At 40.2% G+C, this 144,179-nt stretch overlaps 3 protein-coding genes across 4 annotated transcripts; all 3 read left to right on the top strand.

Annotated features, from left to right (window-relative positions):
- Nucleotides 1–9,375: 9,375 nt before the first annotated feature.
- Nucleotides 9,376–11,782, top strand: LOC137186857 (uncharacterized). The gene is made up of 2 exons (XM_067595890.1): nt 9,376–9,531; nt 9,626–11,782. The coding sequence occupies exons 1-2, from the start codon at nt 9,376–9,378 to the stop codon at nt 10,958–10,960; spliced, it is 1,491 nt and encodes a 496-aa protein (XP_067451991.1). The 3' UTR covers nt 10,961–11,782.
- A 6,108-nt stretch (nt 11,783–17,890) lies between these two features.
- Nucleotides 17,891–23,754, top strand: slitrk3a (SLIT and NTRK-like family, member 3a). The gene is made up of 3 exons (XM_067594429.1): nt 17,891–18,224; nt 18,886–18,973; nt 20,872–23,754. The coding sequence occupies exon 3, from the start codon at nt 20,930–20,932 to the stop codon at nt 23,642–23,644; it is 2,715 nt and encodes a 904-aa protein (XP_067450530.1). The 5' UTR covers nt 17,891–18,224; nt 18,886–18,973; nt 20,872–20,929; the 3' UTR covers nt 23,645–23,754.
- A 24,795-nt stretch (nt 23,755–48,549) lies between these two features.
- si (sucrase-isomaltase) lies at nt 48,550–123,355 on the top strand. Of its 2 annotated transcripts, none has more exons than XM_067594427.1 (48): nt 48,550–48,677; nt 50,198–50,321; nt 51,932–52,017; nt 52,393–52,513; nt 53,734–53,843; nt 54,142–54,293; nt 57,611–57,782; nt 58,468–58,567; nt 59,244–59,356; nt 59,501–59,626; nt 62,065–62,196; nt 62,722–62,841; nt 66,291–66,404; nt 66,863–66,947; nt 67,637–67,754; nt 70,586–70,757; nt 73,074–73,190; nt 75,482–75,636; nt 76,336–76,420; nt 79,999–80,052; nt 83,622–83,746; nt 84,926–85,014; nt 85,706–85,755; nt 86,280–86,462; nt 88,081–88,230; nt 88,352–88,558; nt 88,744–88,898; nt 89,708–89,876; nt 94,875–94,971; nt 95,725–95,837; nt 96,162–96,287; nt 97,814–97,942; nt 98,142–98,258; nt 98,416–98,478; nt 98,618–98,734; nt 98,840–98,930; nt 99,030–99,168; nt 99,921–100,054; nt 100,245–100,279; nt 100,920–101,036; nt 106,778–106,926; nt 107,741–107,825; nt 107,973–108,029; nt 108,881–109,005; nt 109,328–109,416; nt 115,709–115,758; nt 118,166–118,336; nt 121,365–123,355. In XM_067594427.1, the coding sequence occupies exons 2-48, from the start codon at nt 50,198–50,200 to the stop codon at nt 121,440–121,442; spliced, it is 5,466 nt and encodes a 1,821-aa protein (XP_067450528.1). In that variant the 5' UTR covers nt 48,550–48,677; the 3' UTR covers nt 121,443–123,355. The 2 variants fall into 2 exon arrangements, with proteins under 2 accessions (XP_067450528.1, XP_067450529.1); XM_067594428.1 differs by lacking the exon at nt 48,550–48,677 and adding an exon at nt 49,492–49,515.
- The last annotated feature ends 20,824 nt before the right edge of the window (nt 123,356–144,179 follow it).

The raw sequence follows: 144,179 nt of genomic DNA, 5'->3' as shown, positions 1-144,179 counted from the left end.
ATAAAAACATTGGGTTAAAAATAATGTATGACTCATTTCATCACCTTACGACTTTAATAATGGTGGTTAGAGTTTGTGCCTGCAGCACAGTGACCCAGCAGAGTATTCTGAAAAAGCTATGTAGGGTGATGCAGCAAGGCATGCAACCCTGTTCATGTACTCAATAGAGCAATGTGTAATACAGCAGTGTGAATGTGAATTAAATATATGGAATAATAGGTTATCTGGGGGGGGGGCTTCTGCCACAGAACACTGCGCATGTTCTATCTATGCACTCTTAGGAACATCAAACAACCACATGTCACTCACTTTATATTTAGAAGACTTATGGAACTTTGAGGCTATTGTAGTGCATGTTTCAGACATACTTGAAGGGGTTCCAACTATTATCTGTCATGTGTTTCAAATGGTACCACAGACATTCATTTGGTTTATGATTATCATAGCTGTCACAGCTTACATCTGTATCAGTGTAGCCTCTCTATCTCGGTCAAACTGACAAAAACTGGCCAAAACCCAGAGCTAATCTTGTCAAAGAGATGTCAGAGATGACCCAGTTCTTCCTGTTACTGGGTTCATTCCCTCTGTCAAAAACTAGGATGCAGGGGAAAACGTGTCAGAGAGACACTCACAGAGAGAAAAACAATGAGCAATATCAAAGCCTTATATCTCTTTCTGACGCCAACAATCTGATCACTGTGTGTAAATGTGACATCAAACGAAGTACAAAAGAGAATTACCACCCTGTTATTTAGTTTCATGACACCCCAAAATGGCTGCTGTAGCTCTGATTCATCTGGATTTAAGCCACTTTAATCCATGTTCATACAGGGACCACCAGAATACTTGCAAAAATAAGCTTAGTGGCTGTCTCGCTACCAACCTACAGAATCCCTTCTCCTCTGAGCATCACTTGATATTCCATTTATGCAGTTTTACTCCTCAGTTCATAGTGAAGAAAGTCAAAAATCATAACTACCTTGATATTTATATTTATACTTAAGTTTTAAGCATATAGCTGACTTGCATCAGTGTCTTTTCACAGCTGCTGAAGGACACTTACTGCTTGAATATCAAACCCTTTGGTTATGGGACAGACTCTGCAGGCACTTGACCATCCAGAAAAGATGACTAACTGAATGATTTAAACCTTGAACTCTGCTAGTGTTTGCTGCTTCGTCCTGCCTTGCCTTCTGTCTAAGACATGGAACTCTAAAGAAAGATGTTCAAGGTAAATGAAAATGAATGAAAACAGAAATAAAAAGTTGAAATAGTAGTTCTTATGAATTCCAATGACAGCTCCCTGCAAGCCTCCAACAAGTTCTCAGTATCTCACACAGGCTCTGCTCATTACTAGACTCTAGGGGTAATAGTCTCATGCATGCAATCGCCCACTGAAATTTACATGTACGTAGCTAGACAATCAGGGCGCCCCTATCGAATATGTGTGTCTCACATTATAAGGCAGCGCTTCGCTACCACTCTCATCCTTCTAACTTCTGCGACTGCAAACCTGCTCACTGCTCTTACCTCTCCACGGATGGAGTCGCCACTCCAGCAAGCTTGTTTGTGCCTGTTGTGCCCTGGCTTCATTACCACCGTCGCTGGAGGAAATCTCTTCTGCTTTGCCTTTGTCGTGACCACACAGAGAGCGGCATGATGGTGCCACCGCCCTGCATTTACTGCTGAGGACTTCCTCCATTCCAATGCCGGCAATGGTGGGACTATTTTTGGCTGTGTGACATCTCGCTCCGCTGTGAAGAGAGCGACCCAGAGCTCGAGCTAGATCTTCGGTGCCCCCCTGCCACCGCCAGATGCCTCGGCTGAGACTGTCCCAGTGGCTTCACAGATAGATGATGACATCATCCCTCCTTTGTGCCTGCAACATCACTGACCTTTGGAAATTCACCTCCGAATTCAGTTTGCCGTTATTTCACGGAGGGTATGGCCATGGCAGCGGAGCATGTAGGGCTCACACTGCCCCCGCCTTGCCTACCCAAACTGGTTAGCTGGCTACATGAAGGCTTTTATGGCCCGGCACATCCAGCTCAACCAGCCTTTGTTTCGCTCACTCTCCTAGACATTTGGCAGTGTGCTGCAGCGCCTGAGAAGGAGCCACTGAAAACAAAGTAACCAGTTGCAGGATTGATTTCCTTCATGAGAGTGCAGAGCCACACGGAGACAGGCTGTCCCAGTGTGCCCCCCTGGAAGAGGGCAGGATAAGCAGGATGGTCAGCGAGCAGGAAGGTTCAACCTCCACTGATGCAGGATAGGTAGATAATGGAATATTTCGAGAAAAATTTCCAACTGGGTGTGCAGCTGGCCATGGCAACTAATAACCTGGGTGTGTCGGGCGTCACTGCGGCTAATACTAAATGCTGCCTTCCCCCACAGCAGAATAGGTCGAATTCCTGGGTTGCACCATCGACCAGATGGATAACCTTATTCAGGGAGTTGGTACTGCTGTGGGGCAGGGCGTGTGATGTTGCATGCCACAGTGGGCTCACGTCACATGTGGCTGTAACTCACTGCCCTTCAGGTCCATTTCCTCTGTCACTCAGTGCTTTAAGAGGCTGGAAGAGGAGAAGGTGCAGCTGAGCCACCATCTGCCACTTGCCATCAGCTATGGTACACCTGACCCCCCCCTCTGGGCAATATATGTCTGCATTCTCCTCTGATCCATGATGACTTGGGGAATGAGGTATGCAGGGTGCCAGTTGTATGATGAGGCCATGGTTACATCCATTGGGCCCCCTACTACTCAGCTGAAGTGGCTTGGATATAAAGTAATAGGTGGGCTGTGGCAACTAACCTATAGCCAGTTGGGCTCAGTGAGGCAGTCTGATGACATGTTGCGGCATGGCGAACAATCATCGGGCTAATGTACCCATAGATTCCGTTCCGAGGGCAGAGCCTGTGTGAGATAGAACGAGAGTTACGATATTGTAGCCCTCATTATATAAGCACAGGTGGAGCCCTCTACCTATGGACTCTGCCACTTCTACGCTGTCTGCTGAAATGGTTTCAGGATGAGAGCAGGAGCAAAGGGATGCCTCATATACTGTGTGACACATATGTAATTGGTAGGCGTGTCCTGATTGGCAGGCTATGTACATGCAAATATCAGCAGGTGATTGCATACATGTGATTGAAGAGAGTATTACCCATAGAGTCCAGTAGAGGGCCAGTGCTTAGAGATTACGGTTACAATATTGTTACCTTCGTTTTGCCTTCTCCTCACATTTATCCCCTGATTGTCCCATTTCCCTCTGCTTTCTTTTCATAGACAAAATCTGTGTTGGGAGTTGGAATCCTACACTGATGAGGTGGTTGACATTTACACTTGCAAGGTAACATTTTAAAGCATAAGTCTCTTCCTCATTATTGTGTTTATGTATGTGTATGAGATTTTTTTTGTCCAGATTTCACCCCATCCTCAGTAGACCACTTTCCATCATTCTCTTTCTCCTTTTGCCATTGTAATTTACCCCCCAAAACACGTTGAGGCTGCAACTAATGTTCCCTCTCTCTGTCTGTCTCTCTCTCTCTCTCTCTCTTCAGCTCTCCAGAGAGAGAGCAGTGTGTGAGAATTAGGTCTCTCAGCAGACGTGTTGTGGGTATTTTTGCTTCGACAGTTTGAGGCTAGAGAAAGCAGAGAGAGATAGTAGATGGGATGGTAGGCTCATAGACTATATGAGTGTGTGTGTGTGTGTGCAACAGAGAGAAAGAGAGAGAGAGAGTGCGCCATGCCACACGGCTTTTGGCGAGGACACCATCTGGCCACAGGCACAAAACTCATCCAGCATGACTGCTAGGAGATAAACAAAACATGCATGCATGGAAGGTGCATATACAGACACACACATGCAATAATCATTGCTGATTGTCTGAGGATATCAATGATCTGATTGAGGTCATGACTCATTGGAGGTTTGTGCAAGATGTTGTAGCGTTCTCATAAGGTTTTTATACAGAAATAAATTGAGAATCTGTTTAATGCAATTAATTTTGTATTGTTAGTCTGCGAAATATTTAATTGAAGTGTCTGCAAAACAAAATTCACAACACAGTTGGGAGAGACTGTGGCATAGCTCCTTGATCCTGCTATTTAAGGCATGGTAAGGAGGTACAATGTAAGGTACATTGGTAAATGTTAAAGGTTAGATCTCTAGTAGTCCAGTATCCATAGGTATTTCATCCATATTGGACAATTCTGCACTTCATGATTTATATCACGTGTCAACATTCAGTGCTAGTGCAGGAAGTAGTGTACTTCTTGAGGAGGAGGAGGAGGAGGAAATCAGCATGTGGAGGTTGGGGTGGTGAATCAGCAAGTCACAAGTCTAACTTTTTAGTAACCATAGCTATAATATTTCTCTAACATTAACCAAGTGTTTTATTTGCCTAGCCCTAACCATACTTTCAGCCATGTTTTATCAGCCATAATCATGTGTCAGCCATAAACACATCAATTGAATTGAATGAAGACAAAGAAATTCTAAAATGCTGACATGAAAAAGTTGTCACTGAATGTATCACCTGAGCATTCTCCAAAAATGAAAACTCTTAGTAAATGTTAGAACAAATCATGTGATCCATTACTTTAACTTAATGTCTCATTTGTTTGTACAAATTTATACTCAAGCTCGCAAGAAACCAGGTTCTAAATAGATGATAGTCAAAGAATTGGCTACCTTGGCTTGGGTTTGGTACCATTCAGCACAGCGTTCAAAGATGTATACTTTGTATACTATTTATACCTTTTTACATGATCTTGTCTAGGTAACCATTATAACTGCCTTGGCAATTAGTAAAAATATCAATTCCTTTCAATGTTTTAACAAGACTGAGGGCCCTATTTTACATATACCTATATACATTCAGTATGCCCCAAATGTTAGTATACATCAGTCCAGATGTGCTGACAATAGTAGAATGAAAATAAAGCTGATGTGTTCTCATGTGTGCTGTAGCTGCTGGCATACCGGTGCTGCTGCCTATTTTGTGCAAACAATTAATATAGGACAATTAATACATTTAAATTCCACTGTCCTACTTCTCCTCTGCATATTTGAAAATATGTATGCTTTCAAGTATATCCTTAAATAAACAGATACAAAATCGGGTTTGGAAATTTGCTGATTAGTGTTTGAAAAGTGTGCAAACTGTTTCGTCGAAATATTTAAAGGATGAATGAAGGTATCCAAGTTGTGCCGGCTATGCGTAAAGTAAGCAGGGCTGTGTTTAAACCTGTTTTAAAATGTTTGAAACACGGAATCTGTGAGTAACAGCTTTCCAATCTGATGTTTGGAAAATGTAGAACAATAATTACCATAGATCCTGACCGATCACGTCGCCACGTCGGAAGATTAAATATTTAATGAGGTTTCCTCTGCTGTGCCATCCCTGCATAAAATGGTACACAGTCCTTCTATCAATTCAGAGACTGTAGATGAAACGCACGTATCATTCCTGCTGCTGTGTGATGACTACAGCTCTTTAATAAACATTGAAAAGATCCGACATTCTACTCAAAATCCGACAGAATGTATTTCTGAATACTGTGTCACTGGATTACACTCACGTAGATAAAATATTGATACTCATGTGAATCTGCAGTAAATGAAAAAACATGTAGCAAACTGGAAGGGGCAAAACTTAACATAAATGAAAGATGTTTTCAGATTTTGGAGACGTCTGTGTGCATGCGTCTCTGCCAAATGAAGCCATGAAAACTGCCCTGCGTCTGCGCATGCAAAGAGGTGGTCTGAGCAATTTCGTGCCAAAATGAGCACCAGAATTGCACTGCGCCAGCCAGCTGCGCCTCTCCTCCCATGTCGGCGCAAGTGCATTCCATTCGTGCCTGGAAATAACAAAAAGTAGACTTGTGCTTCAGGAAAATTGCATAAAGACTGCATTTTGACCAACACTGGCCTTGCACCTGCAAGAAAATAAGGCCCTAAGTGTGTATACAGCCATGCTAGGAGCTCTGAGAGTGTAATGCTCATCGTAAAGAAAACCAAACTGTTAGACAGATAAACCAGGCTTGTTTTGTTTTTTTTTTAAACTAGGCTGTTTGGTGCAAATACTCTTGGCTTCCATAATGCTATTCATCACATTGACAACAGACGCAGTGTTCTCGAAAATTACGTTGTGGTCACATTTCAAGTATCCTGATGTAACCTGTCCTAGTATGGTCCTCATTTAACTTCCAATTTGATCTGTAAAAGAACTACAGTATCTAAATAGGCTGTCTGTGTGTGTGTGTGTGTGTGTGTGTATCTAAGGACACAGATGATGTCGAGGCAGAGATAGATGAAATGCAGTGACAGGGCAGGCGTGACAGAGTGTGCCCCATTAAATCACTATATTTAATTCTCCAATTATGTAAGAAGCTAACGAAAATCACTACATTAGCATCGGTGTGCTTCTCCTGGTCTTTTGTGGTAAACTCTATAAAACAGTATCAGAAGCTTCTATGACAGTATCGCTCCTGAGTTTTATGATGAGAAGCTCTATAAGGTCAACAGAAAGACACTATCATGCTGTCCTTACAATGCGATGTTAAGGCGCACACACACACAGACTCTTTCTCACGAACACAGAGTTCATAAACTTGGAAAAAATTCACCAAAGCCAACCCCCGTGTGACATTTAACTTATTCTGTGGCCCAGTATATCCAGTATATTTGCCGTGACTAATACTGCAAGAATATTCTTCTACAATAGAAATTCTTGTGAAATTATAATTCTTAGGTTGATATTAAAAGGAGCACATGGGGTTTAACTTAATTAAGCAATAAGGCACAAGAGGCTATGATTTAGCTACAGTGATTTTTGAACAGGTAAGGGGCGTTGTTTGGCATGATGCAGAGCGGAGTGCCTAAAACCTCCTTAGCCACTCTAAAATCACTGTAAACCACAGCCTTGCAGCTGGCACAGGCTTGTTGTTTTTATAAAACACTTACTACATATACCTGGCAAGTTTTGATAAAATAAACACACCACAACAAAAAATTCAATAATTTATTGGTAACAAATAATCATTCTTCTACCAATGTAGTTCTTCATTGATATTTAGCAGAATGGTTGCCAAGAAACACACAGATGTAGTGGAAGGCATGCTAATCAGGCTAGGCAAGCGATCGGGGTGATTATTAACATTTATCTGGATATCGCCATTAACTGTGCGATCATTGAAGTAGTGTTCAAGTGTGTTAGGTGTTTGACTCTGGACAAGTGCATTCTAAGTGCACGGTCACTGACATGATTTCTCTTGCCTCTAGGCCAGCATCGGAGAGTTTTTGTACAGTGGTGCTTCATAAGCAGTGGTTGATGTAGATTGTCTCGGTGCTGGCTGCTTTACAAATCTGTGGCAACATCAAGCCAAGTTCACCCCCATGGGCTCTCTAGTAAACCCAGTGTTAGGAGAAGGAAAAAAAAATCTCCTCATGTTGCAGTTACATTATAACCACATATATGTCTACCATTGGCAACTATTATGCTCACTTTCCCCTTGCTATTGTCACATGCCAGCGATATCATTTTTGTTACAGTGTTGCTCAGTTACTTGCCAAAATGATATTGCTAACAATTGACAACATAACTCGAGAAAAGTGAGCATAATAGGCTACAAATAAAAGCATGCAAGTTAGCTAAAGTTACATCATAACATAGATTGCTGGAGTTGTTTGTCCACTTTGAATGGAGATAAAACTTTGGTGCAGAGGGTGGCAGTAACGAGAGGTATTTCTGCAACGAAGCAAAAGGACACAGTAGGTTCCCTGGCTGCTCAAACATAAATCCCTGTAGACTCTCTTTGTTTCTTTAGCTGGCATCTTTGTGCTTTTTTGTGCATTCATTAAATGACAGTGTTACGTACTTCTGACCATTCTCATCATGAAGTTATTATAATAACTAAGTTCAGGAACAAGACCACGCCCCGCTCCTTCTCACCAATTCACAACACCTGCGCCTCGTTAACCCAAATCACCTGTGCCTCCCGGCCACATACCTGTGCGCGTATATAAGCACGCCTAGCCTCCACTTCTCCTGTTCGTCTCAGTTCTCTCGTTCGTTCAATTGCACTCTGATCAACTACCACTTTAAAAGAAAAAACAAGTAAGTTAAGATTGCTCACTGACCATGGATTACAAGTTGATCCTCGATGCTTCGGATAGTGACTTGTTCGATGACCATTCCTTGGTCACCGAATCTCCTCCACCTCTGGTCAACCTCGTCCGGACGCAGCCAACCACCCAACCATCTCGTCCGCGCTCCATAGTCCGCATTCTGCGGCACAACATGTCCACTACTCATCCAGAAGCTCCGACCGGTCACCATCTCCACTTCCACCTCCACCTCCGCCCCAGCATTGAGGCCGCAGTAGACATCGCTGCCGTTCCGGAGACAGCCGCTTGTTGAGACGGAGCTTGCCCGACCGACCCGTCTCCCAGCCCTCGACCCGCTGCTGCAGCCCAGACCCCACACACGTCCCGACTCCGGCTCCTACCCGTCCTACCATCTCAGATTGGACAGTTGCCCGTCTCCAGCCCGCCCTCAAGGACAGGCACATCCCGTTTCGCCGGACCGACAACAAGGCAAGGCTTTTCCAACTACTTTCTGCCTACACTTCCACCACTGCTCCGGATGGCCGCTCACTTCCAGGTTCCCTGCTCGGCGTCACCTGTACACAGCACGAAGATGACGTCATGATGCAGCCGACTGCTCCAGCCCTCTCGCAGGGCCAGATCGTATCTCCCCCTGTGCCTGCTCCCTCTGTGTCTGATCTATCTTGTGTATTTTCGTCCTTTCTTTCATCCCTGTGTCCGCAGGCTGCACATTCGACCCTCGCACACGCATCCCCTCATCCCCGCATCCTTTCCTCTTCCCTTTCTTCAGCTGCAGCTTCAGCCCCACCCGCTTCAGCAGCTCTTTCCTCTCTCTCTCTCTCTCTCCACAACCACCTCTGGTCCTGCCGTTAACTCGGCCACAGTTGTACAGAGCCACGATGCTCTCTCTCTCCCAGTCAGTTTACCACTGTGCTATCCCTGTTCCCCTCCCTCCCCCTCCCCCTCTCTTCCCCAACACCCAAATGCTTTTCTGTGTCCTCAGCTCCCCCCGTCACCGGTCTCCTCGCTCCGCCTGTCTCTAATACAGCACCCGCAAGCACTTTCACTCTGGCCTCCGCCATTCTGCCTGTCCATCCCCCTCCACTGGCACGCCCCTCCCCCGTTTCACCCTCCCTCCGTCAACAGATAATGTCAGATAAATACGTTGACCTCGCTCAGCTCCTTCAGCCTTCTGCTATCCTGCCCTCACAACCCCACTTCGCACGCTTCCTGACTATATCTCAAAACTCCCATACACATTCACATGCTAGAGTCCGCCCTGAAGGACCACCCCGACCGCCAGGTCGTCCACTTCCTCATCCATGGTCTCACTTTCGGCTTCCACCCTGGCATGGAAGCCCTCCCTGAATCATCCTTCACTTGCCGCACCCGCCAGTCCGCCATTGCAGAACCCGCCACAGTTGACATGCTCTTAGCCAAAGAAATCACAGACGGCTTCATGATTGGTCCATTTTCCAGCCCTCCTTTTCCGATCCACCGCATTAGCCCCCTAGGTATCACCACAAGAAAATACTCCGGAAAAAAGAGACTCATCATTGATCTCTCTTCTCCCCACGGCACCGCTACCCCCAGTATCAACAGCCTCATCCCCAGTCCGGACTTTTCCATGCACTACTCAACCATTACACACGCCACCAACCAGGCACCACCACGCCAGCTGCGGTGCCTGGTTGGCCAAGGCCGACATCACCAGTACCTTCAAGGTTCTACCCATCCGGCCAGATTACTGGGGATTCTTCGGAGTTCAATGGAAAGGCCACTACTACCTTGCTGTCCGCCTCACTTTCGGGTGCAAGAGCAGCCCTAAAATATTCGATTCCCTTTCCGAGGCACTCTGCTGGATCCTGCTAAACAACCATAAACCCCCTTACGTCATTCACCTTCTGGACGACTTCCTCACAGTTACCTCACCAGCCTCACCCCCGTCACACAGTCTCTCCACCCTCAAGTCAGCCTTCCTCCAGCTTGGTGTCCCCCTTTCCCCAGAAAAAACAGCAGAATCCAGCACATCTCTCCACTTTCTCTGTATCACATTGGATTCACTCACCTTTCAAGCCACCCTACCAACAGAGAAACTCCACTGTATCTCCCTATACATCTCCAACTACCTTCTAGCCTCCCGCTGTACAAAGCGCCAGCTTCTTTCCCTCCTGGGCCACCTTAACTTCGCCATTCGCATCATTCCCCAAGGACGCTCCTTCCTCTCCCACCTATTATCCATATCTGCCACCATTCCTTCTCTCCACAATTTTGTCACCCTGGACACCGCCTGTAAGATGGAGCTCCGCGTGTGGCGGGACTTCCTCTCCTCTTTGAACAGCGTGTCCTTTTTCTACGACGACCACCTGACACAGCCCGAAGACATCCAGCTGTACACAGATGCTGCTCCCTCCATCGGTTTTGACGGTTACTACGGCGGCAGATGGTTCGCCTCCGAGTGGCCGCCGGAAATGTCCTCTCTCTCTCCCTCTTCAGCCCTCTATGAGCTGTACCCCATCATCATCGCAGCACTTCTTTGGGGGCATGAGTGGTCTTCTAAGGTCATCCTCATCCACTCAGACAACCTCCGCACCATTCACATCATAAACAAAGGCTGCTCCCAATCTCTGGATATCATGAAATTCATACGCAGACTGACCCTAATCTCTGCTCAACATCAATTTATCATCCGCACCGCCCACGTTCCCGGCTACAAAAACACCATCGCTGGCTCCCTTTCTTGTTTCTCTTTCAGAAAGAAAATAAAATATCAGCTTCGCCATCTGGTCAATATGTCACAACAAGTAATCCTAAATAGCCTAGCCCCCAGTACTCTCTCGTCATACTAGTCAGGATGGAGCTGCTTCAAAACTTTCCATACCGCACACAGGCTACCATTTCCATCCATCAACGTCGTAAGCCTAACCAGCTTCATTACTTACTCCCATTCTGTTCTCAAAATCAGAGCATCCACCATCCAAACATACCTGAGTGGTATAAACTTTTTTGTTAAACTAATTTCCGGAGCTCAAGCCCCTTCAATTTCCCACACCCACGTCAATATGTTAATAAAATGCTTAAAAAAGGCAGAACCTCCATTAGCACCAAAACATCTGCCCCTGACCGCAGACCTCCTCACCCAGTGCATCCAAATCCTTCGCACAGGTTATTTATCCCCATCCATCGACTCAACCCTTGAAGCTATGTTCCTCCTTGCCTTTTTTGGTTTTCTACGCCGCTCCGAATTCACCACCTCCACGTCCAATTACGACCCTTCACAGCATGCCAGCCTCTCTTCCTTTCACTCAACAAACATCCTCAAATTCAACCTCAAATGAAGCAAAAGCGACCAGCTCGGTCTTTCTCACCCCATCTTTCTATTCCGATTAAACTCATACCTGAGCCCTTTTGAACCCATCCAAACATACGTTAACCATAGATTAGCTCACCATGCCTCACCCCAAGACCCACTCTTCATCACAGAATCCGGCCGAGTTGCCACATGCTTCTGGTTTCACTACCATCTCCGTCAAGTCCTCTCTAAGTCAGGCATTTCACCCGATCTATACTCCGGTCACTCCTTCCATGTGGGAGCCGCTTCAACCGCATCCAGTCAAGGAATCCCGGACCATACCACCTCGGCCGCTGGTCTTCTCAAGCATACCAGAGTTACATCCATAGCCACCTCCACGATATCCACAGAGCCCATTCACGTTTAGTCCAATGAAGCACCACATGGCGTGGTCTAAGTTAGTGAAATGAAGTTATTATAATAACTAAGTTCAGGAACAAGACCACGCCCCGCTCCTTCTCACCAATTCACAACACCTGCACCTTGTTAACCCAAATCACCTGTGCCTCCCGGCCACATACCTGCGCACATATATAAGCATGCCTAGCCTCCACCTCTCCTGTTTGTCTCAGTTCTCTCAAACCCCCCCCCCCAAAATCCCATTCTCCTCTCTCCTCTCAGCGGGCGACACAGTGGCTCAGTGGTTAGCACTGTAGCCTCACAGCAAGGTCCTGGGTTACGAACTCAAGCCGTCCCAGGGCCTTTCTGTGGTGAGTTTGCATGTTCTCCCCATGTTTGCGTGGGTTTCCACTGGGCACTCCAGTTTCCTCCCACCATAAAGACATGCACGCCAGGGCCTATACTTTCATCCCAGTAATTCTACTCTCCTCTTTCATCATAGGAACCACCGGGGGATGATGAAGCAAAAATTGCTCATCGAGACGTGCCCCCACCCTGAGTCTCCATACCCGGGTTCCTAGACGCTCCAGCCTCAACTCAACTCCAACTGGTCACTATCCATCCAGTTCAACTCCTTCATGACAGCAACCCACATCCGGCGTCCATCGCCTCCCCTCAACCCTAACATCCATCACCCCTCATCTTATTCCTCCCCAAATCATCTTGCTGATCAAATAAACTATTTAAACTATACACAAATGGTGTGGTCTAAGTTAGTGAACTGGCGGATGATAAATGATTCAGGCTTCAGTTGGCGGTGGCCCTCTTTAGCTCTGCGTCGCATATGCAGCTGCACATCGAACCAGACGTTGTTGACAAGACCTTCAGTTATGTTTGGATTCAGTACCTGAGAGTGCTTGATTTTCAGAGAGTCTGCCTTCGTTAACGCTTGGTGGTGGGATGTTTTGTCGTGTCCTTCTCAACAAAGTTTCTTCACTACTCCAACTGAATGTTGTTGCTGGTGATAGACTCGGGATCTTTCAAAAGACAGCTGGATCGGCTAATCAGTGGATCACTGATGTACCAGTTAAGCCCCGCCCATCGGCACTGCTGAAACCATAGGGTTTACTTTTCTTGTTTTTCACAGTCACAGTTTTTCACCTCTATCCTGTCCATCTCTTCCCACCACTCATACTGCTTAGCCCACCCAGTAATTCAAAATTCACAACAAAATCTGACACTATATATGACTAATTGGAGCAGTAATTTGTAATGTGGTCACAGGTGTGTGTTTATAGAGTACTTTAAAATGGCCTCAACTTTTGTTTTATAATTAACACTAAGTTAGGCTTCCATGGAAAAATACTCATCAGTAGTGCTACAAATGTGAGCATTGTTCAGATTGAAAACAAACCTAAAATTGATTGTCTCAAAGAATCTTTTTCAGTTCTGTTTTCCAATTCAAAGTTTTCCCCAGCCACTGACTCTTAAAGCCTAGGCCAGACTAGCTCTTGAAACACATTGAAATTTTGAGGCCATGCCCTGAACTACAAAGAAAACCTTTAAACATATGCAGCAACAGATTTCTTATTTTCACACAATGCTCTTTAGAGCCTTATCTATAGCTTCTTGTGGCTGTCAGTCAGCACCCTTTATACATTCCTCTTAATGAAGCCAATGCACAGTAGCCTGACTGAATATATTAAAAAAGGTGGGAAAAAAATAAAAGAAACACTAAGAATTTGATAGTGTGTCGGTTTCCTTTGTGATGTTGCAGCTTTGATTAATGCCATATGCATGATTAAATACTATTTTTGGGGGTGTTTGTTCTTCAAGCATTGATAAACAACATGTTGATTTTGTTTTGATATCTGTGGTTTTTCTGTTCGGTGGGTTCTGCAAACATTCTCTAGGCTTCCTGTAAAATCTCTTTATCTCAAACATCAACAAATTGAATCTCTCTTTGTTAGTCTGTGTAGAATATAAGACAACTAAGACCAAGTCACATCCTATAGGAGGCCTAAAAGAACTTTTTCAGACAAGCAGTACAAGCATACAGACAGGTAGGTATGGTGGCACAGACATGAAAGCCGGCAGCCAGTCAGCCAAATAGGCAGACCATCAGGCAAAGAGACTGGCAGGTAGGTGGTCTGGTCGGCAAGCAGCCAGGCGGGGATATAAGTGGACAACAAGAAAGGCAGACCAGCATTCAGACGTATTGACTCACAAGTAGTAAGGCAGACTGACAGAGAGAGTGGCAGATAGATAGACAGACAGATAGATGGGGAATTATTTGACTGAGCATTCTGACATCCCTTTTGCTCCCCAAAGGACTTAAACAGGTAACATGAGGTATGTCACTAAAACCCCTGATGACAAGCAAAGAAGGGTTAATGGAAAGTTTCAAAAGGTGATAGATAAAAAGGGAGAAAAGAGGCCAAACCTTTTCCCCTTTAACTTTTTTACTGGCTAAATCCTATACTTTTTATGAACAAGTTTAGCTATTAAATTATATGAGTATACCTGTAATTTATATGGATGAAGAAGTACTGATTGTGGCTTTAAATTAAAGTGATAGTCTTCTCATAGTCATTTCTATTCCACCATTGTAGCTGTCAGTAATTCTGCACATTGACCTTTTGAGTGGAATGTTATATAACCACTATATTAATGAAAATATGAAACCCTCATCCTTATCAAAAACAGTTTGTCCTTATTTCTTGCACAAAGTTTCTGAATGATGACCGTGTTTGTAGTTGTACCACATAAGTTTGTGTAAATGAGTGACATCCCTCTGCTGAAGGTACTATATGGGTGCATCTCCTGTCTCTTTTCATTTCAGTGTGCGGCTGTAGTTGAGCAGTATTGGCAGCCATTTCCTCCCTCACTGCTTGCAATGCTGTTTGCTGTCCGTGATGACAGAGTTGTCACTGATGTCCCCTCATCATGTCATTCCAGAGATGACCTTGAAATGTCAGCGATGACTGAGCTGACTTTAATGCCCGCTGCCATGTCCAGACATCTCAGTCAAACATTTTGACAGTGCTTTTCTTTTTGTTATCAATGTTACAATTTAATGGTGCATTTGAAAAATGTTCAGTTTTGCAGCTATCAAATGCCAAACAGTGGGGTTCTTTCTTTGGGGGCTTTTTTAAGGTTTAACCCATTCCCGTTCCTCCAAATCCTTGTTTGGAATTTATCTTGTCCTCCTTGAGGGTCTCACTTTGGTGGGTGTTGTTTTCCAACAAGTCTTCCAACCTAAATGACAAAACAGATATTTGTTATTCCTTTCTAAATTGTTAATCATAATCATATGAGTGTTATCTAATGTTGCAACACTATTGGCAGGACATCAGTGTTTTTCAGTATCTTCCAAAATGACGGTTACAAAAACTACTAATATGAGCTTCTACCACATCTATGGCTACGGCTTACATACCTGAACCAACACGATTGACATCACAGAAAGATTATGCTCATGACTAAGAGAAACCAATGTTGATTTTTGGTAGGATAGGAGATGCATCCCATTGACTCAAAGTCACATACATTGTATGTCCAACTGCCTCCTCCCTTGGAGGTTTTGTGGTATCATAACAACATCACACTACTCCCATCTTGGCTTTTGAGAGACAACTGTAATCATTTCCACACAAGAAATCACTTATCAGGAAAGCCTACATTACATTGGCCGGTGATGTTTTGCTAGTAGAGACTGAGTCTCTTGTTTTCATTTATTATTTTACTATAATAATTGGTGTTGGTGCAAAGCCCGACAAAACAAACAGTATTGTTATATACTGCACAAATAAACTCCTCTTACTGCTTTTACTTTTTTCGTCACTTACTCCCAAGATTCATGTTAGAGCAAGGGCATTTGGCATGATATTTGTCAAACCCAATCTGATCAATGTCCAGTTTTTGTCAATCAAAGTGCAAATTCTGACTGGTGACCTCATTAGCCCCAATCTGTAATCTTTAGGTTACCACTGCCTCAATGTGACAAACGCTGGCCCATCCATGTCCTCTGAGCTGAATGAAGGGTTTGCAGTGGCCTTATGTCAGTCTCTCTGACATTAGCTGACAGGCTGACGGAGTGAATGATGGGTTTTCATAAAGAAGAATGGCAGTTTTACAGACCACCAGCTGGTTCCAAACACTCTTCTCTAACCTCCCATCCACTGCTTGGCTATGTGCGTGTGTTTGTTTGTGTGTATGGGTGTATATGGGATAAGACTTGAGTGTATTTGCCTTATTTGTATAAGGTGGGGGCTGATTAAAATACTCTGAGAAGGCAAATTATTTGCATCATATCATTTTGTTGTTGTGGCTGCAAATTATTTGCTTATAAATTAACTAATTTATCAATTTTAATTTTTGGTGTACTAACGCCTATTTTGGCGTAGGACATGACCTGGGGCACATGCAGTGTCACTGATTCATCACCAGCAAGAGCAAGTGTAAAATTAATTTTAAAAGAGGTCACCTGACCTCCATTTAGGACTCAAACAACAGGGCATATTTATTTATTTCCTATTTGCTGAGATGATGGGAATCTCCCCAGAGGTCAGTCATTTAGCCTATTTTAATCTCCCGTCACATGTAAAGTGATAAATCTCAACAAGGGTTACAAATGGGATTAAGGTTTACGCTCGTAATCCTAAAACAGGATAGTTTTAGAATGAATCCTAAAGGTCAGTGGATTCTCTGTAGGGACTCACATGGGCCCCCCTAGGTGGAAAGATGTATATCAAATGTGGTCACGCAGAGAACACATTATAGGCCACCCTTTCCCCACACATAACATCTCATCTAAAACTATTTAAAAACAAAACTTTCTTATAAAAGCTTAGTTTACTGTGATTTTGTTGCCTACTCCTGCCCAATTAAGTACAACTGATCTCCTGAGAAATGTGAAAATTGTAAAAATGATTGATTGTAAAAATTATTAAACAGTAGGCAGGTATCCTCTGTATGAAAGTGCCCTGTCAGAGTGTAAATATGAAAATGATATCAAATCATTATATGTTTCCTTTTGGTAATGATGGCTCATGGAGGCAAAATTTCATGCTGCGTGTTATAACAAGAGACATGTGAGGAGATTTCAACTTTTCACTGCAATCAGCCCCCTCCTTGCAGAGCTGCAAGAACTGGAAATCGTGATGGTGTCTCAGTCGTGCTTGTGAGCTCTGGCTCGGCTTGCTGCTCACAACACGGGCTTGTGTTGCCCGCTGGAGGCGAGGCGGGGGAAGACACGCAAACGGAAGGGAAAGATGAAGCGCTCCGTATTTCCCTGTCTCTCCCCCGCTCGCTGTAGATAGTCGCGGCCACCCTCTTCGTCTCCACAGCAGAGAGGAGAGGTGTTGGCAGGGTGAGGGGGTGCCAACTCCACATTTGACCCGCCCTACTGCAGCCTAGTAAATTACCCACAATAAAAGGATTGAGAGTCATTGTCTTCATTATTAGATAAATCTCAACAATAAAGAAAAAAATGAGGATAATGTAGAGAGAGAGCGAGAGTCATCTTCCGTCCTGATTGTCATCCACAGGTCTGGCAGTCTCACCCACCCCGCACGGCGCGCTCCCTAATTTATTTATTTATTTATTTATTTATTTTTCCTTGATGCACGCTCCCGCTGCGAAAGCCAGAGCGCACCCCACTCTTTCCTCTCTTCACTTCGCTTCCCTTCTTCCTCTCGACACCATCCAGAACTATAGCGCAACCGTCCCCATCACTCTTTTTCCTCCCCTCCTCCTCTTTCTCTCGCCGCCAGATCTCTCTCCTCTGCGTCTCTCACCCAGTCGCTCCCCCCCTCCACCTCCCCAGCTTCGTCCCTCACTCCTCTGACGCACGACAGGGATACGGACCCGAGGAAAGAAAGGTGGAGAAAAAAAGCAGCATCTGACCCAACCGTCGATATTGTTCACAGACTCCTGCTATTGCTGCACCGGCCAGAGACGCTGTCCTGAAGCCGAGAGGAGAACACGCTCACCCGGTTACACTGTTGTTGAGCGCTCGCCGGGGAGGCGGCGGCGGCGGAGGAGGAGGAGGAGGAGGGGGAGAGGGGAGGAAGAGGAAGCGGACGGGCTCAAGTCGAGGACTTGCATTTTAAGCAAACTGCTTAGGGAAAAAAAGAAGACAAGAAAGAAGGGGAGAGAGTCAGAGTCACCGGAGAGCGAGGAGAGTGGGAGAGATTGCATTCCTATCACGTCTTCATTTCTCCTCTCTCCTCTCTTTTGCCTCAGCCACTGAGAGAGGGTGAGAGGGGAGAGAGAGAGAGGGAAAGAGAGAGAGAGAGAGAGAGAGAGAGAGAGAGAGAGAGAGAGAGAAGAGGGAGCGAGCAAGCAAGAGAGAGATCTAACAAGATCCAAACTAGTGGTCTTTTTTTCCCGATGCTTTCCAATCGCAGTACGAAACTAAGGTGAGTTGTCATGGACGTTTGCCTGTGCATGAGTGTATCATAAGGAGTATCTTATGCAGATGTGTATGTCTCTGTGTGTTTATGCTTATTGGTGTCTGCATAGCTATGGACTTCAAAAAGGAACAACAAGCGCTCTCCATATATCGAGGATAACAGATCGTACGGATCCAGTCGACTGATCAATAGCCGTTTGTTCTTTATTCACCGTTTTCCTGCCAATGTCACGACGAAAGGCTACTGCATTATGCTTGGCATGTATTTCAATAAGCGCTGTTGCTCTCTCCGCTGTATTGACAGCAAGGTTATTTTTGGGGAAAATTTCGGTAAACGAGAGCAGGATTCTCGACCGTTTTGCTAGACTGGAACTTGTTAGATATCATCATTACTCAACTTACTTCCATATGAATTCAAGATTGAAATCTTTTAACAGGCCGTTTTGAAATTGACACTAACGATGAGCAGCACTTTTGATTCATGTAAGTACACGGCTGTGGAGAATCTCCCCAGCTTGGTTTGGAATCCGTGGCTCATTCACATGCGCATCTCTTTTTCTTTCCCTTTTCAATGCCCTGCTCTCTCCCTTTCCACCTTTCCCTCTCTGTTTCTTCCCGTTCTTCTCTAACGGCTCGGTCACCCCCGTTTGTCGTTCTCTCCTTCACAGCCCGGCATCGGACGGTGAGCGGGACGCACCGGGCAACAACAGGACACAACGCAGGAGGATATGTGAAGTTGGAATCCCTCTAAACTAAGTACGTATACCACCTGATTTGATACATCCCAAGGGAATATAATATGGCACGCATTATTTTTAATTGCTTTAAATGTCGTTATTACTTTTTTTGACATCGTATCTGCGCTTTTTGATCTGTCATGGAAGCGGAGTCAAGAAATCCTGGAGGATTGCGTATGGAGTGTAAAATGAAAATAATGATTTTTCCAACGAGGAGATCGAGGATCTTTTATTATTTTTTACTTGGTGTGTTTTACAGTCACGTCTTTTTTTGGGATTACAATATATTTCCCTTTTTCTCATTTCCTCCTCTCCTGTCGCCGGGCTTTTGGTTTCAGCACCATGGACAGCGGCTCTGCTCAGGCACAGTCCCGCCGCATATCCTCTGGATTTTCAGCACTCTCGTTTGAACGGACAGCGCTGTGTGTGTGTGTGTGTGCGCGCGCGCGTGCGTATGCGTGCGTGTATGGAAAGTCACAGCCTACAGAAAAGATATTCAGAGGCTATGTGTGTATATGAGTGTGTATGTGTGACTTTTACCCACTTAGAACCATGGAGATACTGACGGGAATCTTCGATTAGCCAGTCTTTTTTTTATTAATCAAAACAGAATTCCAGAGACATTTAGCATCCTTATTATCAATATTTTATTTTTTTTAATTTGTCCTCTTTTAAAATATTCGAATCTACCGGCAAAAACATTGAAATAAGCTCCCAGAGCCTCTCGGAGCAGGAGCTTCGCCTACTGCGCTTTTACCTTGTGCCGTTGCTCCTCTAACCCTCAAATGGCATCACGAATTGGGAAAGCAAGCAGAAGTTGTATTGATTGTATTTCTCAAATGGCAGGTACAAGTGCCATTCCTAAATCGCCAGTTCTCCCTGTTCATCTGGTTTGTATGTGGGACATTTAACCTAAAAAAAACAAACAAAAAAAAAAACGCCAAGGGCAAATAGGTTCCGCCGTTTTCTGTACATCGGAATCACTGGAACTATTGGAATTGTTTTAATTTTTTCGCCTTATTTTTGACCTTTTTTGACAATATTTATTTTTCACTGGTTATGTGCGACCTGTTTGTAGAATTAGTGGCACTGTTTACATAGTCTAATATTTACTTAATGCAATCAGATTTCCATGGACTATAAACGACAGTATTATTATGTTGAGATTCATTTTAACGAGGTGACTGCTTAGCAAGTCCATTTAACAGTCTTCATCTCGTCCCACCAGTGGTCACCATACTGACACCTATTCCGTTCCCGTCCTCTCCCTTCGTAAGACCTTCCGTGCACCTACTTTCATTTCCACAGCGCTTGGACTCTCATATACCGAAAGAGGGATTGAGGTTCCTGTTATGTAATAAATACAGCAGGGGGACGGTGTCTCCTCACCACTAACCTCACCCACCTGCTGTTGCCTTTGTTTATTCATGGCGATAAGCATCTCTGAGGTGATTTATTGCGACCTTACCAGCATATCTGCTGTATAATTAATGGCTATTCCCTCTATATGGTGGCGTTAACTGTCTGACTGTAGAGATTTGTCTGCGTTGCTGGATATCATATTACCCATCCAAGAGTGCTAGGCCTATATTTTGTTTGAAATACCCAGTAACATTGCAACATCTATAGTATTTTCCAATGTCATTCTATTATTAATTCGTATTCATTTCAAAGCTTCCTACTGAAACTAATGTGCCGTTCCTCTCTCTCCCTCTCTATCTCTCTCTCTCTCTCTCTCTCTCTCTCTCTCTGTCTCTCTCTCTCTCTCTCTCCCTCCTATTTCTGGCCTACTTGTCTCACCTTAAACTTCACTTTGTGAGGGTGTGTGTGTGTACATTTACCTGTGTGTGTAATCACTACCTTCACTCCCTCCCTCCCTTTTATTCTCTCTCTTTCTCCCTCTGTTCTCTGTTGCAGTGCTGTGAAGTGGCTCTGTCCCTGGAGCCAAGACTTCATCCCCTTGGTGTCAGCGAGGATGCTGTGGGTTACCTTGCTGAGCACCATAGCCTTAGGATGGACCACCCCAATCCCACTACTAGAGGACTCCGAGGAGATCGACGAGCCCTGCTTCGAGCCCTGCTACTGCGAGGTCAAAGAGGGCATCTTCCACGTCCACTGTGACAGTAAAGGATTTACAAATGTCAGCCAGATCTCCCAGATATGGAGCCGGCCCTTCAAGCTCAACCTGCAGAGAAACTCCATGAGGAAGCTTTACTTTAACAGCTTCCTCCATCTCAACAATGCCATATCTATTAATCTGGGTAACAACGCCTTGCAAGATATCCACGCTGGTGCATTCAATGGCTTAGGAATACTCAAACGGCTGTTCCTACATGAGAACAAACTAGAAGTTTTCCGGAACGACACTTTTCTCGGGTTGGAGAGTTTAGAGTATCTCCAGGCGGACTACAATGTTATCAAAAGGATTGAAAGTGGTGCATTCAGACACCTTCACAAATTGAGAGTTCTCATACTAAATGACAATCTGATACCTGTGCTCCCAAATTATCTTTTCCGGTCTGTGTCACTCACACATCTGGACCTGAGAGGAAACAGACTAAAGACATTGCCATATAAGGGCATGCTGGAGTATGTCGGGCGGAGCTTAATGGAAATCCAGCTGGAGGAGAACCCCTGGAATTGTGTGTGTGAGATTGTTCAGTTAAAAACATGGCTGGAGAGGATTCCTTATACAGCTCTGGTGGGTGAGATCACTTGCGAGTACCCATTCCACTTACATGGGAAAGACTTACGGGAAATCAAGCGCAGTGAGCTCTGTCCAACGCTCTCCGATGCAGAGATTGAAGTCAAGCTGGGAATTCCCCACATTCCATTCAGCAATGAGAACACATGGCCTACTAAACCTTCCTCCATGCTCTCTTCCTTTCACAACACAGCGTCTTCTGTGGAAAACAAGGGAAAAGTTGTCAAGCCTACCAAACGACCTCGGCCCACAAAGAACCCCCCAACCCCTCGTAGCATTTACCCAGGCATCAACCAGCCTCCCATTGCTGGCTACCAAACAAGGCCTCCTATCCCAATAATTTGTCCAGCTGGATGTATTTGTAACCTTCACATCAATGACCTGGGGCTAACAGTGAACTGCAAAGAGAAAGGCTTGCACAATATCTCCGAACTCCTGCCACGGCCCCTCAATGCCAAGAAATTGTATCTCAGTGGGAACCTAATACAGAAAATCTACCGTTCCGATTTCTGGAACTTCTCAAGCTTGGATTTACTGCATTTAGGGAACAATCGGATATCATATGTCCAGGAGGGCGCCTTTATCAACCTGCCAAACTTAAAAAGTTTATATCTGAATGGGAATGACATTGAGAGACTCACCCCTGGGATGTTTAGGGGGCTTCAGATGTTGAGTTATCTTTACTTTGAGTATAATGTCATACGTGAGATACAACCTAACTCCTTCTCCCTAATGCCAAATCTCCAGCTGGTTTTCCTCAATGACAACCTGTTACGATCCCTCCCCACTGATGCCTTTGCTGGCACCAACCTTGCACGCCTCAATCTCCGCAACAACTACTTCCTTTCCCTGCCTGTGCATGGTGTCCTGGAGCATCTGACCTCCATCGTCCAGATCGATCTCCATCAGAACCCCTGGGACTGCTCCTGTGATATTATCCCTCTCAAACAGTGGCTGGAAAAGCTCTCCTCTGTCATTGTGGTTGGCGACGTCATCTGCAAGACACCTGAGTTTGCTTTTGGGAAGGACCTGCGTTCACTGGAAGTTGAAGTCATCTGTCCTGAGCTTAAGTATTCCTCAGGGCCCTCACCGGCCCTGCCTGGTGTGGTTGACCTCACCACAGGGAGCTCCAACATGGGAGAGGCAAGTGGGAGAGATGCTGTCCCACTGTCTGTCCTCATTCTCAGCCTACTCATTCTCTTTATTTCTGCTGTGTTTGTGGCTGCTGGGCTTTTCGCCTTTGTTCTCCGCCGCAGGAAGAAGTTGCCCTTCCGCAAGCGCTCTGAAGTGGATCTGACAGGGATCCAGATGCAGTGCAGGATTTTTGAGGACCCACCAAGGCAAAGTAGTACCGGTAACACTGGCACACCAGAGAAACCAACGCCCAGTATGCACACACACACTCACACCAGTCACACACATGCCCACGGTCACGTTTATGACTACATCCCCCACCCTGTGACTCAGATGTGTAACAACCCCATCTATAAGCCAAGGGAGGGGGAAATAGCAGAGGAAGAGCGAGGGCAGTTTTCAGAGAAGAAAGACAATGGCAGCAGTAGCAACAGTAACTACAGAACCTTGTTAGAGAAAGAAAGAGAGTGGACCCTGGCCGTCTCCAACTCTCAACTCAACACCATAGTCACAGTCAACCACACCACAGCTGATATGGCAGGATTTCACGAGAATGGCGGGCTCTGCCCTACAGTGATTGACAGTCAGATGCCCACACCAACTGTGGGCTTTGTAGACTGTCTGTATGGGACAGTACCCAAACTAAAGGACATGCATGTGGCGCATGCGCATCCACCAGGCATGCAGTACCCAGATTTGCAGCAGGATGCACAGCTGAAGGAGACATTGCTTTTCACGGCAGGGAAAGGCTGTTACCCCGACCCGTCCCAAAGCGATTACCTCGAGTCAAGGGCCAAACTTCAAACCAAGCCGGATTACCTCGAAGTATTGCAAAAATCTTATCGGTTTTAACATCTCTAGCCCAATGGAGAAAAAACAAAACACAAAATCAACACATTCACTTTGCCACCCTCAAAACACAATCACCCAAAACCAATATTGAAAAAAATAAACTTGAAAAAGCAGCATGATATAAAATAAAATATTATATTACAGTTACAACAATGTTTCCCCCCCAAATCACTTTGGAGGAGAGGCCATTCTCAGATATTTCAATGAAGTGCCTTTTTTTCAGAGTAGCCAGCAATGTCAACAGCCGTTATTTTTATAATATATAAATATCTCTATATGCCCCGGAGAGAGCAAAAGAGGAACGAGAGGGGCACCGGGGAATAAAACATACAAAACATCCTAAAATTCATCTGTCGCTAAAACCCCTTTTTATGGAGTTACCATGATGAGACGCACGGGAGCTGGACGTCTCCCTGACTTGGGGGTTTTCTTTCCGTCTCTTTTACCCCTGACTAGGATGTACAAACACCCGGAGGCCGTGCACATAGTTTGTAGGAAATGATCGAAAGAGAGAAAGAAAAAAACATATATTAAAATGAACTGCAGTTTGCGGCATGCACTCGCTTCAGTGCAGGAGGCGAGGGGATTTACTCAGAACTATCACATCACATTATGAACAGAGATACTGCAACGCATTTACAGTTCAGTGTTCTATTTAATTTTTATATCTTATTAATATGGTTATTACTATTAATGAGGACTTCTGTCTATATCAGGGTGCTTCTCGTAAAAAGGACGCGCCGACGCACGGATGGTAAAACATTTGTGGATATTATTATAAGACAACGCTCAAGGTTTTCTGGATATTTCCATGCACTTTGTTAAGACCCCCCCCCACCCCCCCCTCCATTGCTTCTGGATTCCCCATCGTCACCCACTAACGGCTTTGTAGGAGGCACTTTTAATGTTTTCTCTCTCACAAAGATTTGAAGAAAATGTGCATATATTTATTCTGTAATTTCAGTGAAGAATTTAATTGTAAAGGTAATGTTAAATCAATGTATAGTGATTATGCGTCTGGTATAGCCTTCTTAATAAAAACAAACTCTTCAATCAAATGATGAAAGGGTTGATGCCACGGGAAACGGTGTGTGGAGCGCTGTTGACACGCTGTGTATTTGGTGTCTTGTTAAAATGGCATGAAGCTGTGGCCAACCATCATGAGATAATGCTGCTGGAGGAAGAGGAATGACTGAACCAATAGAGTGCTAGACAGGTATTGAGGCTAGTGGAGGGCAATAACATCTAAACTCACTTCAGCTCCTTCTTATTTGTGGATTAGCACCAAGTGAATTTAAGTTACAATTTAAGGGAAAAACGTTGATGTGCGAAGAGATTGTTTTATATGGAAAATATAATCACCTTTTTCTGTCTATTGATAGTTTGTCCTATCTTCAACTGCTGGATATCATAGTTTACCAGTGCACAAGTTTTATTTACCACTACATTACTGGTCCCAGTTGGATGCAGTCTGATGGTCTAAGATACAGAAGATGCAATGCCAGAAAAATTTGAGTGAGTGCTGTTGGTTTTGAAGTGGATTAAATAGAAGAAAGAAGATATACCAAATCAGAGGGAGGCATGCTGCAATTTTCATTATCTAAACCAGTATTGCTGATGTGGGCTAATAAACAGTAACTGAGAGGGCGAGTGGCATGTAACTGGAACAGGCACTTTGAATTTGCGCATCAAATTCCTCTGACTCCCTCCAAAGTAGCAGTGTGGGTTCAGTCCACTGGAGGGCGATACAAAGGCGCTCAGATTCATTGGGCTCTTGGTATACAGTAGGCCTATTGGATGCAGTTATTATGTAATGCACAAAATGTTTATCCTAACAGGTCGTCAAGTCTCATATTCGGTATGAGTTATTTTTCATGCTATAATCTATATATAAAACAATTGAGAAACCTGTCAGTGGCTAATTTTTTTCAGCGCCGTTTCACTTGTTTTCATGCTTTTTTTAATCAATTACCTTGAAAATGGCAGAATAAAAGCAAGCCACTCAAGCTGTATCAACAAATTTTTTTTTTAAAAAAAGTAAAAAGGTTATGAAAGAGCTGATCAACATTTGAACACATTTTTATGTGTTCAAACAATCTTTAGGTTCCAGATTGTTGATTGTTGTATTTTTTTTGCATCGAGTTCCCTTCTGAAAAATGAGTCCTCAACTAGTCGCTTCCACAGCAATCATCAATAGCTTACATTTTTGCTGTTTTATTTTGCTTTTTTCTTTTTTATAATTCATATTTCCATATACTAGCCCGATTCGTTTTTGGGACCAAATAGTTCACACACACACACACACAAAACAAGTTTGAAGCAGCTGTGGACTGAATAAGGTATTACATTACATATTCTCAAAGCACTATTTCTTTGTCTCTTTCCTAAGGTGACATTGTTGATTTTGGGATAAATATGATGGGATCTTGATGTCTATAAATTTGTGAAATTTCATGGAAAGGAGAGTGCATTTCTGTTTTGTTTTATAATGGGCATGATATGCAATTTGCTTTGATTTACATATGTCTACTAGGAGTGGTGATCCTCAGTTGAAATGGGTGTTATAGTTTCTCATATACGTCAACTTGCAGTAAGTGGAATATATGTAGCAAATCATATAATTCCCTCTTAAACGGGAGGGCCCTTAGCTAGTCTAGAACAGTCACCTCCAGCATTGATCATCAATGATCCAGTTTATAAGCTTGCATACTATGAAACATTCTACCTTGTGTTGTATTCCGTATATAATTATTTTGCCTATTAATGTTGCTCAAATAAGTTTAGGTCACCTTCATGTCAAGCGTTTGCAAGCATGGTAGCATTACATCAAGGGTACTCACTCTCAGAAAGTTTCACAATGCTGTATCCCCATGTTCTGCTATTCCCATCCCCCTGACACACACACACACACACACACACACACACACACACACACATAAAGCCTCCCTTTCTCTGACCAAGAGGTTAGACTATATGGTCAGCATTTTCAGTGTGCACTCAGTTTGATTAGAAACATAATGCATTACTCTGTTAACCCCAACCCTCACCATGACAGCCACCCCCAAATGAATGAATAAATAAATAAAGTTTTGGGATCATTGATGATTTTCCTTCAGTCCCGTATCTTGGCAACCTTTCTATCCTTCACCCCCATCACCCAAACTCCCACCCACCCACCATTATATTTCACAAATGAGTGCTGGGCTTTGTCCCATTATACCATGCTGAGTGGTTTTATCCCAATAAATCCTCTTGTTATCCTGCATTAATATCTCCAAGTGATTTCATACTTTGGTGGAATATTAGATAAAAGCAACCGATGGGAGTGAAGGTTGGCTAAATGTTTCTTTTTTGTGTATGTGAAATGTAAAAATGCTTGTTTAAATTTTTCTCTATCGTGTCAGTAATATTTGAATTTCGCAGCGGAGTTAACCTTTCCTTCAACATCTGTCTTGAGGTTTGTGCGCTGGCAAGACTTCAGCACGGTAAATGCAGCATGTGCCTCTCTTTCTGTCCTTGGCTTTCTCTCTCTGTCCCTAGAACATTTTTTTCTGTCTTTCTCTATCTCTATCTCTCTCTTTTGTCTTATTTTGTATTTATCTCTGCCCCGATGTAGAGTTTGAAATGTTCCTCCAGTTTGTGTGTTTCTCCAGTCTTACACTGGGCTTTGGCTGGTGTTACAGCTTCCCTTATGCCTATGTAGGTCTGGGGTCAGTTCAGTTTCCTAAGTTCTGGTTTTAACCATTTTAACCAACTTCAAACACAAGTATATTCTTTGTAGATGTTGCCTGTCTTTGGAATAACAAAGGTATTCTTTGTCTCCATTTTACATTTCTCAAACACTCAAACAAAATGTCTACCTTGTTTCTCTTGCATTTATCCTTTCACACTTGCATTTTTTGATACATACTTTATTTAGCTGTGCCGTGCATCTGCCAAACGATGGCTCTACCAAGTAGCTCTACCATCTTTGTTAAGGTATATTTTATGCTGGATTGATGGCTTTTTTACTTTCAGTTACGTTCTGATCAAGTGATGCAAACCACAATTACACACTCACATTAAGTTATTCTGTAAATTATCTGCATGGGTTTTCTCTGAAGTTGGTTTTGCTCTCTTTTTGTGGTTAAGTAAAATTTTAGGAATGCTTGGGTACACTTTCCTCCAGGCATTTATCTAAAAGTCTTATTAGAACATAAGGCAGAATTTAATGCAGCAATGCATGCTTATTATTGCATGCATAATGACACATAAATCTACATCAATATCCCGATTTAAACCTTCATTTTTGTTTAAGAGATATGAGATACCATAAACCTATTAGGGAAGCTTCTGCAACTCAGAATTCACTCCAACCTTTTGCTGTCAGTAAATATAAGTGGATGTTTTTTTTTTTTCTTTTTGTGCTGAGTGGAGTCAGTAACCTGAACCTGTGACTGTGTAGATTGGAAACAGTTATTAGGTGTTCCCCAGGGAATGGTTTCATGTGTGGTATTTCATGGTTTCTCCTCTCCTCTCTTCTCCTCTCCTCTCCTCTCTTCTGGCATCTTTGCTTAGAATATTTATGTCTCTGCATTGCATAGTGGAAGGAGGTTTTTGTCAATTGCCAGCGCACTTGTGTGTGCCTGCATCTGCATGTGTGTGTTTGTGTAAAGTGAGAGAGAAGAAAAGATGGATAGATTAATTTTTGTTCTCTTGTTTTCCTCTGCTCCATCAGTGTTTGTTTGTGAACTGTATTTGAGAGTCTTACTGTAATTATTTGGAAAGGCAGTACAGAATGAAGAGCGAGAGAAATAAAAAAAAAAAAAAAAACATGGGAGGAAGGGATCAGTTTGAGAGCACTATTGATGGGAGGGAGAGCACAGACAAGCGGCTTAGGGAAGGGTGAGAGAACATGGAGTCGTCAGTAGAGGATTGTGAAGGATGTGCTACTTAGTGAAAGTAGGGATTCTTTTTTGCTCTTTTGTCACTGAAAGAAGCTGTAATTGTCCAATTAACCAAAGTGAGAGTCCAAAGCGGAGAGAGCATGTTATGAAGGGGCAGAAAGAAGGTTGTGACCACTTACATTTTGCATTGTGTGTGCATGTATGTGTGTGTGTGTGTGTGTGTGTGTTTGTGTATGTTGTGCGTGGAGTGATATGCTTTCTCCATTTGGGAAACAGGGAATTATCTCCAGTTTGCTGAAAAAGCCAATCTGTCTCTGACCATGGTGCTGAAGTTGCAGTATACTGCAGGTGCTGCATACAAAATGGCATGTTCCACTTTTTGTGCATGCGTGTGTGTTTGTGTGTGGAGGGAAAAATGCAGGGAGGGTTCTTGCCTTTTTGTGCATGTGTCTAGTAGCTTTTTAGAGTTTTATGTGATTATGCTGATGGCTCAACTACTGTAACTTCTGGTTCTTGGTGGTGTTAAAAAGTACTATATATATCAGTGCAAAGAGAGACACTGGCCACAGTTGTAGTGATTTGCAAGTAGAGTGCAGTTTTTCTGCTACATACAGTGCATTCACTGGACTTACTATTGGAAGCACACTGCACCAATCTGATGACTCGGACTGTGTTGACTGGGATTACCTGCAGTCATTCGGCAAATTTGTCAAATGTCAAGCAGAGCTGTTTTTAAAATTCTGACACATAAGGTATATTATACAGTAAAGAAGTCAAAGTGCGATAGCCCCAAAAAGAGTAAAGAAAACCTCTCCAATTGGTGCAGTCTGCTTAGTCCTCAGATCATGAAAAAGCCTTTAACACATCACTCAACAGTGCTGCAGTGCAGGAGCTCGACTGACCCAGTATGTGGAAAGAGAGAGAGTGAGAGTGAGAGAGGTGGGATAAAAAGAGAGAAAAAGTGGGTGCAGAAAGAGAGCTAGAGTGAGAGTGCCGTCTGTGCTGTAAAGCTCTGCATTCGTATTGTGTGCCTAGTGAGTTTTGGGTCCCCTGAGATTGTGGCCCTCTCCTGTCTGAAAATACTGCAAGTTTGGAAAAAGTTGCAGTCTTTTGTGCTGCTCAGCAGTGTGCTACAGTCTTAGCTTCTTTATGTAAGAAAGATTAGCAATCTGTGTTATCATTCATTTCAGGGTAGGGGAGATCAGGAGACATAATTTCATAAAATAAAATATGGAGCAAAGTGTCCCTGCCCAGTGCTCTGAATAGCTCATCTCTGCCTTTGCTCCGCAGTGTGGGGCCTACTTGTGCTTCAGAATGACCTGTAGTGAATTTCCTAAAGACAACTGCAGTGACTCTTCTTCTTTTTTTCTTTTTGTGTCTTTTTAATATGTACTTCTTCATTCTAACAGCAATGAGCTTGGCCACTTCTTATTTTTTCATGTAACCATTACAAATGAGGTGACATTTGCACCAAGCCAATGATCTGTATCCTCCATTGACTCCTAATTTGATGTGGTTTCATATTTATCTCTTCAGTTTTTTTGTCCTTAGTTATATTTTTATTTCCATTTTTATTCCCCCTCTTTAAAGGTGTTTGTCTGTTCCATCCATTATCCTGCTATTCCCTCCATCTCTACACCTACCTATCCATGTATATCTTACTTAGTACATGGACAAGCAGCCAACTGTTGACCTGCTGACCTTGCTGCTAGTCTGTATGTTGCGCTTGGCTAGGTAATATTCTACTGACACTCGTTTAGTTCAGTCATGTATTCTGTGCTTGACATGGTACAACTGCTTTTGCAGCTAGTCTCCAGGGATGAGGCTGTGTGTGTGTGTGTGTGTGTGTGTGTGTGTGTGTGTGTGTGTGTGTACTTAGGCATGCTTAAACAGCTGCATTAACATTTTGTTTTCAACATTGAAACTCCTGGCTTGCGCATTTCAATTTCCTCCTTTCATTTCAACTTCAAATCAAAAGTGTTAAACAAAACCTTCTCTTTAGGCATCTAAAATGAGCCTGAATGTTTTGAGTTTTCATTTAGAGAAAATGAAATTCAGGATAAAGCTGGCTGGTGTCTGTTTTGTGCCTTTGTGTAGTGGTTTGACATTCAGCTGCTCTAGTCAGATTGTGAGTTGTTTAGTTGGCCAAGGCCACCTGCTGGTTACTGGTCTGATGTGCCTGGATGTTTAAAGTGTATAATGCTTCTTACATAAAAGCAGCCCTTGGGGGGCTCAGTGTTGCAGATTTAGAAATGTTTGGTATTCAGGGATTTATTGAAAGAAAGATCTAGCTGCTAATTTAAGAATAAAAGCATCAAAGCGTGGTGTTATGCCAATAAAATCAGCCCTGAATAGTGTAATGCAGACTGCTGTGCCAGAACACTCTACCAATCTGAGTGACACTGGAATTGTGAATGAAGAAGGAAAGAAATAATAAGGAAGCAGAGGTGATGACTGAAAAAGAGATGACAAGGAGGGGAAAGTGGAGACTGATGGAGAGGGCTGGGTAAGAGTGGATCTCTCTCATTCTGCTCTTTGTCGATACAGACTAGTCGATCTTTGGGGCTTTGTGTGGATCGGCTGCTCAGCCAATTTGTGTGCTTTTAGATGGTACAACCCACACTAATGCTTCAAAAATGCAGCACAGACTAAAACAAAGTACATTCGCATGTGAAATAAATTATTCATGATTTTAGCGGGGGTCAACATGATGCAAAGTTGAATTTATGAGGTCAAGTGAGGTGTAATGTCATATTGTACCTTGAGCTACATAAATGTTGCTTTTACACATGGAAATGCATATGAATAAAATATCTGGGTATTTGCTTGTACACGCACATACACACACGTGTCCTACAGCAGGATTTTTTTGAGTAGGGTTGACTTTTTTTTTGTAGAATTGTATTTGTCTTGTTAACAGTCAGGATCTCCTCTGTTTTTATATTTGAGTGTGTGTGTGTGTGTGGTGTGTGTGTGTGTTTGTGTGTGTGTGTGTGTGTTGCGAGTTCTTACTGTTTGATCAGTTTGCTGACTTCCATCAGCCCCAGGCTATGGTAGTTGCATGAAAGGAGGGCAAGTGGATCAAGAGGAAGCGAGTGAGGAGAAAGAAAGAGAGAGGAGTAATTTGACACATATGGCAAAAGACAGAGAGGACAGAGGTGCATGTGACAGGGCTGCAGTAGAAAGCATAAATAATGTGTTTTGAATGATGGAATGATTGGTCATTAAATAATGGCACAGCCTATTCCATGGAATTTTATTTTGCACTTAGTAATATCTGTCATTTGTGTTTTCATTTTTGCACTTGGTTGCAACAGGAATTGTGCAATACATATATTTAATTAGATTGTCTTAATTTGTCAAAGCGAGAGAAGTCTGCTCTTTAAGAAATACTTTAAGTGTGTGTGTGTGTGTGTGTGCGTGCATGCATGTAGTCACTGCCTTTCAGCCAACTAAGACAGACCACTAGTGTGTTCTCTCCCACTGACCTGATGTTAGCCAAACATTTCTGCTTGGTTAGTGAGCGTAATGATGCATAATGTGCCTCTGCACATATTATGTGCAAGGATTATGACTGTGTGTGTGTATGTGTGTGTAATGCGGTTCTATTGTTGTGTAACTATACTACTACAACAGAGAGGGAGAGATTTGTGGAGATTTTTGCCTAATGAGCAGGGATCACATTGTTAGCGTTAGCTCAACAATACAGGAGTTAGCTTAATTAAGGCCTGACTGCTTTTAGAGGATCAGCACTCACCCACACACACACACACACACACGCAGACATTGGTGGTGGTCTTGGATTTATTACTGCAGATAATTGAAAGAATTGAGTATGAAATATCTATTCTTTATCAGTTAACATCACTGCCTTTCCCTCTTCCCATCCTGCAACCCATACCAACCACCCAGCTATGCTTATGAATATGAACAAATTATCTCCTTCATGCTCTCTTACTATTCCCCAAAGCCAAAAACAACAGATAAAGCCATGACTGTTGCCACATAATCCATGATACCACACAGGTCCTTGGAGCACAGGCAGAAAAGAGACCAAAAGTGTGGCTGTGCTATTTTTGCTAAGGAAAAGGTTATTATCATGTTTGGAATTTATAAAGCTCTGCCTGCAAACTGAGAACGTAGGAGGAGCATGTGTTTCTTCTTGTCACGGCTAAGAGATTGTATAATTTCTGTGGTGGTGTAAAAACAGTCTCACCACAGGGGAAAATTGACGTTAAGCGCTTGTTTTTGTTATTTCAAATGTCTGTCAGTCGACTAGATGCTGTGTATGTGCTTGTGCGAGTGTTTGTTTCTCTGAACAATGTCTAGAGAGTATGTGGGTTGTGGAGAGAATCCATAATGCAGCCCCATAATTCAGGCAGAATGCTGATTCACGGTCACAAGCAGGACAAAAGCAGTATGTTTGCTTTAGAACACTGCATGGGTGTATGGGTGCTGGTTTGGAAAATCAGCTCGTGTGTCTTTGCATGTTTGCAAGAGCATGGTTTATTTTTTGACAATGTAGCAGTGTATATTCTTGTGTTTTTGCTGCAGGTTTGCATGAATATTTGTTGGCTGGCATGTATGCGAGGTATTTGTTCATGCTTGTGTGTTTTTGAGTGTGTGTGCACGTATGGCCGTTTGTCAGGCAGTGAAGGCAGTGCCAGGCAGATCTCAGCTGTGTAAGAGTGAAGCTGAGAACCCTTAGGGAAACACAACTAGACAGAGAAGAACAGAGACCCCTGCAGTGTGTGTGTGTGTGTGTGTGTGTGTGAGAGAGAGAGAGAGAGAGAGAGAGAGAAAGAAAGCACAAGATAGAGAGAGTTGGATAGTGAGATAGAAAGACAGACAGGAAGAAAGCCCCCACCCACTTTCCCGTAAGCTGCTGTCACTCTTCTCTCCACTATCTCCTCTTCCACCCTGGTCTTTTTTTTTTCCTCCTCTCCTTCTCTCCATCTTGCCTGGAGAGGAGAGGGCAGGGTGTGATAAGAAACCAGAGGGAGAAGAGTAGAGGGTAGAATGATGAGATGGAGAGGCAAGGAGAAGAGAGAGGATGTTAGATAAACAGTAGAGACAGTGTAGACAAGTGAAATTATAGACACAAGAGTAAAGATACGACTTGGGCGGTGGGGGCGGGGCAGAAGACGAGAGCAGGCAGTGGGGTAATGGTAGAAACTATTTTTAAATGTCCGATGTATAAGCATGCTTAACTGCTTCGACTGAGTAATTTTCTGGGCTCTGTGAATAATTTGGTTTCAAGAATGACTGAACGGCAAGGAGTAGAGCAGAGCAGGTGATGGACAGACGAGTGCGAAGGATGAACTGTAAAATGTAAAGTTGTAATACTATACCTTCTATCAAAGCGGACTCAGATGGTAATTTAGACTGGCACTCAAAGCAAAGTCAGGGTGATTCATCATCATTTTCACTGGTCATTACACCAAATAATTTCGTATTTAAAAAAAAAAAAGACAGAGGTTACAAAGGATTTGCTCAGAGAGATTGCTGCTTCGTTTAATTGGAGCATTTAGAATTTTTGCTAGCATCAGTTCTCTCTGAGTGTGGAAATAAACTGAAGCAGACAAATGGTCAAGGAAAAGGGAGGAGAAGGAGTGGAAAGGCGAGACTGATGACAGAGGGAGAATGAGAGAGAAAGATGCACTTGTGGTGGATGAAGCTGCTTTCAGTCCCTCAAGGGTTTGAGAGGCAAAAAAGTGGCACCACCCCTTTAGCCAGTCCATTGTTTTGTTGTATCTTTAGAAACAGTATAGAACATGGGTCTTAATCTCAAAGGTGAATTATTAAACCTTATTAAAGCATCATTCTGTTTATTTCAGCATCATCTCTCTGTTAACAATCACTTCATTTTGTTTTGAAGCACTTTGTAAAGTCCGTTTCAACACGAGCTCTATCAATAAATCATTTATCATTCTTCTGATGTTTAATAATGATGACTGACACTTTACAGTGGTGACGGTTTGCAGAAAAATGTGATGAATTAGGGGTAAAGTCGTTTCAAATATCCACAGCAGCCGTGCGTAATGATAAGCTGTTGGAGAGCCTGTGCGTAATTCTCACTGAGGTCTGATGAGCGGAACGGACACCACTGTTGACGTACAAATGGAGGTTTAAAGACCTTTGCATCCATTTTTGGCACACTGTGACAGCAAGTGAGGCTCGTGCATGTGATTCCACGGTGTGTGACATTAAAAAAACAGAACCAGGTGTATCTGCGTCTTTATAAGTCTGGCAGAAAATAATGTATGTGCATATTTCTGTCACATAATGCCACGTTGTGAAGTGAATTAAAAGTTAATATATATGTTTTCATGAACACACTTATGTTTATCCGACAGAGGTCATAAATACAGAGTGTAACAAAACACCGTACAGCTGATGCTGCTGTGCTACACGTCATATTTGATTTGACAACGTTGCTAGCTTCGCAGCGCCCACTGCATCCATGGAGTTATTACGCCTCCATGGCTGAATCCCATGGTTTGCACCTCCATGGCTGCAAACCATGGGATAATGGTGTCCCACTGTCCCGGCTTCATGTTCTCCATGTTTGCTCTGCAATGATGTGACATTCACGGACAAATTATTCGAAAAAAATCTTTTGGGTGAATAGAATGTATTGAATCATTTGCGGAAAGAGATTTATTCCTCAAAACATTTTACTCCATAGTAAGTGCCTTGCACAATAAACATTATAAAGATATTTCTTTATGATGCAATTTGTTTCACTTGTTTCAATGACGACGTTTACAACAACAAAAGCACGGCGGGTAATGAACAACCCGGTAGTAGTCGCCTTTTTTGCGCCTGCTATCCTAGCCTGCGCCTGCTTAGTTTTTTTTGTGGAATACCTGATGCGGCCCAGCCTCACCCAGACTCTGCCTCCAGCTGCCCCCAGGTATTTTGAGTTTGGGACCCCTGGTATAGAAGGTAGTGTCTCTCTTTCTGACCAGAGTCTCTCATTCACTCTCTTCTTTCTCTCCTTCACCTCACTTCCTTATCCCTCCCTCCATCTCTTGGAGCAGCAGTAGCAGCAGTTGATGGATCGTTCAGGTTGGCGGGGTTGACAGGCAGGTTGATGTAAGAGACAGAGAGACGGAAAGACATGGTGTGCACATGTGTGGAGGAGTGTGTGTGTTTAAGAAAGAAAGAAAAAGAAAGGTGGCCTTTTTTTTTTTTTTTTGCACCTTTGCACTTCTGAAATCAGCTGCTGATACTTTGACTCCATCTATTTTTTTCATCCCCTCCCTCTTTCTGTGTCATGTCTTGGTTTTTCAGGAGTGTTTGGGAACAGGAGAAGCAGGTCAGTGACCAGGAGATTGATTGATACAAAATTGTGACCTGGCAGGGAAAACATGGGCAAGGAATGTGAATATGTAATATCAGTGTGAGAAACATTAAATTTGTTCATTACAGATAGGTAATGACATTTAAAGGGGGCGTATCATGCACATTTCCAGGTCTATATGCATATTCTGGGTCTCTACTGGAATACCTCTGCATGATTTATAGTTCAAAAACTCCTTATATAAGTTAGACCGGCCCTTTGTCTGAAACAGGCCATTTTAGCTCCTGTCCCTTTAAGGCCCCCTCTTGATAGGCTAAATATGAAGCTACAGGAGATGGTTAGCTTAGCTTAACATAAAGACTGGAAACAGAGTAAAACTGGCTGTTTTAAAGCTTGGCTCTGTCCAAAGGTAAAACAAAATTTGCCTACCAACAATTATAAAGTCCACTAAGTAACATGTTATATCTTGTTTGTTTAATCCATCCAAAAACTGAAGTGTTACAATGACAAAGTGTAGTTTTACAGGGAGTTATATGCAAGATTGAGTCTTGCCCAGTGGCAAGCTTGCTGTTTCCCCATTTTCCAGTCTAAACTAAGCTAATGAGCTGCTTGCTGTAGCTTCATGTTTAACAGATACATATGAGAGTGGTATCGATCTCTACTCTACAAATAAGCACATTACCCAAAATGTCAAACTACTCCTTTAAAGTGTTAAATCTGTAGCTGAGAGTTAGCAGTTGTATTGTCCTTTCAAATGACCTATTTACAACATGCAGGGTTTTTTCCTCCTAGCATAACCTATTTGATACCGCTCTACAATAATTGAAATGCAAGTTAGCTAATCACATTATAGTGCCTTACCTTAAAGGAATGTATTCCACCTTTAATTTAATCTTAAAGCGCTCTACTTTACACAATTAACCCTTTGACACATGTAATCTCATGCATGAAATGTAGGTGTAGTGGTCTCAGCAGAGCACAATCTTACATGCAATACTAAAAAGCTTGTGATAGAGAGTTTATGTTGCTGTCTTTGGTGAGTCAAACCAGAAGCAGAAAATCATTGATTACCTCGAAGGATAATAAAATAGCTCTTTAACTTCACGGTGTAATGTAACAGGTTAGGTCTATGGTATATTTAAGCTTTTATCTTCGGTTTAGCCTATCATATCTAAGCCCATGCCATCACAAGAGGGAGATTTTCCTGAGTGTTTAAGTACTGTTGCAGGACAAACAAATAACCCCCATTACTTCTGCATTTTGGGCCCTTAATTGGATGAATAAATGCTCAAGCATGCATGAGTAAACAGACCCAGCGTCTTTAAAAGGTTGGGGAGGACTGACACTGAAGTTGTGGCCAGAAGCTGTGTCTGCAGCAGGCAGAGGAAACAAATACAAACCATCGCTAGTGTGGGTCAAAGGATTGGATAGAAGCTCCTGAGAAAAACAAACTATTTATTTTGTTTCAATCAGAGAAGGCACATACTGTTTCTCAATTAAATTTAGATTTACTGTCATAATAACACAAGATAAGACAGAACTTATACATATTGAAGATAAATAGTTTTAACTTTGTGCTTGTGTGTGTCATGACAGTGGATATTATCTGGGATTCATACTCGGTTTCCATATCCAGACCCTCAGCCAAACAGTTTGAATCAGTTGTTTGTGTGGGCATGTGTGTATGTGGATCATGCAGTGATAATTCAAAGCTGGAATAAATAACTGTATGAAAACACATAAAGTACTCCTAACATGTATTTTTTTCCTCTTGTGTACTCACTCACAGTTGTCATTTTCTTCTCTGTGCTCGCATGCCCGATCGCTTGCATGTATGTCAGCATGAGCTGATTCTCAATCATGTGTTAAACTACTGGGAGGGTATGTGTGGAAGTAGTAAGTCTGAACTGTAAAGGTGTACTGTGAGTCACTCAGTCATGAAACATGCATACCTTGGTGATTAGATATGAAAATAACAGGTTTTGGATCTCGGCTATATGAAAACATTTTCAGGTGCCAGTATGACAGCACACACTTCATTTGGGGACACGGAAGAATTTAGCCTCCTAAAGTTTGAAATTTAAGTTTGAAATTTTTATTTTCTACCACTCACCCCCCATTTTCCATCACCTTTATTGAGAGAACGTTAACATGTCAAATTACAGACAGGACCTTTCATATTCCAGCAGTTTTATCTCGCAGGTTTCCAATTTATATTCAGTAACACTGTTTCTATACTTTTACACAACCCATTATTTTTAGTCGCTCAAGTTTTAGACATCTTTGGCCTCCCCCAGTCATGTTTGGTAAAATAAATTGAATTTTACTGTAACAAATGCTGTATTCTCTTTTTGAGATTTTTTAAAAGGTGTGCTGTTTTTATGATTTGAGAAAGTACATTTTGTTTTATGGTTTAAACTTTGGGCTCAGCTAAAGACACCACAAAGTTAATTTATGTAAGAGAGAGATAAAAAACATTTTTGTCATAGCTGTGTGTGTGTGCCTGTCTGTGTACATGTTGTGGGTCTGAGATGTGATTGGTCTTGTGGGACCTGACTGAACCACTCCCCTGGATTGAACTAGACATCAGTAAAGCCTGACATGGCAAAGGGCTACTGCTGAGCTCGCACTGCTTTATTTATCACCCAAAGTGAGTGTGTTTGTGTGTATGTGTACGTGTGTGTGTGTGTGTGTGTGTTTTCACATTTTTGGGCTTCTCACACAAGAGTGTCTGCGTTAGAGTGTGTGTTCAGATGTGTGTATGTGTGCATATGTTGTAGAGAGAAAGAGAGAGAGATGGAGAGAAAGTGTGCATTCACACAGTCACACATGTGCTTGGGACTCTGTCCAAGTTCTGTGTTTTCTCCTTCTCTTTTTATACATGATATTCATACCACAAGGGCAGTGATGAAGTCAGGAACAGAATTTCGATGAAGTGTGTGCGTTGATTTGCCTTTGTGTGTGTGTGTGTGTGTGTGTGTGTGAGAGAGAGAGAGAGAGAGAGAGTGTGTACGTATTTATAACACAAGGACAGTGATGCGGAGAGGAGCTGCATACTGATTAAGTGAAGTCGAAGAGAGGGCCTCTGTGTTGGCAGGCAGAGCCGCACAGCAACAACAAGTCATTCACCTAATTTAGGACATGCACAGACACACACACGCACAGACACACAGACATGTTTCACCCTAAAATCTTTCTGGTAACTCTGCATGCAGAAGCTGCACCGCAAGATGTTTAGAAAGAACATTTTCTTCTCCAGCTGCAGTGCTGTTTAACTTTCACTGGAGACTAATGGGTTTTTCTAATTATCGTTACAGTCATATAGAAAATAGAGATATGCCATAACTCTTCATGGCCTCTGAATCAGCAGAGAGGTCATTAAAGATGGAGAGAGGAAGGAGGAGAAAAGAGCAGAATGAAGGGAGGATAATGGATAGAGGGAGCAGAGAGATAGAGAGAGAGTGAGAGGGAGGACGGGAAAGATCAATACAGTCTGTACTTTGAGAGTGGAGAATCTGCATATCATGGAGCAGGGCGAGGGAGGAGAGTAGGTGTAGAAGAACAGAGAAGTACATACGGTAAGTTTTCACGTTTTGTTGCCATGTGTGCAGGAGGTAAAGAGAGATAAAGAGACAAGAGGGCAGGTGGGAGCAGAAGGGGTGATGACAAAGATGAGGAGTCCCTTTAAGACATTTTCAGTGAAAGGGAGAAGCATACAACAGGGGCGTTTTCTGAATGAAAGATAATGGAAAACACAGAGAGGGAAGCAGAGAAAGAAAGAAAGAGAGTCAGACAGCTGCATGAGTGAGAGTGACAGACCGAAGGGGGATTTGCAGTCTTTCTGAAAGATAAGCACACTGTTTTCTTTCTGTCCTTCTAACACTCACACTCACAGTGGTACCATGTGCAAGCGTGCACACACACACACACACACACACACACACACACACACACAGCCTCACGCATAACCATACACAGTCACAAGCACATACTCAAGCACAGACACACACACATAACTAACACTATTCTATTGCAGCAAGCTCTTGGCACCTGACAAAAGTTCACCCGCTCAGAGTTGCCATAGCAACGGGGAGATTCGTTGTTGCTACCCATACAGCCTGACTCCCAGCCTGATGAGAGAGAGAGAGAGACAGAGAGAGAGAGAGAGAGAGAAATTGAACTTTAAATGAGGACGTTAATTTGATTAGAAAAATGAACAAATTGGAATCTCATGGTACAAAAAATCCATATATATTTGTTAGGTATTTTTTTTAATTAATGTTTAACCAACATGTTGTTATTTTACAACATCAAGTATACACTGCTGCTGTTTTGTCAGAAACATTTATTATTAATTGGTTTGTATTGTGGTGCAGTGCATTCAGACATTATACCACCTACTGCACCCGTTCCATCCCTCAATCTGATCAAAATGACCCCTCAAGAATGATTTTAAGGTATATAATACTAATGTAAAATACACAGTCCCATTATTCTCTGGAGTCTCGTCAAATATAGGACACAGAACTTGCTTATTAGACATGTAGACCTACTTTACAAAATAGATTGATTTTGTCTTTTGTTAATATTCTCTAAATGTATTTTATGATTTTTCACTAATTTCAAGATTTCAAATATAATGTTTAAAATAATCACATATCTTCTACTTCAGGAAGAAATAGAATTCATTACTAGGATTTATAGTCTGCATAATAAATGCAGTTATTTGCTGATATATGGATATCCCCAGTGGCTGGGAATGTAAATGTAATTTTTCTGACATTAAGATAGTCTTTTTAATTGTTTTTCTTTTAGTCCATAAACACAAATTCTATGTGCGGCAAACTAGACTAATTATAGATATTTTTTCAGGAAAATGTGAAAATGACTTCTAGACATCCCTGAGCACCAATATTCAGTTAGTGAATAACCTAAAACAACAATTGCATATTCACATTTTGTTAAGTTTGTGACAGATGCAGCTACATAAAACACATAGAAGCAGAAAGATTGTGTCTCACCAACTTGTCAAACAGGTTCAACTACTTCTTGATGTTTAGTTTTTTCTTTTAACTTTTCCTTTGAGTTTACTTGACAGGCAGAGACATGGTGGGTAAAAAAAAAAAAAAAAAGTTGCTCTGAGTGTGTTATAGGGCTGCAACTGCAAAATGTAACAATTCAACTAGATTATATGGCATGCATGAATACATACAGTACATCTCCATATACAAAAAGAATGTATGATGTTACACATAAAGGCCTTCACAATAATGAATGCTTTATTGATCACCATGGAAAGATACTCTCTCACCTGCCTCCAGCTGGCTGAAGAACAAGATCATTTGCACAACAGCGCCCCCAGAGGGAAGTGACTCAAGAACACTCAGCAGGGCAGATGTTTGCCTACATGGGTGCTGAAGCCAAACTCATCAGCTGAATGGTGGTCTTTCTGCGCAACATGCCAACCTGCCACCCTGCTAAATGCATGTACATCAGTCATACAACAACTGCATAAAACAAGCCTTGTCCATTAGTGCTCCATCAATTGTGCCTAACATTATTGTCCATACAGTACCTCATTTCAAGCCTCACATCAACACGTTTTTTAAAAACCATGACCACACTTATGCTCTATCCTTAACCATGTGGTTAGTATTGTAACTATGACAACAAAGGTGTCCTAATCTTAACAAAGTCATCATTTTAACCCAAATCATGATCTTTTCCTAAACCTAACCAAGTTGTTTTCATGCCTAAACCTAACCAGACCTTAACCATAGCATTGTCGCATCATAAAATGTTTTAACATTTTAACCATGATTTGTAACAGTTTTGGAGGGCACAGACAAATAATGTCATCCTGCCGATTACAGCTAATAGGGGTGCCAGATCAGAAAACAAAAATCTGTCATTCTGGAGTGCATGGACCAACCTATTTTGTCATGTAATTTAGAGGTATCTAGAAGTTGGATCTAGAAGATTATTGTGGAAGTGACTGGTGCTTCTAGCTAGTAGACATCTTCATGAATGGTTGTCACTTTTGTCATGGTTCAGGAGAGACTATAGAGGAAGAAAATGTGAATACTAATAATGTAATAACTATCTATAGATCACTGTGAGTCTTGTTTTTACAGTGTTTATTCTTTAATGGTGTTCTACTGTATGAGTATTTTTGCTATCGTCAGCATGTTCAATTTAAGATAATTAGCTGTCAGATTATATTAGCACTTAAATCTGCTATGCAATCTAAGAGAATGGTGGGGTGTGGTGGGCAGTAAAGGAGGGGGTAGTCCAAGAACTAAAGAATCTTTTACAGTATGTGCACATACACACAAAGAGAGACACACATCCACACGTAGCAAGCTTTCCTCTTCTGCTCAGCCCACAGATATGAAATAATGAAATATTGATACTCCACAGACCATGAGCGGCTCAGCAGCAGTAGTAAATTTTAGACCTCAACACATGAAAGGAGAGCAAAAAGTTTTCCTTTTTTTCTACTTTTTCTTCTTCCTGTGTAATATTCTACAATTCTGCTGAACTCCAAGCCTCGCAGAGATTACAAGGTCACTGCCAGGTTTCACAACATGGCTGATATGACCCAGTGAGAGAGAGGGATATTAGAAATATTCATACTTTGACCGTCTTTTGACAGATAGTAGCAACTGGTGAGCTTTGCACTGAGAGTGAATAACAACATGCACATGCACAAATAAATAGTGGTTAATCATTAAACCAGATATAGCACACAGTGCATTTAAAACAGCTATCAAGGCTTAACACTGACAGTCGTTAGCATACTCATTATTTTATGAGAGAGGGTGCACGAGCCCATGTGTGTGTGAGTGGGGCTGTGAGTCTATTCCTGTCAAAACATGCAGAGAGTAACAGCAGGGATAGAAGACATTTCCCCTAGGAATGACACAGCAGAAGCTTGGTGTGTGTGTGTGTGTGTGTGTGTGTGTGTGTGTGGTTAAAGTTGTGCATATGCATTTTCCTCTTCATTCACTATGCTGTTTCTCCCCCCATAGGGGTCTAACATCCTTATCATGCTTATGGGGAAAACTGCATAATGAGAACACTTAGATAGGCCACCTGCATATTATGGCTTGTGCATCCATTGGTGATATAACAGTTGCATACACAAACACACACACACACACAATCATACATAGAGAACAACTGCATCACTCCAGTATAATTGCTTGATGACTTTGTCTCCTAGGAGGTTGAATGACTATATTAACATGGACAGTTCATTGTTATGTTGCCATTTTCTGGGCTTGATTTCTTTGAGGCAGAAAGCAAAGATAATCATTTTCTCACTGCTAAATTTTATCCTTTTTTCGTGTGTGTGCGGAAGTGATTATCCCTTTGCCATCCCAAGCTATATTACAACATAGTGTGGATAAATACTGATGCAGTGGGAGACCCAACACACTTTAATGCAAATCAAATGCCAATAAAAGCACAAATGAACACCTATAATCACGTCATACTGTATATTATTTTAGGAACTGTGCTATATAGATCAGGCCCTTTTTCAGATTTTACTTTTAATTAGTGTTTGAGAATTGGGTGGTATGCTGTAATTCACTGGCTCTGTTGGACCTTTGCCACCTGGATCAAGCCAGCAGAATTCGGATTGGCCAAAAGTACATTACTTCGCTTTTCCACAGTTGACTTCAGCCTGTTGGGGGAATTCATACCCCAAATACTATCACATTTACATAACAGTGGAATTACTGCATCGCGGAAGAAGCAATGGAAATTGGTACCGAAGGAATGAACGTCATCAGTGGAGTCCAGTAAACTGTGTTTGTGTGTACTCTACGTGGTGTTTGTTTTACCTGCTACCCATTCTGGGTTATGCTGTGGTGTGAGTGTATGGACGCTCACATGCAGTACTGATATATCACTCTAAAACTCAGGGGTTGAAAATTACATACTAACCACTTTTCACACTACACTAATGAGGAATGTGGTAGTGAGTGATGCAGTATAGAAATTGATTAAATTGATTTGAATTTGATTTTTTTTTAAAACACACGATCGTCAGAAAAATTGAGAATAGTGTTTTGAAATGTTTCCGCTGCTTTTTAGAAGCTCTCTATTCTCCCAGCTGCACACATTGCTAACAGGCTTTCATTTTCACATGCAGAAGCCCAGGACACCAGGTTAATTAGTGGTGGTGCTGTCTAAGTGTTACATAGCATGTATGCATAGACTGTAATTACATCCCCCCATTAAGCTACCAGCAGAGCATAGATGCTTGTTAAGGATCCATTTAAAGACCCAGATTCCTCGAGAAAGATACTTTATCACTAGGGTTAAGTTAGATGTAAATGTACTATACCACAAGGGTGCCTACTGAAAACAGCATGATGTGGTTATTGTTCCATAGATTACATTTTTTTGACATTCTGTTTTGCTATGCAAATACAATTGCAATTGGTAAGTAGAAGGCTCACAGTGTGTTAAGGAAGACCATCCAGGATTCACCACATTGCTGTTTATATCACTGGAATCAACAATGCCCAACACAACAGAGTCTCTGATCAATGGCATCCATGTACTGTATGTAACAGTTTATTGAAATTATATGTATGGGAAATAGAATGCTAACAAAATAGTCAAGTGTCAAGAATATTTTCTCATGCATGGGACTCAACCACTGGACTTCTTTCATCTGACAAGTGGAATCCCCCTGTGAAGAGGTGAATCAACAAGAACAGTCGTGATGTGGAGGTGCGGCAGAACACTACAGACCCCAGCATGTAACAGGGTCAACATTTGTGAGAACAAATTAACTGTTGTGCGGTGTTGTATAAATTTAATTTTTGGTCCTCAATTTCATAATTCTGTGAACAAACTGACAGAACAGAAACTCTTTGTTATCCCGTGAAAATATGTTTAAGGGATGTCAGAGACACAAACTCATGTGGCTCATCATCATCATCTTCCACTGTTTATTTTGCACTGCATTACACAGCTACATGGTCACACAGCTAGCCAGCACAGAGCAAACAAAGAGTGTTGAAACAACGTGGAATTAAAAATGTATGAGAAGAGAGTACAGAGGGGATAGTGACAAATGGGTTGAATGCAATAACTTGACAATATTAGTTTGGGGAAATTAAATCAGTATTTCGAGTATAACATAGCTCTTAACGCTCTGGGTGTTCAACCCGGGTGATGTCCACAACAACCTGCTACTGCTGCTAAAACAACTTGACAGCGTTCATTCAAGGAAAATAATTAAGTAATTCATGCACACTTAATTTCTGGCATGTAGACATGACTTATTGCATGAAAATCACAGCATGGAAAAGTCTCCTATCTCAAGCACCAGACTGGGGGTGTGTATTAGAACACTTCCTGATGACTTCACGAGTGAACATTAGCTATATCTTCATATGGTCAACTATTAATAGACCTGGCACTGGAGACAATAATTAAGTGTAGAGACACATAGTCAGAGAGCCGAGGGCAGATAAAAATAGGTATGGCCAAATTTATTATATTGAGACCTTAAGAATGTTTTTTTAATGTGCAGAGCAGAGTTGAACAGAGTTACAAAATGTGAATGTTGATGATAAAACATTGCAAAAGTAATGAAAAGCAGAAAAAAATGATACATTGTTGCACATGTGCTCCAACTCTACACCTTAGTAGCAAATAAAGGATTTAGCATTTAAATGGTGAAGATGTCTAATAGTAGCCTTATCAAAGGGAGTAAAAACATATCAGGATTCATATTGTAAGTACATACAAACTTAGATCATACATTACATAGACAATCCAGGTACTGATTCTCTAAGATGCTGGTGAAGGTCCTTTGTCACATCCCCACAAGCAGAAACAAACACACACGCATGAGCACACATATATAAACTTAGTTGGCTGGCAGCTCTCAATGTTGAGTGCCTAGTTTTAAAGTGACTGGATCGATACGGGGGAGTGAATTGCCAATTTCAGTTTGTTCTACTGAGATCGGCTGGCGCTGCATTCTAGAGGGAGAGCACCTGAAATTGGCAGTGGCAGAGTGGAATTGGATTTGTAAGGAGAGAAAGACTGAGGAGTGAGTAGAATGATCAGAGTAAGACTTGGACGCCCTGTATCTCCATGCACATGCACGTACACGCACACTATTATAGGCATACTCATGTTTTTGTTGCACACATGCATATCTTTGCCAAATTATGGACACAGTTATGCAAACCTCTCTGTCCCCTGTCTTTCACCATCTCACCTACATTGACCCATTCACACACACTTACCCAGAGCACATCTCGGCTTCTTCGATTGCATAGTCCATGGCAATCAAAGTCTGTCTTGGAAGAGCAGATGATTGTGTCTTTAGATAGTGAATAGCTTGTTCAGATGATCCCCTCCATTCTCTTTATTGGGAGGACATGGAGTCAAGCCATAACCAAACTACAGTGTACATTGGCATGGATGGATGTCTGGCCATAGGGACTGTGCACAATTTAAACCATAGCTTTGCAGTCCTTTCTAGCCTCACAAGCTAAATCAACAAACAGCGTGGACACCATGGCAGTGGATCACAGAGAATCTTAGCTTCTGTCTGGACACTTCAAATACCAGGCCCTGAAAACTTCACGGTCATGACATCATGCTCAGAGGCAGACTGCATCCTGTCATATTTCATTTCTGTTTGAGAAAGCAAACAGTGGAACTTTCGGCTTTGAGGGAGAAAGTCAAATGCCTGCTTTTGTTTTCTTCGGGTCCCAACGACTTTAACATGTGCGATGACCGGAGAGGAGGTGAGTGTTGTGCATCATTGCTGCTGACCTGCTACATGATGATGATTGTGTCATTGTGTTAGTGTCACATCAGAGGGTGCAGTCATCTGTCTTCACCCCGCACAGCCTGTAAGGCATTGTTACAAGACAAAGACTGTAAAAATGAGCAATAGATCTACACAGTAACTCTGTGATCTCATGCAGAGTTCTGTAATGAGTTACCTTTTTTCACTTTTACTCAATAGCTGTTGAATACTCAGTGGATAAGAAATCGTCTCTTTGCTGCCCAGTGGAGTTTAGAGGAACATACTGTCGGCAGAGTATTCATGCAAATTTCACACACAGAGATGGGTGCTGGAGCAAAAACCACAATTAGTCTCTTTAGATGTTTTGCCTATGATAAAACATTTAGGACTCTATTTTAATCATGCAAGTGCAATGACAAGCACAAAGTAGTAGGTCATGGGCGCAATTTAAAGAACTCCAGGAGAAGCTTTTCATACAGTACTATGCAGCTGTGGACAAGACATACCAAAAGAATCCATTATATTCTAAATTAAAGCAGAATGATTTACCAAAGTCCCAGATTTATGCTCATTTAATGCATCTACTAAATGCAATTAATTTATTGATTACTAATTAATACATTAATTATTTAAACTTTAATTAATTTAGATTATTTACATTTTAAGCATTATTCCACTGTTGCTGTGTATTTGTAAATAAGACACCAGCAAAGTGACATTACCACAGAAACAGGCGAGGTTCTGATACATCCATTTTAAGCACAACGTCTAAGAACCAAAATACCAACAACTCCCTTTTTGTGCTGCCTCATTTGAATGAACCTCCATCATTATTAAGCATCTCCTCTCACCTGCACACTGTTTGTGCAGCACAGGGCAAAAAAATACTACACAGACAGGCAAAGAGAATTTCAAAGTATGGAAAATACAAAACTGTCAGAGCGCTGCTTGTTTTGGTCATTGTGCCGCCACAAAAATAGGGCCTAAAGTTATGCATAACTTTTATTTAATTAATGGATGCCACATATAACAATATATACAGTATAGAGTATACAGTGACTCCAGTATCATCTGAAGTTGTGATGTATTCTTTTACATAAAAATAAATACATAAATAATAACTTTGCAGCTTTAATTACAATGGATTCACTACCAATATGATATTATACTCAGATATATAGTTTGTTGTCTTTTTTGTTTTTTTCTACTGGAACCAGTCAACTAGTTAATACTGTAAAGTGTATGTGTGAGTATGTGTGTGCATGTGCATGTGTGTGTCACTTACTGAGGAGTGCTGATGTCATCACAGTGTGGTAAAGATTGCACATGCTGAGTCACAGCTTACATAAAACAACAAAAATACACACTAATCTTTGGGTAAATTATAACCAGACAAACATGAAAGCACACTGCACACACACACACACACACACACATTTCCATCACTTCAGAGGACATTACATTGACTTACATCCATTTCCTGGAGACTCCTAACCATAACCATAACCACTACTTGTCTAACCCTAACCTTAACTCTTCCTATAACATAACCCTAAACTTACCTTAACTTTAAACCAAATCTTCACCCCAAAAATAATGATTTATGTTAAGTGGATTTGCTTTTTGTCCCCATAAGGGAGGTGAGTCCCCACTGTGCAAAACAGATTTACAGTATGTCCTCACAACATGAGGAACTGATACACATATACACACTCATAAGCGGTGAAATCAAACATGATAACATGATTGATTTTAACAAGCTGATATGGGGATTTTAGGCTGCAGTTGTTTTTTTCACTGTAGATGGTTATCTTGCATTTTATAGGCTCTGTATTCTGAGCACGTTTATGTGTGTGTTTGTGTTTGTGTGTGTGTGTGTGTGTGTGTATGGTCTCTATCTCTCTCTCACACACACACACACCACATACACACGCACTAAGCAGTAAAGGAGTGGTGAGCCCCTATGACCACAATACATCCTGTGGATTATAAGGCGCTATCTTTCTTGAACTCAGGAACACTTTGCCCAGAACATTGAAGAGAGCCAAGGTAAGACTGCAGCTCAGGCTGTCTTTTCAACTCAAAAAAACAAAAAACAAAAAACAAAACTATAATCTATATTTGACATTACAGTTATTGTACTCTACAGCGAGTAAACAGTCTCTACATTATTGTCAAATTCTAGCATTTGTTGACGATACAACATGATTGACAATACGGTGCTGGATGATTGATTACTACTGCGATGCTAGTGGGATTCATTTTTAATAACTGCAACATCAATATATGATAAATGAATGATAAAAGAATTAAAAAAAACAAAAAATCCTCTCTGGTATAGACACAGACTTGGAATGAGTTTTCAAAGTCTTTTTTTGTAGCTTGCAGATGTTTATATTATACATTTCTGTCCATATTACTGTGGACAGACTGATTAAGTTTGTTAATGATTATGTGGATCTATTTGCCAGTAGAGTTAAATAGTCTACTGTAAATTGCAATGCAGCCCAGAGGAACAGATGTCTTTGGAGGACTTTGAATACTGATGACAGAATTTTTTTTTTCTTTCTGTGCTGATCCACATTTTTATGCCAGTCTTAAACATAATCACAGGTGACAACCAGCCTCTCGGGCTGACATTAACTTTTAAAGTTATTACCCAAAGTAACCAAGGAATTTAAGGTATTAAGATAAAGTTCAAATTAAATATCTGACAATATTTTAAACTGCCATTACTCTTGGGAACCTCAACAGTGCAGCCATAAAGTCTCCATGTTTGTTGTGTGCAGCTACATGTATCAGCAGTCTGTGAAGTAAAACGATATGTGTTAAAGCTATTTTTAGACACTCACTGTGAGCTAAATGGAAGAAGAGAGAGGCTAACGGGGTTTGTACTGTATAATGTTTGTGTGTCTTTTTCTGTGTCTCAACGGTGCATTTCAGGATTGCTGGCACTGGTTCTATATGTTGTGCAGCTGACTGCAAGCACACAGGGGCACGCACACGTTTGGCTCTCGGTCTCTCTCTTTGCCCTCGCCTGCTCTTCACAGCACATTAAACAGGATGGCTATAAGCCTCTCATTCACCCAAATAGACACATACCCACACAGACATACAGACATTCACCTTGTTTTTGTCTCCAAGAGTACATCGGAGTGAAGCCTAATTGCTTGAGTGATATGATGGATGTATTTTTGAAGCCAGGCCTGTTTGGCAGTTTTGTCAACTCCCTGTTTCTCTTTTTCTGAGTTTTCCTTGTTTTTCTGTTTCTAAAATTTTCCCAATGTTTCACTTTTTCTCAATGTCACATAGCATTCTTAAGGTCTAAGGTTAATGCAAGGAAAATATACTGTATGTGTATGTCAGATCTGTATTTACTGTATTTTGGTTGTTTTGTGCATGTGTGTTTGTGTGTGTGTCCTGCCAGTGGGCCTCATTAAGCAGGGAAGATTTTGAGACCTTTCAGACCTTGCCTTTAGTAAACTTGGTGTCACTAATGAGTGTTAATGATGTTGGCCTTTGTAAACACTCTGTGTGTACGTGTGTTTGTCTCTGTTTGTGTGTGTTAGATGGGGAAAAGACGGTTCTCGGGTTTGGAGGTGACCCTAATGGTCATGTTCACAATGATGACAGTGGCAGCCATCGCTCTCATAGTTCTGTTTGTGACTGGAGAACCTGGAGTCATTAAAGATGGTAGGTGAACACGCTTACACACACACATAAAGATGTACATGCAAATTTACACACAAATAAAAGAAATAAAAATAAAACAGCATGGGGACACCAAACCATTAATACTACTACTAATAATAATAATAATAACTTCGTTCTCATGGTTTCCTAGTGTATAATTACCAATTATATTAAATTATAATTTGCAGATTCATCAGTGGACTTTGATGACTTTGAAAACGTATGGAAGATAAAGGTTTAGAAATTATGAAACAGTCCAAAGTACCTGATTAAAGGCCATATTTACAAGACCATGTGACAAGACAGTTTCAAAATGCAATATACATATTTGAATTTAATCATCTATTTGTTTGTTTGTTTGTTCATTTATTTTTAATATTGACCTATTGGAAGTTAAAATGACATGGATTTCAGGAGGGAACAGGGTTTAGAAAAAAACACTGAACTTTATTATGAAGAGACAAAGGTAACAATTGCCATACCCAATCACCGGTGTTTGTATCATTTTACATTACCAAATACATGCATGACATACATCAACACAGATGAACACAACACAACTTACACGTAAGATCTTCTATGAAGGTACTTACGTATACTGTACACACAAGTACATCCAGTAAATGCCTCCCCTCATGTATCCATGGTTGCCTCACACCTCTTACATTAGTTCACCTTTGGTTAATGACACAAACATATTTTTCTGGATTATTTAAAACTAAATAAGTTATTTTTAGCCTGCAGTTTAAACTCAGTGACCTGCAACATAAATCTGAAACACATCAATGAACAACTTTAGCCTCAAACCAAGCTACACCATCCCAATTACTGTTGGCCAAGAATGTTGAATGAAAGTAATGTCATTACTTTTTTAGCGTAAGGGATTACAAATTCAAAATCACTACATATATTTCAGTTAGAAATCCCAGTATTGCTCCATTACTCTATCATTTTTGGGAGGTAGGCTATTGCTGTCTCGCTAGGATTTGCATGAGGATTGATAATAGTTTGGTCCATGATGTGTTAGCTTGGCACTCCTAGCTAGACTTGGCCTAAGAAGAAGAAATATGCCTCTGGGTAACCCCAAAGTTGTCTTGTTTACATGTTGCGTCTTCTTAGCAGGCTAGCTAGCCACCTGGCCTTTGTTCATTGTTGGGACTGTGAGGGCAGGACTTGTGAGGTGTATTATGTGGACCCTGTTAGCTGGTGAAACTCAGTGAATAGTTCCAGGGCAAATAGGCCAGTTAAAACCTTTTTTTCTGTATTTACACATTAAAAAAATATGCAAATAAGCAGGGTGGCTTTGGAGTTGCTGAAAAGCTCCTTTCGATGGAGGTGGAGTATTCAGTGAGTAATAAGCCAAGAAGAATTGATTACATTTCCCAGGTAGAAATAAAAAGATGATAAAAGATAGCAACACTGCATCTTCATCAATAGACAGCTAATTCATTTTTGAATGTAAATTTCTAATGATGATTGGTGAAGTTAATCTGTTCACAGTGTTCATGTGAGTCTAATAAATGATATAATCATCACTAGGGATTAGAGGATTTTCTCTTTGAATGTTTGTTTTAGTGTTGGAGAAAAGTAAACCTTTCATCTTTTGGCAGAAACTACAGAAGTATTTGTTCCTCAGTGTCCAAATATTCCTCTGGCTGAAAGAATAGACTGTTTCCCTGATGCTGGAGCCTCAAAGGTATGAGTGACTATCAATTCTTAATAATGTTTGTGAAGAAGGTTTTTCCAAAGATCTTGGAAAACACTTTCTCCACAAAGACCTTGGTGGGTGTTGGGAAGGAGTTTTCATAAAGCCTGGTTCTTTTTACAACTCTTACAACTCAGATTTTACTCTAAGTATTGTCACAATTGAATTAGTGTTGTAGGTGATGATGATTTCTGTTACCTTGGTAATAATAAGATTACTCCAGCAATGATAATGATAATGAAGATAATTAAATGCTGGCATTTTCATGATGGTGTTGTTTGTGGTAGCAGAAATGACAGTAATGGTAATATGGATGGTCGTTACAGTATGATAACTATATCAACTATATCCATGTCACTTGAACAGCTAAAATGTGAGCAGCGTGGATGTTGCTGGGGCCCGCTGGATGAGCGAAATGTTCCCTGGTGTTTCTTCTCAACCAACCATGGATACACAGTGGAATCAGTGGAGGAACCGGATCCTTATGGTAAATCCCTATTTCCCCTCTCTCTGCCCTGCATTCCCACTCTTGCGCTCACTGACTGATGAAAATATTTAGCCTTTTTTTTTTAGCTTATTTTCGAACTGCTCCGCATTCCTTAAATCTGTCTTCCTCGTCTTTTTTTTTTTTTTTCCATTTTCACTTACTTTGCCTAAGGCATGTCTATCTGTGAAATATGACATGGATGGCATATCAGGAAACATGATTGACTTTGGAGAATGCAGGTTTTTCTATTTTCTGCTTGATTTCACTGCTTTGTGTGAACATAGTTATTGTGTAAAGCAAAAAGGAACATTGGACATTTTAAAGTCTGAACAACAACATTTTCAGTCACATTGTTGGAATAGCAAGAAAAAAACAATATTTGGGGGCTTGTTTTTTGTAGCAAAGGTGGTTAAATAGAAAAATGGGAAATGCTTAGACAGAGAAGAACATTATCAGAAACAGTCATTTCTCTTGGCCTGCCCAAGAAAGGCTTGATTTTATTCAACAGAGACTTTAATCAACACAAAAAATGAAAACGCTCCTTTTTATATAAGTCAAATTGTCTTCAAATATTTTACATGTATTCAGCCATGGTATCGCTTAAGGCTACTATGCAAATTGCATATTTACCTCAAAGGCAACTGAGGACTCAGGCTCTGTAAGCATATTGCACCCTTTGATCATATGGGTAAATGGATAACCTGGGAATACATCTGCTTGAATGCATTCCCATCCCAGCTTGCCTGATGAGTTTTATGTGGAGTGCTCAAACTGTGGGTCGTTGCAGTTTCTTTTTTTATTGTTGCTGTTCAGTCATCATCGTAGGATTAGATATTTCTCATGTTGTGATTAAATGTTTTATTTTTTTATGTTGATTGAATAAGAAATAAAGTAGCTGCAAGGCTCATCATTCTCCAATGCCTGGATGCCAATGTGGCACATTGTGTTCATGACAAGGCCTCTTAATTATAAACAAAGGATATTGGTCAGAATTGTTGTGGAAATATTAACATAAGTAGTTAACTAGACAGTGTAAAAGAAAGAAAACATATTTTTGTATCTTAGCTGACCTCTGTACTTTGACCAAAATAACAAAGGCTATAATAGTACCACTATAATACCACAATAGTAGTTTGTGTCATTTCATCTTTATCCTCTTCTTTAAGCAGTTAAATATGCATTATAACCTTTACCCTGCTTTTGTTGTGTTTGAATTGCAGTAATAAAAGCCCACCTGAAGAGAATGGCCTCTCCTTCTTTATTTGGGGCGGATGTACAAGAGCTGTCATTTCATGCAGAAATGCAGTCAAACAATCGACTCCGATTTAAGGTACACACTCACACACGCCGCCTTTCTCTCCTTGTCTCTCTCTGTTAAACACCTTTTTTTTGCTTGCACACACAAATACACTCACATGTACACACTCACACATTTTGACAGTGACAAAGGAAATTGTAAGATAAATCTAGTCCGGTCAAATTATTTTCAAAAGCAATTTTATCAAAGCGTGTTTAACACAACAGCTTCACAGAACAAAAGAGGACAAGAATAGTGATCTGCACAACAAAGTACAAACATCACTGGGAGATATGAGGCCACACACTCACACTCCCTTTCCTCTCCTCAGATCTTTGATGCCCACAGGCAGAGGTTCGAGGTCCCCCACGAGCATGTAAGAAGCCTCAACAGTCACCCATCCAGCCCCATCAGCAACACACTGGAGATCACACACAAACCCTTTGGCCTTACTGTGCGCAGGAAGGAGAACAAAAAAATCCTGTGAGTGCTCAGTATTGTGTCTTTGTTTGTGTTTGATGGGGAAGGGAGATGTATATAAGAATAACAATACCACACTGTTTGCCATGTAGACAGTGAAGAATATAGAAAAGACAGCAGACTACCCGCACTTTATTCAACAAAATAATATTATGTGCATCCAGGCATATATGTGTACTATGTGCTAATCTATACAGTATGCATGGCATATACTATGACTGCACCTGTAGCAGAGGATGAGGGCATTACTATTTAATGCAATGCAATGTAGAAGGAATATTGTTATGGTGTATATTATGAATCTGCTATGCCATTAATGTTCACAGTAGATCATGTGGATGTGATTCTGGAGACAAAATAACTGTTGTAGTACCCAAAAATATTATAAGACAAGCTAAGTTGTTGAATATTTGATTCATCCCTCTTCACAGTCTTCTCCCAGTAATATTATAGAATTGAGAACTGACAGTTGTCAGTAGTTTACCATTGATTCTGTGTATCTCAATTGATGTAATTGTGTCAAAAGTTCACATTGTTATGCATTATTCCCACATAATAACATATGACTTCCCATGTTCCCTATTAGTTTCCCAGAGCAACAAGTAATAATGTTCATGTCACTCCAAGCACATATGGAGTGCCCTGGGTGACATCACAACGATCAATGCTATGTGCACCAAAACACACACACATACACACACTTCCTATTGAACACCATCAGGCATTAAACAATTATTATCATGGATACTGTGATGTCGTAGAATGTGGCACTGTGTGACAAATAGGGGTTGTGCAGGCACAAGTATCCTTGTTACTACTAGGAAGTGATGCATGGAGGTAAATGCCTAAACCGTGACTTTATACACTAATGGTGTTTTGCACATGCTCTGCTGTTGTGAATCAGAGATGATTGCCATTTATAGCACATGACTAATTTCTCTGCAAGGCGAAAGTTTATCTTTAATCTGGATGACTCAGAAGTTTCTTTTATGGGAATGTGAAAACTAAAGCTACTTTTTGGAAATGTTCAGTTGAGTCTTACATTTATCCAGACATGGCTTAACATTCAGTGAAAGCAATACAACTGACACAAAAAAGACTGCTAAACAAGCAAGCCGAGTGTTAGATCCATGTGATACACCAGCTTGTTCTCATTCCATGTTCTCTAATTCTATGATTTCAATTGTTTAATAGTCTTTACTGCAGGGATCCTTAGTTCTCACACTGAAGAATTCCATTTTCACTGTGAAAAATTCTCCATGTGTTCACTTTCATTTACAATCTTCACTCACAGCCACAAAACCCCCAAACTGGAATGCCTTTGCTACATAAAGCTTCAGTTTTTCTAAATAACTTATTGGTATATAAAGCAGCATTGCTGTCTTTCACAGTACTGCCAACGACCTTCAACCAGAGGCAGTGATTACTCTGGAGATTTGCTGAAGATTAGCAGCCATTTAGTAATCAAATTGCTCTAACTTTCTTTTGCTCTCATGACCGCGTTTATGAGGCCACTTGTTATGTGAATTGCCACAATCACTCAGTGTGTTATGCAGTGTATTCAGGTGATAGGTCAGGCTTTACGCCTTCAAGAGTGTTTTTTCCTGTTGAAATTACACTTTGTTCCTCCCAAAGGTGACATTTGTTCCATGCATTATACTCCTCTTAGCTTTAAGAAAGGACAACCATATGGCAGTACCTAGGAACCCACTTTACTTTTGAAGTCAGGGCAATGGTTTCTATCAGTTGCTGGAATACAAACAACTCATATTAACATCCAAACCACCAAATTAATTCTTAAAATTTCCCAGGAGATTTTATAAATTGGTCACTACAGTAGCATGAAGGCAGAATGTCAGCATTCATTTATAAGTAGACCTATTCTGTTGAAAATACTGGACCCGAGGTAACTATCAAGTGGATTAATCATGTTTAAGCTATTATGGGAAAATAATCAACAGGTGGTTGAGAAAACATTCAGCTAAATGCATCTCAACGTTTTTAACTACAAGCTATTGACTTAATAGTTTTGTTGTGTGGTTATGCTTACAAGTGATTTAAAATGGCCTTTATTTCAGACTCTTTATTAGAAGCAGTGTGACTGTGAACTCAGCAGTAGCCAAATCTAATAAAATTTTATAAGTCTAACATTTGTTGCAATTATCTGCCATTTAACTGTGGTCTGAAGCTGGATTTTTTTTTTTTTTGGCGCAGTTACATTTAATTTTGAAACTGTAATGTTTTAAATTTTCTGCTGTTCCACCAGAATCCTGTAATATTCAGACTGAAAATGAGCTGTCAGGCTTGTTACTGACTCCAAGCTGACATATTTCATTCTTATCATGGGAAATATCACAACTAATGTTTCGTGATTTTTATAACTACTTGATAATATCTTTATCATCACATGATCAAGAACATGAACACTAGGAAGCCCACACATCAGAGTGATAGTCAGGTTTAAATATTTACTTCTAATGCCAAAAAACCTGCATTAGGTCATAATTAAATGAATATGATGCTGTCAGTCCCCAGATATCCAAAGTTTTATTAATGGAAAGAGCATGTGAGTGTGTGCTCACTGAGTAATGATACTTATAATCACTCTGCTCTTTGACCTGTCTGGCTGGTGTGTGGGCATTCTCTTCTTGCCATAAAGGCTACTTGTAAATAGACATGTTCACTGACTACACATGAAGCTCCTCCCAGTCATCTTATTGAGTCTGACTGACAACAACAACTTACGCAATGTCATATGATTGAAGACTACTGGGTATATTGACTGAAAGACTAATCCTGTGTTGCAGTTTGTTTGGGTATTAGCCTTTCTGTGGGTCCATTAATTTGTAAGTTAGTATTTGCACTGTATTTTTAACTGCTACTTGTATATTTTGTCTCTATATCTTTGTTTTGTCAGCTGTTTGCCGCTAGAGCAGGTTTAGTATTTCAACTACCAGTGTATGTCTTGTTTTGAAGGCTAGAGAAATGCCACCCAGAGGCCTTATTAGAGCTTGATTGCATGGTCTGTCTTCTCCCTGGTTTTTCTTTCTACAGCTCAACTCCTCCACACATCCCTATCTTGTTCCCACTCCCACTATCTCCTCTCGCTGCATCTCACTCTCACTTTCTGTCTTACTTCCTCTTTGTCTCTCACATTTTCTCTCTCACCTCGTCCCTCCCTTTCCCACATCACTTTGGTCTCTCTCTCGCATCAGTTCATCCTCTCACCTCCAAGTGATGACCTGTTCTTTTGTTTTTGTCTCCTGTTCTTCCTTTTTCTTTTTCTTTTTTTTTTTTTTTTTTAAACCAAATACATTCAGGTTTGACACTACGATGGCTCCAATGGTGTTTGCAGACCAGTACCTACAGCTGTCTGCTAAGCTCCCATCCCATAATATTTATGGCCTGGGAGAGCATGTGCATAGACAGTATCGCCATGACACAAACTGGAAAACCTGGCCTATCTTCACCAGAGATGCTTTTCCTAATGGGGTGAGGAAGATCACACATATACAACAAACACTCGCACACACTGCTAAAACAATCTTGAGGCAACAAATTCGTTTTTTCAGATAGTTTAATAAAACCTAACCAGTCAGCTGATTGATGTCATTATTACCTACAGTACCAGTCAAAGGTTTGTACACGCTTCTCATTGAAGTGAATGGGACGATGTGTCCCAACTTTTGACTGGTACTGTAGGTATTTCCACTTTTTGAAGTAGGTTTGAGACACAATTGTTCATGTACGTACATAAACCTACACATGTACAGATTGATAAATACAGTGTACATTCAGTCTATACAGTGTATACTCTTGCTGCATCTACGAATACATATGTCAATCCCTGGAATGCAACATCGTATTTCATGTCTGTGTTCATGTTTTTTCGGTGACTGTTGACATATCATGTGCTCCAAGGCTTACAGCTGACAAGTCTAGCCAGGATGTGTGTGTGTGTGTGTGTGTGTGTGTGTGTGTGTGTACATGACATGTTTACGTGTGTGCTCCCTACATGTGTATTCTCCTTCCCAAAGGGCTTATAATTGAATGTCTTATAAGCTGATTAGGTGGTGAAGTCACCCCCTCAGCTTCAATGAGTCTTCCACTTCCCTCCTGTGCCTCACACCTCTTCCCCACATCCCTTCATCCGTCTGTCTCTCTGCCTTCCCTGCAGGGAACACATAACCTCTATGGACACTATCCCTTCTTCCTCTGTCTGGAAGATGAGAGTGGAAAGTCATTTGGGGTCTTCCTAATGAACAGCAATGCTATGGGTAAAGATAAACACACACAAAGCAATGCTATGGGTAAAGATAAACACACACATGCACACATACACTGAAAAGGCAGCAATGTGTTTAAAAATTTAGGATCAATACATACTGTCAATACATACTGTACTTTGCTCTACAATTACATGATCATACAGTATGATACTCATGTAGATATACATACACAAGCACAGGCAACCTGGACATCAGAAAAAAAAAAAGAAAAAAAAAACTTCAAAATGGTTCAAGGGCACATGAACCATCAGTTATGCCCTATCTTCCTAACATAAATGGATCTACTATTGCCTCAATCAAAAAACTGTGTTGACAAATCAAAGAGAATATTGCATGACTGTTTTATGAATGTCTCTATGAAGGGGATGACTGAAAGCAAGGTGAATGCCCGCTGACATGTTTCTATTGCTCATGTCTATAGTCTTCTCACATAAGAGCTTTTTGTTCCAGCTAGTCTTGACTGATACATATATAATGTGAGTTTGTTTGTTTTTGTGTGTGTTCTTGGACCGAATGAATGAAAGAATAAAAAACATGAGGAAAATTCACAAAAAGGAGGGGGTATTGCTAGTTCACAGTTGTTTGAGAGGGCATTTTTAGGTTATGATATACAGTTAAGAATAGTAGAGTTTTCAGTGTGTCTACCTTCTGTGTCTGTTTTTAGAGGTGATTTTGCAGCCCGCCCCAGCTGTGACCTACAGAACAATTGGAGGAGTCCTTGACTTCTATATTCTTTTTGGAGACACACCAGAACAAGTGGTGCAGGAGTTCCTTGAGGTGAGGTGCACATAATTGCTTGTGATTTTCTAAAGGCAACAAAATATACAGGGTATGTTTTGTGGGTGAGTCTCTTGTGCTGTGGTTTGAGAGTTGCCTTGGCACCGCAAATGCATTTAAACTATGTCCAATTATGTTGTCCAGCTCATTGGCAGGCCTGTCATTCCTCCATACTGGTCACTGGGTTTCCAGCTTTCTCGATGGGACTACGGCAGCCTGAATGAGGTCAAGAAAACTGTGGAGAGGAATCGTGCTGTGGGCCTCCCATATGTAAGATCCTGTGTGCTCGATTGTCTTTCTTTTTCTGTTTATTTTTCAGGTTTTCAATATGCAGTATGTCTGACAAATCTATCTAAAATCGCTATCAAAACTATTGCTGCCCCTATCCCAGTCTATGATTTTTTGCTCATATTCTTGTGATAAAAATGCGTAACAATTGTTTTTTTTACAAATTTTCCAAATGTGACATTATTATTTATGATATATTAAGGATTTCAGGTGCATAAATACCCTCACGTGTTTGGCACTTGCACGCTCACTATCTCCTGTTTTAAAACTTGAGCATATAAATTCTTATCACATTTTGTTTGCACTGTGTTTATTATCACAATAAAAATGAAAAATAAACCCAGACTAGGTGTAAGGTTGGACTGCAAGTTCTCCATTCACAAGGACCTGATGCCATGACAAAGAGAAATAGGCAATCTATTACTGAGAGACTATGGCAAAGTCCACCGAAAGTATCAGAAGCCTGAGACCTTTATCAATCATTTACTGTAAAGTCTGGAAAAAGAAACATGTTTTTCTATTGATATTGGTAGGTATTCTCCATTTGAATCACTGATTTTCTTTGCAAAGCAAGAAGTGGAAGCTGGGGGCAGAGCAGAGGCAGGTCTTTGAGTTTGACCTGAGATGTCAAATGTTGAGAGACTGTTAAGGGAGGTTGCAAGGTTTTCCTTTTCTTACGAGATAATATGCATTTCAAAGACCAACAGTGATAATACAGGATATGTGCTGAGGGGGATTTCTTTAGCTGCCACCAGCTGTATAGCTTTTTTTATTGGGTGGGAGGGGTGGGGGGGGGGATTGGTCAGGGGGTGAGGGGTGTTGATACTTCACCTTGTGCACCCCTTGTTAAATTTGAACCACTCATGCACTACTGTGTGGCTCCAGAGGCAAGAGCCTTAACCACTACACTATCTGCGGAGACGTGATATGAAGGTTGAAGCAGGAGTTCGACAGACAGTCAGAGTGATAGGGATGGCCTTTAGCTTAGACGGGGTAATCCAGCTTTCTGTCAAATAATGGAGAGTCTTCTGGGCTCTATAGGTTCAATCCCGGGACCACTATTTTTCAAGCATCACTGAATGTTAGTGTTGATCAAAGATCAATCGACCGAGTTCCTTTCATTATCTCATTCATCCTGATCTGAATGTTAAAACTACTCCAACACCTCTTCCCCTCTGAGACACTTGATAAATAACAGTTCTGGTTGACATTTTCTTGCGAACGAGCCTCACAGCTTATCTCCGTCTCAGCCTGCTAACAGTAACAGTAAGAAGTCCTTTCCATATGAGCGCTGATGTTTCATATGTTTTTTATTCCATAATTACCAAAGTAAACTCATAATCCTAATCTTTATACACTATGTCCCTATAAAACACTTCAACCATAAAAAAAAACTCAGCAATGGCAGCACCAATCAAGGACACAGTTTGAACTCTGTCTTATCTAAAGATCAAATGCAAACAAATTTCCAACCCATCTCAATATTTCCCTCTGATAATCTCCAATCTCTCTTTGATATCCAAAAGGCATTAGGATGCAGCTGCTTCCTCTCCTGCTGTACTCAGGGACATATTTGATAACCATTAGGTAGACCACAGAGGGCATTATCACATTCTGCCTAATATGTCTGGAGCTGATTACCATTAGAGGAAGGATCTGGCAGAGCCATCCAAACCATCTGCTCTATCAATATGAAGTAGATTTTGGCAGACAACAGACAGACAGAGAGTGAGCATAAAGTCACACCCCTGCAAAAAAAACGAAAGAACGTGTTAACATTCCCATTGTCCTCCCAAGGTTTAGCAGCACATTAGCCGAGTTGTTTGCACTCACATCAGGTCTGAGAAAGCAAAGGCAGGTGAACAGACAAGCTAGCAGTTAAATCAAACAAGTTTGTTTTGTTTTGTGTCTTTTTTTCAGTTCTACTCACAGTACTAATGCTTAATAGTTTGTTTATAAGCGATGGTGGAATGGGAATATACTCTGTAATGATGATGCATTCATGTCTTATTGAAGATACTGAATTTTGAGTGGATGTGTCAAAGTTATGCACAGAGGCAGAAGCATGAGTGGGTACATTTAAGAGGTATTAAGAGTAATTTTGTATAAATTGCACTCATGCAAGATACAAATATTATTTTAATACATGGAGCATGCCAGCATGCCAGCATCTCCAATTATGCATTGAATATCTAATGAAATCTCACCCAATTGAAATAAACTCATTAAGTTATTAATATAGGATATAGTATTTTTAAAAAATAGTCTCAAAGCAAGAATAGGACTTTTTTGTGGTCAAATTTTTGAGTTTGGAATTCTTTTTACCTTTAAACTGTATAATAGTAATAGCTATTTTGGCAGTAATTTGGAACCTCATGTACATGTAACTCCCCTACTTAAGCATGTTTCTCCTTTTACAGGACATTCAGTACACTGACATAGACTACATGGAGGATAAGAAAGATTTCACCTATGACAAAGTCAAGTTCAGCGAGCTGCCTCAGTTTGCTGACTACCTTCATGAGAAGGGACAGAGATACATCCTCATCCTGGTAAGAAAGACCGCATTGTCAATGAAGCATGTTGACTATTTGATGCATTAACAAAAACAAAATCACCTTTAAACAACCGGTGCTACTACAAAACAGCTGTTGCAATATACCTTGCAATTCTGGGTTGTTTGGTAGTGTTCTTATATTTGTATTACAAGCCAAATGTTGATGCTGTGATGTTGGGTTGATACATTTCAGCTATAATGAAGCTTGACAACAGAACATTTTTTTAACTATAGGAGCTTGCTGCTGTATAAAAGTAAACTCCATGTCCAATCACTGATTCTATTAATGATCAGCTTACCCTGTGAGAGTCCAAACACTACTGCTAGTTTGCTTTACAGTTTCTGACAAAAACCTCAGAATGTTGCAATGCTATGATGTGTCACTGAAAAATGAACCCAAATTATGTTTTTATGTTTTGTAAGTCAGTCTACACCAAATTGCTGTTCTTCAGCAAAAGTTTATTTGTAATAGCATTTCTATTCTTTTATATTCTTATGAGTGTATTCCTTTGTCCCCCAGGATCCAGCAGTAGCCACCAGTAAGAGGGTAGGGAATGCTCCATATGAGTCCTATGACCGTGGGACTGAGAAGAGCGCCTGGGTCACCGAATCAGATGGGAAAACTCCTCTATTAGGAGAGGTGAGATGTATTTGTGTGTGAGATAGAACTGCATACAAATGAAACAATACACTTAGTGGCCTCTTAATTAGGTTCTTATCTCCATTCAAGCAAAGAGTTCTCTCCTTTTACACCAAGCCCTCATCCTACGAATCCTGCTAGTGATATTCAGGTCATCAGGTTGAGTCATGGGTTAACCTCATGATTAACCTGTGTTTAATGTGGAAGCACCAGTTAAACACAGATGTTAAGTTTAAGAGGGGTGTTAGTATATTCATTTAAATTCCAATGGTATAAGGCATAGAAGCCCACTCACTGTTGCACTTGGCATTACAATTGGCAACCAACATAATTTAAACAACCTTATCATGGCATGATTATTGCCAGAGGCACCAGTTCTAGCTTAGCAGAAACTGTTGGGAGTTTTATGCATTTTAAGCATCTGGATTTTGCTGAGAATAACGTGGTAAAAAAATATATTCAGTCAGTTTGAGTCCCTAAACTGTATTCTTAAACCAACTTGGGCCAATTTTGCTCTAGGATAAGTTGCGTCACAGCTAATCAATATGTAAAATAGCAATGTAGGCCTATGTAAAGAGGTAAATAAGTTAGGTTGGTTAAGGTTGTTTTCACTGGACTTGCATTAAGATGTGTAACAGTGGTATGCAGACACTCCAGAGTGCACAGAGTAGAAATGAATCCTTGGATTAATTCCACTTTAAAATTGCGGTTTAATTAATTATTAAGTAATTTTGTTTTTGGCACATGTTTCAGTGTGTTTTCAGTTTATGAAAGTTCATTGTAACATTTTGGTTGCATAGAAAGTCTTGTTCACCATTTGGTTGTACTAAAAGACCCTCTAAGGAGTCAGATGTTCAGTTTTTCCGGTAATTACATTTTGTTTTAACTGTCTCAAGCTCATTTTTCGCTAGCGAAAATTAGCATTAGCATTAGCATTATCACAGTTAACCATAGACTGTAAATGCACTGTGCTAACTAAGCTAGCAGCTAGCGTTAGGGTCGGCACCACCCTCTCATTTAAATATGGTCATTTCTCAGCACTTCCAAAAATCCAAGATGGCAACGGTCAAAATGCCAAACTTGAGGCTTCAAAGTGCGAGTCCACTAACCAATGTGTGACGTCACGGGGGCTATATCCATTATTTTTATACAGTCTATGGTGTTGTCTGTTCAACCCTTGGATTATACAATATGTCATGCAACATAAGCATGAATATATGTGGTGGGTGGGTGTCGTGTAGTGAAGTGGGTGTGTCATCTAAGTCCGCAAGACAGCAATTAGAATCTTGTCTGACAGCTGGTCGAGGCAAGTGATGAAGTTACACCATGGCACAGATATTCGTGTTTATAGGGCTGGTCCCTGCAGTCCAGCCAAAAAGCTCTCCGCTGCAGTGAAAGGTGGAGGTGGGGGTAAAAGTCTGTTGCTCCCATGCTTTTATAGTGTTGCTTTTGATTATGCACATGATTAGGCCCAGTCCCTCTGCTAATCGCTTTTTCATGCTGTTTATAACAGGTCAAACATATGCATTGATTCAGCATTAGTGTTTAATCTTAAAATGTTCTGCATCACTGCATCACAGATTAGCTGTGCGAGTGTGTGTGTATCTGTGAGAGACAGAGAGAGAGATTAAAAAAAGTCTGTGTGTGCATCTATGTGTATCCGTTTCTGAAAATGAGAAGCTATTCTTGGTTGTTTGTGTTTTATGTCTGTGCACGCATGTGTGTGTGATTATAATTGATTCTAGTTTATTTCCATATGAATGTATGTGTCCTGGTTATGAAAACAGTGGATTCTTTGCAAATCGACCTTTGCGGTAGCTGTGTCAGTGGTAAAGGAGATACAGCGACAGGCTAGTATTTATTCTGCTTTTAAGACAGTTAATTGCTCACAAAGATAAGGATAAAAGCTTTTCCTCATGGCCTGTATGTTCCAGCACGCGAGTAAAATCATAGCAGGACCTCACTCACACAGATGAACATTTCTGTTCAGAGCACAAAAATGGATGGGAGTAAACAAAGCAGCAGGGGGAGAAGGGAGTCTACGTGGGTTTAAAGGTCGGAATGACAGACAGAAACATGAGCAGAGGAAAAGGCAGGTGCAGGCAGACAGGCAGACACAAATAATAGATTACAGAGAAATGTACAGGGAGACAGACTGGCTGTCGTAGAGTCATAGAGTGACAAGAAGGTAAACAGATAGTTACCCACAGTGAGAGACAAGAGACAAAACTACATTATCAAGTAAAGACAAAAGGGGACAGACAAAGTGGAAGGTAGAAAAACACTCTGGAGCAGAGGCAGGCAGACTGATAGACGAAAAGAGAGACAGACGAAGAGAGACAGGTAATGACAGAGACTGACAGGAGAGCATAAAAACATACAAATAGACATAAAGATAGAGTGAGATATGCAGCTACAAGTGCCAACAGATTTGTTGAGTGTTTACAGGGGTGTCGGTAGTAGTAAGCAGCTGGAGACGTCAGAGAGACAATATCTAGAGTTAAAATAAGAAATGACCGGAAAAAGAAAGATGGCAACTGCGAGGGACTATCAATAAGCTCTGACCTTGGAGTTCTGACCACCTGCCAAAAACATCTGCCTATAAATCTTTATGTGTGTGTGCGTGCGCGCCCATGTGCGCACGTGAGCGTACATAAGCATGATTCATGTCTTTGCTACAAACTGGGTTGTAAAGTTATTGGCAGTGGAAGTAAAGGTAAAAGATAGCTAGAGTGGAGCAACCTTGAGATTTAATATCTACTGTGCTCTACAGAAGGGTTGACACACAGAAATGCACACTCACACACACACACATGCACACACAAAATCTCCACCTTTCTCTGTGGATTAATCATTTTTCTCAATACATGTCATTAAGGACGACTCCTAACACACAGTCACGTCTAGAGATTTCTATTGCATTATCGATTTCTCCTCTCCTCTGTTCTCTTCCTCAACTCGTCTGTCTCTCTATCCCAGTTCTCCTTTGCCATCTCCCTCTCATCAATCCCACCCCCTCCCTCACTTCATCTCTCTTCTGTTCTTTTTTCTTTGTCATTTCCACATCTCTAAGCTGTTTCTCTGACATTTCCATATAGGCCTACTTTTGCTTTTGTGGAGCTCGCTACGCCTACACCATCTTAGCTGATCATGCTCCATCATGTTGTTTACATGAACAGTATTGTGGAGGCTAGCTTCGCGCTCAGTTGCTCAGACATGTTGCAGATGTTTTTAAAACTGCAATACAAGGATAAAAAAAACTAGAATATTTAATGAAGTCCTGTCAAAAAGAGTGTAGCATTGTGCTTTGCCAAAACAAAATCTGAAATATATACTATAAGTAATGCAAAACATTCTCAGTTTTATTCCAAAAGAGTGCACTTGAAAACACACAACATCTCATTCTCTCTCTCTCTCTCTCTCTCTCTCTCTCTCTCTCTCTCTCTCAGGTGTGGCCAGGAGAGACTGTATTCCCAGACTACACTAGCCAAAGCTGCATTGACTGGTGGGTTGATGAGTACGAACGATTCTCCAGGGAGATCAAACACGATGCCCTCTGGATTGTAAGTCACGTTTAAATAGATTAAATAAACATCTGTATTCACTAACTGGCAATTTTGAAAGTAATATTATTCCATAACCAATTACATGCACACAGGGGCAGTGAGCTTAAATTTTTGTAATTTTTGGTGACTTCGCTGTGGAATGAACAGTGAGGCCAATAAAGAGCACCACATACAAGGCGAACACAAAAACAAGCTGAAATTCCTATTATGCTGTTAATGATTCCTCGGCTGAAAACTTGGTTTTGGCTCACTCATTAGTCAGGCTGCTTGCAATATTTACTTCAACCCAGATCACTTTCCTAATGTTTAACAGGAAGAAAATAGATATGTTGGAAGCAAATAAATCCCCCATTTCAGCACGTTCTCACATTTTATTGTAGCATTTCATAAATAATTGTACAGTAATGATTAGATAAGATGATGGATTAACTGTTTTACAAACATACACCTTGCAGGACATGAATGAAGTGGCTAATTTCAAGAAAGGATCAAATAAGGGCTGTGCTGATAACAACCTCAACTACCCTCCCTACACTCCAAGTAAGATGCATCATTTTTCATGTTCACAAGTAAACATTTTACATACTGGTTGCTATTATAATGTTTTAATATCCATAACACGTTGAATTTCTGCTGTGTTCTTCAGCTCTACCAGGGTTGAGTCTCAGAACTTTGTCATTGACAGCATTGTTATTTCCCGCTTGCTTACAAAAACAGCTATAAATATATAGTTTATGACATTCTACTCATAGGTTACTGCAGTATAAAGAATCAGAAGATGGTACAGGCTTGTAGCTTGCACAACTTGATGAATTAGACACAATAGCTCATAAAGTAAGTTCAGGTCCAGAGAAAAACTCATCTAAAATAGTCGGTCCCTGGTGAAGAATTTTGAAAATGACTCTTCTGCCATGTCTTTTATTCTGACTGTTTCCCAGACAGGATGATCATAACTGGAAAAGGCATGCTCCCCTGATGCCACCTTTTTATTGCTATCCTCCTTAGTCATCCTCTTTTTCCATTGCTCTTTCTGTCTCTCATTTCCTCATTGTCCCCAATTCCTATTGCAGTATATATCAATGTCTTTCTCATTTTTCTTTCCATCCCTTCCTCTTTTTTTTTCTTTCATCACTCTCCTTCCACCACTGCATCCTATATTTTGTATTCATTCCATACTTCCTCTCACCTTACCCCATCTCTTCGCCTCCTTCATCTTCTCTCTCCCCCAGAGATTCTGGATGAGGTGATGTACAGTAAGACTCTGTGTATGGATGCCAAGCAGGCCTGGGGGAACCATTATGATGTCCACAGCCTCTATGGCTACTCCATGGTGCTGGCTACTGAAAAGTAAGTGCATTCAGAATCAATGATAGAAGGAGTTTGGCCAGCTTTTGCTATAGAGGCCAAATTGCTGCCACCCCTTCAGAGCAATGAGGCACTGGGAGACTCAAAATATAGTATAAGAAACAAAGTCTTTAAAATCAAGCGCTGTAGAATTACAGGTCATTGAGCAATGGCCACGGAACAGTTATGGAGCTGACATGTAAAAGTGCAACAGAGAAATCTGTCAGTTCTGTGCTGTGCAGATGCCCTCCTTTGAATTATAGCCTGTGACCCTGCAGACCAATTGCAACTTGGATCCCATGTGATAAGTGCAGAAAATGTTTTAATGAGCCCGACTCCCAGGGTGAGTGAATGAATTTCTCATCTGGGTCTGACACTGAAACAGTTTAGAGACCCATTACTTACAAAAACCTACAGAGAGGCATCAATATGAGTAGGCTATAATCATTGATATATGGAAATTGCAAAGTTTGGGTGCAAACTAGTAGCTTGACTACAAACATTTGGCCTGTTACACCTATAAAACCTTGCAGTCTGCGTATGCATAATGCCATACATCATGCATGCAGGTGGAAGTGCATGTTTTTGGTATATTTTATGTTCAAGTTATGCTAATGGAGGTAAAGCTCATTAAAAAAGTGCAATTTAGCATTGCACTTCTAGTACACTGTCAAACTCATAATGATGTGTTTAAAAAATAAGTATTTGGTGCAGCAGAATCAGAGATATTGTTTTTTATTCCACAAATTCTAATTCCTTGTTAAATCATGGTGACTACATTACTCACAATGTTCATCAACTGCTGACAGCTCGGTCAGAGATTTGGGTGTGTTATGCTAGTAGGGGCTGGCCTCGAGCTACTAGCCTCATGCAGAGATGAGAAGTGGGCTACTAGTAAACTCACTTATTTCTTTCTTCACAAACTCTGATTTTTATTTTTATTTTTATTCTATTTTCAAACCTGTGGGCCCAACCAACACTTGCATCAAGTGACATCACTTGATGCAATTTATCTGACTCTAGAGCCACAACAGCTTTATGCAACTTTTTCCACATATGAAGTAGTACTCTCCGATACTTGTAAACAGATTTCAATGTGTAAAATCAGCACACTTCTCCTTTAAGTTTCATAAAGTGTGAGACACAAGTCTGGCTGACTTATGTACAGGTGGGTATTCAGATAGCCAATATTTATCTCCATTACAAAATCACAAGCAAGCACAGAGCAATTTGAAAAGGGGAGCAGAGGAGTCCACCAGAACAGATCTGATTTGTCCTTCAAAGGCTATAAAGACAGGCATGTTACTTTTTTTGAGGAAGTCATATATATCTCAGAATAGAAAATTCTATGGTCTCTTCGCTCTCAGCTAGTCATTTTACACTGGGCCAAAGTTGGCCTCAGTTGCCAGAATTCTAATATGCACTAATGGTGATGGTATGGGAAATTGCATCAATTAGAAAGCAGCACACACCTGCGCTAATGGGTTTTAGGCTGTTGGAAAATAACACCCCGTAAAACTAAACAAATGCAATGCACACCCCTTGATGCAGAGACATATTGAGGTTATAAGTCAAAAAGTAGCAAAGATGATGCCTGAGCAAGAAAATTCTCAAAATGTATCACTGTAGATTATAAACAATATCTCACAAGGGTTCATTCACCTTTTTAAACTTCTCTAAAAATTAAGTCTTCTGTATATTATGATATTCTGCAGCTATTTTATGCTAATTCATCACTGCCATAAGCTTTCGGTGTACCTCAGATGCCAATGAAATCCTTGCATTTGAATAAAATGCCACTGTAACCTTTTAGAAAATACCTTTGTTTCCCTGAATGTAGCCTCACTGTCTGCAGTGGAAGAAGAGTTTCCTTGACAATGATGTTATTATGGCATTGTGGTCTCACGGTTTTTAATTTTTCTTTCTTTTTTTTAATACAAAAAGTAAAATTGAAAAGATTGCCTTCACATTTGGCTACAAGATATCCCACCGATCAACTTGGATGCATGAATAAAGAAAGGCTTTTCACATCCATATTTTTTACATATAGACATTCACTGTATATTATTATTACTTTTTAGTAATAAGCTAGACGGAAATGTATGTATAGATAGTCTAAATTGCAGTTGCTCTATTTTAGTCATATTAACCATTTTCACATTCCCCAAAACTGTGAACATCTGTCAGTGGAGCTTAAGTGTTAATTGTAGAAAACATACACTGACTGCAAAATCAATGTAGAGGTACATTATTGCCTGTACCAACCACAGAGTACACATACACACACAGATGCACAAAGACACACAAAATGTATGCATGAAGGACAACATACTACTCGCACACACACACGCACGCACACGCACACAATCACAAAGCCTTCTGAAGTCGATTTGCTGAGTCACTCCTTTCGTATTAAAGCTAGCTCATCTTTCTTTTGTCTACTCTCTCACTCCCTCCTTCTTTTTCTCCCTCCATCCACTAATTAAAATGTATTATTGGCAGGAGACACATTTTGTAAACATCATCAGGGCTTTGTATTGTCATGGAAATCAATGTTGTTTCGATTTCCCCCATCAAACAAAATAATAATGTACAACAAAGGAAAAGTACTACTAGCTCTGGCTTTGTCCCCATCTAATATCTCTCTATCTTGCTCCATTCTAAGAGTTTGTGTGTGTTTCATACTGTATGTGTTTCTCTCTTGTACTGTTTGAGTATCCCTCACTCTTTCTTTCCCCATGTCCTTTTTATCTTAATGACCTTTCTCTTTCTCTCTCTCTCTCTCCCTCCCTTGTTCTACTTCTCTCCTTGCTACCTCTCCCTCCATGCCACAGAGCTCTGCAGCGCGTGTTTGCAGGAAACCGTACCCTGATGTTGACCCGCTCCTCCTTCCCAGGTGTGGGGAAATATTCGGGTCACTGGCTGGGGGATAATGCTGCCAACTGGAACGACATAAAATGGGCCATCCCTGGCATGCTAGAGTTTGGGTTGTTTGGGATACCCTATGTGAGTAGCAAACCTTCATACAAGGGCAAACACTGTTCTTCATATACTTAAAGTATGTGAGTTTCCCTGTGGTATGACAGGAGAAAACCCTTTCTACCAGGTTCCCATCACAAGGCTGAACGAGGTTGCAAGAACTAATCTTTTCAATTTTTACTGAGCAATTTTTCTCCTCTGAGCTACATATGTAATTATCTCACCATAGCATTCAGTGTTAAAATTTTAATTTGGACTGTTGTAGTTTTCTAGAAAAGTGTTATCTGTATTTTTTTAAAAGGCATAAAACACTTGATGAATGAATCTGGGGAAAAGAAAAAAACTCCAAGAGCATTCCAAGAGTTCAACATGTAGCTCTAACAGTGTAGTTAATCTTTTAGCAAATATCCACTGACACACGCACATTTGACTTGAGGCTCAGATTCCTCTTCCTCAAGAGAGAGAAATACTGTTGTATCGTGCAAAAGCATACTGTAACATCTCTTAGAAAGTTAGCTTGAGCCTGTCATAGTTCTTAATATTTGTTTCAGTTTAGGTAACATGCAGTTCTGGCATTTGAAAGTTTCTCTCTTGCCTTTTTAAAGAGCATTTAGCTGCTAATTGAGATCTATGTTCAGGCGTAGGCATAAAGACAGAGGGGCAGGCAAGAGAAAGTGTGTCTGGAATGAGATCCATTAAAATGTCTGGAAGAACACTGGTTCTTTTTGCCACAACAGCATTACGTTCAAACGCATAAACTCCAACACACTCCTAGTCAGTACCCAAGTGCTGTCAGCACTGTGTACTATGTGTGTATCTGAACTGCGCAGACTGCAAACAGCAGTAAGAATACAACAGGGAGTCAAACACACACAAACGCACACACACACATACACACACATACACACACTCCTCCAGCTGTGCGCTTCAGGTGGTCGTATAGATGCCAACTGCATCCTGGTGGGACTGTGTCAAGCAGATTTTAGGTTCTTCAGTACACACACACGCATACAAACACACACACTGAGAGAGAGAGAGAGCGTAAGAGAGTAGGGGAAATGGGATTTGGATCGATTCCCTCCCATTGACTCTGTTGTAAAATGTGGCCAGTAGTAAACAATAGAAAGCCAGCAGTCTCTGTGGACTGGCCTTTGACTGAAGTCTCTTTCTTGGACTCCATTGTGTAATTAATGTAAATAAAGATCACTGCCCGCATCTACTGTCTGCCAATAAATCTTGACTGAATTGAACCAACATCAAGAAAGGCATTTTAAAAGACATGTGGCCAGTTATCACATCGATGCCACTTTTTTACTGCTGAAGGAGATTTGTTGACTTCAGATTCAGTTCCTTGTTTCCTTTCTGAGGTTGCCTGGAATGCCATACGTATAATATAGAGCTATTTTATTTCATTACATACAATTTCCAGTAGCACTTTCTATGAAGCCCATGTCTATAATGCATTATAAAGATACTTATAAATGCGTTCTGATCTGCCTATAGCACTGTATAATCATTGTTATAAGCACTCATAAATATTCATAATGCTTTATAACAATAATCATAACACATTACAATTCATTTTATAATGACTTAGAAGGTTAAGTATAATAATACTTCATAATTGCAAGTCGCCCGCTGACATTTTTTTGCAAGGATCACAGTGTATTATAATTCTCATAGGTGTAATACATTATAATCATTTTATAGTGCATTATAATGTGATTATAAGTTACTCTAAGTGGTCATTGAGTGCTTTAAGTAAAGTGAGAAAAATTTCATTAAATCTACGTGTGGTGAAGGAGGGTCTCAGTGTCCAGTGTCCCAGACCACAGACGGCTATGCTAGAATTAAGCCGTGGGCCAAGGACCAGCACATCCAGTCATCTGTAATCATTATTCTCCAGAAGTCAAGGGCCTGCACCATGACACTATGCAACAACAACACACAAAACGTTGTAAAATTAATTTATATGTTTAATGGGTCATAACAGATATTGAGTATTCCAATTTGACACAACCTATAATCACATTCTGATGCATCACAACAGTGATATTAATGCATTAGGATTATTGTTATAAAGCATTATAAATGTTCATGAGTGCTTATACAGTCCTATAAGCAGATTATAACACAGTATAAGTAATGTATTATAGACACAGGTTTCATATAAATTGTTACCGAATCTCCTACTGGAATACACAACATCATATTTTCTCAGAGTTTGTCAAATGGTATGCTGTATGATACCGTACACTGAATTTGACATTTAAGACATGGCAGAAATATATTTTTCTGTAAGTTCTGGCTATTGTCAAGCTGTCGTCACTTCATGTGTTTCAGATCGGAGCTGACATCTGTGGATTCTTTGACGACTCCAGTGAAGAGTTATGTCGTCGCTGGATGCAGGTGGGAGCTTTCTATCCCTTCAGCCGGAACCACAATGCTCAGGGCTTCAAGGTACTGTAAAGACATTTTATTCTACCATTCTTATATTAGACTGTCAGTTTTAGATGTATGTATCACACAGCCATTGTTTGGTCTGAAGCGCTGCAGGGTATACCCTTCATTTCATAACATTGCATGGCTGCCATAAACTCCAAGTGTGTAAAAATATAAACTTCTTTCAGTAGCCATGGATATTGTCATCCTACCTGCACTAGCACAACTGTGTTACAAAACGGGAGCAGTGGGACCTCTGATTTTGGGTTTAATACTAGGAATGTTGGCTGATGAAAATTATTATAGCTGCCGTGGGTATTGAAACATTACCCCACATTAGTTTCTGTTGCTACAGCATGCCTGTCAGTATTTCTGTGCTTGTACAGTACATATGCATTTTATAATGATAACGGGGCATATTTATACTAAAATTTGGTAAAAATTTTCAAAACAATGGGTCCTTGTTTTCAGACAGTAGTAGACAAAAGCAGGCTTTTCATTTCTGTCTGGTGACTGTAACTTTTCCCAGCTGAAATGACAACTGTCGCTAGGAGATTTTATCAGCTGTAGCTAGCTGGCTAATTATAGCTCATTAGTTGGTTGAAACGTATTATATGAAATGAAAGATTATAAACTTGGATATAATAGATTAAAATAATTCAAATTAATAATTAAATGAAATTATATGAAATACAATAGAATTGCTTAAAATTTGATTACATTAAAGTAAAAGTGAAAAAGTACAGTTTGATAAAATTAAATTGAATTATATAAAATTGAAATAAAGAAGGAAAGATGAATGGATGGATGGATGGATTTCAATAGTTTTTATAAACTGGGTCACAAACTGTATACATTAAACAACGTAAAATATTGACATGTCAAGTAGACTATCTCTGACATCAGACACTATCTGCACATTGATATTGTGATATTTTTTACAGTTGACTCAGCTAATCTTCATGTTTTGCTGAGGTGATTCTACTTATAAGACCTATTTCATAGTCACATATATAGTCACTAACAGCTTGTCTACACGATACTTAACTTGTCAAACTTAGGAGTCTTAAAGTTAGGACTGACATCCCTAATTTTAGGATTTTTTCCTAACTCAGCCAGTTACGACTAACTAAACTAAAGGCTATTTCTAGCCTGAGGATGTTCTGTGAATATGGCCCTGATCCTACAATTCACTCTCAACAATTCTAATAATAAGTGAGATTATAATGAAGAAAGAGTAATATATATGTTTATCTTTAACAAGCACACTTAAGCTTTGAATGCCATATGTCAGATCAGAGTCATAATACCACGGACAGACACACAGAAGAAGCACCCACTGAGCCTAGTGTTTATATTGACATTACATACTGAGCTGTTATTGTAGATGACAACAAATAACTAGGGAGAAAAGTCAGTCCCCAGCACTGAATAGCGTGAAAATTGATGCTCTCATAACATTCTTCATGTGACATTTCCATGCTCATCACTGCTGCAAAAATAGCACAGTGTTGAATTAGGGAAGGGGCAGTTGGGTGGGGGTGGGGTTGGGAGGTGGTTGAGTAAGAAATGGTGTGTGTGTGTGTGTGTGTGAGTGTGTTGGAAGTTGGAGGAGGAGGGATTGTATTTGCTGGAGGACAGGGACATGATGATGATGATGAATTTGAAGTACAATTTCCACTAAACGAGACAGCTAATGTGTGACCTTTGCTTTGCCCTATACCATGGCTCTCATCACACGGCCATGCAGGCCAATCCAAACACACACACACACACATACACACAAAGAGTTCTCATCACACTCTCAGAGGTGCCGAGGGCATAAATGATTAGCCAGATGAGAGAAGCACAGCCTGTTAGCAGCTAATCACCCTCTCACTCTCTGCTATCATAGAAATTAAATCATACTTCTGTTTCTTTCTCACACACTGTTTCCCTTTATTTTGTTCTCTCAAGTTCTCTTTTGCTCATTGTCTTTGCAAACTCTGCTTTAAGATTAGTCCTATGTAAAGTTAATTTAAATTCTAATCATTAGAAATAAGTTCATGTCCACTTATTCATCATGAATAAATTGTTGATATTAAAAAAAGACATAAAAGAGGCTTCTCCTCTCTTCCTCGCTACATGTTTAACACCTTTTTCCCTCTCAAGTCTTGATAATTTTCCCTCCAATTTCAACCTTCCCTCAACCAAGTTCTCTCTTTCATACTGTCATCTCATTCTTTTTTTCCCACCTGTGTAAAAAATACAAATCTTTAATCCTCCTCATTCATCATCGCCATCAATTTAATCAATCTTTCTGTCTCCAGCCCCAGGATCCAGCTGTGTTTGGCGCTGGCTCAACCCTTGTGGAGAGCTCTAAACACTACCTGATGATACGTTACACACTTCTGCCTTACCTCTACACCCTCTTCTACAAAGCCCACACCACAGGGGAGACTGTTGTACGTCCTGTCATGCATGAGTAAGTCATTTGAAATATTGTAAACAAACTGCCAAGTTCTCTTTGAGGAATTAAGAAAATAATTTAGTATTGGAATCATTCAGTTGAAGTTAGAAATGGATGTCAGACTATTTTGAACTAATAAAAACATTGTTTTCCTTACCTCATATTCTCTGCTATGTTAAATCCCCTTCTCTAACACTTTTTATAGACATTTGGGCAAAAACAAATGAAAAAAAAAAATGTATCCAGTAATGAACTGTAGTGTAACTGCAGTGTAATGTTTGGAAACATTAAGACATTTACTGTCTGATGAAGTCTTAAATAAGATGTTGCAAGAGAACTCATTCACATCGGGAGTGTTATGCCTGTTGTGGCCACAGCAGAGATGAACAGAGAAGAGAAAGAGAGAGGCTGTTATGCAGGTTGATTTTCTTGCATCTAAATTATAGGTTTTAAGCTCAAAATTATGAGCTTTTACAGTATGTTTTTCTTTCCACTCTGGTGATATTTAAAACATTTTGAATTGATGTTATAAATTATGAATGGTGAGTTTGGAAGGAAACTGTGGTAAAATAGTGGTTAGCAGACTAACATATGTCCATTGCCCCAAAGGTTGTCATAGACAATACACAGATAAGTATTAGTAGTCATAGTAAGTAAAGTATTAGTAGTATACTGTATGCGCTTGATTTTTTACTGTTTTCTGTCACTCCCAAGGTTCTACTCTGACAGCTCCACCTGGGAAGTGGACCGCCAGTTCCTTTGGGGAAAACACCTGCTCATCACACCTGTACTGGACCCAGTGAGTCAACACAAAAATTTCCCGGAATACACACGCATACATATATGGACAAATACAAATGCACAAACTTGTATGCAGAATGTACTTGCATCTAGACACAGATACTCATATGCAGGACATATAGAAATGCAAATGCAGTACACATAGTACACATGGAAATGTGTCTTGCAGATGATGCAGATGGGATGATCAGTTACTCACACACACACACACACAGTCATACACACACACACCCTGACCTCCACTGGGAAAACATGACATGGGATTTTCTTTGTTGCCCTCCCCTCCTCTCATCCCTCGTTCTTCTCTCTTTCATATCCTCCCTCTTTTCTCTCAGCTCTAATGAGAGCACTGACCTCATTACTGGCAGATTAGAAGTGTAGATAGAAGTGTGTATGCGTGTGTTTGTGCGTGTTTGTGTGCGTGCACCTGTGTTTCCTGTGTTTGTGTGTGTGTATATGTGCGTGTCTGTACGTGCGTGTGTACGTGTGCATATGCAGTGATTGCGGTCATGTCAAAGTGGCCTGATTAATAAGCAATTTAGCACGGCCTCTTGTGAATTACGGAATAGTGGAAAGCGAATTGGATTCATAGTGGGGCCGGGGATAAAGTAACTCCAATCAGTGTGGTTGTGGAAAAGTTTCTAATATAATACAAGCCAATACAAGAAGTGAAGGGTTTATGGCTGCAGTGCCTCAGGGTTTAAGCTCGGGAAATAGGAATAGGGAAAGGGAAGGGCCATAAGGTGACTTTACAGGTGTTTGTGAATCAAATAGCAGTCAGGAGTGGACCAACTTCAGGTCCTTCCAAGGCCAGAGGCACAACATAGTGCCATTGGAAACGGAATAATAAAAAAAAAAATCTACTATCATTGTGTGTCTTAAGGGCTGGTATCAGTTACTGCCCCTGTAACTGTGTGGTTGCAGGGGGCAACCAAAAGCAAGTCCCTGACATGTATTCAGCCATACAATTCTCACTCCATGCATTATGGCACATACTGTCAGCTCTATATGTAGTGTCATTCACACTACAGTCACATGTATACAGTTAGATTGAAAAATGCAAGTTATTTATTCTTTGCTTGAGGGAGTTCAAACCAAATATCAATTTAGTCAACATATTATCCACAAACAAATTTTGTAAGCTTTTAAGTAACAGTTGTTCATGTGCCCATCCATTTGGGTTAAACCAAACCAAAGCAAAACACCAAAGATGCACCATGCTGCTTGATCAATACTGACAAGACTCCATACTGAACCTCCCTCCCACTTGTGCACACTCATGTCTCATAATAAAAATACCAAATAGCTACAAATTAGCAGAGATCTGGATCTGTCTATATAAGGGCTTATAAAAAGAAACTAATTTTTAATGCTGTGTCTTGGTGTCTGACTCACTATCTATAACTTGTGATTTTTATTACTTTTACATATTACATTGACATTTTTTTATTTGTTTTTTTTTTTTTTTTTTTTTGCTGTGATGTTTGCAAATAACATCAACTTAATAAACTGTTGTGTTTTGGCATGAAAGCTTTCACTGCTGTAGAAAAGTAGTGCAGTTCAGCACAGTGGTGTAGGCTTTAGAAACATTTTGGACCTCTGCTGCGCCACTTTAAAAGGATTCTTTCCAAATGACAGATCTGATGTGGCTGAATATTCATCTTTTGTGGTGGCAGGGTGCTGGCGAGCAGCGGTGCTGTTATTTAAGTCAGGGTGAGGCCAGGCGCTGAGAACAGAGTGCCCGCTATCTGTTACACATGGATCAGGCTGAGAAGGGCCGCATGCAGAGATAGTGTCAGCTACTTGAGTAGGGTCACAGACTGATCTTTAACAACCCTTCACATCCTACCTTCACTTTCCTTTTTCATTATTCTCATCTCTCTCTGTCTCTCTCTATTTATCACTCTGTCTGCCTGCCTCTCCTTTTCTCTAATGATGCTCTAACTCTATCACTCAGATCAGTAGATGCTTTAACCTTGATCTTTGTGATAAACTGGGGAGATCTCCTGACTCCCTCTCTCTCTCTCTCTCTCTCTCTCTCTCTGTCATCCCCTCTGGTCTTCATCCATGCTTCCACATTCCCTCCTCTTGCCCATTACTCCCTTTTCTTTTTAGCTCATCCTTTCATCAAACGTTGGCTCCCTTATCTCATCTGCATTCTCTTAATCAGCTGCTGTCAAGTCACCCCTGTGATCCCATTTCATTTCATCCCATATCTCTTTCACCCTCTCTCTCCCTCACTCACTCACTCTCTGTGCCGCTCTCTGCCCCTCTCATCTACCTCAGCTACCATCTGATCATTCTGCCAGTATGAATCTTTGGCCCACCTGATCAAATTGTACCTTATGGCTAACAGAGCTTCAGTACTCTAAATGAGGATACGGGCCTCATGCCTTGTCCCTCTCAATCACAGTTAGCAGCCATGCTAAGTCCTGCAGTCCCTTCCCATTAGTCAGCAGGGTGAGTGATAGGCGCCGCGAGCAAATCAGACACCAGAAAACGAGGTATAGGGGCAGCATCCATTTCCCCAGGCTGTCATCCCACAGGCTGTGCAGCGGTTGTGACAGGTAATCTGCCTCAAACTGTGAATGTGGCTCCCAAAGAGGACGTTAAGTCATTTAATTTGTTTAGCAGACCATTAAGGCTATATGTTTTATTAATATTCTTATTCTTTACATGTAGCTTTGGGTTGTTTTTCTGTCACTTGTAGCTCTTATTTGCCTCTGTTTAATCATCCTTTGTTCCCGATGTTTTTACTTGTTTATTTTTTTCTTAGCTTCCTGTCACCCCTCTCTCGTTCCTAATGACAGGCCTCAGAGGGCCACAAAATAGGACATGCTGCCGAGAAGAGCGAGAAAGTGAGATAGGAAGCGAGATGTTGGTGCCTTTAGGGGACAGCCCTGGCCTACACAGCTGACATAGTGTATTTCACAATTTTGTCTTTTTCGAGAAGGACCTGTAGTTCGCTTTTTCTTTCGGTGTGTTCTTCTGTGTTTATCTCTCTCTCCCTCTGATCTGCCTTGTCAGAAAGAGCAAGGAAGTGACAACGCTATCAAAGGCATGGTGCTCTGCTATTGATTGCTCCTGTCTGTCCACCACCTTAAGCCATCAAAGGTTGTCACCTGTCAGTCGTCACTTGATGCGGCCTTTTCCATCATATGTTGCATCATAGCACTGTAGACTGAAATGTCACAAGGGCTTTGTGGAAATGTTATACCAGATAGTCAGTTTTGAAACAACTTTGCTCGATGTAAGCATTGTATCTTCTTATTAATGTGTTATTAAATTACAGGGATTTATATGTAGCTTATAGCTGCTTCTCTCCTCATGCTTAGCCTTGTAAGATTAAAGTGTCAGGATTGGTGCAGTGAGCTAAAACAGGTGTTACTGGCTGCAAACACAAATCAAACACAGGCATGCTTCCACACAAAATGAAAAGCTGACACCTTTTTGATGTCTGCTCCACAAATCAGAGGCATATAATGGTGTACTTAGTGGTAAAAAAACAAAAAGCATTTAGATTATTGTTCATATATGCACATGTATGAAGAAATATTTTTGTCTTGTTTTCTGCAGGGTGTGAAGGTGCGGGCATACATCCCAGATGCCGTGTGGTATGACTATGAGACGGTAAGACAATTTCCTGCTCACTTTAAAATAGTTTCCTCAAAAGCACATCCATTGCCATTTCACACGTGTCACAAGAGAAATTATTAATAGTCTGATTTTTGTAATTATGACAATTGCATCTGGTGAAATTATCTTTATACATTCATTCATATGCTTACAGCAGAAATGTCACCTTTTCCTGTTGAAATTGTTGCGGAAATATTTTCTTTTAGAGATAAAAAGGGGAACTTTACCTGTAATATAATGAAGGTTCTCCAAGTGAAGTGCACATAGCATAGGATTCTTTTCTATGTTATGATGGCACTGCAATTCTGTCTAATAGGCAGTATAAGAAAGTTGGACTTGTACTTTAATCAGACATCATATAATGGGTTTTAAATACATAAGGGAGAGAGAATATTAATATTAAGAATATAACCATTCGGTATAATGCAATCCATTACAAAACCACGTAGCTTCAAAAATCCCCATAGAGTTGAATCAACATTTCTATGGCCCTAAGAGAAACTAAACATCATAAGCCTCATAAATATGATAAACAGGAGAATGGGATCATGAATAGGCTAGACTTAGTCCCACAAAACCAGACAAGTCTCCACACTTGTTTTAGCACTGTGCCAGCGTTGGAGAAAGGTCTGGTTAAATGGCAAATGGACTGTACTTGTATAGCAACTTTCTAGTCTTCCGACCACTCAAAGTGCTTTTTACACTACAAATCACATTCACCCATTCACACACATTCATACGCTGAATGGATAGAGGGGCTACCATGCAAGGTCCCAACCTGCCCATCAGAGGAAATCTAATCATTCACACACTGATGGCACAGCCATCAGGAGCAATTTGGGGTTAAGTATCTTGTCCAAGGACACAACGACATGCGGACCGGAGGAGCCGGGAATCAAACCGCCAATCTTCCGATTAGTGGACGACCTGCTCTACCTCCTGAGTCACAGCTGCCCCAGTTGCACACATTATCACTCTGCGATAAGGGAAAAAATGCTCTGGCTTTTTTGTGTTTCTTTAAACCAATCACCAACCAACATCTTGGGCGGCACTGAGCCCAGGATGCAGAGACGGTGCCCTTGCAAAATAGTGTCGGGGGGGAACTTGTTTTGGTTACATGCAGATAGCGGAAAGGGAGGAGAATTCTGCCTAAAATAGCCAACCAATGGCAGGCTTAGCCCACAGTCTACATCCGTTACATTGTGTATGAAAGTATTTGACAATAAAGGTGTACCTAATTAATTGGAAGCATAAATGTATAGCGCTCAACTAAAAAGACTGCCAAGGGGCTTATCAGTATCATGTCACATTAATGGCATTAACACGTACAAAAAGAACATGTATCACATGAAAGTCTTTGCCTCGAGTTCTTTGTTTGAGGCTGAGAGACGAGAGAGATAAGACAGAGCTCGTGTGAGGACAAAGATAGAGTGAAAGAAGGGACAGGGAAGAGAGGAGAGAGACTATCTCCCTGACAGAGAGATAAAAGAGGTGTTGAGTTCCTTTGGGACCTTATTTGGGCGTCACAGTGGCGATGTAAAGCGCCCGCTGATCAGATGAACGATTAGATTGGTTGTCTTGCTGCCGGCCTCTTGTCCTGGTTGGTCCCCTGTGATTATCTGGGTAGGAGGATGGAAAGGTGGGGGGGAGTATTGATGTAGTGAAAATGACCATGAAAAGCAAGTTACAGAGGAAAGAAATAATGGAAAAACAGAGAAGAGGGGATGAAGGAGAGAAAACAGACGGAATGAGATTTGGGTGAGATGGAGGGAGGGGAAAAGATGCATGAAAAGGATATGACATGGAGAGAGAAGGAAAGCAAGAAAAAGAGAAAAGACAAGAAGGAGATAAAGGGGGAACAAAAGTATGTAGAGGAGTTGGAAAATGGGAGGACTGGCCAGCAAGAATGAGGGGAAGAGAAGACAAGGAAAGAGAAGACCTCCTTAAGGCAGACAATGAGGGGGTGATAAGATCTGAAATTGCTTATAGACGCTCCACTAACTCCAGCCCACACACATGCCCATACTCTACTGTACTGCATAAAATGGTACACACACACACACACACACACACACAGGCGCGTGCAATCTCTGTCTCTCACACACACAACCTCAGTGGGAACGGAGGAAAATGGGATAAAAAAAGAATTAGAGCACCACAAGAGAGAATAACAGGATGTAGAATAGGAAGTAGGTAGAAGGAAAATGAGAGGAGATGGAGAGAAGAGACTTTTAAATTGTTTTAGGCTGGTATGAGGATTCAGTCCTCAGGAGATCAGAAATTAACTGTGCTCTATCTAGGCCTTAGGAGAAATGTGTGGTGGGGAGAGAAAGGAGAAAAAGTGACAAGGAGAGGGAGAGAGAAAGAGAAAGAGATGGAGAAATATCTGCTTTTCTTAAGTAAATGCTACTTACCAGACAGCGCACAACTCACATTGTATCAGTATAATGCAAAAAAATAACACATTTCATGTCATTCTTAAGTAGCTCAAGTTGTTTATGAAGGGATATTACTTTTCAGAATTTAAACGGTAATCAAAAACATTGCCCAGAATGAGGCATAAGTTTGTTAGATGATGCAACTTGCAGTCATGCAGCAGTTTCCACTTTAACGGGTAACTATTTTGAGCGTCAGTTCACCCAAAATACAAATAATAAAAAATAAAACATTATTTTTCTTACCTCCAGAGGTATCTAGCAATACAGATGTTTTTGGCTTTATTGACTTAAGTTTTCAGATATCCATCTCTAAGATTTTTGTGGCGGCCACAATACAATGGTGGTGAACGGAATTTTATTTGTGGAGCTCAAAGGTTTACAAATGACACTAGAAAAATATTACAACCGCAAACAAGATCACCAAGGAGAATCAACAAAATTGATTGTGAACAGACATCACTGGGATTGTTTCTGGTAGAAAGTAGATAAAATTGAGGTCTGTGGGGTGTCCACAGTAAAGATACAGTAAAACTAATTCGGACAAATAAAACAGAGGCTATCTGCATGACTAGATACCACTGGTAAAAAGTGGAAAAAATTTAAAAAAAAACAGGCGGACCCTTCAAAGTATTTTTTGATTAGTCTTTGAATTATTCTATAAGCTTATGTAACAAAACTTTATGCAACAACTTATGCAATCAGGTTCAAGTATCTGCTATTTTGAAGAGTGGAATTTATTGCTCTGACGTGCAAAAGTCATCATTACTATCTGAGGGTTTACTATGCTTCTGTATACTGACTGTAGTATCCTGTGTTCAGTGTTTGATTACAAAGCACCTTTGGACCCAATAAATGCCTTTGTATGGTTATAGATCCGTTTACACCGATGGCAAATAGATTTTACCTCTGTGTCTGCTTCAGTGTTAAAGGGGCCTCAGTAAAAGTCAAGCTGCATTGTAGAGACACAATTTCACCCCAGCCAAAAAACAGTATTTTCCAGCCCAGGCTTGTGCAAAATTATACTCACTGTCCCAATATTGAAAGGGGTGGCATGGAGATTGTCTTGCCCACAGAGCATCACATGAATTTAGGTGAGTTAATGGATTCTGTTGTCCTACCAATCAGATGGAACGAGTGGCACACCGCAGACAGTATGTTGAAATGCATCTACCAGCTGACAAGCTTGGTTTACACATAAGAGGTGGTGCGATCCTCCCCACACAGAGACCTGAAGTCACCACTACATACAGGTACACACACACACACACACACACACACACACACACACACACACACACAGACATACAGTTATCAACTCAAATAAGATCTAAACCAGCAATCACATACAGTATTTACATGTGATGTGTGTTATCATGCACAAATTCACAGAAGCATATTCAGTACATAAAGAGACAACCCAGTCTCACATCAAAATGTGTATTGGCTTTGAAACCAAAAAAAAGGCTGCCATTCCTTCTATTCTCAATGGAAAATGCAATAAGGTCCAGCTGTTTATCTACCTATCATATTGTTGAGTTATCAAGGACATTTTCATGTTTCTGTGTTGAGAAATGTTAGAAATGTTAAAGATATCATTAAAAGAAAACCTTAACACCATGACAGTAAGGAAAATACTTCTGGGCAGCGGTTCCTCCAGTCAGCCAATCACAAAGCTTCAAATCTTGAATTTCAAATTAAATGAATCCCTGGGGCGTTCTAAAATCTATGTTTTGAACATCATCAAACAGTTACATAAAATCACACAAATAACATAATAGCTCAGATAAGTGCACAACACAAAGACAATGATTCAAACAATATGCAACTATGTGGTTTCAGCGATAGCAATGTCCATAGAAACCACCATAGCAATGACAGAAAGCCTGAAAAAATGCTCGTAATAACTGACAAACTAAACATCATATACATTCAGTGAATGAAGATAATGCAATTAAAATGCACATTTCTCACTAGAAATGTTATCAAAATACATTTTAATGCTGAAACTATCTTAAAATATTGTATTTTCCACTGCAAATAAAAGGACTGTCATCTTTTTTTTTCTTGTTGTCTTTCTTTGTCATGTGACATGGATGCAGGCCAATAAAAAGAATAGGCAAAAAAACAAACAAACAAAAACGTAGGCATCTCACAATTTTAGAGCCGTTATTGTTAAGCTAATACGTTTTGCATTGTGGACCAACATAGACATAGTTGCACATTTTGATGTGAGACTGGGTTGACAGAGATCAACAAACATACTTCATTAGTACACATAATCATAAATGCATCAAACTGTCTCCTGTTATATTAGATATGTGTGCACGTGTTTGCACAGATGCATTTAGTTGGTGTTTGATTCATTGAACTGTTATTACATGTGCGTATGGTATGTTTACTTTTTTGTGTGTTTATGTGTATATCTGTAGTCGGCTTAACCCCATGGGTTTGATTATTGCCCTTGATGACAACAACCAGGCAGCTGGGGAGCTATTCTGGGATGATGGAGATTCTCGAGGTATTTTTGTTTGTCTTTCTTTGTGCCTATTTGTGTGCGTGCAAATGTGTTTGTGTAAAACATCACCATCTGCACCATGTTATTACCACTCATTATAGGCATTCATTCACCAAATTGACACTCTTATCTTGTTAAGTACAAAGTATTATGGGTCGGTTGCAAAGTTTCCATCCAGATGTAATGTAAATTTTAACTGAATTTCCAGAAAATCTGCAAAAGAAAATACAAATTAATGAGCATTTCCATCCACTACTGTTATGCAGAGATTAAGAGTTAAAAGAATGAAAGTAAAATCTCAAACAGTGGAAAACCACGTGGAACACAAGATGGAAATATGGCATTTATGTGTGTGTCAATTTAAGGAATGTTACAGTTTCCTCATCACTGCTCACATATCTGATGTTTTTGTCTGCCGCCATACTTAGTCTCTTCAGTTGAGCAGAAGCTTGAGTGATATGGATCACATGCTCCATGTACATCATTTTTTATTTGCTAAGTCTGTTTCCATTGCAGGCATTTCTTTGATACACAAACTAAAAATTAGCATTAAAAACAGGTGGATGGAAACACACTTAGTGTGACTATTCAAACACAGTCAGTGAAGGTCAGTCACTCTGCTGTGTAACTGTACATCAGCTGCGCCGGAGCGTTGTGACAAACAGTAACATCTGCTCTTCTTCTTTTTTTACAGAGACAGTCAAAACAGGCAACTACATCCACTACAAGTTCACCGTTGTCTATGTAAGATTCCCTTGCACACATCTACACCATCTTTAAGATCCAGCCCACATATTCTTTCTGATCTGAACTCAAGTTCAAAGTTCAAAATCACCAGAGACTTTAGACTTTTCCAGTCCAGAACACCAAGCATGATTGATCAATGTTACGCTGCTGAAGCTTTGTTTGATCAAATACCCCATGTTCCTGCTTCACACAGCACTGAGGATTGCCGGGCATGTTTAATTTATAAGATGGTTGCTTTACTATTATATCTAATAACTGGAAGTGGTGTAAGCAGTGCATGTTGTACATCTATCTATCTATCTGTCTGTCTGTCTGTCTGTCTGTCTGTCTGTCTATCTATCTATCTATCTATCTATCTATCTTTCTATCTATCTATCTGTCTGTCTATCTATAATATAATATTTAATATACATTGTGCAATCTAAATTTAGCAGCTATAAGTAGCCTTTTAATTTTGAGAACATGCTATAACCTCAGTGGATTTAAATAAAGAATATAACTGTGTGTCCTCTGCCTTAAAGGGAGTACTGACAATGCAGGTGACTCATGCTGGCTACAGGGATCCAGACAACCTTAAGTTTGAGAACATTACTGTTCTTGGGGTGCCTCATCATCCCGTATCCGTCTCTGTGACACATGTTACACGTGGAAACTCTATCACCAATGTGCTGGGCACCAACATACAGTATGATGCAGTCAAGAAGGTAAAAACACACACAACATGTTCATAGACAGTTTTATCCAAAAATGCACACATATGACCAAATGTTTGTGCATACCCAGCAACCATGAATCGTCAGGGGATGTCAGAGGAAATTGCCTTTATGGGCAAATTATTAAAATGTTACAGACACAAAATTACAGATAAAATACTACAATGTAAAATTTGTTCACACAGTATTTGGGTAATGTGTAGGGGTAAGACAGGTCATATTTGCTTTGTCAGGAAAACCTGCTGCTGTGCTGAAGCAGGACAGATGCAGGGTGGATGATTTCCACAGTGGCTATCCTTGTAGGCGTCTGCCATTTGTTTCAATAAGACCAGGAATGAAACCATTACTGTACATTTCAAGGTTAGCCCCAAAGTGTAAGAAATGATAACAATTTACATTGGGTGTGGATCATAAAAAGCTTTGTGTGTGTGTGTGTTTGTGTGCGTGTGTGCGTGTGAGAGAGAGAGAGTTTGTGAGAAAGAAAAAGAATGACTAAGAGCAATGATCCTACATTAAGTGCCCACAGTTATGAGCAAAAGGCAAAAGTCTATTAAGTGTAGAGGTTCACTTAAGTAATACTATAAAGATTTTCTTTGTGTGCTTGTGTATATTTGCGTGCAGACACGTGTTCTTGTGTGTTTCCTGTGTAGATCCTCAAGGTCTCTCTGGTCACACACACAAGCATGCATTTATCAAATGACTCTCACCGGTAATCATATCCTGGGGGTGAAGGGTAAACATTCTGTTAAACCTAAACTCTAGCTTGTCATGCCCATCAGTCTCTGTATGCCTGGTTGAACTGGGCCTTGAACATAGCTCACAGCTGCCAAACATCATTACTTTTATTTAGAGTCAAATAGAACAGTACTTTACAATATATGACTCACACTGGCTCCTAGTAATTTATTTCATTTCCTGACTTGATTTTATTATTTTTTAAACCATTTCCTCCCTAATATAAAACCTTACTGCCTTCTATATTGTTATACAGTGCAGCATGTGTAAAGTGACTGCCCTACAGTCACTATGCCATCTTTTCCATCCCTCCCTTCTTTCCTTCCCTCTCTCTTTAGATTCATCATTTACCCCTCTGCCCATTCCTACCTTTGCAGCCTCTTTCTCAATATGACCTCTTGTGTTGCTAGTGTGTCCTGCATGATGCATTTTACACAACAGAATTGCTGAACCATGATTCAAAACTTAAAAGACACATGAAAATAAAGACTGATGAAGATCCCAGAAGTCTGCTTACCATCTGAGGATGCTTTAGATGGTGACTGTAGTGACTAAAGTGGATGGGGCTCCCTGAGATTTGTTGTGAGAATGACTCATAATTCCCGGCAGTCGCCTGTTGAGACAGCGAGGGAAATTAACAGCTGTGTCTTAATTGATAGCACACGCAACGTCAAGCACACATTCTGTCTCAAGGAAGCATGTCTGCGCTCACTTGCAGAACTCGCATAAGCAGAATGTTTGCACCGAGACAACTTAGGGAGACTGTTCCTACTTTGACAACCTTGGGTTTAATAATCATTACTCTCTCCTGCGTTTTCCTCCCTTACAATTAATTTCACCACACACACACACACACACACACACATATACACAGGTTATGTTCCTGCGTGGCTTGTCCTTGACCCTTGGGGAGACCTACCAGGTGCAGTGGGAGCTGGACATGGAAGAGTACCAGCGCTTTGACTGTCATCCAGAGGAGCATGCAGATGAAGCTAAGTGCAAGGCCAGAGGCTGTATCTGGGAGGTGAGGGGTGACACAGATGTTCACATCCACATATACACATTATTTTCATATTATAGCTATTGCTGAACAAACAGGGGTAAAAATCTCTCTCCCCTGTGCTTTTGTTTCTTTCCCTACTCAGCCAAGCAACATCGAACGTGTTCCATGGTGCTTCTATCCAAAAGACTATGGATATATGGTTACGGCAACCAAGGAAACCAACTCAGGCATGACAATTGATATCACTCGAAACAAAAAGTATAGGAGCAGTGGTCGCCCAGAGTCACCGGACATTGACACACTCCGTGTTGAGATCCATTACCACAATGGTCATATGCTGCAGTTCAAGGTGTGTGTTTGTTTGTGCTAGTAGAGCGGCATTTTCTTCTGTATCATGTTTCATTTCCTAAACGTCTTTACCTACATGCCCTTAAGCTGACAATTTTTATTTCTTCCAATGCATGCATCCGGCTTGCTTGCTATACATTAACACACACACATACACCGACAAACAAACATTCCCTCCCTGTCCAGATCAAGGACCCGGCCACAGATCGTTATGAGGTTCCGGTGCCGCTGACGGTTCCAGATGCTCCTGACACTAACGAGAACAACAGGCTTTACAAGGTCCATGTTACCCACAACCCATTCGGCATCCAGGTTGTAAGGAAAAGCACAGGAACCAAGATGTGAGTGTTTCAGTCATACAAGTGGATCAAGCGGGCTGACATTGTTCTGTGTTTTAGAAGAATGATTTAACATAATTCAGTAGCAATTCTGATATGGTGACATATATTGTGTTATCTAATTAAAGTTGTTAGTCTGTAACTCCTTGTTAGTGCTAACTATATTGACTTTTAACCTTGATAAGACTTTACTGGTTAAAAATAAAGGTTAAATAAATTCTATAATTTATTTTTGAATATGTATTTTGGCATACATTTTGTTTTCACAAACACGATGCAATGCCTTCTCATTAAGTTGGCCCCATTTTGGGCAACACAGGTGCGTCTATTAACAAGCAATAAGGTGAGACATAGGATAAAAATTCTACTCAACTATTTGCAGGCAAGAGCTGTTTTTCCGCCTTTGAGATTAAAGTAAGAATGCTGAGTCGACTCCTTTGGCGGTGTTATCCAATCAGAAATTCTCAGGAAAGTTGCCCCGTGTATCAGTGCCTAAAGTAGTTTCCTCTTGTTCAGCAGTCATGATGATGTCACACGAAGCAGTAGAGCATCAGAAAGTCTATTCAAAGCATATCTTTAAGCGAGGATGACATTATTTTGTAGTTAAGCCTTGCGTGTTTTTTTTTAGAAGTGTCAGTTGAAATTTTGCTAATTAAAATTTATGAAGTATGTTGAAGGGATGCCTGCAGTTCCTGCAGGGTTATTATGCTTATTTGTGTCAAACATTTTGTGAATAACTCCCTTTGACAATAATTCCCTCTCTCTCTTACTCTCCCTCTCTCATTGATTTAATCCTCTGTCACTTTTCTCAGTTGGGACTCCTCTGTGCCAGGTTTTACCTTCTCAGACATGTTCATCCAAGTGTCGACACGGCTGTCATCAGAGTTTGTCTACGGCTTTGGAGAGACAGAGCACCCCACCTTTAAACACAACCTTAACTATCACACCTGGGGTATGTTCTCCAAAGACCAGCCTCCTGGTGTAAGTATCACACTTAAGCGTATACTTTTACTTTACATAAATCTACACACATACAAATGAGTACAACCTCAGATGTAGCTGTTACTGTATTTCTCACCTCTGTAGGAGTATTAATACTTATTATAAATTATAATATTATATTATATATTATTCTATAATATATATTATAATATTAATGAATTACCTCGTCATTAGGGCACCACCTCCTTTTTGGTTAGGATTTGTTAGTGCCAGGAGGGAGCACTGACCCTTGTTCAATTTAATCAATGAATGAGTCTCACAATCATAAGTTCTTGTCCCAAACAGTGACTTCTGTTTACTGCAGCTCAAAGAAACAACCAAACACTTTTAGGATAAATGAAGACATTAATTAATAGCTAAACATCTTGAGGATACATGATAAAGCATAGATAATATAATATATACAGACAATATACAGAAAAAAATAAATAAAAAGAAAGTAAAATAAATAATTTAAATAAGGCCTAAGAAAGATAAAAAATTAATAAAGAAAATTATTCAGCAAGAGTGGGAAGTGTGTGACTCAAGGCTTAACATGTTGTACCGGGGAATGCTAAGGGAAAAGCTAATTCAGCTTCTCTAAATAAATTCTTTAATTTTAACGTTATTCGACATCAACCCTTGATCACAAAGCCATGTTATGCCTTACTGTTGGGGTGTCTCATCGTCATAGAGGCGTCATCTTGGCAGGTCCAGCGTTGTTTGACGCAGCATCACCAGCGGTGTTGCAGTGGAAGAGCCCGTGTCAGCTGTGGGCTGTGGCGCATCTCAGTAGATACAGAAGCGTTGAATGCCGTTAAAGAATCAAGCTGTTTCAGGCTGCTCTGGCAGAGTCTTCAGGCTGGCTTCACTTCTGGGTTGCAGTCTTGCTGTCAGAGAGCAGTTTCAAGCGTTCTTCTTTTTATTCTTCTTCTTCTTCTTCTTCTTCTTCAAGGGTTTAAGTTGCAGATTCAGGCTTTTGGTTGGCTTGTAGTAACTTAAGTTGAGTGTCGAATAAAGTTTAGTCTGACTACGTTCAAGTCTTCGGCGGAGTCTTCTTCAAAATAAAATACTGTACGTGTTTACTTCAAATTAAGTTACTATACGTGGAAATACGAGACTTGATGTTACTTGATGTTGAAACCGCATCAAACTATGTCATTGTCCCACCTGATGAAATCGGAGGGGTGGGGGTCAATTTTATATGCCAATAAAACAATTTGCTTGAGTGGGGAAAAGGCTGCTTCTTTAAAGACATTTAGCATATACATATTGTCTCTAAACAAAAAAGTGCTCATTTTAGCCATGGAGTGGATCAAATGTGTCATTTTATCAACAAAGTGAAATTCAAATTTATAGTACTGTCCTATTTTGACAACAAATTTCTGTTCTCATCAAAAACAGACAACATATCACATGATCTACACGTGTTTCCTATATATTTTCTTGGTATACAGAAATATATAAAGTAGCACAAAGCTTATGATGTGATACAGGTTCAGATCAGTGCTGAATACGAGAAAGATTGAACACTAAAAACATTCATTCGGATCAGATCATTATTAGGATCAGCGAAAAAAAAGGGAGGTGACAAATAAAACTTTGTTTTCCATTTATTCTGTAACACACTAACAGCCAGAAACAGCAAGGAACTTTTGCCCACGGTCTTAAATGAAAACAACATTTAAGATGTCCAATGTTTAAATAAAATATAATAAAATATATAAAATATTCAATGCTCAGTTATTGCAATGTGAGGCATGAAACCTTCCTCTTTTAAACAGTGAATGAAACAGCCTCTGTCCACATCATCAAAACTTGATGATAACAAACATTCATCGCTAACGTCAGTTAGCAGCTAGATGCTAATAAGCTGCTCAGCTGCAGCACGTTAAACAGCAGGTAAACATAACTCAAATGTCACTTCGGAACCAAATTTGATGCTGGTTTGATCGTTGCTCTTCAAAATCCCTGTTAACGTTAGCGAAATGCTGTCTGCCTATGACTTGTACTTACAGCAGTTTGTTTACTTTGTCTCAAATGAGACATTAAATTTTGCAATTAATCCGCAGTTCATATGCCTGCCGAACCGTGAGGGGCGATCCGTATGGATCACAGATCAACTACAATCCATTACTCCACTAGTTAACACTTGTTATTCTAGTTACTTTAAGCTTATTACTCAGTATACGACTCAGCTTAAAAACAAACTAAAGAAACTGTCAGAAGCAAGCAGCTAGACCTCCTGCACTCATTCACTAATCACAACCACAACCACTCAAGTAAAAACAATGGATGAGTGAGTCCAGACAGCTCACTGTAACTTCAACAATCAAACTAACGTTACCCACAATACATTATATGATCTCTGCTGCATTCTTGTTAAGGAGATAAATTCACACAACAGCCACACAGAGACATTTAACCATCAGAGATGAAATTAGCGACCAAAGAGACAGAGAGAGAGAAGCTGTATCTGACTCACGTTATCTGACGTCTTCTTCTTTCTTTCATGAAGATGAAGTATTCATGTCATAACGTCCATTTGTAGCTGTTGGACATCTTGTATGTTAGTTAACAGAACTTTGTGGCTGCTGGTTAACCAGTCTGATATCATTAGCAACAATGACAAACAAGCTAACTCTCCTGGTTGTTTCTCTGGTTGCTTCTCTCTCCAGCCTCCCCGGCAGTGTCCTGCTGCTGCTGCGCTGACCAGTCCAGATAATTTCTCCCATTAGCTTAACAACAGTCCTTAACAGTCCTTCCATGGATGTATAAAGAGTCCTTCAGGCTGCAACCAAATATTCTTTTTTATATTTTGATCTCCCTTTTGCCTCTCGAAAAATAGAGGAGGATCAACCTCCTCTGCCTCTATGGACCAGCCTCCACTGGTATATATTGATGTGTATATTAGCTATACTTGAAGGAATGTTTGATGGGTAATAATTTCATAAACAAAATTTGACATTGAACTAAATTACTATTTACAGCAGCCTTTTCTATGCATTGGTGTGTTCTATCAAAACTTGTGGCATTTGTAATAGAGCACCCTGCAGTAAATGTCTTTAACATCACACCTTCACAGAGGTGACTTGTAAACAACCTTCCTGCACAGTATGTAAACTTGTCTCTCTCACATTCGTGTCACTTTGATGTGATGCTGTTGATATGAACGCCGGTTATAGAGTGTCATCATGTTTTCCCTACCGGTGTCAAGGCCAGACAGGATGAGGTTTCCACCTGCATCAGCATTATCCAGCCTAATTGCTGAGCTGTCAAGACTGCTCCACAGGGTTCAGACAAATGTTATGGTGCCCCTCGGAGAGCAAGGGAATTAGAGTAAGGACAAAAAAAAAAAAAGGAAAATGAGAAAAAAATGAGACAGGATGACATGGACCAATATAAAACCAGTAAAGCCATGTAATCACTATTTTTGATTTGCTTAACCTAATTTAGGTCATAGTAGGAGAAATAATAGTCAAATTAAGACATATAGCATTCAACTTTTAGTCACATTATTTATGTGCTTTGTAGACATGTACAAGCTATGACTTTGTGGTGTGGACTTACAGTGTAAAAATATTTAGGTCATAGTAGGAGAAATAATAGTCAAATTAAGACATATAGCATTCAACTTTTAGTCACATTATTTATGTGCTTTGTAGACATGTACAAGCTATGACTTTGTGGTGTGGACTTACAGTGTAAAAATATTTGTGCACAACTAAATATAAAAAGAACAAACACCAACAGAACAGTATACATATGAAACAAATGCACTGGATACTATCTGATTCTACTCTCACGGATCTTTTTTGTTGTTTTTTGTTCAAAATTTGCACAGACATGCCACAAGGATACACAACTGTAGCAACATGAAAAAAAGTTATGGTTTCAGGTTGAATACTTGATAATTGAGGGAAAAACAGACTTTATTATGTGCTATGGAAGGGATATCTTCACTCAATAAGTGAGTTGTGCACCATAAAATATAAAGGAGAATATTAATATAATGTTTTTTTAGGCACAAAACCTGTTCAAAACCCGTTTTAATTCTGATAAATGTCCATACAGTAGCTGGGTTCTTACAGTAAATGTACCCAGAATGAATGTGTCTGTATCCATACATGTGTGTTTGAGCAAGAAGTCAAGAAAGACCAACAGAGAGAGACCACAAGAACATGGTCACTGGCTGTCACTCTCTTGAGTCAGGCCATCATACCATGTAATAGGGCCACAATGACACATGAACCTACACAACAAAACAGCACACACATACAAACCAATTTGACAGAGAGGCAGAACCAGTCCTCAGAGCCATCACATTACAGGTACAGTTTAACAACTTCTTATATATCATAAGTGCAGGAGGCTGATAGAGTGTGACATGCCCATGAGTTTTCATTGCAGAACGGTGACATCTAAAAGTGGCAGATCCCCCGTCCCCTGGCACCTTTCAATGTATTCCTCTTCGCCAAGTCTGTCTAGTTCCATATCCTCGTCTCATCATTCAGGACAACAGTAGGGCCCTCTCAGTTCTAACAGGAGAAGCACTCAAAAAGTCCAAACACTACAATATGTTCATGCAGAAAATCAGTGCAAGCAAATGCAATCCTACATCTACGAACAAAAAAAATTTGCACAAGATAATTGGTTAAGTAGGCATTATAAACTATTTTTGAAAGAGCACATAAAGCTCTCTTCTGTTAATAAATTGCCAAGCTGAGAAGGGTAACCACTAAGCTACGGTTTTGTCATTAATTTTAATATTCTGTATGCTACATAAAGAGCCTCCTAATTTTGTTATAGCACCCAACAGCATTTTAAATCTCAAAATAACATCCCAGCTCTCTGCTGATGTCTTCAAACTCAGGCCATTTCACTGCTGAGTTTCAAAACCTAAACAGTGAACGGGGAATTTAGAGATCCAATTCTTTCAATAAGGTTTATCCATCTCAAACTTCCCTTTGATTCTCACTCTCTGTCTCTCTGCTACAGTACAAGAAGAACTGCTATGGAGTGCATCCATTTTATATGGGCCTTGAGACCACCGCCGATGCTCATGGTGTGCTGCTGCTAAACAGCAATGCCATGGGTGAGGAAAAAGAAAGAGAAACACACACACACAAAGGCATACACATGCATTATCTGTACATGCACATATGGAAATACAACCACCCTCACACAGACATATTGCACACACACACACACACACACACACACACACACACAAAACACTCAATTACATATGCAGTTGGTATTTATGTATTAATGAGTGAGGCCATTTTCCATGTTTTGAGCACATGGCCTTTGACAGGGAGTCTTATATAAGGCCAACACACCCCATGAGCACTACTCATGTCCACTTTTTCATCTCTGCATACTGAACGGCAAAACAACTCTGACAGACACAGACAAATGAGCATGCACTACACTATACATATATATATATATATATATATATATACACATACATACATACATACACACACACACACACATATATATATATATATATACATATACATATATACATATATGTGTGTGTGTTATATCCATACATTTTGATTTTTAAACACAAATACCTACACTTTTATATATTCCAACCAGTTTCAAATTTGATCTTTTCAGAAAATGCATTTTTATAATGACCAAAAAAGTGAATAATTAAGTACATACATCCATTTCATTCTACATAAGTTGTAGAAGAAAATTGTTTAGTTTGTTGTCCTCCCATTCCTGCCTTTCTACACTGCTTATTTACTCTTTACATACCCAGATGTGTAGATGTGACATAGTTAGTGCACACAGACTCACCACTTCATACACTTATTTGCTTTGTGTCCAGATGTGACTTTCCAGCCTACTCCAGCTTTAACCTACCGAACTGTGGGAGGCATCCTGGATTTCTACATGGTCCTGGGACCTACACCTGAGATGGTGGTGCAGGAGTACACTGAAGTAAGTCTCCTTGGTCTTCTGGTTTGTTTGTGTGTGTGTGCATGTGTTTGCCTGTGTGTGAGTGTGTTTGTATGTGTGTGTGTGTTTTGTGTCTGGCCCTGGGCCGCTGTTGATGGACTGCAGCAGCTGGGAGTTCCTCGCTTCATTGCGCTCTCTCATTTAGCCAATCTAAACACACACACACACACACACACACACACACACACACACACACACAGACACCCACACAATCAACACTTTATGGACACTGTCCCGTTTTCCTATAAAACAACTTTTTCTGTGCTGAACTGTTTTGACTTCTTTGTTTGTTTTTCCTCTTAACAGTTGATTGGGCGACCTGTTCTACCAGCCTATTGGTCCCTTGGGTTCCAGCTCTGCCGTTACGGTTACTCCAATGACCAGGAGATATCAGATCTGTATAGAGACATGAGGGCAGCAGGTATACCCTATGTAAGTTCCCGGACAAAGACTCTATAAGATCCCTGCGTTGAACATAAGACTGGCAAAAGAAAGTAACCAAAAAACATTACAAGAAAACACAAATCATCCCATCTCATATGTTCCCGTTCAAATTTAGATTGTGAACCAAATCTAAACTACTACTGTATATTTTTGTGAGTTCGGCAGAGTGTCAGTTTTTAAATAATCATCTGTCACCACTGGCAGACTGTAGAATGAGAAGAATTAATATATGCTTAGGAACAATTGAATCATGATTTTATTTTTATTTTTCATGATCCATTTGTTTAGGACAAGTGTATTTTTGATATGTATACTAAACACCAGAAATGTGAAATAACATAAATAAATATTAGAGGACACAATGCCCATACTGCCTACATACAACTTATCCAGTGTATTTGGCTTTTACCGAGCCACTGATTTAATTCAGTGTTAAATCCGTGTCTCAGCGTATGAAAAAAAATTCATCAGAACTAAAACAATCTGAGAGTTTCTTCTTTTCCACTGGAGTATAGGGACGTCCAACTCAGTGGATTAGATTGAGCTAAACCCAACATAGTATCTACCCATATTTCACAATAGCATTCACTGTATGCAGACAATAACTACATAAAACTAAATTAGATTAAAGAAGATGTTAGGATGAAGCCGAACAGAGGTACTGACTTCATGGGTTACATACATGGGTACACCCAGTTTAACCTAATAATACGTGACCTCTAATTTCATTTGAAATCCATCCCATTGTGGGTTTCACAGCCTCTAGACTTTGCCAGTTTATACCAGAACCAATAATTCTCTCTGACAGTGAAGTTTGTAACAAAACAGAAAGTAATATCCATCTGTGAGAGCACTGTGTTTGACCATGGCAAGACGTCTCATGTGGAAACAGGCCAGAATCCCATACCTCTTCATCATGCAGAACAGAACAAAAGAATGTCCATTGATAATCAGGTGATCCCCAGAATATGCTTTCACAAAGCCCTAACCTGCAAGGAGCTGACGCCAGCCAAAAAGAATCCTGCATCATTAGTTGGAACGAAAAGAAGCAGGGAATGCAGCTACTTACAAAGGCTACATGTGAGCTAGCTTTAAAGAATAACCAACCTTGAATTGCCATAGACATGCCAGAAAAACCAAAGTAGATGAAGTTTTGTTGTCACTGTAAGCGATAAAAGCCAGAGAGGCAAATAAACTATTTATTACTTGAAATCTCAACAGTTAGGAACATTTCTGACTTACTGACAATAAAGTTGTATTCATAAATTGTACATTATCATTTTTACTTTCTTACTTTCATAGCAGTTAAAAGTCAAATGTTTGGACTAAAATGAAATGCATGATCTAATGAAAGCCTGTGATTTCTACTGTTATTTTGTCATACAAATACCTGAATCTAATACAGGAAGATAATGCTGTTTTACCTTAATTCTATGTGTTGTTCTGGTTCTCATATAGTCAGTTTAGCCTCGGTTAATTTGTTGTCTATGAGTAACTGCCTGTATCTGTTGCAGGATGTTCAATATGCAGACATTGACTACATGGATCGTCAGCTGGACTTTGTCCTGGACCCTGAGTTCACTGGACTACCTGCCCTAGTTGACCGCATGAGGACAGAGGGCATGAGGTTCATCTTCATTCTGGTAATAAAATGACATCATTAACTAGTGATACACTCAAGGGACAAAAATCAAAAAAAGGAAGGTGTAACTATTCTATAGCGATATTAAATGTCTAAAGCTTATATCTGTGAAAACAAGATATTAAATCATACAGAATTACTAGCCAATCTCTTCTTGGCTCATCAAATCAAAATCTTAAATTTTGTGTAATTAATTCTAGGATCCAGCCATCTCAGGCAATGAGACACGTCCATACCCTGCCTTCCAGAGAGGTAAAGCAGCGGATGTCTTCATCAAATGGCCCAAAAACATCAGTGATGAAATTGTGTGGGGGAAGGTAAGAGGGGATGGATGGCCAAACAAACAAATGTAAAAATGCTTATATACATATATTGATAAAGCAACAGAAACTGACAAAATAATGGCTTGTGCATACTGTACGACATCATCTTTGTGTGTTTGTTTGTTTGTTTGTTTTGTTTTGTTTTTTGTAGGTTTGGCCAGATTTCCCCAATGTCACAGTAGATGAATCTCTGGACTGGGATACCCAAGTAGAGGTACGGTATTTCCCATGTTCACTCCACCGACACAACACTTTCTGGCTTTCCACATATTGCAAAGTATACCTAAACATTAAATTAAAGAGACAATTTTTCAGAATTTAATGTGCTGATCATATGACTGTCCCATGTCCAGCTCTACAGGGCTTACACCGCATTCCCTGACTTCTTCCGAACTACAACAGCAAAGTGGTGGCATCAAGAAATCAAGGATTTCTATGACAATATTTTGAAGTTTGATGGCCTTTGGATTGTGAGTGACCTGAAAGAAAAAATTACCTTATTTGCATTCTATTCTCATTGGGCTTGATTTTCATTTCACTTTTATCCCCTACTCTTTCTCTCTCTTCATCTATAGGACATGAACGAGCCTGCCAGTTTTGTCCATGGCACAGTTGGAGGGAAATGTCTTGGTGATCCACTTCTAGAGAACCCTCCATATATGCCACGTAAGACACATATAATAGTATTTTCTGTTCTCCTTAAGTTATAATTAGGTTATCAAGCTCTGATATCACTATATGTTTGTTTGTGTGCCCTACCAAAAGCCTTGGACTCGAAACATCTTGGCTTAAACCATAAGACCCTGTGCATGAACAGCGAGCAGATACTCAGTGATGGAAAGAAAGTCAGACACTATGATGTCCACAACCTCTATGGCTGGTCCCACACCAAGCCCACCTATGAGTAAGTATTTGTGTGTCTGTGTGTGTGTTTACATGAGTGTGTTTGTGTGTCAATGCTTTTGTATTACCTAGAGAAGCAGAATACATTTGGAACTAGAAATATTATCACAATGAACTCTGAACACTGTGAGAATAAATATAGGTAAGGAAAATGTATAACTTTGCGAACACATCTAGGAGGAAAATGTCGCCACATGAGATGCATATCTGTTATCTTCCAGCTATCACAGATTACAGTCTCATCAAATCTTTATGATGATAACCACCAATATGAAACTTCATTGGTCGTTGTGGTGAAATTCTCTCCTCACCACAGGGAGACCCGGTTGCAGAGTTAGCTATATAAGAGCCTGGGAATGATTGGTACCATTGGGCTTTGAGCCCAGGTGCTTTAGCCTTGTTAATGTTCGAGGACAATTTTACAATTTTTTTTATTATGTTGTCGCTTTTTGTGTGTGTGTGTGTGTGTGTGTATGGTGTGTGTGGGTGTGTGAATGTGTCCTTCTACGTCTATCTTTATGACAGACCTTCAAAGGACTATTTGAGGGTTAAAACTTAGTTTTAAGATTAAAGTCAGAATTAGTTTTAGGTTCAGTTTAGGGTAACGGTTGGGGTTAGGCATTTAGCTGTGATGGTCAATGTTAGGGTAAGGGGCGAGGGAATGTATTATGTCAATGATGGTCCTCACAAGTATAGAAGTACAAACGTGGGTTTTATTTCCATGTGTAAAACAAATCTCTCCCCTCTGTGCAGTGCCCTGCTGAATGTGACAGGTAAAAGAGGCATAGTGGTGACCAGGTCCACTTACCCCTCCAGTGGAATTTGGGCTGGACATTGGCTGGGAGACAACACTGCTAGCTGGGACCAGCTATATAAATCCATCATAGGTATATATAAACATAGACAGCAAATATACCCCTATAAAACTAAAAATAAAACTGCATTGTGAGCAGTAATCTGACAATATCTAGATCTTACATACTTACGACAAGGGGGAAATGTGATCGGATGATGTGCAAAAAGAGAACAAAAAAGGAATCTTTAATTTAACTCAACGTTTTCCTTTTTTTTCCACAGGCATGATGGAGTTCAGTCTGTTTGGCATCCCTTATGTAAGTATCATCATCTGATCTTGGTTTTGACAAGACATAATCTTATTGATGTGACCTTGTCCTCTCTAAGTAGATTACAGCGGCCTGAGTGATGTTATTTTGTTTGCTAGACTCTTTGATCAAAGATCGTCTTGAAACACAATGTGCAGCTTGTCATTACGAGCCCCGCCCCCCGCAAAAGGCCTGGCACTAGTCAATCAACACCTATAAGAGTGTGTTATTAATTGAGTACTCTTAAATGAAAGTTATTTTTTTCTTTTCTCTGTCTTTTTACCCATCTATCTTTGTCTTTATTTCTGTCATTTCCTCTCTCCTCACATGCTGTCCTTCCGTCTCCTCTCATCTCTTCAGTGTGTCTCTAATAATAATGATCTGACACCTCATTGATCCCTATATAGAAAATCAATTGCATGCCCCCAGCCACAGGGTCAGATACACAACACCACACACTCCTGCAGTGTCTTTCTTGCACAAGGACACTTCAGGAAAATGATGCTTGCAACAAAAGCGGTGTGACCCCACTTCCCGTGGTATGAGGGTGCTCTTTGTAGTCACACCTGCAGCCTGCGGTTCCTTCTTTCTGTCCGTCTCTGTCTCCTGGCACTCAAGCACACACATACCGTCTGTTCCTCTCTTTCAGACTGGGGCAGACATATGCGGGTTCTTTAATACAGCTGAGTATGAGATGTGTCTTCGCTGGATGCAGCTGGGTGCCTTCTATCCATACTCGCGCAACCACAATGGCAAGGGTAGCCCGGTGAGTAAATTCAAAACAGGAGAAAAAACACTCGGCTTGCATGACACAGCTCAAACTACAACAGGTGGAAAGACACTACTAGGGTTCAGCACCAGGTTTTTTGAGATCCTGGTATTTCCAGTGAATTCTCACCAAACAAAAAAAATCCCAGGAATCCCAGGAAAGGAGTGATATATTCCTGGGAAGTAATTTCAGAATCACAGATAATCATTCAACCCAATACAAATTAGACAGCACAGTCCATGCATTTACATCCTAAGTTCTCTGTTTTACAACTCTGCATAAGGAACTGGATGCTTTTAAAGGATATGAGATATGATTTCACCGGCCTTAAATGATACCAAGCACAGGTATTTACTCTAGCTCAAGATCTGACCGAAAATCTGGTTCTCTCTCTTTAGCTAGCATGTTCTTGTGCTCAGAAAATAGCTCAACTTCTACAAGTACACAAAAAATGTTTACCTGCAGGCACTTTTACTTATTTGCAAAAAATACAAACTCAGTTGCTTTCTCTACCTGCCTCTCTTAATCTGTGTCTGACATATACATACATACACACACACACACACACACACACACACACACACACACACAACTCCACAAAAAGATAGACCTGTTTGGTGTTGTAGTGTCGGTGGCATTCATTCTAGCGGTGACCTTTAAGAGCGTTGGAACACATCTGAGAAATCCAATAACGCCCGTCCGGAGATCGATCCCACCGGGCAAAATTTCTCTGCACTGGAGTCTGCAATACTAGACAGGACACTGTTGTATGTGTATGTGTGTGTGGGTGTGTGTGTGTGTTTCCATGCCTATGCTTTTTAACGGCACAGAGTGGGGATATAATTGAATTCTCAAGGTGATCTGGGCACCGCTGCACACCACCTAACCTCCACTCCACACACACATACACCCCGCGATTCCAATCATTTAATAATGGCTTGCAAATGGGTGTTTAAACATGGAGAAAATTGACAGAAAAAAAGCACACACAGCAGGGGACAGCAGCACAAAATGATAGTTTGAGAGGAGATAAAGTCAGGGAGACAAAAAGAGAGAAGAATATATAAAAAGAACTGGAAGAAGAACAGTATAGGCGTGTAAACCAAAGATGAGAAAGGAACAGACGGATTGAGAGGAGAAAATACTGATAAGCAAATATAAATAAAGGCAGGGAAGGAGGAGTTCATAGGCTATGAGACAGAGAAAGAGAAAAACATGTTGAGGGATGAAATTGGCAGAGAATTAAACAAGACTGCAATTTAGCAAGTTAAATGGTGGTGACACATATTAGTGATAAGGATCTGAGAGCCTGGACAAGGCTGAATAAACAATTTGCAGATTTTGAAACAACTGCAATCAAGTCAGAAAAGGGATGTGAGACTAAGAGGAGGGTTCTTGGTAAGAGAAGAGAAGATACACAAAGCAGGAGTGAGAGAGAGCTTTCAAATGTTTCAAAAAAGGGAATCAAGGTCAGCTATTTATGTAGTCTACTGTAAAAACTGTACTATTTTTCCAGTCAGCCATATAAAATCCGCAATCAACAGACAGTTAGCGACTGTAACCTCCAGTCTGCTTAACAAGGCGTTTGATAACAAAGTATTAACACCACAAACCAGACCAGAGGGTACACAAGGTCAGAGACAGTGGAGAGAAAAAGAGAAGAGAGTTTTTTGCAGAGTCATTCCCAGAGCTCTGTCACGCCTAGTGTCTCTTTGCCCTCAGACAACTTTCAGTGTTGACCTCCAGATAATTTCACTGCACCAGCAATACACTGCAGTGTCCACAGTCATATCAGAACAATACCAAAATAATTAAAGATATATCCTCCACCAAGAGTTGGTTCAGCAGCATAGTCATATTCGACTCATGTATATTGTTATTCACACAATATTCAACGGGACATATTATTCTTCGTCTAAATATATATTTTCTTGTTCTGATGTGAGCTCTGCAATGCAAAACAGAAACCCAGAGGTTTATGAGACAGGGCGAGGGAGTAGATTCCAGACAGATAAATGAAGAGAAAGTCCATGTAGAGGAGAGAAAAGATGAGAAGGTCTGACACAGCCAGATAACCTAATTTTTCCTTGAAGCCGCGCGTGCAAGTGCGCGCACATTCATACATATCTGTCTACAATCAATGTGTGTCACAAGGCCTTTTGCCACTATAAATGTGATCATGAATTAGGTGAATCTTTGAGATGGATTCTCTGTCTGCTTCTCACTCTTCAGCTCTGCTTTCATTTCTTCATCAGTCCCTCCTCTGGTTTTCCACAGATGAAAAGTCTACCTTGAGGGTCCAACAGACACTGGTAGAACTGTCAAGTCATCTGATATTTGTGTGACTCCATGTTAAAAAGAATTAACCAAGTTTTTGGGAGATCATCCTGTTGGTGATCTTACCTCTCATGTAGTGACACTGAAAGCATTTACAACACTAAAAACCCTAATTAATCCATATTCATATCACACTAATACAATACAGGACCCAAACTGGGAGAGACAATGTTAGTGTCTTAAACCCCTAGGCTGCCAGGATGCCCTATGGTTACCCCATGAGGGTAAAGCCTTGGGTGGAGGTGGTGAAGCAGTTGAGTTGAGTTCTAGAAAGTTTTTATGCATCCAATTTTAAAGTTTCTAACACTACCAATGATATAACACATAGAAAGGTACAAAATCTCAATTCTGAGAGGCTGAAACCAGAGAATGATTGGTATTTCTGCTTGTTAATTGACTTAAATGATTGATTGACCATCAAAAATGTTGCCAATTAATTTTCTGTTGTTTGAATAGCTAATCAACTAATTGTTTCAGCTCTAACTGATTGTTCACTAGCATTTTATTTGATGCTGTGAAGTTTAACAACAATGTTTATCTGGTATTGTTTTGGTTTTTGTTGTTTGTCTGCTTCTAAATGGCAAACTCCATGTTTAATGAGCCTCTGCAGAGAGGATGTGCCAGTTTTCCTGCTATCATATGTAAGAATAGCATTACAATTATGGATATTTTAAGGAGCTCCCCTTTACCAAGTGTGTATTTCATCCATTACTGACTGACAGCTTGCCAGGCTAATGCAATGCTTTGGCTATTATGCTCTATCTCTCTTCCTACCTCCCACTGGTCATTGCATAACTGCAATATATGACACACATGGACACAGATGATTGAGCATTAAAGAAAGAGGAATTTCACGAGAAAATGATTTTTGAATATAACTAGACCAGACCAGAGCCAGAAGCTTTAGACAAACAAAACTGCCCGAACCTGACCAGACACCTAATGCGTTGTCGGAACCTGTTGGGTTTGGTATTGGGTGGCAGAATTCGACTGTGACCTCCTGGTTTACAAATAAAGCACTGCTTGTGTCAGCTGTATCTGTTTTCTCCTCTAGTTTCCAAGACCAAGCCCATAGTCACTCATTCATATTCTTTTGATCAGTCTCCCGGTCTCCCTCTTACACACACACACAGACACACACACACACAATTTAGCATGGTAATTACTTCCCGGTGAACACATCTGATTGTAAGGCATGAGGGTGCAAAAGGAAGGTTACTGAAAAGGGAGGCAGGTATAAGAACTCTTGGGTTTCCAGATAATTACAATCTTGTAAATTTCCTCTAAAAATTAAATGATAATCTGGTAAACTCCTTGGGTCATAAGATAATGGAAATGTTCTGTATTCAATCATGTACTGGTAGGCCTGTACTTAGTAACTGGGCTACAGTTATTAATTATTATCAAATCTGACCCAGCTAAATTGCTGCTGGGCAGGAAATGTTTGACGTTTCATTGCTCTGTGATTGTTTTCATGATTATGTGAGTTGTGTTTTTGGGGGGTTTTTTATATATAGAAAGACAGGAGAGATATACACACAAATTCACACTAAGATACCCATAACTACATAACACACTGACAGGGGCCCCAAATATACAGTGCATAAACATGCACACAGTTATATGCAAATGCAGAAAACACAGACAGACAGACACACACACACACACACACACACACACACACACACACACACACAGTATCATAGGGAAGAGCATATGGTGATGACACGCTTCAGCTGAGGATCTTCATGGTCTTCTGTGTGTGTGTGTGTGTGTGTGTGTGTGTGTGTGTGTGTGTGTGTGTGTTAGTGAGTGTGTGTGTGTGTTAGTGAGTGTGTGTGTGTACTTGACCAGACTGATTATTGTCCTCACGACAGCTCCAACAAATGAGCTAATACATTTAGATTGGCCCATATCTACAAAATGACAGTACACCCTGTCCTCTTTTTCTGTCCTTGTCTCTTAAGGGGATGTTACACTTTGTTGCCAATTAAAATTAGGTAAATGTCAGTACAGTGTGCGGCAGAATAGTTTGAGCATCATTTATCAGTGTAATTGCGTGCAGCCCATTTTAGTATTTCTGGCATGCCACTAACTAGCTAATGTTGCTGTCAGTCTCTCTTTATGTCTTGTAACATTTTAAAGTTATTCATTTTCAGCATGTTGAAATACAAACAAAGAGTAAACACAATGACCAAAAAATGTAGCTGTGTGTGTACATTTATATCCACACACAAATAATAAAGTAAAAAATAATGCATAGTGTCTTGATTATCTTTACTGTATGTATAGCCTGTGTGTACTTGTGCCTAAGAGAAATGAACCAGAGCTTTTGAAAGGTTTAGTCAAACACTGAATAGTTGTCTCTATCTATACAGTATGTAAACAGTCTCAATCAGTGGATATTGTACAGGTATTTTGACTTTTTTTGTCCATTAGATTTGCATTCCTTAAAACATGTTGTAAACATATATGTCAACTATAGGAGCACCTGATAAATTAAATGATTCAGTGGCTGCTAAAAAAGTAAATAAATACAAAAGAGATATTTAGATTACATCTATTATTTGTGATATTGGGCTATAGAACAATAAATATGAAATATACTTGAAAATAACTTTTGATTGGCCATTCCCTAAACCTCTCCCCCGTTCTGAGCAAGCCTATGCACGGGGCTTTAGTCGGATGAATACTTTACATTTAAAGGATGGTCGCATGTTTTTCTAGCCTTTCAAAAACCAAAAGCCTAGGAAAAAAGTGTAAGGATTAATTTGCTCTGCTCTGATCTGATCTGCTCTAACCTAGGATACAGTCATTGTCTGGATAACAAGTGTACTACCTACAGAGGTAACAGGTCGTAGCTTCCAAGGTCATGCTGCACACATTAACTATTAACTGTGTACAAACAAAAAACAGGGTCATGTTAGCACAAAATTACAGACATTTTGTTTCTTAATATTGGGAGGAGTGAATATAGTCACACACTACACTCTTCTAATACAAGAATTATTTTGTGTTACGTGTCTTCTACATGGATCATCAGCTGGCAAGAATGCTGACTCCTTGCTTGGGACATGCAGCTTTAGCCTCAGTCTTTTGGCATGATATCATGTATGTAGTTATCAAGGGCATATTTAAGACCCTTGACAGAGCTGAAAACATTAAAAGGTCTCAGTCTGGCATCAAGTACCTATTGTTTCAAAAAACAAGAATTTTGAGTGGCTGCAATAATAAATTGTGAACAATAATTTAAGTACAAGTTGCAATTGAAGCCAATAACCTGCACAACACATTCATCTCAATGATTATTAATTAATTAACACAGATTTTGATTTTTCATTACTATTCTCTTTGGTTAACCTGTTTGTTATTACTTATTTTTAATTCTTTTTCTGTGTCAGAGACAAGATCCTGTTGCCTGGAATACCACCTTCTCCGAGGCTTCCCGGGACGTCCTGAACATCCGTTACACCCTCCTGCCATACCTGTACACACTGATGTTTGAGGCTCATACAAAAGGAAGCACAGTTGTCAGACCACTCTTGCATGAGTAAGCACATACACGCAACACACAAGGGGTTTATCTTTTCTGCTGATGTCATGGCTCAGCATTACATGTAATCACTTAATCAAATCATTTAGTTATTACCAGGGTGTATTTTTTATTCTGATTTGCTGGAAAGATTACCTGATTTAAACTACATTGCTTCTCATTAGTATGCAGAATATTACATGTGGTGGTTGCTGGACTAAAAACCAATTTAGGCAGAGTTTTCATTTAAGTGCCACAACACGTTTTAGCAGCACTCTGTTTTAATGCCCAACTAATTTTCAACTAGTTAGAATATGTTCCCATCAAAGCCAGCCTTATTAGCTACAGGTGTAATGTAAGGTGTTAGCAAAAAGTAGAGAAAAAAATCATCCTTTATTTACATTTCCATAAATTTTGCAATGAGTTTAGACAAACTTGTTGTTGACATTTGCTAATCTGAATAACTTGACAGTTCAGAAAAATTAGAAGTCCCCTCCCTGCCACAGTGACTGCCATTAAGAAGCCCTTCAGCAAGAGCCCAACTGTAGATGACTGTGGCTGCACTTGGCAGCTACCAGATGTGAATGTGTATAACTGCATGAAAAAAAGAAGACATATTTATTCATTTTAAGAGACTCTTATAAAGTCACAGATGGTATTTAAGGAGCTGGCAGGATGAGTCTAGCAGGGTTATTTGACTTGCATCTTCAAACCATTGAATTCTGAATGAGCACTTTAAGAGTCATCTGGGCTGAACACACAGGAGAGAGTATTGGTAACATCTTTGGTCAAGCTTAATGGCATCTATGCTGTGTGTTTGTGTGTGCCACAGGTTTGTGAATGATAGAAATACATGGGATGTCCATAAACAATTCCTCTGGGGACCTGCCCTACTTATCACCCCTGCCCTTGACCAGGTATATATACACACACACACACACACGTCACCTTTTTTTTTAACCTTTCAACTATTTCAGGAATACATATCAGTCTGTTTCCTCTGCTTGTATTGCTTTGTTTTGTTTGGACTCTTTCATTTGGTTAACTGACTTTGTGATTGACAGGGAGCTAGACATGTGGATGGCTATGTTCCTGATGCACGCTGGTATGACTTCCACACGGTGAGTCCATGTCAGTTAACAACCATGAAATCAAATAAACAAACTCTTCACTGATTTCAAAGCCTCACCTGTCTTACCTAATCACTGCATAAACATTGTAGATGAAAATGCACATTCAAGAACACCCCTTCTGCAACACAAGACAACTAAAGTAAATAAGTTCAGTATTCATTTTTGAAAGAGATAACCACATCTAACTGGCTGATTAGTGTACGCATACTGTGGCACATGCAAGAACATTTGTTTATTGCATGTTGAAGATGCAAAGCACTGCATCTGTGAGGTTCTTATGTTTAAAAATTATATGTACGAAAACAAATAAAAATGCCTAAAACCACAACTACAACAGAAACCCAGATGACAATATTAACAAGAAACATCTTTGACAATATCATTAAGGAGTTGCAACCCAACAACTGCATAAGGCACCTTGATGACAAAAACAAACATCCAATCACTCTGTCTCTAGCTAGGGGACTCCCCATCTGTTAAGACAGCATCATAAAGCCAAATAACACATGAGAAATAGCAGTTTCAGTGGGGGCATAGGATAGTGAAGAGGAGTGGTTAGCTCCATTTAACTTGTCCCTTCAGCACACAGCCATTAAAGGAAGGACCAAGGACAAGTGGAAAAGACTGGGAGAGAGAAGTTTGCAAAGAATTCCTTTGGCATGTAATAAATTACTGAAATGTTTCAGATGTAGCCTTTTTAGATGTCACTTATTTTACTGTGTGCTTTGTGATTTTGGCACACAAATACCAAATTCACACAAAGGAATTGTTGAATAAAATTAAATACCAATAGTATTTCTAGTGCTTTAATAGCATGTAATTATTGCTGCTTTCATCAGGCCCAAGATGTGGGAGTGCGCAGCCAAATGGTTAGAATGCCAGCACCCATGGACCATATTAACCTTCATATCAGAGGAGGATATATCTTACCCTGGCAGAAACCAGAGAACAATACATTTTACAGGTATGTGTATGAGTTTTGTACAGAGTCTGTACAGTAACTAATGGGCTGTGTTTTAGTATTTGAAAGACATTTCTCTGCAGAGGGTGAGTTGATCTGTATAACCAACATTCCTCAAAGTGAATGTCATCTATATTTGTTAGTGTGTTTGAGAAAGACAGTGAGAATGAGAAAGAGACAGTTAGAGGGTGATGAGTGTTCCAGCAGCAGAGATCAGGTGGGTCCCCCTAGCAGGAATATTAATGTATTTGTCTTCAGAAACAAGTATAAATAGACAGTGTCCTTTAGCAATCTGCCATAACCGTCTGTACCCTTTCTGTTTCAGTCGGAAAAATCCTTTAGGACTGATTGTTGCCCTGAGTGACAATGGAACTGCTCAAGGATCACTCTTCTGGGACGATGGAGAAGGAATAGGTAAGTGAAAGGTCACTAGTGAGAACCCACCCTAATAGAGAAATGCATGTCATTTGATCTTTTTACATGTGTATTTATGGACTCATTATTTTCTTTTCAAGCCTTAGTGCAGATAATTTCCTGGTATAAGCCCATAAATCTTGATTGTAAGACAATCAAACATAAGGCAGACTAGATGTTTGTTTGTTGTTTTTTTTTCCCCCTCGCAAATGATTGCATTGTGAAACAACATGCAGCCTCTAAACAGTGATGATTCACCTTTGGGGAAAAAAAAAAGACTTGGATCTGTTTACTTCTGATGTCAGGAGCTAGGTTGGATACAGTACATTACAAAAAATAATGAAAGCTCACATTAAAATATGAGTTCACAATTTTTCAAGTCTGTCTTAAAAAAATTGTCAAGTGCCCATATGAATATTGAAAGGGGTTTTGCTGCTGTTATCTTTCATCCTGCTAATACTGGCCATTAAAAGATCTTCTCCTAATGCAATTAGAATGTAAGTGATGGGGAACAAAATCCACAATCCTATTTGTCCATCCATCCATGCATCCACCCATCCATTTTCCACCACTTATCCAGAACCAGGTTGCGGCAGCATTAGACTGAGTAAGGAAACCCAGAATCCTTCTCTACAGCAACACTCTCCAGTCTCCACTCTCCACTCCTCCTGGAGAATCCCAAGGCATTCCCAGGCCAAAACAGATATGTGTTCTAGGTCTGCCCTGGGGTCTCCTACCGGTTGGACATGCCCAAAAAACCTCCAGAGGGAGGCGTCCAGGAGGCATCCTAACCAGGTGACCAAACCACCTCAGCTGCCTCCTTTTGATGCGCAGGAGCATCGGCTCTACCCTGAGCCTCCCCCGGATGTCCAAGCTCCTCACCCTATCTCTAAGGCTGAGCCCAGGCACTCTCTGGTGGAAACTCATTTCGGCCGCTTGTATCCATGATCTCATTCTTTCAGTCACTACCCAAAGCTTGTGACCATAGGTGAAAGTTGGAATGTAGACCGACTGGTAAATTGAGAGTTTTGCCTTCTGGGGCAGCTCTTGATTCATCACAATGGTCCAGTACAACTCCCGCATTACTGCTGATGCTGCATTGATCTGCCTGTGAATCTCACACTCCAGCTTACCCGCACTTGTGATTAAGACCCTGAGATAATCCTTCATTTGGAGCAGCAACACACTCCCAACCCAGAGGGAACAGTCTACCTTTTTCTGACAGAGCACCATGGCCTCAGATTTGGATGTGCTGACTCTCATCCCAGCTTCTTTATATTCACCTACAAACCATCCCAGTGCCTGCTGGAGGTCACTGTGTGTTGAAACAACAGAACAGAACCACATCATCTGCAAAAAGCAGAGAAGCAATCCTGAGGTCCCCAAACTGGACGCTCTCCTCCCCCCAGCTGAGCCTTGAGATTCAGTCCATGAAAATCACAAACAGAATTGGTGACAAGGGACAACCCTGGGGCAGCCCAACACCCGAGTCTGAGAACGAGTCTGACTTACTGCCAAGAAGGCGGACACAGCTCTCACTGCAGTTATATAATGACCGAATGGCTCACAGCAAGGGCCCAGATACTCCTGCAGCACTGCCCACAAGGTGCCCTGAGACATACAGTCATAAACCATAAACCAAGTCCACAAAACACATGTAGACTGGATGTGCGAACTCCCATGACCCCTCCAGTGTCCCTGCAAGGGTGAAGAGCTGGTCCACTGTTCCACGGCCAGGACAGGTTGCCACCCCAATAGGCAACCATGACCTTCCAGCCACAACTCTGAGCAGCCGCCTCCACAACTGAGGTCCTGAACATGGCCCACTCGAATTCCATGTCCCAAACCTCCCCAGGGATGCGGGAGAAATTCCTCTGGAGGTGGGAGTTGAAGACCTCACGGACAGGGGCTTCCACCAGACATTCCCAGTCCACCCTCACAACTCATTTTGGTCTCCCAGGTCTGTGCAGCAGCCTCCTTGGCCACCTGATCCAACTCACCACCAGGTGACAGCTCTGCTCCTCTCTTTGCTTGAGTGTCCAAGACATGCAGCCACAGATCTGATGACACGACTACAAAGTCGATCATTGATCTTTGGCCTAAGACAGGGGTCCCAAACTCAAAATACGTGGGCGCCGCTGGAGGCAGAGTCTGGGTGAGGCTGGGCCGCATCAGGTATTCCACAAAAAAAGCTTAGCAGGCGCAGGCTAGGTAGCAGGCGCAAAAAAGTCGACTACTACCGGGTTGTTCATTACCCGCCGTGCTTTTGTTGTTGTAAACGTCGTCATAGAAACGAGTGAAACAAATGGCATCATAAAGAAATATCTTTATGATGTTGATTGTGCAAGACATTTACTATGGAGTAAAATGTTTTGAGGAATAAATCTCTTTCCGCAAATGATTCAATACATTCTATTCACCCAAAAGATTTTTTCAAATAATTTGTCCGTGAATGTCACATCATTGCAGAGCAAACATGGAGAACATGAAGCCGGGACAGTGGGACACCATTATCCCATGGTTTGCAGCCATGGAGGTGCAAACCATGGGATTCAGCCATGGAGGCGTTATTTAGTGGCTTTTATTTTCTATAATAACTCCATGGATGCAGTGGGCGCTGCGAAGCTAGCGGCGTTGTCAAATCAAATATGACGTGTGGCACAGCAGCATCAGCTGTACGGTGTTTTGTTACACTCTGTATTTATGACCTCTGTCGGATAAACATAAGTGTGTTCATGAAAACGTATATATTAACTTTTAATTCACTTCACAACGTGGCATTATGTGACAGAAATATGCACATACATTATTATATGCCAGACTTATAAAGACGCAGATACACCTGGTTCTGTTTTTTTAATGTCACACACCGTGGAATCACATGCACGAGCCTCATTTGCTGTCACAGTGCGCCAAAAATGGATGTAAAGGTCTTTAAACCTCCGTTTGTATGTCAACAGTGGTGTCCGTTCCGCTCCTCAGACCTCAGTGAGAATTACGCACAGGCTCTCCAACAGCTTATCATTACGCACGGCTGCTGTGGATATTTGAAACGACTTTATCCCTAATTCATCACATTTTTCTGCAAAGCATCACCACTGTAAAGTGTCAGTCATCATTATTAAACATCAGAAGAATGATAAATGATTTATTGATAGAGCTCGTGTTGAAACGGACTTTACAAAGTGCTTCAAAAGAAAATGAAGTGATCGGTAACAGAGAAATGATGCTGAAATAAACAGAATGATGCTTTAATAAGGTTTAATAATTCACCTTTGAATTTTACTGAAAGCTGTGTAGAAAAAATAATGACACAATCTAACGTGAGGTGCGCACATTCTCAGCACACATTCTTCCTGTATAAATAGCATAGTTGTTGTGAAACAGCCATGTACCCCTGTGATTGGCAGGTTCGTTCAGCTCCAGCTTGTGCAATAAAGGGACCTTCCACACACAACACAGTAACGTGCCATTCATATAAAACTTGCGGGCCGCACTAACATTAAACTTTCATATCAAGGTGGGGGCCACAAAATATCAGCCCGCAGGCTGCAATTGGCCCGCGGGCCGCAAAATTGAGACCCATGGCCAAAGGTATTCTGGTACCAGGTACACTTATGAACAACCTTATGCTTGAACATGGTGTTTGTTATGGCCAATCCATGGCTAGCACAGAAGTCCAGTAAAAATGCGCCACTCGGGTTCAGATCAGGCATCCCAATCACCCCCCTCCCAGTTCCTCCCAAACACCCTCCTTCAGGTTTCTCTGTCATTGCCCATGTGAGCAATGAAGTACCCCAGCAGAACTATGGACTCCCTGGGCCACGCCCCCTCCAAGGTCCCACCCAGAGGCTCCAAGAAGATACTCTGAACTGCTGCTCAGCACATATGCACAAGTGTTCTTCCCAGCAACACATAGTTGCAAGGAGGTGACCCTCTCGCAGGAACTCCAACACTGCTGCACTCAGCTGGGGATTCGTGAATATCCCCACACCTGCACAGTGCCTCTCACCCTGGGCAACTCTGGAAAAGAAGAAAGTCCAGCCCATCTCCAAGAATTTGGTTCCAGAGCCGATGCTGTACATAGAGGCAAGCCCAGCTATATCTAGTCAGTACCGCTCCACCTCCCACACTAGCTCCGGCTCCTTACCCACCAGGGAGGTGACGTTCCACATTCCTAGAACTAGTTTACAATGCCCAGGATCAGCACGTTCAGGTCCCCGTCCCTGCCTGCTGCCCTTATGGAAATGCGCCCAACTCCAGTCTTTATCCCTGCAGGTGGTGGGCCCACAGGGCAGTGACTTATTTCTTCAGGCCTGGCCACTAGACACTCATTGGCAAGCTCCCCTCCCAGACCTGGCTCCAGGAGGAGCCCTGGTCCCCCTCTTCTGGGCAAGGTTCCCATATATGCCTGAAATGCTGCTTCATTGAGGTCCATAAATCATTCTTGGTCTGGACCCTTACCTGGGACCAATTTGCCTTGGGAGACCCTACCAGGGGCTATTACCACCAACAACACAGCTCCCAGGGTCACTGGGACACTCAGACCCCTCCATCATGATACGGTCACAATTCTCGTCACCTCATTTTTGTGCAAAAATGTATTTAGAAGTTTATCAGCTAATATGCTAATATGAGCCTTCAACAGAGCAAGTTAATCAAATCAAGTGGATATCTTCCAACGGTACAGTCTTTCAAGTATAAAGTTTGCTCTTTGTGTTTCCCCTAGCAGTGTTTTCCTTTTAAGCTGCGGTGGAATTATAGTTACAAAAAGAGGGACTTTGGCACTAAAAAGACTGTGAAGTTGAAAGATATCTACTTGATTTGACTAATTTGGACTTCTAAATACATTTTGCACAGAAGGAGGACTGTGGATTTTGTCCCCCATCTCATGTACTGTAAGTGCATTTGGATGGGATCTTTTAATGGTCAGTATGAACAGGAGAAATAATTACAGCAAACAAAACCTGTTTCAGTGTTCATATTGGCACCTGAGTATTGTTTTAAGACTTGAAAAAATTGTGAACCAATTGGGACCAATTACCACAATCTAGTAGACCCTGAACAGCAGCTGGCAGTATGTTAGACACACAAATCACACACTGCACTTCACCTCGGTGAAAAATCCTCTTTGAAAACAGATCACATCTCTCCCACTGCTGAAGTTCATCCATAAAGTTCATCTCTTTTTAAGTTTTTAATAAAAAATATTGAAAAAAATCTAGACTTTAGAGGCAGTTTTGGGAATCATGTATTGAATATCCATATGAATGTGTATGTCATAAATTAATGTATGAACACATGGGGTTATTTTTACTGCCTAAGAATTTACTGGGTGATTTTATCAGATAGACAGTCAACTACAATGTAGTCTCTCCCCACTTCCTTGCTCTTTCTCAAACATACACACACACACACACACACACACACACACACACACACACACTGATATACAAACAGAATCTGTGCTTCTGTGAGAAGATGCACTTCTCTGTGTGCGGGGACAAAGAAGAGAAGGAGGGATAGAGAGAGAACGAGGGATGACAGAGAAGGGGAGTGACAGAAACTATTACAGTAATTCCCCGTGTCGCTGCCTAGAGATATGCTCTCCATCACTCCTCTTTTATCTGCTCCCTCGCTCCTCTCTTCTGTGTCTCCCTGTCTGTCTGCTAGCCTATGTCTTTCTTGTTTGCTTTGCCTCTCGCTGTAGCGCCTGCTTACCTGTATTATCTGCCTTTCTGCTTTTTTTTGAGTTCTGCATGTTTGAGTTTCACTTCAGAGTGTTAGCTAATCACTCTGCTGTCAGTCAGGCTGACTCATTGGTGTGTCAGTCACTCATTTATCAGCTATACCCTCATTTATTCATCCAGTGTTATGTTCACACATTCATGCAACCAATTAATGATCTGTCTTTCACACAGTTAAGCAGCGTAGCTAGTCCATTATTTACTTTACTCACTGTACTACCCTAATTCTATTAGTTGATGAGTTAATTAATGAATCACTACTGTAGTTATTAAATCACTCATGCACTCAGCTAGTTATTTACATATTCATGCAGCTGCTTAGTGTTTCATTCACTCAGTGTGTTCAACCAGTCACCATGTGATTTACTCATTCATCCAACACATATTTCATTTGTCCATCCAGTTAGTCAGATGAATATGAACTCTGTGGTCAGTATGAATAGTCACTCAGTAGTTCACTGTCATTTAATCAGGTATCACCTGTCTTCTCTGTCACTCCATTGTCTCCATTTCTCACTCTGTATGTAATTCATTCTTATTTTCAGACACGATTCAGAGAGAACAATATATGCTGACCTCCTTTGCAGCAGAATCGGTGAGTTCAAAGGCCAACCACATGCCACGTCTCTTTTTTTTCTCTATCATCGTTATTGCTATTAATGCAGCAAGAGAATAAGCCCGTGCTTTACCATGCAACAGGGCTGTGGTAGGCGGATGTCAGAGGCTAACTGCTGGAAACCATTAGCATAGAATTTATGTCTAACTCTTAGGTTGTGATTTGAATTTTGCTTTTACCTTTGGCTGAGACAGTTTTTCCCTTACAACCTCTTTTTTTGATGCTTGTATCAAAGTAATGAAATACAAACGTCTTTATTGTTGACTGACAAATAATAATCTAAAAGTAGATTAATTTTCACTAAACTTTAATGACAATTTACTAAACCTATGAACATTTTACATACTGTATCACAATAGAGAGGATTTACAGACACATGGCAGAATCTTTTTTATTACAATGCTCCAATTTTATTGTCTTTTTCTTCTCATCGCCTTTGATGTAAAATTTAGTTCTCCTATGCATGTCATGGTGACATTACAATAATTCTACAATCTTTAAAATTTTAAGAATGGAGAATAAGAAAATATGGTAGTGTGGGACAGATGCTGCAGAGTCTTATACTGACTTTCATCGGTATCAGCACAAGCTTAGTAATTTTGTGGTTCGAAAAACGAACATGCCTGCACCGAGTTGGTTAGAGTGGATCAGCTGTGGTTGCATCTCATTGTGTTATTGGTACTTGTTTTGACGCAAAATTGTACTTATATTCCAGCTCAGAAAACCCCTTATCTCAAACATAAGCATACAGCAAACAGCATTTTTGTTTGTTTGTTTGTTTTTTATTTTGGGGGGGGGGCTGTGTGTCAAACACTGTACTGTAAATAACCTCACTACCTAATTAAATATTCAAATTTGCACAGAGACCCACAAAATAAGTACACTACTGTGCATAAAAGGGGTTTATATCGTTTGGACCAGTCTGCTGGATAAAACCACAAAATGTGTTCTATGTCCTTGCATTTGCAAAAAGAAGTGGTCTGAACAGCAGGAATGAGGGTGCAATTTTATGCCAAAATGGGTACCAAAATTGCACTGTGCAACCTGATCCATACAAACTCAGCTGCGACATCCCACTGGCCTTGACAACATTCATGTTTATGTGGCACCATGACAGTGCCAATCTGTTAAAAAAATAGATACTATATATAAAGAGGAAGACAAATATGAAATTGCACTGTTTGCACCTCTGCTGGTTTTGAACATGAACAAAAAATAGAAACCTGAGAGTTTGTGTTGTATGTGCACAAGTCTTATGGCTAAAATCAGTGAGAAGTGAATGTTTCTCAGGCCAGAGTTTGATCATATTTTGAGACAGACATGACAGAAACTCCCTAATCACTGGGACTAATGGGACTAACCCAGCCCCATTCGCTTCTTAGCCAGGCAAAGACACACAATCACACACTGACACACATTAATGAGCACACTTTTAATCACAAACATACACACATTCACACATACACACGCGTATGCACACATCTACAGTATACACGTACACACATACAGGTACCATAGCCAAACATCTGTGGCTGTCCTCTGCCTACCATCAGGCTCATTCCAAAGCAATTTCACACAGCGATAAAACAGGCACACTGTCTGAAAGCCAAAGGGGGGAGGGGGTCTTTGTGTGTGTGTGTGTGTGTGCGTGTGTGTGTGTGTGTGTGTGCGTGTGTGTGCATGAACAGGCAGATGTGAGGAGATGAGGATAAGTTGGGCAATGAGGCCAGTGCTGCCTTGCAGATTAGCAGATCGTATGCCATTTTGGATGGCTATCTGAATGTAGATGTGTGTGTGTGTGTGTGTGTGTGTGTGTGTGTGTGTGTGTGTGTGTGTTCCTATTGCACCCTATGAGTTTTGAGGATGAGAGCATTTTTGCAAAGTGAGAACATTTTAGTCCATCCTCAGTTTTTTGAGAGACAGTCAGTACTTAATTAATTAATTGATAATCAGGGACCTTAAATGTGCATGTTTCTTACACAAGTACATGACAATGAAAGCACAGATTTCAGACAATTCTGACAATCAAAATGGAAGTTATCTACTAAAAGCAAGGCTGAGAGTAAAAATTATAATATGCTGGATATAAAACTAATGATATGGAGAAAGATACTCAAACGTTAAATCTCACTCAGTACAGAGATAAAGCACAAAATAAAACTGAATATAATGGGGGGTAAAACTCCATGGCTCAGCTCACTAATGCACATTTTCAGCAAATTGTACAGACACCATTGTAAGTTCAAGATTGATGACCTGCCTGTCACACAAATAAAAACCTCTCTACACAACTGTAAAAACACTTTTTTTTGTATTTTATTCATCAATGTCTAACAACCCTCTTTCCCCCCTTTCATCCTCCTGTGTCTAACACTTTCTTTTTCAGAGCACCTTGTCCAGTCAGGTTAAACATAATGACCTGGCTGCTGCTGACCGGTTGACCTTGGGTGTGGTTAAGGTTTGGGGTGCTGGCAGTGTGAAGATCACAGAGGTGACCCTAATATATGCGAATGGAACAGTGCAACAACTGACCCCACAGCACAACCTTGACACTCAGGTAAGAGGAGTTTCGGGATGTACATAGTTACCACAGTGATTTTAGTTCACCATTTAGTAACCAAGTTGAATCAGTTAAAGTTAAAATATGTGTAATTTTGTTGTGCCAACCTCTTCCTTAGTTGTAAATAGGCATAATCCTGGGCGCTCTCACCCAGTTTTGTTGTTGAAATACACAATTCAACAAACTGCTGGCCAGCCCCATCAAATACAGGAAATGGTCTCGGACTACAAACGCTCTTAACATAAATGAAATGCCAGTGTCTGGCAATTGCTTAAATCAACTGTGGACATCATTTGATAAAATGAAAACAAACAGCTCTGTATTAACTAGCATGTATATACCAGTGCACATATACATAGTGTTGAAACCCTCATATGAAATCAGCTTAATTTCTGCTCTAATAACCTCAAAATACACATATTAATCAATGCCTACCATGGAGACAATCAGAATTATGCACTTAATAGCGAGCTTTGTGCATTTAATATCATAGCTCAGTGAGCCTCTGTCATCATTACAAGCACACATTTCATAAACACACCCCTGCTTTCATGTTGATTGAGCATTTCCCTGCCAGTCAAAAACTGTCACTACAACAGAAAATGTCAGGTTCACAACCCAACCCCTGCTGTGCAGCACTTTGTCATCTAATAGCTGTAATCAACTTTGCATTCCCCCTGACACTGTTGTTTTGTAATGAACAAAGAGCTAAAGACTTGACTCAGGACAGCAATTTTAACGCTGCTCTCATGTAAAATGACTGTCATTTACTCTTACTCTTTCCATTATCTTCTCCAATGGTGGAGCGGAAAGAAATGTAACAGAAAATGAGGAACTATGCACACGAAGCCAAGCCATATGCCCTGTTACAGTGTTGTTTGAGATACTGTATCACAGTACTACTATTTTTAGTAGCCACTGTGAAAATTGAGCACTGGCATACTGTCAATTCTTTACATCAAAGAAATTTCCCTCAGTGTTTGTGTGTGAATCTCCTCTGTAATAGTTCAGAGGGTCAAGGTCAACTACAGGGTTCAGCTGGAGCTAGAAGGAATTCAGTGTTTTATTCAAGGATCCTTCAGTAAAGTGGATGTTTACCAAAACAGGGCTTGACTTGAGGTCATTCAGCTGAAGGACAATCTCTCTAATCATTAGGTGAGGTTGCAGACAGAGTAGAAAGAATTCCTGAATGTAAAAATACAAGTGAGAGTACAGAAGAAGAGATGAGGTCATTCAAAGAAAAGAAAAGTTGGTAAAAGCTCGTTTTGGGTGGGGGGTTTATTCATTTCTTCATTTCTTCTATATAGACCTACTTTACAGTGAAACTTATACACGTTTGATGATGCAGAAGAAAAAGGAAAGACAAGGCCAAGTTTAATAGGATAGCATGTGTTCCCTCTCCTTATTTGGCTTGTGATAAAATGTTCCTGTCTAGGTTGTGTACTGTACTCAGTGCACTTATCAGAACCATGAAAATGATAGCTAAGGCACCTCCATAAATAATCATTGTTGAAAAAGCCCGGAAGCTTTAGATTTATACTGTTCTTGGAGAAGACAGACAGGGGGAAGTAAGAAGAGAGGACAAGAATTGCAGATGAAGAAAGTCAGAATGACAGAGGGATTTTAAGAGAGAGGGTGTGTGTGTGTGTGTGTGTGTGTGTGTGTGTGTGTTGGGGATGCAAGGATGGGTAGAGAATATTGAAAAGACAGACAGTCCATCTTTGGGAAGGAGGGAAGGAAGGACATAGTGCGGTGGAGAGAGAGAGAGGGAGAGAGAGAGAGAGAAAGGATCACAGAAAACAGATGGATAGAGGAAAAGAGAGGTGAAAGAGATAAACAGGAAGAATGAAAGATGAGCAGAGGGGAGGAAGAAGGGTAGTAAGGAAGGAGAGAGGGGGAAAGAGGATGACACAGTATGCGCATGGTAATAAGTGGTTTTTCAGTGCGAGACAATCCATCCATCTCCCTAAGTATTGTCTGATAGGGTAACAACTTGAAAGAAGCAGTAAGCAGCTGGTGCTGTGTCATTTAAATACAGTGAGGTGGGAGAGCTATTTTTGTCTTGTACAAGACAAGATGTTATATTCTGAACCTACATCGGCCTGATCATTCTGTCATTTACAATATCTCATCACAGGTATGTTAAACTTTACTGGGAACCCATGCTGTTTATATGACATAGATGAAATGAGATTATCCTCATGGGGGGCTGGAGCCTGTTCCAGTGTTTATTCAACCCCACACAATTTAGAGTCACCAATTCATTCATTCATTCTTGGAACAAGGGGCAAATTAAGACGTCAAATCATGATATAAATCATATATAATATAAACAGACAGGAGACAAATTAAAGGAAAAACCAACATAAAGTGTCTTAATAAGGTTTTGGGCCACCACTTGCCGCCAGAACAGCTTCAATGCGCCTTGGCATTGATTCTACAAGTCTCTGGACTCTACTGGAGGGATGAACAACATTCTTCCAAAAGATATTCCCTCATTTGGTGTTTTGATAAGGATGGTGAAGAGTGCTTTCTAACACATCAGCCCAAAATCTTCCATAGGTGTTCAATTGGGTTGAGATCTGGTGACTGTGAAGGCCTTAGCATATGATTCACATCATTTTCATACTCATCAAACCATTCAGTGACCCGTCGTGCCCTATGGATGGGGGCATTGTCATATTGGAAGAGATTAATCCCATCAGGATAGATTAGTTCCATCATAGGATAAAGGTGGTCACTCAGAAAAACTTTGTATTGATTAGCAGTGACCCTTCCCTCTAAGGGGACAAGTGGACCCAAACCATTCCAGCAAAATGCCCCCCAAAACATAACATAGCCACTGGATCCCCTCACTGTAGGGGTCAAGCATTCAGACCTGTGCCAGTTTTTCATTTCATTTGTCACCCCTCTGTATGTAGAGTGTACTTAGCCTGTTTTTTGAACGTACATATAAACACATACATACATACATCATACATATATGATTTTAAGCAATCCCCTTTCTCTCTTCTTGTGTCTACAGGAGCTGATTATCGATGCTACTGCAAAATCTGTTCGTGTGGATCAGCCATTTAGCATAACATGGAGGACCACCGTCTGAGTACGGTTTTGTCTTTTGAACACCTAAATGCCTCACTGATGAGCCTGCCTGTAAATGCTGAATTTTGGTTGGATGTCACAACCCAATTGAGAGTATTTTACTTTACTGAACCATTACACTTGAAGTAATATTACACTGGACTGAGTACAGGTACAAATAAAACTGAAAAAATTTACAACAAATAACTCTAGAATGTAATTGTTTTGTGTTTAAACACCTTCAGTACAGGGCAATAAATAATTTAAGTGCTTGATACTGTAGAAACCTAGACCTTTTTCACAGCAGACATTTTGAATGATCATAGCAGGAAAAGCACAGGTGGAAATGATAAAATTAACAGTGGCTCAGTTCCAGTCAAGTGACTCAAGGAAGCCATACTAGGGAACCATCATATGCAGTATACCAGGGTCATAAATTTGGAAAAAACTAAATGTAAATTCACTGATAAACTCAACTTCATCAACTTTATTTTATTTAGTGACTGATCTACCCGAATAAATCTAACTTAATACATTTTACTGGCATAAATTTTATTTTTCTTCAGTGATGAACAGGTGAAAATATTGTTTCCAATTTGACTTATTGTCTCACAATCCATTTCATAGCAAAGGAAAGAAATGTTAACCTAATTTGTATCCAAAACACATTACCTGCAGAGCGAGTTATTTAATGAAATTGTTCTGGCCGTTATTTCACCACACAGAAGCACCAGTAGGCAACTGACAGCTGTGCAAAATGAGTAAACAGGTGTTTATGATAAAATAACATAAACAGCCAGAACTAATGACCAGTCGGAGGAAACACATGCAGCATCTCAAGAAGTCTGCTTTTGATAATTGGAAATGCTTTGATTTAAGAGATGCCTGATGCTGTGATTGATGCCATGCAACACAGTGGTCACAAGACAGTAACAATAGCTAAAGTGGAATTATTAAAGTCCAACTGAAATCACATTTTTTTGTCTACTACATCATACATATCTGCTCTGTAAATCACTCATCATGTGTTCTGTTTTGAGAAGCATTCAGAAACCAAAAGAGATAAATTTATATTTTAAATTCATGTTGTTGTTTTCACGATGGCTCTCCCTAGTTTTGCATTACTTCCATTCTGTTATCTGCTTAAGTAGGTAGAGTCCTTATTTCGATACAAATCAAATCTTGTATACAGTGAATAATTTGGCGGTCGATCGTAGGCCTAATAGCGTCCTGCTACACAACACAAGAGCCACATTAGCTTTCCTGCTCAAATCTCTTTCTTTTCTAACTTAGAAACATGGACACACGTCTTGTCCAACACATCAGCTTGTTGAACGAACCATCGAACGATCATTCACCGAGGAAAAGTGCACCGATAACGTCTGTTGGCAGGCTAGACAGCTAATTAGCTGCTCAGTGCAGGACATTGAACACCATGTAAACATAAATGTCACTTCGGTCCATTTAGAACTTTAAACTAAATTATATAATCAACTCAATTTGTTCGTGGATTATTGGCCAACCTTTGGCATATTCTTTTCAAGTAACTCACGACAAGAGCATGCTCAGACTTAATAAAAGCATCTCTTCTAACTTCTTGCATGTTTTAAACGAAGAATACCAACTTCTGCCCTCTAATAAGTTATTTAGAGTCCCTCGATTTAAACACAACAGACTGAAGAACCCTTATACATCAGTCTGTCTATCTATCTTTTTTAACTAAGATCAGTGTGCTGCTAATTGACATCTGAATTATGAGGATATTATGTGTCATGTATGATAGTTATGATTGTTTTGAAGTGTTATGTATGACTGTGAAAAGTGTCATATGTGTAACTGTAACCTCTTAAACTGAACTGCCTAAGGACACAAAATGAATTTCAGTGTAAGCCTACAATAATGTCAGTATAAATCAATAAATCTTATTGTATTGTATCATATGGTGTGGTCATTGCTCTTCAAAATCCTTAACAATGTCTGTCCATGACTTGTAGCTACAAGTTTATTTAGTTTAGTTTATTTACCTTGTCCCCATTTGTCTCCTGCCAACTAATGTCACAACACATCCTCATAATTAAACAACAGTATAGGTCTAAAAAAATTACCTATAGTTACATTTATGCCATTTAGCAGCTGTAGTAATGCAATCCAGAACGACCCATAAAAAATAACGATATTTTATGATGTGACAACATTGTGGTTAAGGTCTGGTTAGGTTTAGGCATAAAAAACACTTGGTTAGGGTTAGGGAAAGATAATGATTTGGGTTAAAATTATCATTTGAAACGTGGTTTATACTTCCTTAAAGTTACACAACATTTTTTTAAAAAATGTCCCACCTTGCAATTGGAAATGTGACACTCGCAGTTGGAAAAGGGAAGCCAACAGTGATCTCCTACAGCAAAGTCCACTTTTTGCCATCCAGCCAACCCACCTCCTCATCACAAATATCTTCAAGTCACCTTATATTGACGTCATCTGAACTGCATCAATTCCCCAGGTCATAATTACTACGGCTGCTAGATGGTATAAATGTAACTATAGGTTGTTTTTGCCAGCCTGAATTTTATACTGTCATTTTTTTGTGTGATGACAGGCTGAATGTCAATCAAACAAGACACTGATTCAGCCCTCCAGCTGGCTGACACAAAAAGGAGACAATTTTAACTATTACCAATATATTTAATAAAACACATTGACTGCAAAGATGGATGATTAAAAGTGATTTCAGTTGGACTTAAAGTACAGCTCAAAATTTTAGGTGCATTGAGTTCCATTGCCATTAATCAGTGTGTCTTGGCTCCTGTGTACTCCCACAGTTGCACATATGCACGCATCTCTACATTTATGAGTGTGTGTGGGGGTATGCCAGGAAGTAGACGCTAATTATAGCTCTCACCTACCTGAGCTTTGTCTCGTCCCATTACTTCCCCATATAATGATACAGTCATCCATTATTCAGCCTGCAGTAAATGTAATGATATCAATTTAGCCATAGGCACCTTAAATTGATTTTCACTCCATTCGACACTCCATGGAAAGCAATGTACAGGAGGGTTACTGCTGAATGGTGAATGGGGCTTAGTGTGTCTGTGTGTGTTTTCTGTGACTGTGTCCAAAAAGTTCAGATTTGTGATGATTCATTCAAGTCCCTGTCTTCAGGTAATATGTGTTTCTGAAGAGGAAAGTTCTCTGTTTTGACTTCTAAAACAAAGCCAGCCACCCACGAGTGCCAGCAGGATTAATTGAGCTGGTGATTCTTCCTGGATTCATACTGAAGTCATAATGTTGCTGGTGAAAGAAATCAAAGAGAAGAGAAGAAGAGAAAACTCTGAAACAATCAGGGCTTTTATCTGTTCTTTCACATTCCTACACCAGTTGCTCCTGGTTTTATCAATTAATATAAAAATAATACTATATATCTTACCAAGGTAGAGAAAGAAATGTCATAATTAATGTCCCCTGACATTATCATCATCAGAATTAGATGTTGTGAATAAATGTTTTTACATATCTTCTACCTTGACAGACAACACCATGGTCAATTAAAATCTGCCTTTCTTCTAGGAAATCAAGAGGATATCACATCTTTTAATACTTAAAAAAGAGAAGTATTTCTTTCAAATTTAATTTATTTATGCATAAATTAGTGATAGTCGTTTCCAATATTCACTCCATTCAGAGTATAGTCCTAAATATATGTGCCGTCTGTAGCCTGTGATGAAAATTAATCTGCCTCAGTGTTTGTGTGTGTGTGTGTGTGTGTGTGTGTGTGTGTGTGTGTGTGTGTGTGTGTGTAAAAAGTTAGATATAGTATATACACAATAACAAAATTAAGGGTAAGAGAACATTGCTAACACTTTCCACAGAAAGTCTCACTTATATCTCACTGTCCATAGGTCATAGGTCAGTGTGTTTTTATCCTACTCTGATAGAGAACCCATCTTACCAGACAACATATTTTTAAATGAGTTGCAGTAACAATGTGTCTTTCTTACTGGGGTGACTGACAGATACAAGTGTGTCACAGATGAAGATGGGAGATGTAAACAAAAAGATAAAACAACATGAGAGAGTGTGGGAAAACACTTTGACAAAGACTGTCAGGTGTGACTGGTATGTGTGTGGGTCTACTTGTTTGTGTTTGCATCCAGCTGTTGTACATGTTCCCTGAATAAGAAATTTGAGGAGGCCTTTAAGGTTTCACAAATATTGACAGAGATGATGGAAGCATACGATTGGGTGACTATTGTTTATGTGCATTTCTACAGGATTATGTAACAGTCATATAGTAATAATATCTATGTGTGCAAGCTTCTACCTGCTTAAATTGTTCAATCCATTTATCTTATTTTACATCTTAAAAATATGAGTCATTGGAGAAAAAAGTATATTCTAAATTAGAAATCTGTCCTCTCTCCTGTATCCCTTACAGTTCCCTTTGCCTCTCATGCAGGCAAGAAATAAATCAAGTTAATGTAGAAAAAAGTGTAAATATAAAAGTCCTTGTCTTCGCTTCATTTCTTTGGGTGAGAAAACACAAACACACACACACTCACACACACGCTTTTTCTGTCATCTTGCCATTTTGGGAGCACAGCTACTGTGTCAAAAGCCCAATAGCACCCTACCTGACCAAATCCTCACAGCCAGTTTCACTATTTGACAAACACCCACACTCTCACTAACACACACACACACACTGGCACACAATGTAAAAAGCTCACGTTTGTCATGAGCCATTTCATGTGTTTTAAACAATGCTTCGGCTATACAATTTTCTTTTCACCTTGACTAATCTAGAGGTTATTTAAGGCAGTCATGCACACTGGCAAGTCATGCATAGCTTCCCACTGAGGGCCTATTATGCTAATTAGTGTTTCTGCACTGCATTAAAGGGACACCAATGGATCCTGACCTGGCCAAAGACTGCAAAGAAAACCTTCTCAAAATACTCATGTGATAAAGAAAAAAATAATAAAAAGAAAGCTCAGGAGAAAAAATGTCCCTCTTCAAACAGCAGGGGCTGCAAGAAGAGCCACAGGCAAAAGGGAAAATTAAACAAAATAAATGAACAAATCCTTAACTTATTTTGTATTGTTCATCCCTTGGTTGATGTACATCTACCACTTTTTGTCAGTCATTCCATTCTTTCTTTTATTCTTATTTGTCAATGTGCCCTTGAAGCAAAACAAGTTGTTTTTCCCTCTGTTTTTTTCATATATAAATGGAGATGGAAAATGAAATGCCACTTTTCTCCTTTGTTAAAAAAGTCTGCATCAATTTTTGTTCCCACTTTTTCCACTTCATAGCTTGATTTGAAAGCTAGTTAAGTCACATTTAGAGGATAGTATAATACATAAATTATTGAAATTAAAGCTCTTGAAAGCTTGGTCTGAAATATGGTATTTCTCTAACATATGAAATATTCATAACTAGATAAGCAACAATCAAAATTACAGTTTGGAAAAACACATCCATATGTATTATTTATTAAGATTTGAACAGTCAAAAACTCATCTACCTAATCAGGACTGTAAGGGTGTGATTTGATCACATACAATTGACAGTAGTCTGTCAAAAATCACATTTTGAATCCATTTTTTAAAATCCTGACTGGTGTGCAGAAGTACATGACACCACGTCTTTCCAACTGAGTCCCACCCACTTCAAACCAGTGAGAAAAGCTCAACCTAAAAAGCACAAACAGAAATCCCTCAGGTGAAATATAAAATCATCAATATGTTCATGCAGGACCCCCTAGCTGATAGTAAGTAGCCAAATGAGAAAACATATTCTCGGGACCTTTAACAACCCGACAGAGCACTGATAATATGATTGACAATATAAATTCAGAGCAACAAAGACTAAGCAGACTAAGCAGGGGAAATGTACACCAGACATAGTTAATTAAAAACATGACAGTGAACCATCTGAGGGGACCCTTTAAGACAAAAGGCAGACATAAAGGTGTGATAGGGGCACAGATGATGACTGGTTTTCACTCAGATCAGCATCAAAAGGCAAAAGCACACAATGCATAAATCTGCAGAGAGCACTAGATAGACATTTTATTTTAGAGGGAATGACTATAATTAATAAAAGCCATTAAAACACATCTGTCGACACATTCGCACTACCCCTTCAGGTGGCATGGCAATCATAATTGCTACAATCACCATCATCATCATGATCATCATCATTACTCTTAAAATGTCTCATTCGAGACCAGAAAGATAACTTCCTCCGAATGACTCGGAAGACACAAGCAAAGAAAAAAAGTCATAATTGTTGTCATGAGGTTTAAATGGCGGAAATTTCTTACAAAAAGCAGAAAAACTCAATACACAAAAATTAGATTTCCGCCGGAGTCAAAACAGAATTTGACATGAAAATGACACACTACTGTAATATTGCATAGTGTAAAATCAGTACATCATATTTCCTGTGACTTGAACTTATTCTACCTAGCCTTGCTGAAAAAAAGTTAGTTATTCAAGATGTGAAAAGATTATTTATTTATTTTTTTTCAAAATCAAGCAGTGGCAAGCAATTAACACTGATATTGTTCAGCTTGTAACTTTGGCTGGTGAGTAAACAATAGAGCAACTGTTTCTGTTTACTTTGAAATTACTCACCAGCCAATTAGACAAAAAATTAAGTATAAGCCTTAAGTGGAGTCAAATAAACAAAACAATCGGATATTTCTAACTTAGGTCTTGTTACAAAGAAGGGCGAAACTGCAAAGCTAGTTATGAGTCAGTGCAAAGTGAGATTTTTTTTTTCTGGATGGAGCATTGAAGAAAAAAAAAAGACTTCTTCCTGGCAGACGGCGGATTGTGGATTAAACACCAAAGGATGGCCACACGCACACATCTTCACAAATCACATCAAATAGCACAACAGCACACCCACACAAACATTCCTTACAAATCAAATCACAAACAGGGCATAGACGAAGGAAGAGCGATTTGCCAATTGGCCTGAGTATCCACGCAGAAAAGGATTTAAATATCACTGGAAATTGGGACACTGTGATTGCATCACTTCCGGTTCAGCAGAGCCAGTCAAATGCCTCTGGTGGTCAAATAATTCAATACCCCAGATAATATGCGTGATGCCACAAATCAGCCCGCACACGTTATCACCAGCAAACTAAAGATTCGAATCAAGCTCAACCCAGTAATGTTGTCAAGGGTATTTACATCCTGCACTTGAGCATTTAGATAGTACCCACATGCCTGCCTAATTACAAATGGAAATATATAAGGAGGTCAAACTTATTTCTAACTCCTGAATTACAATTTTTGTGACTGAGCTTGCCTCATCTGAATATGAGAGAGGACATGTGACAGCTGATACCTGTAGCTGTCGGCTGACAAAAAGAAGAAAGAAAAAAGAAGACCAACAAACAAATGAATATTCCTGCTCATTATATACACAGAGGATGGTGGAATCTCTATGTTTGTTTTTGGTCTCTTTTTTTCTTTTCTTTTTCCTTTTTTTTTTTTTTTTTACCCCACTTACAGCACCACAATTGAAACAAGGGGACTGAAGCATCCACCTCTAGCTTCGCTGTAGATTACAATCTCCCCCAGAAAATGACACATACATGATTCATTCACACACTTCACACACTCGTGTGGGCTCGGGCTAATGAATCTTTGTGGGAAATAAATGTTACATTTTCAGCCGAAGAATGTAGCACAGGCTGACAGTTATGATGCATGGTAGTAATTGCAAAGCTAAAACGGGAAAGTGTTTTATTTAGTTTGTGGATAAATGTTTCCATGACAACACACATTGCGCCTGACTGACATTTATAAAGGACAAGCTGGGGTTGCTCTCCTCATTTTCAGTTTACAATACAATGTATAAACACATATGCCTGTAAATAGCCATTGTGCGTTAATAGCGCAATTACAGGCTGCATGTGTGTACATGCATTTCTTCGCCTTATTACTCTATCATAAACAAGTGATCAGGAAGGGGAAGTCACCAATATCTAGCAAGTCAATTTGGGTCGGAAAATTACAGACAGTGTTAGGAAATAAGTGTTAATTACATTGAATCAATAGATGTCTCAATAAAAATAAATAGCAAAATTTTGTAAAATATTGTCACAGTTGGTCATTTTCAAAGGCCATGTTACATACCTAATACAAGTACCCCTGTGACAGCATTATAGTTTAATAAAGAATTAAAGTCCCCTCCACTCAAAAATGTGTTTTCCTCCCTCACTGATGTTTGACCTTCATTGTGCAGAATGATGTATGTGCAGAGTTTTGCTCTCAAATGAAAAATATCTGCATATTCATCGATTCTGGATTTTTCATTGAGGGAGAAGGAGAAGATGGAATTTTAAGGATTTTAATGAGGTAATTGTACTTTTTTGTGGAAAATTCAGACACATACTGTATTATTCCATTCAGAGTAATTTTAGTATATCTAAGAACATGTCTTGATGTAAAATTGTCACTATAGTGGTCAATATACTACCATAAAAATAAAATAAAATACTGTTAACTGTTGAGACTTCCCTATTACCATGACCAATCAGTAATCAGGAAATTTCAGGTATTTATTTCAAGTATTTATTACTTGTATTTATGGAAATGCTTGGCTTCAGGGTGGGTTATATAATTTATAATAAAATTTTAATTTCATTCTACCAATAAATCCAGACAATGGGAGGGGTGCCAGTTAGAGAGCCTTTGAGTTTCCCTCTGTTTTTGGAAACTCTTTCTTAATTATTAACACCCATACTATATATAGATATTGATGTGAAAATATTACATTTTAAAGCAAATTCAAGACAATCAAGTACTGTGAACACCAAACAACATTTCCTTAAAAGTAGACTTTTTTGTAAATACAAGATTTCTTGCACACAGCCGATAATAGCAAACTTGAGGGTTCCTCAGAGGCACAGATTACCATCACAGAACAATACAGGCGATGATGACGAATTGAGAGTGATCACTGAGAGTGGATTGGGGAAGATGAGAAATGAGAGAAGAAAGCGGGAGAGGGAAGATGTGAGATGGGGAGCACTGACATGGTGAGGGAGCGGGTCAGGGAGAATAAAGGATGGTGGATGAGAGTCAGGAATATAGTGAGTAGGAGGGATGGATGGAGGGAAACAGAGAGGAGAGGAGCGTCCTCTTGGTAGAATAGTTCTGATTGAGGTCAGTTTTCCCACCAGATGAGACTCCACTTTAATCACCCTCTGTCGGTCTCATCACCATGGAGGGGCTGGCCTCATCAGGGAGAGAGGAGAGACAGTGCGTGAGAGAGAGAGAGAGATTGACGAGAAAGAAAAATTACGAAGAGAGAGACACACACAAAATGTGAGCGAGATGTGCTGAATAAGAGAGTAGGGGAGGCTGATTCACAATGAGAGAAGGACAAGGTGAGAGATTGCAAGAGAAAGAAATAGATATGCTATGTGAGATGTTGGACCAATGCAGAGAAAGGAAGAGGTGCACAGAATAATAAACAGAATAGAAAGGGAGAGGGAAAAGGGTTTTACGTAATTGACTAACACAGCTTCATCATTATGAATAGTGAGATGTCCAACTGAATGAAAAAAGAAATACAGAAAGTCAGAGATACACAATAATAGTAGAAGAAAAATATTTTTTGTTTGCATGCGCAAGAGGATGAATACAGAAGAGGTTTAGGGCCACATGAAAAATATATTTGAGTTCTGAGTTTATTCTCAAAATTCTCACTTTAATCTCAGAATTTTGAGTTTAAACTAAGAACTCAAAAAAAATTGTCAAATATGGTCCTAATTCTCTTCCATAGATGAAGATCAAGAGCAAGAGAAGAAGAAAGACAGAGAGGCTGGTAGGGACGAATACTGAAAGGAACAGGTGAACTGACTGAGAGAGGTTTGACTCCAAACCTAAATTTAATACTCCCCTATACCTCCTAACCCAGCAGGGCTCCTTTGACATGTGCTTACTTTACTTCTGATTAATGATGCAGTTGCAGAAAGCTTTCTTCATCAAATTGCAGCTGCTACTAATGCTAGGAAATGCTGGCAGTGGTGGAAAGTATGTTCTGTACTTCTATACTGATTTTGAGGTACTTATGGCTTACTGTTTTATGTAACTTTATGCTTCTATTTAATTGAATTTCATAGCCATAGTTTTTAAAGTTCACAATTCAGATAGTTCATCTAGTTACTAGTTACTTTCCAGATTAATATATGACATGCAAAATCTGTGATTGGTTTATAAAACAATGTAGCCTGAACAGACCCGACAGTTAAACCTAACTACACCTAGACTGCAGCTAAAAGTGAAGCTAATGCTGTTTACCTGTTAATGCACTAATATTCCATTCTAGGGATGTCAATTTTGGTTAAGTTTGCTTTCGATAGATTGACACCCATTAACCGGTAACAAACATTCAATTTTTTAAGAAAAGTTGTGATGTAGCTTTCATTTGAGAGCTGTCCAGCAGTCGGTGGTCAGAGCTAGCTTGTCTGCCCTGGTTGGCTTGACTTTTAGCTCATCCACCTTCTCCTCAAAGTGTTTTCAAAGCGTTAAGTCACAGTAGCTCTCAATCGCATAACATACTTGGGCTTGAGGTACCAAACTAGCTCTTTCAATCTGTCGCCCTCTACCACACTGATTGGCAGCATATCAGTCTCAATCAATTGGCACACCAGCTGGGTGATGGTCTCGGACCAGTGTGCATCACACTTTCTCCCCCTGGCTAGCAGCAACGTGATCTTTGGCTGTGACTGCAAGTCATCTTAGGACATGGCAGCCGGGTGCTCGTTCATAATGTGGTACAGCACAGTGCTAGTAGCATATTGGCCAAAAGATAAGGCAACCCTGATTATGAAAAACAGTTTTTGGAAAAATAACACATACACACACATAAAAACCCACATATTCTATCTACTCAGTACTGGTAGAATAGAAAATGCAGCAACTAGCTAGTCTCCAATGGACCTTAATATTGCTCTGTGTCATGTTCACCATATCAGCTTATTATCTGACATATTATCTAAGGTAATAGATGATATGTCAGTGCAAGAAAAAAAAAAAAAAAAAACCCAAACATTTATGCATTGTATTTTTAGTGTGGTATAACTACTTTTACTTAGTAAAAGATCTGAAACATCTTCCACTGCTATACACAGTAAAATTGAGGTGATGTACAAGTAGTTGGAGCCATGTAAGCTCTCACCATTTTTATTACATTATCAGTTTTTATGGCATTTTTTATTACATTATGCACACTTATTACATCATAAGCAGTTATTAGAATATGAGTTTCTACAAGCCACATTAGCACAAATGAAGAAAGCGTGAGAATCCATTTGGGCCCAAGTGAAGTAAAAACAAGTGCTCATTTTCCACTCTTAAGAAAAAAAAATATTGTTTTGCATCACACTGGGGTTGCATGTTATTATCTAGTTATGAGTAGTGAGACATTATATGCCTCCTCTTTTCTTGCTAATGGTGCAACAATGTTATCATGACAAGTAAAGTAAGTAAAGTTTTATCTGTGGAGTACAAATTGTGTTCTTAATGCACAGAAACTGCACTACAGCATGACTGAAACATTCACCGCTTCATTCAGTACTGGGGGAAAAAAAGTATTACAGTATTACTACATTTTTAGGTTTTTCCGGTTTAGGGAAACCCCTCTGGATTCATTCTAAACTCAGTCAGTGTGAAAGCAGCCTGAGTGAAAAGCCAGCCTTTACTGATGCAAGGATAAAAAGGGAGAGAGAGAGAGGCACACAGAGAGAGATCAGACAGAGGGAGAGAGAAATAGATAAGAAGATAGGATTCTGGTTTCAGCATGAGGTCTCCCATCTGTCTGTTGCCAGAGTGACACCTGCTTAGCTTTGATTCAAAATTGCACACTGAGCTTTAACAGGAGGCACACATTCTGAATAAAAAGAGCAGTGGCACTGTGCACACATATGCTCAATCTCACATATGTCGACATAAAAAGTGGAAAACAGACACACGCACACACACACACACACACACACACACACACACACACACAATTATGTATGAAAGTATCCAAAAGAACTGAGCGAGCACAAAGGAAATTTAAATGTTTTCCATCTGCAAGTCAAGATTTGAGAGCATGCGGGCACAGATTCGTAAGAGCAGAGCAAGTGTGGAGGACATTATGTTCTAGAAAGTTCAGGAACACAAGCTGCAGCTCCAGGCTCCAATAACTCAGTTTCCTCACTGTCATTCATGGCTACATTTAGCACCTGGAACGAAAATGTATTTGCATTAAGAGAACATTAAATAACTTGAAACCTTTGACTAATTTCCCTGCTTCACTTAAAAAAGGTGCAGAAATCCATTTTAAGACTGCCCTGGCTGTCTTAAGTGCTCTGAAAAAGTCCAAATTGTGTTTGTGGGGGAATGAGGGCCACCTCTTTCTGCCACAACGTGTTCAAAAGCATAGGAGTCTCTCCTATGCAAGTCCTAAAAGCACAGAAAATATTCAATCTGGTCAATAAATGAGGACTGATGGAAAGCTCTGTTGGATGCCACAATTCCTCCAGTCACAGCTGACTTTGAATCAGTCTTCCTCCAGTATGAAATAGATGATTATAGTATGCTTCTGAAAAGGCTCTTAAAGCCTCTTGAAGTCTTAGGTGGAAAACGTAGTGACAGAAAAAAGGTAAACTTGGCAGCTTATCCATTTATCCATTATCCACCTTCAGTTCACACAACATCTCATAGAAGGTACTGGTCAGGCATACCATGCACCACAAGCACCCCTCTCTGTCAATGAGAAAATACATTTTACAGATCATGAAGTCAACCTGACTGGTGGTAGGAGGTTCACTACAGAAGTCACTGAAATGAAGCAAAAACATACATTAGACTTGCTATCAAATTTTTGGAAAATTCATAATACATAGTATGAAGGCACTTGACCATAAATCAATTGTACCAACTGCAGCACTAAGTCTAACGAATGAATTTAAAGTGGACATATAATGATGAGCCCACTCTGTTCTGGTTGGTAGCTTCTGGAAGCTGCCCATTGGTAGACTTTTGCCAGCTCCAGAGGCTACGTAAACAAATAGTAGTAGAATTTCACTTGTCTTTCTCATTCTGTATTCGAAATGGAAGGTTCTCAAATACATCCGTACATATTTGAGCCCGACTATATCGAAATATGTGAGTGGACAACTCAAACAACCCAGGGAGCAACAAAGGCTACCAATGGACAGCTGTTTGTGGGCATGTGCATATAATCTGACGTCATCACAAGGAGGAAGTAGAGGTAACTTTGCAAACGAAGCGTTCAGAGCAGACTGAAGCCCTGACTTTTGACTTGAAGGGAAGCATTTTCACCTCAAGTTCATGTTTAACTTGGACATCCGACATTATAACAGTACAACAAAAAAAAAACAGAAAATCACAAGAGAGCATAATATGTGTGCTTTAAGTTCTTGCCCACTCACTCACCACGGAGACACGGGGGTGTGGGTTTCCATGTTGAAAGCTGGCATGGGTTCTCTGCTTGTCACTGCAGTAGCCACTTGTTCCGGCTGGTCGGGGTATGTACACAGTGGGGGGTGGGAAGGAGGGAAAACATGAACCTCCCATGCATTACACCCTCCCATTAAAGTTCATTGCTGGCTAAAGGTGGCGGGGGACATGTGCTATTAGTCATGGACGTGGCATGGCAGTCTACAATTTTTCACTATGGCAGACTTAGTAGTAGTAGTTTATTAAAATGAAAACATTAAATAAGCTAACATAAACACATAATTGGACATGGACTAGATGCTTTTCTGTCCCTACTTTTCCCATTACACCAAACATCAGTGCTTGCAAGCTAGTGGTGGTCCTTCTCCTCTTTATTGCCTGTGTGTGTACATTACATAAGATAGCTTTGCCTTCAGTGCTATTCTTGGAATTGAACCCCTGCAGGATCTGCTGTCCTACACCTCCATTCCGTCCATCAGACACTCTAATAACAGCCTCATCACATAACCCCCTCCCCCGTCTCAGATTCTGATGAAAACAATGGCACTGTAACTAAGACAGGGATGATGACCAAATCCTTCCTAAATGCTTCTGCGACATCACAGGACAGCAAAGTGGAACAAGTGCTTGTTGTGGATTTACAACACAAACTTTGTGAACCTTATTCAAAAGGTCGTGTATTCTGCAAATGAGAATAGCTTGTGATTTTGTTACTGATGACCTTGAAATTCTGCCTTTGTGGATTCAATGTGGTATTGTTTATCTAGAGGTCACAATTATCACAGTTTTTAAAAGACAGACAAAAAAGATAAAATTACCTTTTTTTAACTGAAACATCAACTCAAAAAAGAGAAGAGAACAAGTAATGAAAATTAATTATCCTACTACACAATGCTGGTTTAAGGTCAATGTTTGATTTAGGGTCTGACTAAACACTGGTTTGAATTTATTGAGTTATTTGGGTATGACTTTATAACAAAGGTCATCTTTGTATTTTTATGGATGACTGTCAGCTTATGGTTATGTGGGTGGTTTGTAATATGATTGTCATGGCTATTTTACTATATAAGCCTGTGTGCATGTGTGTGCATGTGGATGTCAGTATGTGAGTGTGGGTATGGCACAATGGTAATTTTTTATGGGTATATGCTTAAATTGTATGTCTATGTTTATATACATAACATGGCCATCAGAATTAATTGAAAAAAAAAATCTGAAACTCTTTTAGCTCAACGTATAACACTGGGGAATTTACTTTATGTGTGTGTAGATGTGTGTATTGTGAGTGTGGTCTGTTGCATGCAAATGAAAGTGTGTGTGCAGCCTGTGTCTGACCCTGGTTTAACCTTGGGGCTGGTGTCATCCCAGAGATAGATCAGTTTGGGAGGACAGTCAGGCCCCGCAGACACATTAAGGGAGTGCAGCTTCACCGAAGGATTACTCTGCACAGCTGGAGCCTGCCTTTAAATGTGTTAGCATAATGCTAGAGACAGCCAGGGAGAGAGAAAGAAAGCGAAATAAGACAAGAGACACAGCTAAAACGCAACAAGAAGAAACAAAGAGAGTGAGACACAGTCTCTGTGAAAAGAAATGTTAAATCAGAGGAGAAAAAATGTTAAATTAAAATGAATTAGATTTTAAAATTTCCACAAGATGTACTGAGATGTACTATGGCATCTTGTCCATATGGGGAGCAGATTATACATTGCACCATATTACACGATAAAGAGAAGTAATTTGGGTGATAATTGTATGAGCCTTCTTCAGAGCTCTTTTCTGAACAAAAAAGCTTTAGCCTATAATTCTCAACAATTACCTTAAGAAGAAGATTACATGGTACGTTTTATTCCTGCTCTCTTTTAAACTCCTCCTTGTGGTCTTTATAGAATAATTTTCACTTTGTTTCGAAGCTCCCTGTGATAATCTGTTAAAAATTTTACAAAAGCCTTCAAAACTAAAGTCCAAAATGGTTTGTTTGTCAGTGCCTTTTAGAAATGACTGTGTTTCCCGATCTGCTGCCTCACAGTTAACGTATGGTTACATTTAGGATACAAGAAAGATGGTCATAGATAGAACTGCAGACAGACAGATAGAGTTTGAATTGTTGTACATGTCAATACTACTCTGTCAGTAATAACTTAACAAATAACCACCCACTAGAATTTTACTTTTTCTTTTTCTTTCAATGCATGAGTGTCTATGCTGTTCATTCAGCTTGAGGGATGAATCAATTGGAGAATTTTGCAAAGTATGTTCAATGAATGCTTTAAGGCAATGAAAAACTTTTTATGGTTAGGTCCACATAGACTTTGCTATGCTAAAAGAAATTAGCGCCTGCAAAAAGTGGAGGGGATGCTTGTTTGTTTGTTTGTTTGTTTGTTTTCAAAATGGAGTGTGTGTACAAACACCATGGCATGTTTTTAGTAGTATAATGGACATATTTTGAGCATTATGTGTCTTTGACTCATAATTTGGCATATGTCATATTTACAACATCAAAGCCCAGTTTCCTTTGTTTACATGTCTGGTGTTGATATTACTCATCATGTTTTTTTACCATCTGTCCAACATTCTTGATGTTTGTTAGTGCAAATGAAGCGTGGGAATCCAGTGAACTCACTTCGTATGCTTTGGACTGAGTGAATGGTTTGTTGCTATTCGGAGCATTAATTAGCTGCAGGGTTGAAAACTGGTGGGGAAGGGTTGTGTATTAGTGTTGTGTGGCAAGAACTATGAGCATATGTTATTGCACTTATGCTCTCAATGAGAGAGAGCTGTGTGTATTTGGTTGTTGGACTGAAACAAACAGTGCGTTGGTAGGGAACACTCGTTGGAAACTGGGTGACAAACTGATCGTGTGCATTAACTATGTGGAATTGCAATCTATGTGACACAAGCAATCATATCGGAAATGCATGCAACTGTGGTTTATGAGAGAGAAGAGCTAATGTGTGAGTGTAATTACGTGTGGGAGTGGAGGTGTACAGCCAAAGCAAATGCCAATGTATATTATGCATGATTGAGAGACATAAATTGATTTATATTTGCACATCCATACTTTTGTCTATACAGTATATAACACGTGTAATTATTTCAGTGAATTTGAAAAAAGGAATGAATTCTGTGAAGGTGGAAGGTGCACATCAGCTCCTTCAAAACAATCACTACAAGCTGGGGCTATAGTTTTTATGGAGATGTGTGCACCACATTAGTCATCTTTGGCTACTTTTGTTTCCTCCTTCCAGTTTCCGATGCCGGCCAAGATTGTTTACAGTGAAGACAACATTAAGCAAGTTGATAAAAGCTCATTAATCTTCTATTCAGCAACACATATCTAGCAAAGTGATCTCCACTGGAAACCTGCTCACCACGATCCCCACCCACTGCCACAGTGGATAACATAAACATGCCAATTCCACAGAACTTGGCACCTATTCAGTAATGAAACAAGGCTAAATAGATGAATGTAACTCCAATTCTATAAATATGTGTGTAGCTCACTTTCACTCTATATCACAGAGTAAATGAAAGAATGCAAATACAATTACTCAATATTCAAGAGAATATAATTAAAGCATGATATGGCTTGATCACGTACAATATATCTGTGTTTAGCTGCAGTGACGCTATTAATGGGTGAAAACACTGAAATGTATATCAAAACCTACACCATCTATGGAGGTACTGCTATTAACCCCCTTGAATTGGGTTACGTTCAAACTCCATCTATCTATCTATGAAGATGAAATAGTAAAAATGAGGCCTCAGCTGAAGCAACTTTAACATCTCATGTCTTTTATGTTCATTTCAAAACACATTCACCTCTTGAGTCATTTCACATCAGGCAGCAGCCTTATAGAGCAAGGCACAATGCACTAACAGTGTAGCATGTATTGTTGGATAAAGCCCTTTTTCTGATACATGCCTGTCACAGCAGCTTATAGGAAAATGGCTTGATCACACGCACACACAGACACACATGCACTTGCTCTGTAAGCTTTTGAGTGAGTGCTGTCCAAGGTGCTGGGAGTTAAGCTCCTCTCTCGGCATTGGCTGTATCACTGAGGCTGCCACTGGCCATGGTGCTGAAGTGGCAAGGTTTGCTTGCATGCCAGTCTCTCTCTCTCTCTCTCTCTCTCTCTGTGTGTGTGTATGGTGTGTACATAGCAGCTTTTATAATGGGTATGTACCATTCCAGTGAGGTGGTGATTACTGATCACAATTGCCCCAAACAGTTTCTCCTTCAAAAAGATACAGACAAGAAAGAGAATAATCTCTCAGGGACGAGGACTTTTCTAACCTTCTCACAAAGCCACTTGATGAAGGGGAAAAAAAAACCTCACATGCCCTATATAAAAATCATATGCCTCCTCCTCTCTTGTACATACACTCAGACACTCCTTGCCTTGATGGCACTGCATTTCACCTGTTTAAAAGGCACACAAGCCAAAAGACAGGCATCTGGTGGGGAGTGATAAGACGAGATGTCCTCTGACTCTCTGACCCTACACATTTCTTTCCTTTCATCTGCCCTCCCCAATCCCATCAACCCCACTCCATCATCCTGAATGGGCATCACTCAGTTGTTTGACAGCAAATCAGGATAAATGGCAGACTTGGACTGTCCATTCACTTTCCAATGGCCTCCTATAGAAGTCTCAAGCTGCTGGAGGGAGGGAAAGGAAATAAAAGATGTGTATCTGAATAATGCAACAGGCTAGAGGGAGTGGGAAAAATGGTGGGGAAGAAAAGGAGAGACGGAGAGATGATTGACAGAGGGAAGCGAAAGACAGAAACAGAGCAGGAGGCAGAGCAAGAGAGTTGAAAACAGGGTTAGAGAGAGTCAAGTCAAGTCAAGTCAATTTTATTTGTATAGTGCCAAATCACAACAGAAGTTATCTCAGGGCACTTTTCACACAGAGCAGGTCTAGACTGTACCCTCTAATTTGCAGAGACTGAACATTCCCCCATGAGCAAGCACTTAGTGACAGCGGCAAGGATAAACTCGCATTCAACAGGAAGAAACCTCGAACAGAACCGGGCTCTAGTTGGGCTTCCATCTGCCTTGACCAGTTGGGTTGAGAGAGAAAGAGGGAGGGGGAGAGGGGAGAGAGAGACACAGAGAAGCCCAGCGACAACAATAATAACAATAACAACAATAATAATAATAGAAATGTGACTAAAAATAATAGTGGTAGAAATGGGCAAATATGACTTACAATAATAGCAGTAGCAGTGGGCATCAAGCTGGACCAAGGGAACAGCAGGTTGTTCACAACCAAAGGTCACCTGCAAGACAAGAAAGCACAAAACATCGGGGAAGATGCCAAGTTAGTAACATGCATTAATGGGACATGAATGTGTACAGATGGAGACGGGGAGGAGGCGAGAGCAGCTCAGTCCATCATGGGAAGTCCCCTGGCAGTCTAGGCTTATAGCAGCATAACTAGGGGCTAGTCTAAGGCAACTTTAAGCTTTATCAAAAAGGAAATTTTCAAGCCTACTCTTAAAGAGGAGAGAGGGTGTCTGCCTCCTGGACCCAAACCAGAAGATGGTTCCACTGGAGAGGAGCCTGATAGCTGAAGGTTTTGCCTCCCATTCTACTTTTGGAGATTCTAGGAACCACAAGTAAGCCTACATTCTGGGAGTGCAGTGTTCTAGTGGGGCAATAAGGTACTATGAGCTCTTTAAGATATGATGGTGCCTGAACATTAAGGGCTTTTTAGGTGAGAAGAAGGATTTTAAATTCTGGATTTCACAAGGAGCCAGTGCAGTGAAGCTAAAATGGGAGAAATATGATCTTGTTTTACAGTTTTTGTCAGTACACGTGCAGCTGCATTCTGGACCAGCTGGAGAGTCTTTAGAGACTTGTTAGAGCAGCCTGATAATAAGGAATTGCAATAATCCAGCCTGGAAGTAATAAATGCATGGACTAGTTTTTTTTTTTTTTTTGGCATCTTTTTGACACAGGATGTGCCTTATTTTCTGCAATGTCATGCAGGTGAAAAAAGGCAGTCCTTGAAATTTGTTTTATGTGGGAGTTAAAGGACATATCATGATCAAAGATAACTCCCAGATTCCCTACGGTGGTGCTGGAGGCCAGGGCAATGCCATCTAGAGTAGCTATATCATTAGATAATGTGTGTCTGAAGTGTTTAGGGCCAAGCACAATAACTTCAGTTTTGTCTGAATTTCATGAGCAGAAAATTGCAGGTCATCTGGGTCTTTATGTCCTTAAGGCATGCCTGGAGTTTAATTAACATTGACAAATATAATTGGGTATCATCCACATAACAATGAAAATTTATGGAGTGTTTCCTAATAGTATTACCTAGAGGAAGCATGTGCAAGCAAGTGATTAGTATTGGTCCAAGCACAGAACCTTGTGGAACTCCGTGTCTAAGTTTTGCATGCATGGAGGATTCATCACTAACTGAAATCGATCTGATAAATAGGATTTAAACCAGCTTAATGCAGTCCCTTTAATACCAATTAAATGATCCAGTCTCTATAATAGGATGTGATGGCCAATGGTGTCAAATGCAGCACTAAGATCCAACCAGACAAGTACAGAGAGAAGTCCTTTGTCTGATGCAATTAGGAGGTCATTTGTAAGTTTCACCAATAAGTAGTGGTCTAAATCCTGGCTGAAAATCCTCAAATAAACTATTGTTATGTATAAAGTCACACAACTGATTGGTGACTGCTTTCTCAAGGATCTTAGAGAGAAAGGGAAGGTTAGATATAGGTCTATAGTTGTCTAAATCACCTGGATCAAGAATAGGCTTTTTAAGAAGCGGTTTAATTACAGCTACTTTAATGGACTGTGGTACATAGCCTGTTAATAAGGAAAGATTGATCATATTTTGTAAAGAAGTGCTAACTAAGAGTAAAACTCCCTTAAGCAGCCTAGTTGGGATGGGGTCTGTTGAAGTTAGTTTGGGAAGGTCATTTGGAGAAAAACAATCTAAATATATATGTATATCTATGTTTTTGTTGTAATGTTTGAGGATAAACCAGTGCCTATTGAGGGCAGGGGGTGATTAATTTTGTCTCTAATAGTTAGAATTTTATCATTAAAGAAGCTCATGAAGTCATTACTTCTGAGAGCTATCGGAATACATGGATCAATAGAGTTATAACTCTGTCAGCCTGGCCAACGCACAAGACACAAATGGAAGGAAGAACAGAGAGGCAAACAGAAAAAGAAAAGAGGATGGAAACAGAGATAAGAGGGACAGTGGAAGAGGAACATGAAGGAGAAAAGGCAGGTGGAGGAAAGGTGGGATCACAGAGTTGAAAATTGTGTGTAAAGAAGAAAGATAAATGGAAGAAAAAGGGCAAGATGGAAAAAGACTAAGCGCAAGTGGAGGTGGGAAACAGTAGAGGTGGAGACAGAATCTAGAAGGCAACAACTCTGTTCTACTTTTGGCAACACATCTATTCCTTTCTTCTCTCTGCCACGTTCTTTTCTTTTCTCATCGTAGCTTGTTGTCATTCTTGATGTGTGTTGCTTTTTTGTGGCATTTCAATTGTTTGCAGCTTTTCAATCACACCTATTTCAATACCCTGCTCTCCTTTTTGCATTTCTTATCTTGGTGAGGGATCTGTGGCCCTACGCTGACTCCACGTCTCTACTCTGTGTCAAAGCCGCTCTTCTCTGCCTATGTCACAGAGTGCATTCCTACTCCTCACACGCACCATTTTGTTTGGCACACCGGTGACTAAAATGATGGTCTATTGATTTAGTGTCTACAGACTGTTTAAGTGCTGTTTTGATGAAGTCTCTGTGTGTCAGCAAAGGGCTGAAAATAAGAGATTGTGAGTTTCTTTACATTTGTGTGCATGTGTGCATTTGTGTGCCTTAATCTTCTGTTGTTTTTGATTCATCTGTCACATTTCAGAGGGCATGGCAATATAACCAAACAAATACAGTGTTGGGTAGAGAAAATAAAAGCATACAAAGTTGTCCACTGAAAAATATTAACCTATGATGTGTTAAATATACACTAAAAACAAGTGCAAAGAGCAGCCAGGGTTTACAACCCTGAATTATACTGTCCAAAGAAGCACTATACAATAGTTCATCAACATCATGATTATCATTAGCTTTCTTTTTTATGTTTTGTTTTATATTCACGGTCTGGCAGTCACCGCTCTCCACCACTCTCTGTCCTGTTTCATATTATCATGCCTTTCTCTAAATTAAGAGTTAAAAATCTTTGATGTGTTATTTTTATGCTAAAATATGAGAAAAGAGAGATGGGGAAGGACCGTGGGGGATGTAGATTGAGGGGACATCACACTGAATAATGCAATAACAGACGCCATGGGCTACTTGTCATTACTTATTTATTTATTTATTTATTTTCTGGAAGAACAGCACATCCATTTCACTTTCCGGGCAATTACCTTTGATTGGATAAGCTTTTCGTTTGCTGAAGAGCACTATTTTTAACTTAGAAAGCGTAAGGTGTTGAGGCGTCGTGCTTTCCCTCAGGAATAGCTCACTACACAGATAGGTAGACTGAAGAAGAGAGTCTCTGTTAATATGGAAAGGAGATGCAAGAAGTGGGAGGGAGACAGGGAGAGGCACACACATCAAACAGATGGAAATTCCTTGTTTAGGGTGATTTCATATGGAAAAAAGAGTAGAATGAAGTTTTGAGGGAAAGAGATAACAAAAACATTCACTCTTAATACATATGGAGTAACTCCACCTCAATGAATAAAAGTAGGAATTCATAACAAGGTTTTAAAATTCATTATAAGAACTGATACTATCAACCAGTATTTCTTACCTGGCAGAACTGACAGTAATAACAGACTCAATTCTTCTTTTGAAGTCTCTCACAGATATTTTGGGATAAATTTGACATTACATGCCTTTAAAATAAAAAATATAATACAGGTTGTTGAAGGAGACATAACATATATATATGTATTCTGGTAAATCTTTGCATCATTTATAGTTCAAAAATTCTAAACCTCCTTATTTATCTTATACTGGCCCTTTATTTAAGTCTCTCATTTCAGAAACTTCTCAAATACATCCGTACATGTTTGAGCCTGAATCCAATCAGAAATATGCAAGTGGACAACGCGAACAACCCCTTGAAGAATGTTAGCAACAAACTTAGCAACAAAGGCTACGGAGGAGACGGACGTTTGTGGGCATGCACGAACAATCTGATGTCATCAAGAGGGGGAAGTAGAGGTAACATTGCAAATAAAGAATTCAGAGCAGGGAGCATTTTTTA

The sequence above is a fragment of the Thunnus thynnus genome, chromosome 7 (genome assembly GCF_963924715.1).
Source record: "Thunnus thynnus chromosome 7, fThuThy2.1, whole genome shotgun sequence".
Classification (NCBI taxonomy): domain Eukaryota; kingdom Metazoa; phylum Chordata; class Actinopteri; order Scombriformes; family Scombridae; genus Thunnus; species Thunnus thynnus.
This window is presented reverse-complemented; position numbering and strand designations above follow the sequence as displayed.

What these genes read in the sequence shown, in the direction of transcription:
- LOC137186857 (XM_067595890.1), top strand. Translation starts at nt 9,376, where the DNA reads ATGCTAGAGTCCGCCCTGAAGGACCACCCCGACCGCCAGGTCGTCCAC. An exon ending in CCATTGCAGAACCCGCCACA is followed by an intron (nt 9,532 to 9,625) that starts GTTGACATGCTC and finishes TTAGCCCCCTAG; the next exon opens with GTATCACCACAAGAAAATAC.
- slitrk3a (XM_067594429.1), top strand. Translation starts at nt 20,930, where the DNA reads ATGCTGTGGGTTACCTTGCTGAGCACCATAGCCTTAGGATGGACCACC.
- si (XM_067594427.1), top strand. Translation starts at nt 50,198, where the DNA reads ATGGGGAAAAGACGGTTCTCGGGTTTGGAGGTGACCCTAATGGTCATG. An exon ending in GTCATATGCTGCAGTTCAAG is followed by an intron (nt 88,559 to 88,743) that starts GTGTGTGTTTGT and finishes CTCCCTGTCCAG; the next exon opens with ATCAAGGACCCGGCCACAGA. An exon ending in AAAAGCACAGGAACCAAGAT is followed by an intron (nt 88,899 to 89,707) that starts GTGAGTGTTTCA and finishes CACTTTTCTCAG; the next exon opens with TTGGGACTCCTCTGTGCCAG.